We start from the raw sequence: 144179 nt of genomic DNA, 5'->3' as shown, positions 1-144179 counted from the left end.
AGATTTATTTGGCATTGACTGTGGGACAGCAATGTATATTTCTCATGCATCATCTCACTCACTAATAAGAATTTTAAGTATTTTAAGGTAATAATGATAGATGTTTAAAGAGGTTATGGAACCTGCCCCAGGTTAAAACAGTTTATAGTTAAAAGAATTTAAGGCCAAAAAGACTTGTTGCCATAGAGTTGATTCTGACTCATAGTGACCCTACAGGACAAGGTAGAACTGCCCCATAGGGTTTCCAAGGAGCACCTGGTGGATCTGAACTGCTGAGCTTTTGGTTAGCAGCCAAGCCCTTAACCACTGCACAACCACAGCATTATTTCAGATTCCAAGTCTTTAACCACTAATGCTTTTCTGACTGTACTGCCCTCTACTGCCTTTAACAAGTTGTTTCAACTCAATTTGCTCATTTTTAAATTTGGAAATTAAAACTAAACCAGTTTCCATACAGTCAGTTCCGACTCACGAAGACCCATGTGTGTCAGAGTAGAACTGTAATCCACAGGGTTTTCAGTGGCTGAGTTTTTGAAAGTAGATCACTAGGTCGGTCTTCTGAGGTGCCTCTGGGTGGACTCAAACCTCCAGCCTTTCAGTTAGCATGTTAACTGTTTGCGCCTCACAGGGACGCTTGAAAATTAAAAAAAGACAAACTGGTCATATAGATTCCTAAAAGTTGGTTTGAGAAATAAAACAGATTATACATCAGAATCGCATTGAACATAAATATGCTTCTTCATTCTCACAATCAACCACCATCACCATCTACAAGAAATGTCAAGAATATATCCTTCCCAAGAAACCAAAAGAGACATACATAAATGAAAAAATATACAATGCTCATGGGTAACCAGACTAAAAAATATAATTTTTTTTTTTAAGTCTGGTTTATTGTGAAAATGTCAATTCTACCCAAAGCAAACTACAAATACAATGCAATTCTGATCCAAATATCAACAGCATTCTTTAACAAGATGGAAAAACTGATCATTAAATTAATATGGAAAGGAAAGAGGCCCCAGATAAGTAAAGCATTACTGAAGAAGAAGGACAAGTAGGAGGCATTGTACTACCTGACCTTAGAACCTACATCTACGATAGACAAAACAGCCTGGCACTAGCACAACAGACACTTGACCAAAGGAACAGAATTGAGGACCCAGACATAAATCCATCTCCCTATGGCTACTTGATATTTCACAATGGTCCAAAGTCTGTTAAATGGTGGAAAGACTGACTTTTTAGCAAATGATGCTGGCAAAACTGGATGTCCCTTGTCTTAGGCTGGGTTCTCTAGAGAAGCAAAACCAGTAAAGCATATAAATATATATATATAAAAAGAGATTTATATCAAGGAAACAGCTCATGCAACTGTAGAAATTGGAATATCCCAAGTCTGCGGATTAGGACAGAGGCCTCTTCCAATTCACAGAGCTGCAGAAATAGTGAACCTGAGATTAGAGGGTTGGAGAGCAGGACTCCCACTCACAGGCTGTGAAGGTCGAGGAATTCCCATGTCATCAGGAAACACCACAAAGTTTCTCCTGATTCATGTAGCTGCAAGGCCTGGTGAACCCAAGATCTGTAGGCTGGGAAGCAGGACTCCTCTTGCAGGCTACAAAGATCAATGAATCTGAAGATCGACAGGCAGACTGCTAGCTCAAGTCCCAAGAACTGGAGGTCAGACAAGAGGCAGCTACTGGATCCAGAACAAGCCAAAAACCTTGGCAAGGTGAGCAGGAAGGAAAGAGGAAGCAGAGGGTGGAGAGATGAAGGCTGAGGGGGTGGTGAGCTGCCACAGGCCCTGCCCCCACCAGTACCACTCAGCAGATTCCATCAGGAGGGTGATCACATAACAAATGTCAGGAGGGAGGTGATCACAACATTATACAACTGCCAAAACACTGAGAATCATGGCACAGCCAAGTGGACACACAATCTTAACCATCACATCCATACATAAAAAAATGAAACGGAACGCATACCTCACACTATACACAAAAGCTAATTCAAAATGGATCAAAGACCTAAATATAGGGGGCAGGGCCAAGATGGCTAAGCAGTCAGATGCTTTCGGTGACCTCTCTTACAAGAAAGACCCCCCAAAACAATTGAATCAATTATACGTATGACAAGCTAGGAACCCTGAGAATCAAAGGCAAAGTTAAGGAATCGGACTGAGCGATGGGGAAGGGGGAGACTGTGCAGAAGTGGTGAGGAATTACTGAGCCTGTGGCAATGCCTCAGCTCCAATTTTTTGGCACGTTCCTTGGCATGACTGCGGTGGGGCTGCTGGTAGTTCTCCGGGACACAGCAGCTTCAGCAAAAGAAGGCAAGCAGAGTGGCGCACCTCTGACCCTGTGGCATGTCTACCGCAGGGCTGACCATGGCATTTAAGGAGCAGCTGCTTCAGCAAAAGAAGGCAACCAAAGTGCCAGCACCTCTGACCCCCTTGTGTGATGGCTGCAGGACTGGCAGTGGAGTTTAGGACACAGCTGCTTCAGTGAAAGACAAGCATGGGACGCAGCCCTAACCCCCTGGGGTGATCTCCACAGCGACCCAGCCAGTGCACACAGGCTACACACGCCTGTGGAATCTGAGATAAAACACACACTCTCGGCACAAGATAAGTGATTTTATCTAATTTACAATGTGGATCTAAGAGCTCCTTCTGAAAGAACTTTCTCCTATCTATCTGATCCTTCCTCCATGTGCCCCAGCCAGCTTCATTAACAGTTGATTTCCCTGGGCCTGAGACAGGTCCTGCTGCACTCCCTGAGCCACTCTCCTGGCCCTGGAGAAGGGACATATTAACAAAAGGGGGGAAATACACTGCCAACTCCCCTGAGCTGGATGCTCAGAGCAGAAGGAGCTCCAGTCCAGGCACAAACTATCCACAGACTTTGTCTTTCACCCCTGCTTGGATCCAGGTGGCTCCACTACACCAGATAGGATCTGGCTATTATAGTGCAAGAGAGAATCTGTTTGAGGCCTGACTGTAAGTGTTTCAGCTGTGCAGTGGAGAGGCAGGTTTTGGAGGTTTGATACCACTCTGCCTATTGAACAGGGCCTTCACCTACCCACAGCAGGGACCTGAGGACTGGAGGCTCCATCCATGCCACCTAGCCACCCACAAAAGTGGTTCAAAGATACTGGTGCCTACCATCCTTACAGGTATAAACACTGGGTGCCTAAGGTACAGCTGCAGAGCCAACCCACCAGAGTGCTCTAGAGAACAGGGATGCTCCTTTCTCACCGACACTTGGGGGAAGGCTGTCAGCCCCCTTCCTTCCTCAGAGTGTGTCCCCCTGCTGCTACCAGAAACCTGTGCATACACCCATCACCACTGCTTCTGGTGAGAGTAGGTGAGAGACTACACCACACACTAGGTGACCTACTATCAGGACACCTGAGCTAAATCTATACAAGAATAGTGAATAGACTCCTAGGCTCATATACCTGGTGACAGCTCTAGCCATATGGTAACAGGACATTAGTGCTTCAAAGCCTCCAATAATCTAGTTAGCTCACTCTAGTAGCCCATTTGGGTATATCAAAACAAAACAAAGCAAGAAACTAGGACACAGTGAGCAAACAAAAAATAAATTAATACATTAACTTATAGATGGCTCAGAAACAGTAGTCAATATCAAATCGTATGAAGAAACAGACCATGACTGCTTTGACAAATGCCCAAAACAAAGAATCAATGACTCTCTCAGGTGAAGATGTATTCCTGGAATTACCAGAGGTAGAATACAAAAGATTAATATACAGAACTCTTCAAGACATCAGGAACATCAGGAATGAGATCAGGTAAGAAAAAGAAAAACACAAGCAACACACAGATAAAGCAGTTGAAGAAATTAAAAATATTATTCAAGAACGTAATGAAAAATTTAATAAACTGCAAGAATCCATAGACAGCAATCAGAAATTCAGAAGATTAACAATAAAATTATAGAATTAGACAACTCAATAGAAAGTCAGAGGAGCAGAACTGAGGAAGTGGAAGGCAGAACTAGTGAGATTGAAGATAAAACACTTTGCAATAATATATTTGAAGAAAAATCAGAAAAAGAATTTAAAAAAATGAAGAAACCCTAAGAATTTTGTGGAACGCTATCAAGAAGAATAATTTGTGAGTGATTGGAATACCAGAACAGGAAGGGATAACAGAAAATACAGAGAGAATTGTTGAAGTTTTATTGGCAGAAAACTTCCCTGACATCGTGAAAGATGAGAGGATATCTACCCAAGATGCTCATCAAACCCCATGCAAGGTACATCCCAAAAGAAAGTAGCCAAGCCATATTAAAATCAAAATTGCCAAAACAAAAGATAGAGAATTTTAAGAGTGGCCAGGGATAAGTGAAAGTCACCTACAAGGAGAATCAATAAGAATATGTTCAGACTACTTGGCAGAAACCATGCAGGCAAGAAGGCAATGGGATGACAGATAAAGCACTGAAGGAGAAAAATTTGCCAGCCAAGAATCATTTATCCAGCAAAATTGTCTCTCAAATATGAAGGCGAAATTAAGACATTTACAGATAAACAGGAGGTTAGGGAATTTACAAAAACCAAACCAAAACTACAAGAAATACTAAAGGGAATTCTCTGGTTACAAAATCAATAATATCAGATATCAACCCAACAGTAGAACACAGCACAGAGCAACCAGATTATCAACTCATATAGGGAAATCACAAAAATAAATCAAGGTAAAAATACCTCTAAAAACAGGGAATCAGTGATATCCTTATGTAAAAGCTGACAATATTAAATCAATACAGAAGAACTAAATAAAGTAGGCATAGATTTTCCACACAGAGGGGAAATCAAGGTGATATAGGGAGATACAAGTTAGGTTTAAACTTAGAAAAACAGAAGTAAATATTAAGGTAAGCACAATAAGACTAACAATACTTCAAAATAAAAAACAAGAAAAACGTAAAGACTCAGCAAAAAACAAATTCAGCTACAATGAAAAAAGAGGAACACATAATTTACAAAGAAAAACTTCTCAGCACAAAAAAGTAAGTGGAAAAATGAAACTGTCAACAATACACAAAAAAAGCCATCAAAATGACAGCACTAAACTCATGCCTATCTATATTCATGCTGAATGTAAATGAACTAAATGCACCAATAGACAAAGAGTTGCAGAATGGATAAAAAAATATGATCCATCTATATGCTGCCTACAAGAGACACACCTTAGACTTAAAGACACAAATAAACAAAAACTCAAAGGATAGAAAAAATACATATTAAGCAAACAATAATCAAAAAAGAGCAGCAGTGGGTATACTAATTTCTGACAAAACAGACCTCGAACTAAAATCTACCACAAAGGATAAAGAAGGACACTATATAATGATTAAAGGGACAATATACCAGGAGGATATTACCATATTAAATACTTATGCACCCAATGACAGGGCTTCAGGATACATAAAACAAACTCTAACAGCACTGAAAACTGAGATAGACAGCTCCACAATAATAGCAGAAGACTTCAACACACCGCTTTCAGTGAAGGACAGAACATCTGGAAAGAAGCTCAATAAAAATACGGAAGAGCTAAATGCCACAATTAACCAACTGGACCTCATAGACATATACAGAACACTCCACCCAACAACATCCAAGTATACTTTCTTTTCCAATGTATATGGAACATTTTCTAGAATAGACCACATATAAGGCCATAAAGCAAGCCTTAGCAGAATCCAAAATGTCGAAATATTACAAAGCATCTGCTTTGACCATAAAGCCATAAAACTAGAAACCAATAACAGAAAAATCAGGGAAAAGAAATAAAACACATATAAACTGAACAACACTTTGCTCAAAAATGATTTGATTACAGAACAAATTAAGGATGGAGTAAAGAAATTCATAGAATCCAACAATAATAAAAACGCTTCCTATCAGAACTTTTGGGACACAGTGAAAGCAGTGCTCAGAGGTCAATTTATATCAATAAATGCACACATACAAAAAGAAGAAAGGGCCAAAATCAAAGATTTATCCCTACAACTTCAACAAACAGAAAGAGAGCAACAAAAGAAATCTTCAAGCATCAGAAGAAAGCAAATAATAAAAATTAGAGCAGAAATAAATGAAAAAGAAAACAGAAAAAACAATTGCAAGCGTTAACAAGACCAAAAGCTGGTTCTTTGAAAAGATAAACAAAATCAGTAAACCATTGGCCAGACTGACAAAAGAAAAACAGGAGAAGAAGCAAATAACCCAAATAAGAGATGAGATGGGCAATATTACAACAGACCCAAAGGAAATTAAAAGAATCATAACAGAGAAGTATGAAAAATTGTACTCTAACAAATTTGAAAACCTAGAGGAAATGGTCAAACTTCTAGAAACACACTACCTACCTAAACTAATGCAAACAGAGGCAGAACAACTAAATAAACCTATAACAAAAAAGAGATTGAAAAAGTAATCAAAAAACTCTCAACAAAGAAAAGCCCTGGCCCTGACGGCTTTGCTGGAGAATTCTACCAAACTTTCAGAGAAGAGTTAACGCCACTACTACTAAAGATATTTCAGAGCATAGAAAAGGACGGAATACTCCCAAACTCATTCTATGAAGCTAGCATAACCCTGATACCAAAACCAGGTAAAGACTCCACAAAAAAAGAAAATTACAGATCAGTACCCCCCATGAACTTAGATGCAAAAATCCTCAACAAAATTCTAGCCAATAGAATTCAACAACGTGTCAAAAAAACAATTCACCACAACCAAGTGGGATTCATACCAGGTGTGCAGGGATGGTTCAACATTAGAAAAACAATCAATGTAATGCATCACATACATAAAACAAAAGACAAGAACCACATGATCTTATCAATTGATGCAGAAAAGGCATTTGACAAAGTTCAACGCCCATTCATGATAAAAACTCTCAGCAAAATAGGAATACAAGGAAAATTCCTAAATATTATCAATGGCATTTATACAAAGCCAACAGCCAACATCATCCTAAATGGAGAGAGACTGAAAGCATTCCCCTTGAGAACAGGAACCAGACAAGGATGCCCTTCATCATCACTCTTATTCTACATTGTGCTGGAGGTCCTAGCCAGAGCTATTAGGCTAGATGAAGAAATAAAAGGCATCCAAATGAGTAAAGAAGAATGAAAAGTATCTCTTTTTGCAGAATACAGGATCTTATACGTAGGAAAACCTAAAGAATCCTCAAGAAAACTACTAAAACTAATAGAAGAGCTTAGCAGAGCATCAAAAAAAAAACAAGATAAACATACATAAATCAGTTGGATTCCTCTACACCAACAAAGAGAGTGATGAAGAAGAAATCACCACATCAATACAATTCACAATACCCCCTAAGAAGATAAAATACTTAGGAATAAATCTAACCAGAGACATAAAAGGCCTATGCAAAGAAAACTGTAAGACACTACTGCAAGAAACCAAAAGAGACCTGTTGTTGTTGTTGTTAGGTGCTGTCGAGTTGGTTCCGACTCATAGCGACCCTATGCACAACAGAACGAGACACTGCCTGGTCCTGCGCCATCCTTACAATCGTTGTTACGCTTGAGCTCATTGTTGCAGCCACTGTGGCAATCCACCTCGTTGAGGGTCTTCCTCTTTTCCGCTGACCCTGTTCTCTGCCAAGCATGACGGCCTTCTCCAGGGACTGATCCCTCCTGACAACATGTCCCAAGTATGTAAGACACAGTCTCGCCATCCCTGCCTCTAAGGAGCATTCCGGCTGCACTTCTTCCAAGACGGATTTGTTTGTTCTTTTGGCAGTCCATGGTATATTCAATATTCTTCACCAACACCACAATTCAAAGGCGTCAACTCTTCTTCAGTCTTCCTTATTCATCGTCCAGCTTTCACACGCATATCATGTGATTGAAAATACCATGGCTTCGGTCAGGCGCACCTTAGTCTTCAGGGCGACATCTTTGCTCTCCAACTCTTTGAAGAGGTCCTTTGCAGCAGATTTGCCCAGTGCAATGCATCTTTTGATTTCTTGGCTGCTGCTTCCATGGCTGTTGATTGTGGATCCAAGTAAAACGAAATCCTTGACAACTTCAATCTTTTCTCCGTTTATCATGATGTTGCTCATTGGTCCAGTTGTGAGGATTTTTGTTTTCTTTATGTTGAGGTGTAATCCATACTGAAGGCTGTGGTCTTTGATCTTCATTAGTAAGTGCTTCAAGTCCTCTTCACTTTCAGCAAGCAAGGTTGTGTCATCTGCATAACATAGGTTGTTAATGAGTCTTCCTCCAATCCTGATGCCCTGTTCTTCTTCATATAGTCCAGCTTCTCATATTATTTGTTCAGCATACATATTAAATAGGTATGGTGAAAGAATACAACCCTGACACACACCTTTCCTGACTTTAAACCAATCAGTATCCCCTTGTTCTGTCGGAACAACTGCCTTTTCTTCTATGTAAAGGTTCCTCATGGGCACAATTAAGTGTCCCGGAATCCCCATCCTTCGCAGTGTTATCCATAATTTGTTATGATCCACACAGTCGAATGCCTTTGCATAGTCAATAAAACACAGGTAAACATCTTTCTGATATTCTCTGCTTTCAGCCAGGACCCATCTGACATCAGCAATGATATCCCTGATTCCACGTCCTCTTCTGAAACTGGCCTGAATTTCTGGCAGTTCCCTGTTGATATACTGCTGCAGCCGTTTTTGAATGATCTTTAGCAAAATTTTGCTTCTGTGTGATATTAATGATATTGTTGTATAATTTCCACATTCGGTTGGATCACCATTCTTAGAAATGGGCATAAATATGATATCTTCCAGTCAGTTGGCCAGGAAGCTATCTTCCATATTTCTTGGCATAGACGAGTGAGCACCTCCAGTGCTGCATCTGTTTCTTAAAACATCTCAATTGATATTCCATCAATTCCTGGAGCCTTTGTTTTTGCCAATGCCTTCAGAGCAGCTTGGACTTCTTCCTTCAGTACCATCAGTTCCTGATCATACGCCACCTCTTGAAATGGTCGAATATTGACTACATAAGTGGAAAAACATACCTTGCTCATGGATAGGAAGACTCAACATTATAAAGATGTCTATTCTGCCCAAAGCAATCTATAGATACAATGCAATCCCAATCCAAATAACAGTGACATTTTTTAATGAGATGGAGAAACAAGCCATCAACTTCATATGGAAGGGAAAGAGGCCCTGGATAAGTAAAGCATTACAGAAAAGGAAGAACAAAATGGGAGGCTTCACTCTACCTGATTTTAGAACCTCTTATACTGCCACAGTGGTCAAAACAGCCTGGTACTGGTACAACAACAGATATATAGACCAATGGAACAGAATTGAGAATCCCGACATAAATCCATCCACATATGAGCAGCTCGTATTTGATAAAGGCCCAAGTCAGTTGAATGGGGAAAAGACAGTCTTTTTAACAAATGATGCTGGCATAACTGGATATCCATCCACAAAAAAATGAAACAAGACCATAGCTCACACCATGCACAAAAACTAACTCAAAATGGATCAAAGACCTAAATACAAAATCTAAAACAATAAAGATCATGGAAGAAAAAATAGGGACAACGTTAGGAGCCTTAATACATGGCATAAACAGTACATAAAACATTACTAACAATGCAGAAGAAAAAGTAGATAACTCGGAGCTCCTAAAAATCAAACACCTATGCTCATCCAAGGACTTCACCAAAACAGTAAAAAGATTACCTACAGACTGGGAAAATGTTTTTAGCTATGACATTTCTGATCAGCACCTGATCTCTAAAATCTACATGATACTGCAAAAACTCAACTACAAAAAGACAAATAACCCAATTAAAAAATGGGCAAAGGATATGAACAGACCACTAAAGAAGATATTCAGGTAGGTGACAGATACATGAGGAAATGTGCACGATCATTAGCCATTCCCAGTGCTGTCGAGTTGATTCTGACTCATGGTGACCCTATAGGACAGAGTAGAATTGCCCCATAGAGTTTCCAAGGAGCGCCTGGCAGATTCGAACTGCCGACCCTTTGGTTAGCAGCCGTAGCACTTAACCACTACACCACCAGGGTTTCCCATTAGCCATTAGAGAAATGCAAATCAAAACTACAATGAGATTCCATCCCATTCTAACAAGGCTGGCATTAATCCAAAAAACAAAATAATAAATGTTGGAGAGGTTGTGGAGAGATTGGAACACTTATATGCTGCTGGTGGGAATGTAAAATGGTACAACCACTTTAGAAATCGATTTGGTGTTCCTTAAAAAGTTAGAAATAGAACTACCATATGATCCAGCAATCCCACTCCTTGGAATATATCCTAGAGAAGTAAGAGCCATTACACGAACAGATACATGCACACCCATGTTTATTGCAGCACTGTTTACAACAGCAAAAAGAAGCAACCAAGGTTCCCATCAATGGATGAATGAATAAATTATGGTATATTCACACAATAGATTACTGTGTATCAGTAAAGAACAACGATGAATCTCTGAAACATTTCATAATGTGGAGGAATCTGGAGGGCATTATGCTGAGTGAAATTAGTCAGTCCCCAAAGGACAACAAATATGATATGAAACCACTATTATTAGGACTTGAGAAATAGTTTAAACAGAGAAGAAAATATTCTTCGATGGTTATGAGAGGGAGGAGGGAGGGAGAGGGGGATTCACTAGTTAGATAGTAAACAAGAACTAATTTAGGTGAAGGGAAGGACAACACACAATACAGGAGAGGTCAGCACAGCTGGACTAACCAAAAGCAAAGAAGTTTCCTGAATAAACTGAATGCTTTGAAGGCCGGTGTAGTAGGGGAGTGGGGTAAAAAAAAAAGACCTAAATATAAAACCCAAAACTATAAAGATCATAGAAAAAAAATAGAGTCAGTGCTAGAAGCCCCTAATATAGGTATAAACAGAATACATACCGTAACTAACAATACACAAACATCAGAAGATAAGCTAGATAACTGGGATCATCTAAAAATTAAACACTTATGTTCATCAAAAGACTTCACCAAAGAAGTAAAGAGAGAGCCTAGAACTGGGAAAACATTTTTGGCTATGACATATCCAACAAAGGTCTAATCTCTAAAGCCTATAGGAAAATCCAAGTCCTTTACAATAAAAAGACAAATAATACAATTAAAAAATTGGCAAAGGATATGAACAGACTTTACCAAAGAAGACATTCAATTGGCTAACAGACACATGAGGAAATGTTCGCAGTCTATAGCCATTAGAGAAATTTGAGCCAAAACTACAATGAGAGGCGGGGTCAAGATGGTGGATCCTACACATCAAAATAAAAAAGAAGAGAAACATAAAGGCTCAGCAAATACAAAACTACAATAAGATACCATCTTACCCTGGCATTAATGGCACAAATCAAAACAACAGATCATAACAAATGTTGGAGAGGCTGCAAGGAAATTGGAACTGTAATGCACTGCTAGTGGGAATCCAAAACTGTACAACCATTTTGGAAAACAATGTCTCGCTTCCTTAAAAAGCTAAAAATAGAAATACCATATGATCCAGCAATCCCAGCCTTATATCCTAGAGAAATAAGAGCCATCACACAAATAGACCTATGCACATCCATGTTCACTGCTACATTTTTCACAATAGCAAAAAGATGGAAACAACCTAAGTGCCCATCAACAGATGAATGACTGAACATTCTATGGTACATACACAGAATGGAATAGTATGCAGCAATAAAGAACAATGATGACTTTGTGAAACATCTCACAACATGGATGAATCTGGAGGGCATTATGCTGGATGAAATAAGTCAATCACCAGGGTACAAATATTATATGAGACCACGATCATAAAAACTCAAGAAAAGGTTTTTACACAGAAAAAAACAATCTTTGATTGTTATGAGGGAGGGGAGGGGTAAAAGTTATGAGGGAGGGGAGGGTGAGGAGGGAAAAACACTAACTAGATAGTAGATAAGTGGTAATTTTGTGAAAGGTAAGACAGTACTCAGTACTGGGGAAGTCAGCACAACTTGGCCAAGATAAAGTCATAGAAGCTTCTCAGACACATCCAAACTCCCTGTGGGACTGAGTTACTGGGCTAAGGGCTGGGAACCATGGTCTGGGGGGACATCTACTTCAATTGGCATAACATACTTTACAAAGAAAATGCTCTGCATCTGACAATGGTGAGTAGCATCTGAGGTCTTCTAAGATACATCTATTGATCCCATTCCAGCTAGAGCAAAGGAGAATGAAGAAAACCGAAGACACATAAGAAAGATTAGTTTAAAGGACTAATGGACCACAACTACTACAACCTCCACGAGACTCAGCCCAGAACAACTAGATGGTGTCTGACTACCACCACTGGGTACTCTGACAGGGATCAAAATACAGGGTCCTGGACAGAGTGGGAGAAAAATGTAGAGCAAAATTCTAACTCCTCCCCAAAAAAAGATCAGACTTGTTGCTCTGACAGATACTGGAGACATCCCAAGACTATGGCCTCCGGACACTCTTTTAACTCAGGACTGCAGTCACTCCTGAGGCTCACCCTTCAGCCAAAGATTAGACGGGTCTATGTGTAGTGGTTAAGTGCTATGGCTGCTAATCAAAAGGTTGGCAGTTCGAATCCACCAGGCACTCCTTGGAAACTCTATGGGGCAGTTGAACTCTGTCCTATAGGGTGGCTATGAGTCGTAATGGACTTTACGGCAATGGCTTATGGATTATAGGGCAAACAATAACACACGTAAGGAACGTGCTTCGTAGTTCAATCTTGTATAGGAGACTAAATGGGCACAGCAACCCAAAAGCAAAGATGAGAAGGCAGCAATGGACAGGAAAACTGGACTAATGGACACAGGGAACCTGGGGTGAAGAAGGGGAGAGTGTTGAGAGATCATGGAGTTGGCAACCAAGGTCACAAAACAATATGTCAATTAATTGTTTAATAAGAAACTAATTTGCTCTGTACTTTCATCTAAAACACACACACAAAAAAATGTCCATCAGTGTAAAAATATGAACTAGAAGATTAAATCTAAACACACAAAAAAAGTTATGCCCCCGGGAACTGTCAAAATAGAAAACCACCTATTCTCCCTGGCTTGCACAAAATATGCTTGTCTTTGCTTTCTCAGGCCAATTTTTGTCCCAGAGCCAGTACCAATGTCTAAGACTGTTGAACTGGAGCATTTCCTGGCTTTTCCATCACTCCTCACAAAAGCTAAGCATGGGCAGTATTTTGTCTCTGGAGTAAAATGTTATCTTAGATAATCCTCTCAACATAAAGAGAATTTCAAAGAGATTCCCTCAGAGTTCCTGTGAATGGGCTCACTGGCTCTTCTGCTACAACACTGTTGTTGTTGTTAAGTGCTGTCGAGTCAGTTCTGACTCTTAGAGACCCTAAGTACAACAGAATGAAACACTGCCTAGTCTTGCACCATCCCCAGAATCCTTGTTATGCTTGAGCCCATCATGTAGCCACTGTGTCAACCCACCTTGGTGAGTCTTCCTCTTTTTTGCTGGCCCTGTACTTTACCAAGCATGATGCCTTCGCCAGGAACTGATCCCTCCTGATAACATGTACAAAGTACGTAAGATGTAGTCTCACCATCCTTGCTTCTAAGAAGCATTTGGTTGTACTTTCTCCAAGACACTACTATGTGGTGATATAATCGCTGATAAATCTGTGTTCATTGTCTAGCAAACATGTCACCTACCATGCACACAGATAATAATCTGACAATTCTGGTATCAAACAGTAGGTCCAATTGCCTTGGATGTGGCTTGTGAATATCCATTAATAAATACTATAATATTTTAACCCTGTCAGAAACCCACAGAACATTGTTGATCCAAGAAAATATATATTCGTTATCCACATACAGCAAATGCTAAGGGGGACAAGTCAGCAGAAATCTTTTTCCTTGTTTCTTATTTCTTCAGAAGTGCCCATCTGGGTTGACACTGCTTCTTGATTAGCCAAAATTCAAGGTCCCTAGAATTTTTTTTAGCATTTTATCTCCAAATCTTCTCTATACTGCCAATCCTCTGGATATGAATCTTTGGCTATGGCCTTGGAGAAAATGTATCCCAGCTGTTACAGTATTATTGTTACAGCTCTCTGCCAATATGAACTAAGCTTAGATTTCATACTAAAATAAATAAATAAAAGTTGTTATCTATTACACATTTTTAAATGTCAACACAACCAACTTCTTCTGCTAGTGTAGAGAAAGCTTCTTGATTGGCATCTTTCATATTCTTTATATATTCATTCAGAACCTGACCCTGAACGTCATTTAATCACAATACTTGTTGAATGAATGAATGAAGAATATATCCAGGCTGCCATCAATTTACTAGCAAATAAACACTGAAAAACAAACAACAACCAAAAAAACCCTTTGTGAGAAAAAAAATGTTGATTCTTATTGGATAGAATAATACATTTTTGTTTCACTGGGACATGCATACTTGGAAAATAAAAAGGGTAAACTGAGTTGTGCTTTGGTTTAAACAATACTTCAAAGAAATAATCAGCCAATAGGCTGACAATTGTTTAACATTAGCCAGTTGATGGCCATTAAGCTACTTTGGATACGTTATCTTTAATATGGAAACAAATATAAATGCACTGATCATGCTCTAAACTATTGTAGGCTTCAGAATTTTAACTTGACATTTGACAGCCTGCAATTTGGAATTTTGCCTTCCTTGGAACATGATTTTAAGTTATTCTTTAAGAGCTCTCAAATTTACACTATAGAAGTATACACATTTGTGAAATATCACTGTTAGCAAAAGCCACAAAGTAAACATATCTAATGTTCCCACTCTTATTAGAACAGCAGATTAAAAAAAAAAAAAATGCCAACAACTTATTGAATTTAGCCTAGAGCTGAACTACTTGATTCAATTCCGCTACTAAGAAAAACCAGAATCATTGTTTTTAAACCGACTTCTTAATAAAACACCAGTTACAAAGCTCTTACTATATCCCTCTGATTACTTCTTCTTACCTGTGATTATAAGGAGGATATTGACTAATAAAGTGTCAAGAGATTTTTCTTTATTTCACTTATATATACAACATCTGAACATCGTTGGAAACTCTATGGGGCAGTTCTGCTCGGTCCGATAGGGTCGCTATGAGTCGGATTGACTCCAAGGCAGTGGGTTTTTTTTTTTTTTTTGGAACCATAAATTATCCATGAAAGCACATAATGTTTGCAAGTTTAAACCACGTAACTTACCATAAAAAAAAAAGTGAGCATTAAATATAAAATGGCTACAAAGACCTAGTCTCTCATCTGTAGCTCTGTGAATTACAGCTTCATGTCAGAGTCCAGAAAAATGTACTCACTATCTCTGATATTTTAGGGAAGCAATCTACCCTGTGGCAAGGACCAATATTTTAAATTTACTGAACTGTATAAAAGGTAAAGATTTTAGAAAATTCATTCCATTTAGTGGCTTCTGTATATCACAAAGCTAGGATTATAGCTTCTTCTTGAAATAGATCTACACAATATACAAAGCCACATATTATATATATTGGTTTCCAGATATTCTGTGTGGAACATATCTGTTCTGTCTGGACGTATTTTTTTCAATGGGACCAATTTCAGTCAGAAAAATAAAACGTGCTGAGGAGGAAACCATATCTTCTACCAAAGAGAAACTGATGAATAGGATTTACAGCCCTTCCTGCAGCAGCTTTTCTTTTCATCAAGTCTGCATAGAATCGAAGTTTTTTTCTTCTCATAGGATGCACTGACAAACCCCAAATCTTGGACTGCATAGTGTAGAAGGCCTATCGAGAGCATTGGTAAGCTCCAGGTTTCCAAGATAAAATAATGAATCCTGTCATCAGGCAGATATTGTTGCAGTAAGTTTTCCATAGTATCTGAAATTACCATGAAGAATGATGTAGTTAGGGCTCATTGGCTGCAAATTATAAGTATCCATATGAAACCAGTTTAAGTAATTAATTATAAAGATGCTGTCTTAGTTATCTAGTGCTGCTATGACAGAAATACTTCAAGTGAATGGCTTGAACAAACAGAAATTTATTCTCTCACAGTTTAGGCAGCTAGAAGTTCAAATTTAGGGCGCCAGCTCCAGGGGAAGGCCTTCTCTCTCTCTGTGTCAGCTCTAGGGGAAGGTTCTTGTCATCAGTCTTCCCCTGGTTTAGGGGCTTCTCAGCACAAGCATCCCAGGTCCAAAGGACACACTCTATTCCTAGCTCTTCTTGCTCAGTGGTATTGAGGTCCCTTTCCTCTCTGCTAGCTTCTCTCTTTCATAGTTCAAAAGAGTTTGACTCAAGATACAACTTAATCCTGTAGATTATGTCCTGCCTCATTAACATAACTGCCTCTAATCCTGCTTCATTAACATCATGTTGTTGTTGTTAGGTGCCCTCAAGTCAGTTTCGACTCATAGCGACCCCATGCACAACAGAATGAAGCAGTGCCTGGTCCTGAGCCATCCTCACAATCGTTGTTATGCTTGAGCTCATCGTTGCAGCCGCTGCGTCAATCCACCTCGTTGAGGGTCTTCCTCTTTTCCACTGACCCTGCCAAGCATGAAGTCCTTCTCCAGGGACTGATCTCTACTGACAACATGTCCAAAGTATGTAAGACGTTGTCTTGCCATCCTTGCTTCTAAGGAGCATTCTGGTTGTACTTCTTCTAAGACAGATTTGTTTGTTCTTTTGGCAGTCCATGGTATATTCAATATTCTTCACCAACACCACAATTCAAAGGCATCAACTCTTCTTCAGTCTTCCTTATTCATTGTCCAGCTTTCACATGCATATGATGTGATTGAAAATACCATAGCTTGGGTCAGGTGCACCTTATTCTTCAAGGTGACATCTTTGCTCTTCAACACTTCAAAGAGGTCCTTTGCAGCAGATTTACCCAATGCAATGCATCTTTTGATTTCTTGACTGCTGCTTCTAGTCAAGTTATTGACTGTGGATTCAAGTAAAATGAAATCCTTGACAACTTATATCTTTTCTCCATTTATCACGATGTTGTTTATTGGTCCAGTTGTAAGGATGTTTGTTTTCTTTAGGTCGAGGTACAATCCATACTGAAGGCTGTGTTCTTTGATCTTCACCAGTAAGTGCTTCAAGTCCTCTTCACTTTCAGCAAGCAAGTTTGTGTCATTTGCATAATGCAGGTTGTTAATCAATCTTCCCCAGAGTACAACAAACTGACAGATACGTGGAGATTCTGACTCATAGCGACCCTAAACGACAGAGTAGAACTGCCCCACAGGGTTTCCAAGGAGTGCCTGATGGATTCGAATGGCGGATCTTTTGGTTAGCAGCTATAGCTGTTAACCACTATGCCACCAGGGTTTCCATCCAATGTTAAGGAAAGAAAAATTAAAGGTTAAAAAAAATTCTACAGGCTTTTGCTCAGCAATTTCCAAGTGTATTCAGTTAAAGTACTGCTGAGATAATCCATATAAAATATCCAATATTGTCATTTACAAACCTGGGGTATTTTTAAAAGTATACAAATGCTTGCCTAAAACCCATTAATATTTAAAGATCAGGGCATAACATTATTGCTTTCAGAGGACTTCTCAAGAATGATATTGCTAAATTAGGTAGGCACAGAATTTAAAAGAAATATTAAGGCATTCTAGTTATTCACAGAAATAACAAAGTTTAGATAAATTTGGCATACAGCTAACCAAACTGAAATTTTATTCAGAGAGCAACAGTAACCTCTTTGGCTTTAGAAAGGGGGTTAATAATAATTTGCAAAGTACTGTATCCACAAAATTTGCCTTATTGCTTCAAAAAATGATATAAAATTAAAGTTGAATTAAAAAAATATTAAAATAATTTTCAGTGACTGGCAGGTTAGTTAACCTAATTGATTTAAACATCTTTCTAATGAAATAGTAATCAGGGATTCTAGCCAAAATACCAACATGGATATAAAGCCAAGAACTCTGGATTTAGGTTTATAGAGCCTGAAAGAGAATTCTGGATCTACTATCCTCTCAGTTAGTAACTTTGAGTGATTCAATATGTCTTCAGTTTCTTCATTTGTTATAAAGAATAATAATACACATCAAATTAACTGGTATGTTTTAAGGGTCAGATAAATAATCTGTAACAGGGTTATTCAGATCCTCGCATTTCTCTCAAAAGGGTCAGCATGTTGTGTTCTCTACTTTGCCCGTGTTCTCTAAACCCTAATTCCCTACCTCCCTGGCTCACCGCTGCACTACATTTCCCAGGCTTCAGTGTCATGGGGACATTGGCAGAAGTGATACATGCCACCACCAGGCCTGGTCTTCAAAACTTGCATAATTATCCATGATCTCTCTTCTCCCTGCTTTGGCCAGACAAATGCAGAGAACCCATAGGAGGACTCTGAGGTCTTAAGGGATTGTGGAGCTACTAGATGGAAGTTGCTTTAATCAATCTGTGAATATAAACTGCATGAAGATAAACCAGTTGCCTTGGAGTTTAGTCTGACTCATGGTGACCCATAGAGTTTTCAATGGCTAATTTTTTGGAAGTAAACTGCCAGGCCTTTCTTTCAAGATGCCTCTGGGTGAATTTGAACTTCCAACCTTTTTTTTAAGTAGCAAAGCACATTAACTGTTTGCACCACCCCGGAATAATAAGCCCCTGCAAATAGATATAAAATTGTATTGTGTCTAGCCACCGAGAGGAGGAAGTTATAGCAGTGGTTGGCTGACGTGATTAATATATGAGAAAAGAATAATTCACAAACCCTGAACATTTTCCAGTAAATGAGTCTAGCAGAGCCTTCTGCCCAAGTGGAAAGATAATTCCAAGCATGAACTCAGTTTCTGTAGGATTAGTAATATCATTGTCAAACACTAAGTTCTTAAATAGTAGTATACCATAGTATAATATAAAAATGACCAACCCTTCTCTGTCAGTTTGATAAAGATCAAAGACTACAGCCTTCAGTATGGACTGCACCTCAGCATAAAGAAAACAAAAATCCTCACAACTGGACCAATAAGTAACATCATGATAAAGAGAGAAAAGATTCAGGTTGTCAAGTATTTCATTTTACTTGGATCCACAATCAACACCCATGGAAGCAGCAGTCAAGAAATCAAATGACATATTGTATTGGGTAAATCTGCCTCAAAAGACCTCTTTAAAATGTTAAAAAGCAAAAAATCACTTTGAGGACTAAGGTGCACCTGACCCAAGCCATGGTATTTTCAATTGCCTTATATGCATGCGAATGCTGGACAATGAATAAGGAAAACCAGACAAGTATTGATGTCTTTGAATTATGGTGCTGGCAAAGAATAATGAATATACCATGGACTACCAGAAGAACAATTAAATCTGTCCTGAAAGAAGTACAGCCAGAATGCTCCTTAGAAATGAGGATGGAAAGACTTCATCTCATTTACTTTGGACATGTTATCAGAAGGGACTAATCCCTGGAAAAGGACATCATGTTTAGTGGAGGGTCAGTGAAAAAGAGAACAATCTTCAACAAGATGGATTGATACAGTGGCTGCAACAATGGGCTGAAGCATAGCAATGATTGTGAGGAGGCGCAGGACTGAGCAGTGTTTAATTCTGTCGTACGCAGGATGGCTATGAGTGGGACCTGACTTGATGGCACCTAGCAACAACAAAATAATAATAATTGGTTGTACAACCCTGTCCTTAATCAATGAAATTTTTCCATCACCATTACCTCCCCCCACTGCCCCACACCAATTTTCCCCTCCCTCCTGTCCCTGGTAATCACTAATAAACTCTGGTTTCCATAAGTCCATAAGTTGCACACCTATAAAATTTGTACTGGAAAAAGTTGTGATAGATATATTTACAACAATGACAAAAAAAAAAAAAGAGTAGCTGCTGAAGCTGTTTATATATGATAAAAAACCTCATGGGATTTGGTTTCTTGGTTTGAAACCATGCGACATCCAGTTAATTGGCCTAATAATGTGTTTAGTGCCTCTGTTCTACTCCTTGTTCATTGTGTAGCACCTGGGGTCTTAAAAGCTTGCAAGAGCCCATCCAAGACATACGATCTGGAGCAACACAGGAAGAAGGAAAGTCAGGAAAAGGAGGAAGATATGGAATGTGTGGCTAATTGTCTTCATGATCAACTACCTCCTTAGCCATGAGACCAGAAGAAATAAATGGTGCCTGGCTATCATTACTGAACATTTTGATTAAAGATTCCATAGAAGAATTCTGATCAAAAGGGGGAAAATGCAGAACAAAATTTCATTTTCTGATGGACTCCAGACTTTCTAGAGCCATGAAGGCTGGATGGACCCCTGAAACTATTGCCCTGATACTGTCTTTAAACCTTGAACCAAAAATATCCCCCAAAGTATTTTTAAAACTAAACAACTAGTAAAAAATCTCTGCCTTAAGCATTAAGCTTTTAAGAATGATCCATATGGGAGCAAAGTGACAATAGCAACTTGAAGAATTAGATAGGAACCTTACGGGGCAGTGAGTTTACGTTAATGGGGGAGGAACAACTCAGAGAGAAGGGTGAGAATGGTTGTACAACCTGAAGAATGTAATCTGTATCACTGAATCGTGCACGTAGAACGGTTAAACTGATGTATGTTTTGCTGTGTATATTCTCAACAATAACAACAAAATATATTTTTAAATGACAATAATAACATTTACTGAACATAGATTATACATCAATCTCTGTGTCAAGCACATCACATGTGTGATCTCATTTGATACTCGGATCAAACCTATGAGGTAGGCACTATCACTGTCCCTATTTTACCGATGGAAAATTGAAGCTCAGGGAGTTTAAATAACTTTCCATCTTCATGCAGCTTGTAAGTCATAGAAAAGTTTTTGCATCATGTCTATCTGATCCCCAGACCCGTACAGCTAACCACCTCACTAAACTATAGCACAGAGAAGAGAGCTGGGATGGCAGCCAGGACACCAGGGATCCAATCCCAGCTCCAATGTTAATATTAACCACGTGATCATGAGCAAATGATTTCACCTATCTTGCTCTCAGACTGTTAAGGTCTCTTCCAATGGTAAGTTTTTGTAATTCTTACCCAGGATTGGAATTTGAGTTATTGGAGACTGCCCACTTTCTAAATCAGCTTTGCCTGTGCTTATGTGCTTATCTCCTGAAATTCTAACCTTATATTATTAGTATGATAAAATGTAAAGCAGATGCCAATCTGTGACTGGGTACTTTCCTATACGGAATGCTATAATGATGTGTTCCTCGTAGGGAGGAAAAAACAAGTCACACTCTTAGGTTTAAGATGTTTAAGATTCATAAATGGAATATCTTTGTACTTAAAATGTACAATGGATCAAAGATAACATTGGCATAAACTATGAGACCTAATTAGAGAAATGACCTGTTTTGTAAGTATGGTTGCCAGGTGTCTTATGTGTGTATAAAAAATGTCCTATAATTAATGATTTTGTGCTTCATCTTGTGTTGACTTTGTCAGAATGCCTTAAACGCCTTGTACTAAGCTTTTTTAATAAATTAAAAAAAAAAAAAGCAGAGTTATTTTTAGGTCATGGAAATTAGCTCTTAAACCATTTAAATGGCAACACTAGATGAAAATCATACCTCCACAAATCAAAATGTGCACAATTCCTTATGATCTCTCCTGCAGGTTTGGTTGAGAGAAGCCCAAATCGGGGAGGTTGGAATGAGAATAAAAATTACTTATTTTTCATATTCATGGAAGGAAAAGACTGCACTTCCTTCAGAGAAACCTTCAAATCAGTACACATGCACTGAGAGCCTGCTAATCAGTGACAGACAGCCTTGCTCCTGAGATCATGCTTCTGAAAATCAGTGGGTTCGACAACAACTTCACTTCAGTAACTAAGCTTTTGAAAGTTAGCAAATCGATGACAGCCTTAAGTTTCTGAAAGTCAAGCAATCAGTGGTAAACCCACAGCCAGAAAGCCAGGCAATCAGTGACAGCTTCATGCTTCTAGACAACACCCAATCAGCAAATGCCTCACTCCAGTGGTCATGCTTCTGGAAGTCACATCTGCAAGTCTACCAATCCCTAAACACTTCCACTTCTAAAATTTCACCAATCCCTGAACACAAAACCAAACCAAACCCATTGATGTTGAGTTGACTCCAACTCATGGTGACCCCATGTGTTACACAGAATGACTGCTCCATAGGGTTTCCTTGGAGGTAATCTTTACACAAACAGATTGACAGGCCTTTCTTCTGTGGTGCCACTGGGTAGGTTTGAACATCCAGCTTTTTGATTAGTAGCCAACTACAAACTGGTTGCGTTATCCAGGGACCTCTATGAACATCAGGCTTCCCAAGATCTTACGTAAGATCAAGCAGATTGCCTTCCAGGTGCAGCTCTGCCTTGTAATAAAATGAAAAGTTCCCTTTTTTTACATCAAATATGAGTTCAGTTTATTAGTAATTTGTATTTTCCCAACTCTTTCAACTCCTATTTACACTTAGGAGTTCAGACTTCTAAGTGGCAAACACACTGATGAAGCTGTGAGATGATTAAATTCAGTCTCTTCATTTCTTCTGATGATTGTTATTACCTGTTTTTTCTTACGTGTATGTTTAACCCCCCAAATGCCAAAGCACCCGTGTAAAGTTTTTGATAAATTTTCCAAACAGTGGACATTTATTAAACAAGGAAAAAGCCTTTTACAAGCAATTTGTACTATATGCAATTGCTCATTCAGTATCAGAATTAAATCAGCATACACTAACATCTGAAAACCCTGATGGCATAGTGGTTAAGAGCTATGGCTGCTAACCAAAAAGTTGGCAGTTCGAATCTACCTGGTGATCCTTGGAAAGCTCCTTGGAAACCCTATGGGGCAGTTCTACCCTGTACCATACTGTACCATACAATCCCTAGGAGTCGAAATTGACTTAATGGTAATCTTTTTTTTTTTTTTTTTAATACTAACAGCTAAGCATAATTAGGAACCCTTGTGGGCAGTTCTACTTTGTCCTACAGGGTCACTATGAATTGCAATCGACTCAATAGCAACTTTTCTTTTTTTTAAAGCATAATTATAATATCAAGAGGTTGGCAGTTTGAATCTGCCAGGTGCTTCTTGGAAGCTCTATGGGGCAGTTCTACTCTGTCCTATAGGGTGACTATGACTCGGAATCTACTTAAAGGCAGTGGGCAATTATAATATATTTCACATAATATAATTTACTTCACAATAACAACAAATAAATTTTAGTATAATTGTGGCTCATGTAATAGTTTTATTTTTGTCTCAATGGGCATATGAATAGGCAATTGGGAATAATTCAAACTTAAATAGACATCCCATAGTTTTATTTGCTAGATCTGGCATCCCTATAGGTAAGAATTTTTTTTAAGTCAAAGAAAGCACTTGAACCACTCTGAGTTTTAGGAGAGGTTAGCCATTGAATAACTAGTACCAAAGAAAGTGATTAAAAAAAATTTTTTTTTCATAAAGAGAAATTCAGATAAACAGCCAGAATGTTCCTTAGAAGGGGGAATGGAAAGACTTTGTTTCAAACACTTTGAACATGTTATCAAGAAGGACCAGTCCTTGGAGAAGAACATCATGCTTGGTAGAGGGTCAGCGAAAAGGAAGAAGACCCTCAACATGATGGATTGACACAGTGACTGCAAAATAGGTTCCAATATAGCAACAATTGTGAGGGTGGGGCAGGAACGGGCAGTGTTTTGATCTGTTGTACACAGGGTCGTTATGAGTCGGAACCGACTCAGCGGCACCAGACAGCAAAGCAGTTGAACCACTCTAAGCTTTAAGAGAAATTAGCCATTGAATAAAAATCTTGTTTTTTGTGTGTCAACCTCAGGAGGAAGAATCAATCAACCAAAGACTTATCTCTGCTTGATAGGGCAAGGATTGAATGTTACCCCTGAGTCTTCTTCACAGAATATCTTGTTTTTGAGAGGATGCTTCGAGATAGAACAGTCAAACAATGGGATTCTCCGTATTTATGCCTATGGTCACTATCAGTCAGAATCAACCCTACAGCAATGGGTATGCCACAGACATCCTGTGGAAAAAATTGCTTTACTGAAAAACTCCTACCTAGGCCAGGAATAAAATAAGAGAGGATGGGTGATTGATGATAAACTATCTCTTCTATATTTCCATAATGCACAACAAATTGGTTTCCTTTCCTGTTTTAGTAATTTTTATTCTAATTATACTACGCAGATGGGGAAAACAAAATAGTTTGTTCTTAATATACTTAAAATAATCCCAAACCAATTTTACAACCCCTGGAAAAAGAATCTTTGACCATGCACCGATCTTTTATATATATTCTTATAATTTCAAGATTATATACTTTATGGTTCTTGTTTGTTAATCTTGAAGGCAAAAACATTTTTTCTATCAGGATCTCGACCAACATACCACTGCCTTCTGCCAGAAGTTTATGTAACCAATCTAAACTGGATTTTTTTTTTAATTTAGTATTCATATCTTATAGTTACTCTGACCTCAAATAATCTATGGGTTAGCAGCTATGAGAACTATTAAAAGAGTTATTTCAGTGCCTTAGAGCTTCTCATGTTGAACTATGTGAGTACCATAAAAATACACCTTTGGTAAATTTATCTTAAGTCATCTTGAATTTTTTTTATCATTTGTTTTTAATGAGCATTTATAAAAATAAAGTGCTCTTCAATCTCTGTCATTCACCACTAACTCTGCTCTACCTTGATGGATCTTATAACCAAAACATGACTAAGAAATAACATAACGCAGCATATAATAAATGCTGAATTTTGTGAGAAAAATTTATAAAGATGAAATTAGTAAACAAAGACAGAAGCTATAACACTTGTGTCTTCATTCAAAAACGTTTGTATATTTTCATTTTATATTTCCCAATGGAATGGGAATTAACAATTTTGACGTCCAAAACTTAATGGTTGAAAATAAGATATTTGTAACAATATCAAAATAAGATACTGGTAAAATGTGATTTATATTTTCTGGGCACATATTATCAAAGCTAAATCATTTTCAGGAAACCCTGGTGGCATAGTGGTTAAGAGCCTTGGCTGCTGACCAACAAGATCAGCAGTTCAAATCCACCAGGCACTACTTAGAAACTCTAGAGGCTGTTCTACTCTGTCCTATAGGGTCAGTGTGAGTCAGAATCAACTCGATGGCTGTGGGTTTTGAAATCATTTTCATGAGATTTTCTTTTTTTTTTTATTACTTTTTTTCCTAATGATTTCAGAATGCTGCCATGATCAAGTAAGAAAGTTTTACCAAAAAAGAAACTACGATTCTGGGAAAAGCATACATGGGTACTTTCCACTTATGCTAGTATATGATAATGTCTACCAAATTTTACGTGGAATCAACTAAGTGGTGTAAAAAACATGTTCTTTTCTTTCCAACTGTGAAAGTTACGGGAAAGCTTTCTGTTTTGTTTTTTCAAGAAAACAAGCTCAATTTTAAGAGGGAAGTATGTTAATTATAATTTGGTTTATAAATTTTTCTTCAAATAATTTCAAAAATATACATTAAAGTTTGTTCCCTAAAAGAACATCAATTCTGATAGATTATAAATAGTTATATGACTCTTTTAAATGAAGTGTAACAGCAGTAATTGTGTTCCTTGAGTCATCTCTATGGCAAATGATGCAAATCAATAGAAGATGACAGTCATATGCCATTTCTCTCTTTGCATGATATGAAAGAAAGTCAATCACATAATTACATTATCCATGGCCTGTTGAGATGGCAGAATAACCAGAGCTTGTTGCTGAAAGAGGGAGGAAGATAAGGAATAAGTACATGCCAGGCTGGCAAAGTGCTGATCTGACACTGGACTTTGGCACAGAAGAGATGGTTAAAGGAAAAATGTTTCCCCAGAAATGACTGAAATCTAAAAATATAAAAGGTCTTCATATACTTAACAACTTTTCTTTTCTCATGCTTAACTCTTCCTTCAGAAATACATAAAGGATAGTTGTGGTTAACTGCCCTTGATTAGGCTCCTGACTCATGGTAACACCACGCACAGTAGGATCTAACTGTTGTGACCCATAGAGTTTACCCTGGCTGATTTTTTGGAAGTAGATCACCAGGCGGTTCTTCCTAGTCTGTCTTAGTCTGGAAGCTCCACTTAAACTTGTTCAGCATCACAAAAACACACAAGTCTCCAGTGACAGACAAGTGGTGGCTGCGCGTGAGGTACACTGACTGGGAACTGAACCTGTGTCTCCTGCATGGAAGGTGAGAATTCTACCTCTGACCTACCGTTGCCCTCATATAAATGATAGGAGTTAAAATTACCAACAGTAGAAATCTAGTGGGGAAAATTAAATATGTCAATAGGAGTCACCAGTCCTCTGTCTGTTCTTAGGGAATAAGAAAGCACCAAAGAGATCTTCCCAATCTGGTTAAGTCATAGAGGCTTCCTAAATAAACAGACATCTATCTTTGTCCTGAGAGATCAGTAGGAGTTATCCAGGTGAGTGGGTTCTAGGAATGATGGAGGAAAGTGGGAAATGTTGCAGAAATAGAGCAAGAAATGGGGTGAATAAAGAACATTTCATCCACTTAAGTCACCAAACCAGAAAATGAAGGTCGTATTTGTCAACAAGCTTTCTCCATTCTGTCCTAAATATCTGGAATTCATTCTTATATATTTTTTTATACCCAGAAGAGAGGGTCTGGGCCTTTGTCACTTTGTGCTTAGGCAATGCCTAGCACACTGCTTAGAACAGAGCACATACCCAATAATCTTTGTCAAATGAAAATAAACAGATAAATTAGTAAATAAATGTTTTGTGCTGCTAATTTTTTTCAGGTTTTCACATCATTTTTTGCCTTGTTTTTTGCAAACAGTTCCTATTTTCCCTGCCTCCTGCTTCATTCATTTTCTCTAAATTGTGAATGAGATTATGTCATGTCTGTTTATGCTCCTTCAATAACCAAGCTTCAATAACACTGACACATTGCCATGATAATATAAAAATGGTAAAACACACTTGAAAAGAAATTTTACTCTAAAGACTTAGAGATCTCCCCATCCATTAATTCCACTCCCAGAAATCTGTCTTCTTAGGACTATAACTCTAAATATAATAAAATTAATTACAACTTATGTAAGTTAAAAATCAATTCAACCTAAACATGTAACAGTAAATAAACTATTTAAATTTGGACTTTTTTCTGTTCATAATTTTAGTATAACGATTAAGACTGATGGAAACCTTGGTGGCAGAGTGGTTAAAAGCTACAACTGCTAACCAAAAGGTCAGCAGGTTGAATCCACCAGGTGCTCCTTGGAAACTCTATGGGGCAGTTCTACTCTGTCCAATGGGGTTGCTATCAGTCGGAATTGGCTCGATGGCAATGGGTTTGGGTTTTGCCAAGACTGATAAATATCTGCACTGTGTATTTATGTGAAAGTATTCATACCAGTATAAATACAAAAATAGGATTTAAATTTTTATCAAAAATTACTGCTGTACATATTTAAAAATTGGCATATTTTATAAATGAAATTTACACATACATATCACAGGGAAATACATGTGCATAGAAAAAAGAGAAGACTACAATCAAAACTTTTAACAGTTCTTTCTTGTGAAGTAAGAAATTTGGAGGAGGAAGATTCATTTAATCTGTGCCTTATGCAGTTGAGTCTTGCTTGAATTATTAGAATGAACATGCATTTCAATAATAAAAAATTAAAAACTCAAGAAATATGTATGTCAGAGGTATTGAAAAGAGTTATTTCAAATTGGGAAAAGTCTTTGGGTGGTGATGTTATTGGGAATTTTTAAACTCTTCCTGAAATGGTTTACATTTATCTCTAAAAAGCATTATTAACTTGAAAAGCAAAAATGTAATCAACCTTTTTTTCATAAACAGTTTAAATCAGTGTCCTTATTATTTACCTATTTATTGATTCCCCCATATATATATATTTTAATTTTCTAGATATTAGAGAGTTTTCCTAACCCAATAGCACAAATGTTCGGTGACCTTTTCATCCTCCTGCTCTTCCCCAGAGTAGATCCAAAATCTTGTCTTTGATAAACTGAGTAAAGAGACAGCTCACATAGTCCTTGCGTATAATAATAGGCTTCCTTGGTTACTAATTATATTTCTTTAAAATTTGTTTCTTCAAATTCTGCAAACAAAATAACAAATAATAAAAATTTTTAAATCTTCCTATCTTTGCTCTGATCATCTAACTTTGTTTGCTTCCACAGTATAGCCAGAATGGAAGAGTACGTCACCCAGAGGTAAATGTCTGCTGCTGTCATAAACACTCAGGTTTCAAGGCTCCCTGTTTAAGAGACAAAGAAAAGTTTGCTGCCATATGCATTGTCTCCAATTGTGCAATCGTCACTAACCGTGTTGGCCTGTTTGAAAATGAGAGTTGCAGCTCTTCATAACCACAGGTGGGTACTTTTCTCAACAACACAGGGAGATTCAAAACACGAAAAGAGGATAAAAGCCTTATGCCAAGACATTAACTTGGTTTATTCCTAGCCTCAGAGAAAATGCTTTTTATTGAAATGTAAATATGAGATGTAATAAGAAAAATCATTTGGATACATGAGTGAAGATTTATAAATATTTTAAAGGAACATATGAAAATATACTTCAAAACTTTTCTGAGTTATACGTACTTAAATGTAATCTATTTTTATTTCATTTCTTGGTAGTTTGGATGCTATTATGTCTCTATGTGATCAATGGATTTCAATACATATGCAAGTGAGTTTTTCATCAGGTTGAATTTATAGAGTCGAGTCCCAGGATCTAATTGAATAAATGTAATATTGATATTACTGTTGATGTAATGTAGAGTTGTTTTTTTTTTTTTTTACTTAAAGTGTTTACAATCATATGCTTTATTATTATTTACTACACATTTTTTTGTACACATTGGTTAAGAATTATTTAGTAAAAAAAAAAAAAAAAATTTTTTTTTTTTTTTAAAGGGAGTTTTAATTCCAAAGCATTTGTGTTTTTTATAATACTTTTTTTTATTTCTAGATTTTTTGCATTGGGTGTAAATATTGTTGTCCACAGCATTTGTCCTCTTAGGAACATAAAATAATTTATTGTTAATATTAACCAGAATTTCTATATCCTTAATTTTTGGGTTTGCTGATCTATAAAAAGCTGAGAAAAGAAATTAAAAATTTTTAATTTTATTTTTCTCTACTTTTCCCACACATTTTGGCACGATATTATTTGTTTACTCATTCATTTATTCCTTTAGTCAACAAATTTTTATATAACATCGAATTGCACCAAGCTCCCTTTGAGAATCTGGGGGGAAAAAGGAATAAAAAAAGATATAAAAAAAGGAGTATTTGTTTTAGTGGAAGAGGTAACAGAAGATAAATCAATACACAATATTTCATATTAGGAGAAATGCTATGGAGAAAAATAAAGCAGAAAAGAAAACAGGAGAAACAAGAAATCAACTGTTGCTATTTAAAATCAGGTAGTCAGGAAAAGATTAGTGAAAACAGTGATATTTTAAGAAAATACTTAAAGAAGGTAACAAAGGAAGAAGTCAGAAATCTGGTATGGAGTTTACAAGCAAAAAGAAACAGCAAGAGCAAAGGCTCTAAGACGAGCGTATACTTGGAATGTTAAAGAAATAGAAAGCACAACAGTGTGGCTGGAGCCCAGTGTGGCTGGTAGCAAAGGCAGAAAACTGAGAGTGGTTGCTTCTGGGAAAAAAAGAATTGGTATTGGGATGGAAAGGACATAACACTGTTGTTTTTCATTTTAATTCTTTTAATATAGATTACAATTTTTTAAACAACATATATGCATAATTATGAAAAAAATAAATCCTAGAAAAAGAACAATGGGTTAGGTTAGAAATGTATCTACGAAAGAGGATGCCTCGCTAGATTACATTCTGTCCTCCCTGAACATTAATATATCAATGTGACATTCTGCTTGCCTTAGACAGGCTCTCAAAAACACACTCTGCAAAGATCATTGAAGAATTGTGTGTTTTCCTTGAAATGCTTGTTTAAGTATTATATGATATTTTAGAAATATCTCTTTTTCTGCCTGGGATTATTGCTTGTGACTCTAATTGAGGGCTCATTCTTGTTTTTGTTTTGTTTTGTTCTAGAAATGTATGGTCTGTGTGTTCAGAAAGATCTTTTATGTTTGTCAGTTAGAAATGTGCAGATAAAAGGTAATCCCACTAACTGCTACTAGAAGCCTATCCCCTTGGGAACAACTGTCTTCTTCTTTCCTCCTTCTCAATGTTAGCCCATCAAAGTGAGGGAGCCTTGCCCAGTTCCAGATGGGGAAGAAAAATCGTAATACAGACTCCTGTGTTAGTAGTATGCCCTTGAGGATCCAAGCTGCACCATTGTGAGCAGGTGGCAGACAACAGGTCCGTCTCCCTCCCCTATGAAGGCACTGCTTTGAAAATAACATCTGTTCACACAGATTTACTTTGCAAAATGCAATTCTCAGAAAATCAGTAGAAATCTCATGCTTCTGCAGGAATATAGAGCTTTCTGTACTGTAACAGGTACAGAAAGATACATGATAATATCTATTTTAATAATTTATTAACACCAATAAAACTTAACTCTCCTCATTGGTAAAGATGCTAAAGCTGTGGAGCATGTCTGTGTCCCAAAAGGTATTTTAAAAAGTCTATTATTATAAAAAAAGTCTAAAATTGTTTAGTGACATAGACTAAAAGATAATTTTTTTTTTTACTTTTAAACATATTGTACTCTCTCTGTAACAGAGTACTTGACTTTAGATAGTACTCTAAAATACACTTTTACAAGCAGACTGCTTTGTGCTTCTTTGAAACTATTCACTACACTGATTTCCTATATGTAATACTTTTTTAAAATAACACATATGATATTATATAATACATGTAAAATAATATTGCTTATATTTATTTTTGCAAAATATTGGATGGATATCAATTATATACTCAATACCACACAAGGTTCTATACAAAGGCAGAAGCAAAAATTAAAATATATTGTGTGGTAACTTTCCTTAAAGATCTTTACTTATCTTAAAGATAAAAGATGAAATTAAAGGTATATGAAGAAAACTGAAGAATTATACAAAACAGTAACCTGGACAAGATAGCTTTGGTTTCCAAAAGCACAAAGCTATACCAGGTCCTGTACGGTAACTGAAATGTGCATAGGCATAAGGCAAGCCTTTCCTTTATTTTCTCACTTCATCCTACTTCTCTCTCCTTTTTACTCCAGATTTCTCCCCATCTCTCTCCTTTCTCTAGCCCTCTCATTAATTGTCCAGACCTTTCCATCTTTCTCTAGCCACCTAGACCTTTAGATCTAGTCTTCCTTTTTATCCAATCATTTTTTTCCTCTCTCTCTCTATAAATTAAGAGTTGCATATGACAGAGAATAGCAGAGAAGGAAATTAAGAGAAACTTAAATAAAATCAAAATTTAGTATCTTCGAGACCTAGGCAGACTTCTACAGATTTGCCAATTCCATAGCACCAAACACTGAAGCTCCTGACCAAGGCTCCTTCTTTCCCTAGGCTCTTTCTCTCTTCCTGCTACACTCTCCCTAGGACATGGATTCCCTCCTTAAATGTGACTCATAGTCCAATATGGGTGCTAAAGTTCCAGGCATTACAAATGTGTTCCAAGAAGGAGAAAACTAGGACAATTGGACAAAACAAACTAAACAGGCTTATGCCAGAGAAGTAATCCTCCTTTAAAAGATTTTCTGAGAAGAACTTTCTAGTGATTTTCACATACATTGTGTTGGCCAGAGCTGTGTCAAATGACCATCACTAACTATAAGGAACGTTAGTTGATGTCCTTTTATTTCTGTTAGTGAAGAAGAATGAGTTTCAAGGAGGCAACAAGGAATTCCTAGCCCATTACTGTCTTCTTCATTCCACCTCTCTTACAGAAAATATTTGCCAAACCCCATCTAATGTGTAGAAAAAATTCTAGGATTAATTGCTAAAGTTTCTAAATTTCATTTATTTCCCCTTTTTCATGACTACTCTAAATTAGCTATTTCGAGGGAATTGTGTATAGCTGCAATTATCGCCCAAATTCCATCCTAAACTTGCCTGTGGGAGGAACTCTTCTTTCTATTTCATGTGTTTTGATACACTGACTCCTGAAGTATCTCTGGGAGGCAGAGTCTATGAGACTAAAGCCAGGAAATAGGACCGTGTGGTGGGATTATCTGTCCCTGGGAATGCCTGAAAGGTATTTGTTTACCAGCTGCTCCAACTGCAGACTGTAAATCCATGAGGAATGGAGGCTTCTTTCTGCTGCTGCGAGAAGAAATCAAGTAACAGTTTTGATACAGAGATGAAATGCAAAAAAAAAAAGAAAACTGCTACTATTTATTACGTACTTACTTTATGTCAGGCAGTGTGTAAGGAATTCGTGTGTGTGTGAGTGTGTGTGTGATTTAGGTGAAAGTTTACAATTCCTTACCTCGACTCTTCAATAATTCATAAATGATAAAATCACAATTGAAATATGTTGTCTGAAAATACAGTAAATTTCTCATATGTCAAAGCATTGTCCAAATTCAATATTCTTTTTGGTGTCCCAAGTTATTTTCTGTTTTTCACTTAAAAAACAAGCAAAACAAAACAGAGGGGTTGAACACAGGCAAGTGTAACAGAGTAGAATAAAAGGAAAGCCCTGAGCATGGATTCAGGAACTCTGAGTTGCACTCCCAGCTCTGCAACCAGTTTCTGTGACCTCTGACAAGTCACACATCCTTGGTTTTCCCGTGTGTTCTGGCAGCCAAACTCTGTCTTTAAAACCAAAAACATTTTAGGTCTCTTGCAAAATGAGAACATAGGTGAATGTTCTTGGCACAATATAAGAAGTCAATCAGTTATAGCCTAATAAGAGAGGCCAGAGCCATTAAAGCCTTAGTAAGTGTTTTCCCTGAGTTATGGACTCCTGATTCAGCAAAAGCCCGGGTGCAGATACCGCTGACAGCCCACCACACATTCTTCTACTGTGCTGCCTCCAATTTCCAGAACATTGTTTCCTGGCAGTCGGCAGGGAGTAATCCCTTTAGACCCTTTATAACTAACTGATCTGTCTCTGGCAGTCCTCGCACAGACACACATCCTCTTTAATGCTCGTCCTCTCTTTTCTAACTCTTCCCAATTCCTTTAAAGAGAACAATTTCCTGCCTCTCTCTGTTGCCTTGCTCTCTCCATCTATCCATCTTTCTCTGCCCATCTCTAGCATCATCTCTGTTCAGTTTATAACTCCAATCATGCCTACTTAGTGTCTAGGTTAGTGTTGCATCTGCATGAGGTAAAAGAAAGTTGTATCTATTGAAGTGACATTTGACTAAAGGAAAGCCAGGATCTCCCACCACCAAAGTCCTTGTAATTACCCACAACCCTCTTCAAGATCTTTAAGACATTTTCTATCATTTTTCAATTAAAAATGTTTCTCCTTAAGCTCTTGCATTTATGAAAGTTAATGTTATAAATTGTTTCTACTACAAGAGCATATTTAAGTTTTTATTTCAAATTGATACCTCAACCATACTGCATATTAAGTGATCCCTGGGTGGTGCAAACATTAAGCTCTAAACTACTAACTGAAAGGTTGGCAGTTCGAACACACTTAGAGCCACCTGGAGAAAAAGTCTGGTGATCTGCTTCTGCTCTGCCTTGAAAACCTCATCTGGTGTAGTTCTACTCTGCAACCCTGGGGCCGCCATGAGTCAGAATTGACTACTCAGCAACCGGTGTGGTTTGATTTTTGGTATATTAAGTATGTATTTCTAAACTAGCTGAGAAACATAATCATTAGTCAGATTTTGTCTATTTGTATGTATTAAGATTCTTAACTGATTAACTTTAGGAATAGAGTCAGTATTTTACTATTTGAGGAAAATGCCTGATTTCAGTGACTTAAACACTACACTCCCATTTTTCTCCATTCTTCTTACCTTTCCTTGCTTAAGAAGTCACTTAAATTCTCTAGGCCTCCATTTCTTGAGCTTATTATCTTAGTATCTAACAATATTCATCTATACTCAAAAAATGATAGGTTTTATTCCTCCCCATCTACCAGGAAATGATAATATTTAAAAAATTGTATAAATTTTAGAAACATTTGATAAAGTACCACCAAAACGCCTATAACCATCAAATCCCACTTAGAACATAAGTTCCATGAGGGCATGCATAAACTGCTCTTCCATCAAATATACATGATTAAGAACATTAAGTGGGAAACTTTTAAAAACAAGCAGTATTACATTTTTTTTCCAGGTTTCATACCTTTTTAAATTTAATGCCAAAATTACAGGGAAAATAATGTTCAAAGTAGTTCACTTTAATTAGTATCTACATTTACACACGAGTCAAATAATTCTTCACGTAATTTAAAATATATTTTTAAAAAACTATTTCTGGCAGTTTTTTCTCTACCTTTTATTAAAACCTAATGCCAAAATCTACAGAAAAGCTTAAGATAAGACCAATAATAAAAATTCTAAGAACAAAAATAACCAAAAAGAACAACTCTAATAAAAGTCAATATTGTTTAAAAGGTTACTTACTATGTGCCAATAAATGTGTTATATAATTTACATAAATTATATTTACTTACTTCTAGCACCCTGTTCAAGTCTACCAGGCGCTCCTTGGAAACTCTATGGGGCAGTGCTACTCTGTCCTGTAGAGTCGTTATGAGTCGGAATCGACTCGACGGCACTGGGTTTGGGTTAGCGCCCATAAAGATAATTCTCTAATTTGTCCAAGAACCCACAATTAGTCATAGCAGAAGTAGCATAACTTCCGTCTCACTCTAAAGTTTGTTATCTCTCAGTATGGTTTCTGCCTGAGCTTTATTTTCTTCATTTATAGCTGCTATAAAAAAAAAAAAAAAAAAAATTTACTGGGTGCCGTCAGGTCAATTTTTGACTCACAGCAATCCCATGTGACAAAACAGAACTGCTTCATAGGGTTTTCTTCATTGTCATCTCTATGGGAGCAGATCACTAGGTCTTTCTCCCATGGAGCAGCTGGATAGGTTTGAACTGCTAACCTTCTGGTTCTCAGCCAAGCACTTAACCTTTGAGCCATCAGGGCTCCTTTATTTACAGCAGCACCTATACAATAATTAGTATATATCTCTGAGAATATTTAACTTAATTAGTTGAAAATAATATTGCCTCAGATTCTAAACCTACTCATTTAAAAGTGTTGAAGCCACAAGCTCAGTTAAAAGGTTTAGTAAATTCCCTGGAATGTTCAACCAAAATTGGGAACCACTTGCACTAGATTAAAAACTTTTTCAATACAAAAAAGCCTCAGTTTCAGGAAAAATGAAGTCTCATAAAACTCAGAGAAAAGTTACACAACAAAGCCCTGAAATGTTTTAAGTCAGGAGCGGTTTTGGAATTTGAAACCTAGGATTTTTTTGATTTGAGGTTTCAACAGGATCAGGCTGCACAAACTGCATGGTTCTCATCATCAGCTCTGTGTTTAATGATTTTTAATTAATCCTCTCTTGTCATTAAAGTACCAAGTTAAAAAATTTCTTCAAACGGTATTATTGTGGTCAAATGCAGTTTAACCCAATGGGACACTGTAATAAGGTAATGGCACCCAGGTTGGACAGATCCAATAGTCAGGTTATTTAACAGATGCTAACCACACTTTATTTTGTATAAAAGCTTATTACAGTCTGTAGATATTTATAGACTTCCTTATATAAATTCTAAATAACACTTCCAGGAAATCAGAGACAATAAGGAACCTAAAAAAAAAAAAAAAAAAAACCCAAGTCACAAGTTCATAAAAAAAAAAAAGACATATTCTAAATTACATATACCAAACTGTGCACCTGATTACTGTGATTTTCATTAGGACTCTTCACAAATATTTTGGTTCTTCTCCTTCATAGCATGATTGAACTTTCCTTGTGCACTTGAATTTTGGCATGGCCACGCACCTTTCTCTTGGCCAATGAAATGTGAAGAGCAACATGTGTTACTACGAGAAAGAAGCTCTAGGAACATGTACATCTATACTACATTTTCTTTGGCTCTGACACACAACTGAAAATGTTTCAGATGAAGGTCATAACATCATCCTGAGTCCTGGAGTGCAGAGGAAGTGGAGCTGAGCTCCCAAGCAACGCATAATAGACATGCTATGTGGGCAAAACATAAACCTTGCTGCTTTAAGCCACTAAGGTCTTGGGGTGTTGTTTGTTACCACAGCATTGCCTAGTTCATCATGCCTGAATTAATTGCAGACCAAACATCTCATGTCTTTCCTTAAAATAGATACTAACACCAAAACGGTCCTTTTCAAATATAAATTTGTAATTTAAAACTAATTTTAGAGTGAAAAAAATGTAACAGAACAATGTATTAGGAAAACGCAAGTTTCCTACATATTTAATTTCCTAACAACTATTGAGTGCAATAGCAAAACGAAGAAAAAAAATTCAACTTTAAATTGTGTGTGTCAATGAGAGTTTTGTGAAAGGAACGGAGTGAAATTTAGCCTTGTTACAACACAAAGCAATGGTCTTAAGAAATGGATTTTGAAAAGAAGGGGCAAACCCTTCAGGCTGCAATAAACAGCTTGTGGCAGCAAAGGAGCTGTTACACGTTTTCAGTTTAAAAGGTAAATCGCTCTTTTACTGACAGCAGTTCTCTACAGTGAATTCTACAGTGAATGGCAAAAAGGGACCAATGGGGTTTTAGAATTAGCAGGGAAAACACATTTGTCTCAGGGGTAAAACATACAAAGATACAAAGATTTTTCTTTAAAAAAAAAAAAAGGTTATAAAAACACTGGATAATCAAGGCTCTCTTCACAATTAGATCAGTTCATTCCAAAATCATGAACCCTTTCATATTTTTGGCCTGAAAGGGTCACAGCCACAGTGTTTTGACATTTTTATCCCCTAGGACTCTCCTGACATCTGATTAGTTTCATACAAACTTCCCTTACCTTTCTTTAAAGTTAATTTTCTCATCTTTTAGCACCATTTTCCTGTTTCTTTTAAAAGCTTAGGAGGTGCTGACATATGGAGTTTGCTTGCAACAGCAGAAAAAAACTGGGAGTAAAGGTATACATTTTTAAATTCAGGTCAGGAAAACATACCAACTTCCTTTAAATAGTCCAAGCCATCGCATTGTAGCACCTGGCACAGTGTCTACATGTAATATTCTACTCTCTTCTCTAAAGACAACAAAATGCATTCCATCTTAATTCATGATTTCATGTTTCAGGCTTTGGTGTAATAGCACAAATGGTCTCTCACATAAATGGTAACAGTTTAAAGGATCACAGCCTAAACAGGACCTGTTTTCACGTGTCAGATCACATTTCTTCCACACATTAGATTTATGTTCAAATCCCATGAAAATGAGGGAAAGATTTCTTGAGAAGCTGTTTGCTAAGCCATACTGTAACCTCATGCAAAAATACTGAACTAAATGACATAATTTCTATCCTCTATTAAGACTTACTTTTAATCAAAATAACTTTATTTTTTATCATTAAAACATGTATTATGCCAATCATTTTCACAGCAATACCATATTACTAATATTGAAAATCCCATATGAAGTAATACCACCAATACTCACAAAATATATACTTTATTTTTAACAAGCAGAATGAGTACTCCTTTAGCACAGCTACATTTGCAACCTACAAACTCAAACTAATAGAATGACTTTCTACAGAGGCGTTTTCTTTGCCTGCTCTTCATCCTGTTGGTGAAGGAAGGATTCTTGCCCTAGGATTACAGGGATGTCTGAAAACACATCACTCCAGACTGGACAAATGAGATTGACAGTTTATTCGTCACATGTACTCACACCCTGGACACTGTTCGTCGTGCAGTTTCACGTGGAGTTTGCACTCAGGAACGTAATGACCATGCAGGTTTTGTGGTAATAAGACCGTAGGATGACCTCTGTTTACCACACGAGAATGTGATTGGCTTGTTTGAATAATGCTGTGGGTTGGAAAGGAACTGAAGTCCACTACTGACGGAGAACCAGGCACTATGCCTGGACCCCATGATAAAAAAGGTTGTTTGGCTAGAGGATCTTATCCATGGGAGTGGAGGGGAAAGGGAATTTGGGATTAGGCCATTTGAGGTCCTCCTGATTTTATCAGAAATTAAGGCAGTAAAAACCAAAACCAAACTCAGTGCCGTCGAGTCGATTCCGACTCATAGCAACCCTACAGGACACAGTAGAGCTGTCCTATAGAGTTTCCAAGGAGCGCCTGGCAGATTTGAACTGCCGACCCTTTGGTTAGCAGCCGTAGCACTTAACCACTATGCCACGAGGGTAAGGCAGTAGTTAAAATTAAATCTTCACTTCAGGTCTTCCATGACAAAAGGCAGTTTCCTCTTCTAAACTCATAGACATGTGAAAGATAGGTTGGCAGACAGATAGGTAGATAGATAAAAGCAAGTATCCAAACACAGAATTCAGTCCTCCTGAGCTAGTAGTAGTTCTCTGGAGAAATGACAGATGACAAATTCTTTCACAATGTTTTTCACTAGTGAAATAAGCTCTGAAGTAAGATTATCCCTCTCCCCCCGAAAAAAAACTGAATGAGACTATAAAACCTATCATTATTTATTCAATTAAAAAAATACTTACTGTACAAGTGTTTTATGCACAAGAGGGAAATGGAAGTAGAGTGAGAACCTGGATTCAAATCCTGCTGCTACACTAACTAGCTGTGTGACCTACAGACAAGCACTAAACCTACATAAGCCTCAGTGAGATTATTAATACCTATGCTATAGGTTGTTACAAGAATTAAAAAACAATGCATGGAAGTCTGGCACTAAGAGTGGCATAAGAAGACACTCAATAAATGTTAGTTCCTGTGAAGGACCTTACTAACGTTCACCAATATCCAGGTTCTTGTTATTCCAGGAAAATAGATGATTATATTTCCCAGCCATTTACACTCAGGCATCAACATATGACTAGTTATTACTAGTCACAAAACACAGTACTTCATGTTAATTTTTTTTTCATAAAAGATAAAGGTAATTTTTTGGAAGCACTAGTGGTTCAGTGGTAGAATTCCCTCCTTCCATGTGGGAAACCCAGGTTCGATTCCCGGACAATGCATCTCATGTGCAGACACCATCCGTGTGTCAGTGGAGGCTTGCATGTTGCTCTGATGATGAATAGGTATAAGACAGAATAGTAAGAAGAAAGGCTAAGACAGAATAAGAAGAAAGGTATGGCAATCTTCTAACAAAAATCGGCCAATGAAAACTCAGTGGATTACAACAGTCTGATCCACAGCTGAGCATGGGGGAAGCCTTAGGACTGGCAAAGTTTAATTCCATTGTGTATAGGACAGTCATGAGTTGGGGGCCAACCCAAGAGCAGCTAACAACAATTTTATTGCAACTACCTGAAGACTTATTCTCAAAACTTTTGTGTGTGTGTGTGTGCAAAGAAACCAGTAACTAGGAACTATATATTTTCTCTTTTTAAGCAGAATATAGAAATACTCATTTTTTTTCACATTATGTAAACACTAAACATCTTTCTGCGGTAGAGAAATACTTGAATCTTATTAGCTTGCTTTCCTTCCTCCTTGACATGTTTTGATAGTTCTACTCATCAAATGCAAAATTTGAGTCCACAAATTAACACTTAGCATTCTTATCATTGGAAAGAACCAGTGATATACTTCAAGTACTTTGGTACCATCAAGAATCCACTGAAGAGGAAAAAGAACTCAGAGATAGGAAGAAAATATTTATGTGATTCAGCAGAGGTTATGCCTGATGGAGAGATCAAATGTATTTACTGCTTCAATGAGCCAGTTTAAATTCACCAGATGTGATGGAAGTGAAGGGGCTCGAAAAAATATTTGACTAAACAATTCCCCCTTATATGGTTTCTTACTGCTTTATTTTCTGACCATATTCTTTCCAGGTGCAATGATCAGCAGTTGGAAATCAAAACATTTATAAACATTTATAATGCTCAGACCTTAGATGCATGGAAAAGTATTGTTTATGTCAAACGAACTAGTGAATGCATCAAAGATAATCTAGATATATTAGTCAGAAGCTGTCCTTGGACACAATACTAGGCTTGAGGTTACTAGTATATTTCAAATGAGAAAGAGAAATTTTTCATGTCATCTAACACTCTTTCATGCTTAAGAATTATATAAGAGACAGACCATTATTATCCCTAACTTTCAGATTATGAGTCACAGGGATATAACATGGCTTGCATAAATTTATATATTCTAGGGCTTGGAATATAATTCCTTTCCCTCAGTTTCTAATCCTCTGGTAGTCACTAGTGTGCCATGCAATCTCCAATGTTTCGTATTTCCATTTTCAAGGCACAGCCTAATAAATTTTAAGGAAAAATAAAACAGAAATACCTATTAATACACTGGATTTTGTTTTGAATCAGAAGAACACCACTGACTCTTGCTATAAAGATCATGACCAGGATAATTTTCTTCAATAAGAAGCTTTGGCATTTGGATGTAGACTTCTCTTCCTCTTAACCACAAAATAGTTCTTAATTTTTCACAGTAATAAAAGTATAAGCTACACATTAAAAACACAGGTTGAAAAAAAACACTATTCAGTTGCTATGTACAGGTGGGCCTATACCCAGCTCTGAGATGTAGCTCTGTGCTCCTCTACTCAGAAAATATAATAGCGAGTGGCTAACACACATCAAAATTTTAAATTTTGACTTTGATGCCCTTTAACCTCTGCGTTACTCTTAATTTTTTCCACTCCCTATGTCACTCCCCAAATAATCTAATTTGCTCATACATAAAATTCATGTCTGTCATCCAATCAAATATTATCAAGAAAACATGATCCATGATAATGAGGGAAAAAAATCAATCAACTGAAACTTACTAGAAGCTGACAAAGATACTAGAATTTGCAAATGAGATGGTAAAACAGTTATTATTACAACTGTATTCTATGTATCCAAAGATTTAAGAAGATACATGGAAGCTATAAAAAGATTTAACTGGTGCTCCCTCTGCTTGGAACTCTTCCTCCAGATGTCAACAGAGCTCCTTCCTTTATCGTTCAAACATCTTCTTCAGGTGTTTACCAAATATCACCTTCTCAGGGACGAGCCTAATTAAAATACTAATCTTAAAACCCACTCCTCACCACACTGTCCCTTTCCTCTTTCTCTGCTTTTTCTTCACAGCCCTTATCATAATCTAAAATACTATTAAAGTATTTATTTATTTTGCTTACTGTTTGCCTTTCTTCTTCAGAACATCAGCTCCACACCAGCAGTGACTTTTATCTGTTTTATTCACTGATATTACTCCAGAGATCTAAAACTCAATAAAAACTAGTTGAATAAATAAATGAATGAACACAGTATCTGGAAACAAGCATATCTATCTTTGCCATGATCCTAAAACACCATATGATTAATATCTCTTGTTAGAAAACTAAGAAAATCCAGCTTCCTGCTCTGCTCAGTTGCTTGTTCCCTCTACCAGACCAAGAAACACTTTTCAGTCTGTAACCCCTTCCCTCAGCAGGTCCAGTTCTAACTTCTTTGCTGTCTAGATGATTCTGGTTAGCTAATTTAACTTACTGGCTGGTGATAGTCCCCAGAATTCTACTTCTCCAAGTTATGCCAGTTTTGGAAAGGAGTTTTTGAGCCACAGCTCACCCCGAGGGATCTTCAGACCAGCCATTTTACTCTTTGGAAGTTGGCATAGGATAAAATTATCTGTACTGTCAGCAGAAAGTGTGAATTATTATTTTTTTTTAATTCTACTTTTCTTCCCATGTGTGTCTATTTATTATGAGGTGCAGTAATAACTATCCAGATCTTTGACTATATATCTGTGGGTCAGTTGTAGGACACGTTGGTAATCATCAGCTTCCATTTCCCTTAAGTCAAAGGGAGGTGCTGACTCTACAGAGTGGGATAAAATAGTCTCTCTAGATCCCAATAAAAGTGGACATTAAAAGCTAATGCATATTTTTATGATTTCTGTGGGTCATGTAAAGAGTATAAAAGAAATTAAAAGCCCCTCAGAGCAACATTTGGGAACCATTCACTCCAAGGGCAGGACAGAAACATTGTTAATGGAGGAAATATTATTTCTAAATATGAACTAAAAGTATACTGTCTCTTAAAATATTAATGTTTGTCCTTGGAAAAGGTGATTATTGAATAGGTCATTATTTATTATGTAATAGTAAAGGGCCAGCAGGCTGTAGCTCCCACTAGAAGGAGTATTGAAAAGAAAACTTGAATTGAAAGAAAAGTATTGCTCTGGCCTAGGAAATGGCATAGGAGCCCACCTACTTCATGTCCTCTGCACTTACCACTGCTCCCTAAGGCACTTGTGAAACTAACAACCAGTGAACATTAGTACTTGGCATATCTTGAGAGGGTGCAACTCAAGAGTGGAGGCTGACACAGGGGGGAAGGTGGAAGAAGTGGAGATGCAAGCTCTTTTACTGTGGAAAAAGATCCCTGTTTCAGTCTGAAGGGCTTAATAAAAGGACCCCTTAGAAAACTCATGCCAACCTGAAGCCAAGAAATACAGGCAGGGCAGGAGCAAGGGGAAATGTCTCCTGGGGACTTTTTTCCCAAGGTCCAAGGAACTGGACCTTGCTGGAACTTTAACCTTTACATTTTTACAATGCAATTTCCTTCATAAATTGTGCATATTAAAAGTGGAATGAATAAGCCTTTTGTGTTAAAATAACATTTAGCCAAGGCCAAGGCTAAAGCTGAATATCACCATCCTAGAATTAACTTTTGAGATACACAAAACACATCCCAAAATGATGAAATAGAATCTTAACTCTATTGTTTTTAGAGTAATATCAAGATTTTATCATTATTTTATTGTTAAAGTACATAAAAAATATTTTTCAAGTCTTCTGGGTCTACACCTGGGAGTGGAATTGCTGGGTCATATGGGAGAACTACTTTTAATTTTTTGAGGAGCTGCCACATTCTTTTTCACAACAGTTGTATCATTTTGCAAATCCACCAGCATGCCAACATTTCCACACATCCTTGTCAACATTTGTTATTTTTTTTTTCTTTTTAATCTTAGTCATCAGAGTGGTATCTCATTGTGGTTTTGATTTGCATCTCTCTGATGGCTAATGACATTGAGCACCTTTTCATGTGTTTAGTGGCCATTTGAATGTCCTCTTTGGTGAAATGTCTATTCAAGTCCTTTGCCTATTTTATGATTGGGTTATTTGTCTTTCTGTTGTTCAGTTATCAAAGTTTTATACGGATTTTGGCTATTAGATTCTTGTCAGGTAAATAGTTTCCAAAGATATTCTCCTAGTTGGTGGCTTATCTTTTCACTTTTTTGGTAAAGTCTTTTGATAAATAAAAGTTTTTAATTTTTATGAGGTACGATTTATTTGTCTTTTGCTGTTTGTGCTTTTGTTATTATATTAGATAACCCATTGTTGAAAAAGACTTGAAAGCAGAGACTCAAATTAGAGACTTGTACACCAGTGCTCACTGCAGCACTATTCACAATAGCCAAAAGGTGTAAACAACCTAAATGTCCATCACTAGATGAATGGACAAATGTGGTACATACATACAATGGAATTCTACTGAGCCAGAAAGAGAAATGATGTCCTGATACATGCCACAACATGGATGGCCTTTGAAGGCATTATACTGTGAAACAAGTCAATCACAAAAGGATAAATATTGTATGACCTCACTTATATAAAAAGACAAGAAAAGGCAAACATATAGAGAACAAAGTTTATTAGTGGTTACCAGGGGAAAGAAGGAGGAGGAAAAGGCGGGGGGGGCGTTAACAGTGATGGAAATACTGTGTTGATTAAGGGTAGAGTTGCACAGCCCATTATTGTAGTTGTGTCAATAAGTTGTACACTTGTAAAAAGTTGAATGGGCAAAAGAGTGATAGATATATTTACAACAACAACAACAACAACAAAAGAGTAGCTGCTGAGGCTGCTTATGCACAACCAAAAACCTCATGGGATTTGGCTTTTTGGCTTGGAGATTTAGGGTCATGGTTTCACGGGACAACACAGTTAATTGGCCTAATAACGTGGTTAGTGCCTCTGTTCTATCTGCTAGTAAAATGCATAGTGCCTGGGGTCTTAAAAGCTAGCAAGCAGCCATCCAAGGCACAACAATTGGTTTCTATTTGCCTGGAACAACAGAGGAAGAAGGAGAGTCAGGAATAGGGGGAGGATATAAAATATGTGGCTAATTAGCTCCATGAACAACTGCCTCCCTTGCCACAAGACCAGAAGAACTGGATGATGCCTGGCTATCATGACTGAACATTACGATCTAAGATTCCATAGAAGAATCCTGATAAAAAGGGGGAAAATGCAGAACAGAATTTCAAATTCTCATGGACTCCAGACTTTCTGGAGCCATGAAGTTTGGATGAACCCCTGAAACTACTGCCCTGAGATAATCTTTAAACCTTAAACCAAAAATATTCCCTGAAGTCTTCTTAAAACCAAACAATATTTTAGCTTAACTAGTAAAAAAAGGTCTGCCTTGAGCATTATGCTCTTTTGAGAACTATTTGTATGGGATCAAACTAACAACAGCAACTCAGAAGATTATATAGGAACCTTAGAGGACAGTGAATTTTTGTTAACTGGGGAGGAACAACTTAGAAAAGGAGGGTGAAAATGGTTACACAATTTGAAGAATGTACTCAATGTCACTAAATGGTACATGTAAGAACTGCTGAATTGGTGTATGTTTCGCTGTGCATAGTCTCAAAATAAATAAAATTACATAAAAAAATTTCTCAGCTCTATAACTTGCTAATTCCACCCGCACACAATACACTGAATATTTTAAATATTAAGCACATGCTCATTTTCAACTGAGATCAGTGGAGGAGCAAGATACGTTTTGGTTCAGCTAAATCTCTATAGGTTACAGCTGAGGGTGACATTGCCACAAATTATTTTCTTTTTATCTGTAATAGTAACAAACTAAACTCTTTAATTTAGACTCGAATATTTGATTGACGGTGAAGTTGCCGTTTCGTTCAAGCAGTCCCACAAGCTGAAGCTTTGCACACATCTCGAAGATGCTTTTTTTAGTATTTACAGAAGCAAACTTCTTGCCTTCTAATTTTTCTGAATGATTTTTTTGTTTCTACTTATGCTCTGTAACACAGCCCAGTGAAAAGTCCTTAAATCACTGATCTATAAAGGTTCCAATGAAGCTATGTAATTGACTTTCAAGATAATAAAATTGTCTTTGAATTCCCAACTACATATCATATTTCCCTGCAGTACCAATGTTAGCATGTTTTATTAAGGAATAGGACACAATCATTGTGTAAGAAATACCCGAAAGTGGAAGACATCAGTTTGGGTACGCGATTCAGTGGTTTACCCAAACCAAGCCCACTGCTCTTGGGTCAATTCCAACTCACAGTGGACAGAGTAGAACTGTCCCACAGGGTTTCCAAGACTGTAAATCTTTACAGAAGCAGATTGCCACATCTTTCTCCTGTGGAGCCGTTGGTGGGTTCAAACCACAGACCGTTTTATGGTTAGTAGCAGAGCATTTTAATCACTGCACCACCAGGGACCCTTCAGTGGTTTACGGCGATCTCTTTTCTCTAAGCAATCACTGGTTTTTAGTAAGTCTACTTTGGTATGAACATAGCATTTGCTACATATCTACTTCAATATTTTTATCTGCAAGTGTAATATTAAAGCTTTCTTTTTTTATGACATCTTTTTAACATGTAATTACTGTTCTTCCAAATTATTTGCCCTTATCGTGCTCGTGCACGAAAAAAATCTTCCAACTTTCTTGCATATCATGCAGATTTTCCACAGCTGAAGAGAAATGATGGAAGAATCTCTCTTTGCTACAGCCAGTTATTCTGTGACATGTTTTGTGCTACACCTGCATTCTGAACACAAAATTGGCATTCATGATTAAGACGTGGTATGCTTCCAAAGTCATTGAGAACACTTCCACGTATATTCTGTTGCTGATGATATTTGCATGATGCTGAAGTAGATATTCAGCTATTTACAGACCAAAGGCCAACAACTAAATGACAAGTACCCTACTCTGGTCATACACTCAAGTCAAAATTTGCTGCATTCCTACTGTAAACCTATGCAGACTGGGGTATCAAACTTGTAGAGATTGAAGAATAAAAAAGCAAAGGGAAGGGAGGCTTAATTCACCTCCATCCTCTGGGCTACAGTGGAGAACAGCACTCACATAATCAGTAAATAAGGGCTCAGAATTTCTGGTGGTGATCGTTATCAGATAGTAACCCATGGTATAACCGAGAGCAATAATGCACTGGAAGGGTGTTCTAGCCACTACGTGTGTAAGATCAAATAAATGAAACTCCTTTTGATTAGACCTATAGATTGGAGAAAATGTTTCCTTGAAGGAAGAAGAGAAAGGCCATCAAATAATTGGATTAAAGATTAAATTACTCTGCTTATAAGTTGACTGAAATTTTAATTGTTGAACACATTGCATATGGATATAAGCCCATAACATGACATTAAAAAAGAGAGAGTAAATATTGTTACTAACAACAAGCCTTTCCCCCATGTATCTGTCAGTTTGTCGTACCGTGGGGGTTTGCGTGTTGCTGTGATGCTGGAACCTATGCCACCAGTATTCATATGCCAACGGGGTCACCCATGAAGGACAAGTTTCAGCTGAGATTCCAGACTAACACAGACTAGGAAGAAGAACCCCAGCAGTCTACTTCTGAAAAGCATTAGCCAGGGAAAACCTTATGAACAGCAGAGGAACATTGTCTGATATAGTGCTGGAAGACGAGCCCCCAGGTTGGAAGGCACTTAAAAGATGACTGGGGAGGAGCTGCCTCCTCAAAGTAGAGTCGACCTTAATGACGGGGATGGAGTCAAGCTTTTGGGACCTTCATTTGCTGATGTGGCATGACTCAAAATGAGAAGAAATAGCTGCAAACATCCATTAATAATCGGAACCTGGAATGTACAAAGTATGAATCTAGGAAAATTGGAAATCGCCAGAAATGAAATGGAATGCATAAACATCGATGTCCTAGGCGTTAGCGAGCTGAGATGGACTGGTATTGGCCATTTTGAATCAGACAATCATATAGTCTACCATGCTGGGAATGACAACTTGAAGAGGAATGGTGTTGCATTCATCGTCAAAAAAAATGTTTCAATATCTATCCTGAAGTACAATGCTGTCAGTGATAGGATAATATCCATACGCCTACAAGGAAGACCAGTTAATACGACTATTATTCAGATGTACGCACCAACCACTAGGGCTGAAGATGAAGAAATAGAAGATTTTTATCAACTGCTGCAGTCTGAAATTGATCGAACATGCAATCAAGATGCATTGATAATCACTGGCAATTGGAATGCGAAAGTTGGAAACAAAGAAGAAGGATCAGTAGTTGGAAAATATGGCCTTGGCGATAGAAACAATGCTGGAGAGTGAATGATAGAATTTTTCAAGACCAACAACTTCTTCTTTGCAAATACCTTCTTTCACCAACATAAACGGCAACTATACACATGGACCTCGCCAAATGGGAACACACAGAAATCAAATTGACTACATCTGTGGAAAGAGATGATGGAAAAGCTCAATATCACCAGTCAGAACAAGGCCAGGGGCCAACTGTGGAACAGACCATCAACTGCTCATATGCAAGTTCAAGCTGAAAATGAAGAAAATAAAAGAGCAAGTCCAGGAGAACCAAAATATGACCTTGAGTATATCCCACTTGAATTTACAGACCATCTGAAGAATAGTTATGATGCATTGAACACTAGTGACCGCAGACCAGATGAGTTGTGGAAGGACATCATCCATGAAGAAATCAAGAGGTCATTGAAAAGATGGGAAAGAAAGAAAAGACCAAGATGGATGTCAGAGGAGACTCTGAAACTTGCTATCGAACATCGAGCAGCTAAAGCAAAAGGAAGAATTGATGAAGGAAAAGAACTGAACAGAAGATTTCAAAGGGTATCTTGAGAAGACAAAGTAAAGTATAATAATGACATGTGCAAAGAGCTAGAGATGGAAAACCAAAAGGAAAGAACACGTTCGGCGTTTCTCAAGCTGAAAGAACTGAAGAAAAAAATTAAGCCTCAAGTTGCAATAGTGAAAGATTCTATGGGGAAAATATTAAACGACACAGAAAGCATCAAAAGAAGATGGAAGGAATACATGGAGTCATTATGCCAAAAAGAATTAGTCAATATTCAACCATTTGAACAGGTGGCATGTGATCAGGAACTGATGGTACTGAAGGAAGAAGTCCAAGCTGCTTTGAAGGCGTTGGTGAAAAACAAGGCTCCAGGAATTGATGGAATATCAATTGAGATGTTTCAACAAACAGATGCAGTGCTGGAGGTGCTCGCTCTTCTATGCCAAGACATATGGAACACAGCTTCCTGGCCAATTGACTGGAAGAGATCATATTTATGCCTATTCCCAAGAACGATGATCCAACTGAAATTGGAAATTATAGAACAATATCATTAATATCATACACAAGCAAAATTTTGCTGAAGATCATTCAAAAATGGCTGCAGCAGTATATCGACAGGGAACTGCCAGAAATTCAGGCTGGTTTCAGAAGAGGACGTGGAACCAGGGATATCATTGCTGATGTCAGATGGATCCTGGCTGAAGGCAGAGAATACGGGAAGGATGTTTACCTGTGTTTTATTGACTATGCAAAGGCATTCAACTGTGTGGATCATAGCAAATTATGGATAACATTGCAAAGAATGGGAATTCCAGGACACTTAATTGTGCTTCTGAGGAACCTTTACATAGATCAAGAGGCAGTTGTCCAGACAGAACAAGTGGATACTGATTGGTTTAAAGTAAGGAAAGGTGTGCCTCAGGGTTGTATTCTTTCATCATACCTATTCAATCTGTAGGCTGAGCAAATAATCTGAGAAGCTGGACTACATGAAGAAGAACGAGGCATCAGGACTGGAGGAAGACTCATTAACAGCCTGCGTTATGGCGATGACACAACCTTGCTTGCTGAAAGTGAAGAGGACTTGAAGCACTTACTAATGAAGATCAAAGATCACAGCCTTCATTATGAATTGCACCTCAACATAAAGAAAACAAAAATCCTCACAACTGGACCAATGAGTAACATCATGATAAACAGAGAAAAGATTGAAGTTGTCAAGGATTTCAATCTACTTGGATCCACCATCAACAACCATGGAAGCAGCAGTCAAGAAATCAAAGGATGCACTGCATTGCGTAGGTCTGCTGCAAAGGACCCCTTTAAAGTGTTGAAGAGCAAAGGTGTCACCTTTAAGATTAAGGTGTGCCTGACCCAACCCATGGTATTTTCAATCGCATCATATGCATGTGAAAGCTGGACAATGAATAAGAAAGACTGAAGAAGAATTGATGCCTTTGAATTGTGGTGTTGGCGAAGAATATTGAATATATTACAGACTGCAAAAGAAGGAACCAATGTGTCTTAGAAGTACAGACAGAAAGCTCCTTATAGTCAAGGATGGCGAGACTGTGTGTTACATACTTGGGACATGTTGTCAGGAGGGATCAGTCCCTAGAGAAGGCCATCATGCTTGGCAGAGTACAGGGTCAGCGGAAAAGAGGAAGACCCTCAACGAGGTGGATTGACTCAGTGGCTGCAACAATGAGTTCAAGCATAACAATGATTGTAAGGATGGCTCAGGACCGGGCAGTGTTTCGTTCTGTTTTGCTTGGGGTCACTATGAGTCAGAACCGACTCTATGGCACCTAACAAAAATGAAAACAACAATCAAGCCTTTATTTTTGTCTCTTTTTAGTTTGGTTTGGAATGGAAAAATAATTCTGCCTATTTAAAGTCTATGATATCCTGTTACAATAGATTACATTTTCCAGTGGTAAAATGTTGCTACCTTGTATAGCATGGCTGGGAAAGCAAATATGCAATAGCAGGGTTTCCATGCAACAACAGGGTGCATAAATAGAGGATGTAAATGTTCAAACAACTGTGCCATTTACAAAAGAAATACTCATTTTTAAATATTGCATTCATTTCAGACATTCACTTTATACTTTGCAGGCTGTTATGACCTTTCTGATAATACTTTTTAAATTAATTTGTTAAAATATGTAACTGCTTTAAAAATGGCATAGATCTTGTATTACTGAGAAAGGACCACAAGTCATAAGTATATCTTTCCGAGTTAACATAAAAGATTAAATTATCATGTCAGACTCATAGAGAATAGACATCTTATCCACAATCAAACTTTATTAATAATTTCCAGAATATAAAGAAGCAAAAGGCACAGGCAAAGCAGAGAGAGTTCTACTGCTTCCTGCATGGCTCCCCAGGTCCTCCTCCTTTCATTGGGCATGTGCCTTCTGGCCAGAATAACAGCTAAGTTCTCTAAGTTAGGGCTGTAGATTGTCTTCCAAAACAGGAACTGTTTAAATTATAAAACATATCCATTTTATAACAACAAGAGTTGCACAGCTTCTATGGCATTCTCCAGGGAACTAAGCATCATAAATCCATAAGTTGTAGGTTTGTTTACCATAAGCAATTGCAAAACAAAAACATCCTACTGAAAGCATTTTATAGATAAGAACTTACCTCCTAGCAAATAAATACCATTAGCCTGTTTTCCCAGAGGTCCAGTTATCATATTTATAAGAAGAGTAGACAAGCTACCTGCTATGTATTCTCTTCTCCTGTAACATCCCCATAATTATCGTGGTAGAAACAAATCACAGGCCTGTAGCTTTACTCATTTTCTCTCCTCTAAGTTTAAGTTTGCCAGCAAATTTTCTTTGGGAGTTCATAAGCCTATCCTTGGGCTTTTGACCAAGAAGATGAGTAATTCCAGCAGATCCACAGCTGAAGTTGATTGAACTTGAATTTAAATTCTCTTGTCATCAGCTCAAAACCCTCATGTCTCATTTTCATATATAAATTTTATTATTTTTATCTATTTACATGAATAAACACATTCATTGGGAAAACTAGAAAATACAGCTGTTTTAAAAAAAGCTCTAGCATTAACTACTGTAACGTATTTGTGAATACCATTCCAATATATTCCATATATAAACAATAAGAGATTTATTTGCAAAAATTAGATGTTTTGCTTCATAATCTGCTTTTTAAAATTAACAGTATATTGTGAACTCATTTCCAGCCTATCAAATATGTTTTTACAACATCCTTTTTTGGCTATATATTATATTACTACATGTTTGTACATATCATGAGTATATGCCAAGGAAGTATACATTTGTAATGTCATGACAGATGAATCCAAAGTGTACGATAATTCATTGGATAATAAGGTACAATTTGAATTATTTTACCATTTTCCTTTTGATAAAAAAAAAGTCCTATATTGTAGTCACCTTCAGTGATACTTATACACGTCCACCAATATCTACTCTCCCTTTATTCCTGCATACATAGCAAGGAAATACTCATGATTCAAAGTGTGACAATTTGACTAAATTCTCAACAACAACAAAAAAAGGTGAGGAGAAATGAAGTGTGCTATCTCCATTGCACGTGTACTTCTGTATACTTATCCCTCTTTCCCACCAACTGGCAACTAGGTTTGGCAGCAGTTTTGACCATGCAGGTGACATCAATGCCCTAGGAGTAAGCTATAGAAGAAAGGTTGGGTTCTTGAATGATTGAGAGGAACAGAAATGTCCCATCGTTCACTTTGTGTGATTGTGTTATTGGATCAGTCTTGCCTTACCTTAACTAATACACTTCCTTCTTAGCAAAAGGATCATCTACGGCAAAACGTAACTCCTGCTCAGCTTCATTTTTGCAGTACACATTTAAACATCCTTTTTCTGGTATCTTAAAGTTTATGCTTCAGGTGCAAACCTATCTTAATTTCCATTTCTCATCTACAGTAATATGGCTTATGGACATTTCTCAGTTTAGCCATAGGTCAGGAGAGCTTTCAATTTTTTTTCTCCTTCCACTAAAGTCCTAGTGGTGCAGTGGTTAAACACGCAGCTGCTAACTGAAAGGTCAGCAGCTTGAACCCACCAGCCAGTCCATGGGAGAAAAATGTGGCAGTCTGCTTCTGTAAAGATTACAGCTTTGGAAACCCCCACAGGGCAGTTCTACTCTATCCTACAGGGTCACCATGAGTCAGAACTGAAGGCAACGGGTTTCGGTTTTTTCCACTAAAAGTTATTGAAACATGACAAAACAAAGAAATACCCACCCTCCATCCAACAGAAGCCCCACCTCCAGCTAATTTCTCAGCCCGATCATTGACATCAAGGAACTTTTCGCATCATATAACTTTATTACTCAAAAGACTGTGAAAATCATGGAGTCAACTTTCTTCTTTTTACAAATGCAGAAAGGAAGGCCTAGAGTAGTTAGGAAAGTTGTCCAACATCACAACAGTAAGCCTTTGCAAAACCAGACTTATAACTTAGAAATCCTAATTCCTAGTTAAATATGCTTCCACTTCCTCTAAAATGCAAACACAGAAAAGAAGGAACTCTATTCTAATAATTCTGACCTGTTAATTCATTACCTTTCCACCCTTCTTTTATTTTCCAATCCTACACTGTTTTAAGGTCCAACCTACTGTCTTCCAATGCACAGCTCATTTCATTCATCCAGGCTGAGCTTTAATTACTCATACACTCAACAAGCATTTATTACACACCAGGAATGCATCAAGTACTGTGATGGATGCCAGGGATGATGGTGGGCAGAACATAGTTCCTGTTCTCAAAGAGGCTACCTCTAGTAAACAGCCAATTAGAACATAGTTTTGTAAGTGGGATGTACTTTGTATGACAGGTAGAAACAGAACTTTATGGGCTTATGTAATTCCAGTCTTAAAGGTCAGAAAAGCTTCCTGGGAAAAGTGACATCAAAGGTAAGACAGTCAGCTAAAAGAGCAGGGGGAGGATGAGAAAACCATTAGATTTAATGCAACTTTGGGGAAAATCCTACTCTATCACCTGTCTTTAAATCTTTCAGATCTATTGCCTACTCTCACTTTCCACAGATGCTCTTTCCTTTAATCTAATTACTACTTCAAGCAATATGATAATGATTGTCACAGCAACGGTAAATTATAAAATCCTACTCAATCAAAGAAAATAACTGGAAAAACCTTTGTTTTGCTCTCTATTTACATCTCGTCTTTACCAGTTCATTATTATTTTCTATAAAACATAATTGTGTGGTCCTTAAAATATTTAAGTTTCTCATGCATGAAGGGCCATAACTTTGAAAGGTCTCTCTGGGCAGATTCTTAAACATTGCTGAAGCATTCAATAATTTGTATAAATTTGAGTGTGTAAAAATTGAGGAAGTAAATGGGTCTGCATTATGGCCTCTGGGTCATGAATACTCTCCTCCAGTGTCTACAGTTAAATAAGAAACTTTTCTAATTGATAGCACAAGAGCAAATTCCTTCACATACTACTGGCCTTGGAGAGAAAAAAAACTCTTAAATGTAGGTGTTTGAGCCTATTGCATTTTATTAGATATTTAAGAAATGGTTAACATGATTTATGCTCCATGTTTTACAATAAAATAACACACTTTTATTTTTTTATGTGCCTTAAAATATTTACATGAAATTTAAAATAACTTTATGTGACTTAGAAATCAACATGGGATGCATATTTAAAATTCATATACACCTTCTCCTAACTTACTATCTCGTTATCTGACATTTCGCATTAACAGTAAGAGTAAAAAATCTACTATTTTGTGCATGAATGACATAAGTCTGGCAGTAACCAATGCTGAAATGTGAGGCGAAAGCAATGCTTGCTTTGATGGTTAAGGTTATGGGTCAGCTTGGCTGGGCCATGATTCTCAGTGGTTTGGCAGTCATGTAATGATGTAACTTGGCAGCTATGTAATGATGTAATTTGGAAGTTACATAAGGATGTGCTCATCTTCCATTTTGCATAATACCAATTTCCCAAAACAACCTGGTCTTTGGAACCTAACCTTGTCGATAAGTGAGGAGAGGATGTATTTTGAACCTAACATGATGACTTACAAAGTTTCTAATAAGTTAATAAAATATAATCTTTCTTTAAAAAATCTACAGTAAGATATTGATTCACTAAGCAAACGCACTATTTTCATTACATTAAAATTGGCATACCAAAGTTTCAACTAAAGATTATTAAGAACAAAATATGAACACACCTAATTATAACTTTGCTATTATTGCACTAATAAAAACATTTTGTCATCAACGAAGTTTTAGGAGCTGTACTATGAGCAGATATAGAGAAAATTACCCGCCCCCAAGAACATGTTATTATTATTAGGAGAAAATTCATGTTCGGAATAATTTAGAATCTAGGATTAGATCAAGTGATCATATTTAGGAAGTTCAGTTTTAAAATAAGAAATACAGAATGCCAAAGTCCCACCGAGAAATGCTTTATGCTTAAAAACCCAATACGTAATGAACATAATGAAATACACACTGTTCTTTAAATAGACTGTAAAAGGCCTTAGTTGGACCGAAATAACTACTGCAATTATTATAAAATATTCTCAACTGTAATAAATTCAAGTATTCCAATATGATATTTATTCTATGGTACTTCTATGAGATAAACACATTCATGCAACTCCCAGACTTGCCCAAGCAAATTGCTTAACTTCACCTAGTGATGTTCTTCTAAAAGCCCAGGAAACATCACCAGATATTTGAAGCACCCGATGTCTACTGAGCCCACAAGGAATCTCTTTGCTAATACCAGAGAGGTGTTTCTACCTCCTGAATTAAATTCAAAGAGTTTCAGGAACAAAAAAAAAGTTACATTTTTTTTGCCAGGGAACTACATTCCTTAATGAATTAAACTCTTAAAAGGGTGAAACATCCTGCCCCATAGTCACATTTTTTGGCTGAAATCTTAGTACCCCTTTTTAAAAATCTGATTTGAAGAGAAAATTTTCAATTGTATATTTTCATCCACTGGGAATTATGCAACTTATTGTTAAATCAGCTGTAACTGTGCAAGGTCAATCCAGGGACTGCACCCTTGCCTGTACCAATGTCAGTCCTTTCTTCAACCTGCCTCCATTCCATCTGCCCTATCTAGGTTCCTACTCCTGCTAGCCAGGTGGCATCGATGGCCAGGATGTTTATTCTGATTACCACAAGCCCTTCTTTTTCACCTGACCCAGCATTCCTATTCCAAGTGCTAGGCTCCAACAGAACTGCTTTCTTAGCTATTTCAGACATCTGATCAGACTCTTACTAATAATACCATCTGAGAATGTGTACATTCGTTACTGAAGAAGTCTTGTGCATCTGGTCTTCTTGGTATGACCCCACTACCTTTCTTCCTTTTTACATGGAGCTAAATAATGTCACTAGATCCAAATAACCTCTCTAACATAACCTCTCTCTCTCTGAATAAATTTGAACCAGGACACTGTCCTAGTATGGATAACATCATTTCCCAATGAAATTTCTAAGATTCTACTAGCAAATTTCTATTTCTTGTTTTAAGTTGTCTCATTCACCCATAAAGTGCTATCCAAAACCAAAACCCAGTGCCGTTGAGTTGATTCCAACTCATAGCGACCCTCTAGGACAGAGTAGAATCGCCCCATAGAGTTTCCAAGGAGCGCCTGGTGGATTTGAACTGCCGACCCTTTGGTTTGCAGCCATAGCACTTAACCATTACACCACCAGGGTTTCCATAAAGGGCTATAGCTACTAAAAATAAGTATGTTGGGACTGATTATTGGCAGTCAAAATTGAGCTATTATGGGGGAGGGGGGTTGAGGCAGTGTTCTTAGTAGTCTGCATTTGCTCTATTTCTTCTTCTTAATATCTGAAGAAGGTCATGCTCCCATTATTTTTTCATTTTACTGACAAAACTAAAATTTAGTGAGTCTTCGTAAATTACCCATGATCATGATAATTAGTAAAGAGAAGAGCTAGGACGGAACAAAGCTAACCTTCTTGACTGCTATTCATTCATTCATCCAATATTTTTGAAGCGTTTACTATGTGCTTAGCTGCTTTTTAGGTGTTGTAAGCACAGTGATAAAGAAGACACGTAAGAAGTCTGATGCTTGTATTTTGGCAAAACAGGGTGGGAAGCAAGCTATAAATAAATACATATGTATACAAAAGGTGCGCCTGACCCAAGCCATGGTACTTTCAATTGCATCATATGCATGTGAAAGCTGGACAATGAATAAGGAAGACCGAAGAAGAGTTGACACCTTTGAATTGTGGTGTTGGTGAAGAATATTGAATATACCATGGACTGCCAAAAGAATGAACAAATCTGCCTTGGACGAAGTGCTGCCAGAATGCTCCTTAGAAGCAAGGATGGCGAGACTGCATCTTCCATACTTTGGACATGTTGTCAGGAGGGATGAGTCCCTGGAGAAGGACATCATGCTTGGCAGAGTACAGGGTCAGCGGAAAAGAGGAAGACCCTCGACAAGGTGGATTGACACAGTGGCTGCAACAATGAGCTCAGACATAACGATTATAAGGATGGCGCAGGACCGGGCAGCATTTCGTTGTGTTGTGCATAGGGTCGCTATGAGTCGGAACCGACTCTATGGCACCTAACAACAATAACAACATACAAAAGAAAAATATAAGAAAACAGTAACTACTATGCAGAGAATAAAATAGGATGTGTGATAGAAATTGAAGGCTACTTCAGATAGGCTAGTGAGGAAAGGCCTTTCTGGGCAACTGGCATTTACACTAAAATGGAAATGACAAGGATATGTCCTTTTGAAGACCAGGAGATAAGCATTCTTGTGCACATTCTCTAATGCAGGAATAAAGTTGGTTTGCTCAAGGAACCAAATAAAGAACATTTTGACAGGAGCAGGGCGTGTGTGTGTGTGTGTGTGTGTGTGTGTGTTGGGGGGAGGGGTGGGGGTGGAAGAAGGCAGAAGCATCTGTTAAGAAATTTAGATTTAACTCTGAATACAATGGAAACCATTGGTGGTTTGAAGCAGAAGGATACAAAAAATAAAAATAAAATGTGGAAAGGAAGGCTTGGAAGCATGTGTTTGTGTTAGGAATGCAATCATACATTAGTATAGCAGGCAAAGAGCTTGGACTGAGGCTTTAGTAGTGAAGTTGCAATAAGAGGACAAATTTGCAATTTATAAGTCAGCACAATTATTGTCTTGACTCTCTATTAAATGAACACCCTAAAAATTGTTACGAACAGCAGCACCCTCATCACCCATGAAACATTTCCTTCTACTGACTTCACTGAATAACTGATATCCATTGCCCTTATATTTGAAGCTATATAAATGTATTAAAGGAATGCCTCTTACAAGTGTCAGTCCCATTATACCATTTGCTACACTCATCCATGATATCACATCATAACTTCAGAAAGAAAATTCAAGAAATATAAAACCTGAAAATCCCCAATTATACTAAAAAATAGGGAAAATTCTTTCAAATGTCTATAACAGGCCTTCTTAATAAACATGCCTTTTTATTAGATTCTTGTCTGAATTGTAGTGCATTATTTGAATTATAAGAGCAGGATTCACAAGCAAAACAAACATTCTTAAGAATTGCTTGCTGAAGTGCATTTTATAGTAGATGAGTATTCAGTAAATCTCACTACAATAGCACAAGTAAAGAACTATTATAGAATATTTGCTCCTTATTCTTGAATATTTACAGAGGCTCCGTTTTCTATTATAGGAACTTAATGAGATTTAAGTCAAATTAATCCCAAACTAAGAGAGAACTTGACAGTAAAATTTATAATTATAAATTCTTATACAAGTATCAAGAAAAACACATGCATAGGGGAAAAAACTTCCTAACATTCTACATAATTCAGATATCTCAAAACTTGGGTTTTTACAAAAAATTAGAGAGGTCTATAGAACTACAATTTAAAGTGTGATGTTCTTGCAGTCTTTTCATTATTACCAAAATCAGTGGCTTGTCAAGAATTCTTCTCACCACTTCCTAATTCTCTTTGGAGTTTCCATCTACTTGTCACTTAAAGGCCATATCCTTCAAATGTTCCTGATTTATTCTGCTGATCTTGTAGCAATTTGTCTTATAAAACTTCTGTGCAGATACAATTTCCATTAACATTCCTGGATTAAAAAAGCATGAAAGTATGCCAAGCCTGTGATCTGGGTAAGCAGCTTATAAACATATATTAATGGTTTTATTTGTTTTTACTTGTGTTACCATTCGCTCCGTTGCTTCTGGAAGGTTCTACAGTTCTTGGGTATACCCAAATAATTTCATAAACTTATGTTATCAAACACTTCAATGTTTGTTTAAATATTTGTTGCTTAATATGGCAGGGGAAGGCTCACATTTTCAAATGTCTCAATGTCTTGAATTATATAGGAAGTTGAGCTCTAATGAAGCAATTCCACAACTAACCAAAAAGGAGGAGAGCATGCAAGATGTATGGATGCATAACATCCCTTTAAATCACAGGTATGACCCATTGGACTAAAAAAGAATGAGAGTCCTAACGCAAAGCCAGGTGAACTCTATTAGTCTATAATAGACTATAGTTAAACTCATACATCCTTGTATCCTCCCCCCAGCATTTACCATCATGCCAGGTGCAGAGCTCACTTCTCTCCATTCCAACTGTAACTATACCCTTCAGACCAGTATCATTTCTCATCTCAATTAATACACCAAACCCATTGCCGTGGAGCCAATTTCAACTCATAGTGACCCAATATTGATCATATTATATTAATTAATACAGTAGCCTCCAAACTGCCCTCTGTGCACTGGAAACACTTGTATGTTCATCTTGCCTGACAATCTATCATTGCTGGCATCTCCACTGGCTTTCCCGTTAAAGATGTTCACTCAGTCTTGCTCACACACACTTTTGGTACAAGAGGCTCAGTATCACACATTTTGCTGCCACTTATTTTTTATTCAACTAAACTTTTCTCAAAAACTTTGCTAAATTGACCTCCCAGTATTAAAAACCCACTGCCATCAAGTGGATTCTGATGCCTCCCAGTATTACTATATATTAATTTTAATTCTGTTCAGTGGAGCTACCCAGATTAAAGTTTTCTTTGCCATTCCACTTCTGTGGAAGCACTCCTTCCTGGCATCTCCTCTACGTGTTTTAGTTCCATTAGATGTGCTCAGATGGCCTGGTTTTCAAACCCATTCACAGTCCTTTTCCCTATTTCAGCACATTACACTTACCAATATATCGATTAACAAATAATGGCTGAAAGGAACTTCCAGAATGATGGTGAGAGGGGCTCTGAGGACCCACTCCCCAAAGAGACAACAGTGAAATGAAAAAAATTAAAGTCTCTGTAAATTGTCTTAAAAGTAAATCTACTAAATTTCAGTAAGAATAACAAGAATATGTGGCATTTAAGCCACACTCTGTTCCTTCCCTTCTCCCCATCTCAGCATAATGGAACTACTTTTACCCCAACAGGTGCAGCCAAGAATGCAGTGTTCCCTCTACCTGCAGCTCCAGTCCAGGGCTATGCTTCTCCCTCCTTTGAAGACGCAAATCATTAACATTTATTGCACAACCCCATATTTGTGTTGCAGAAGCTCTAAACAAGAGCAGCTGTAAAGTCTGAGGCTCTCTTTCTCCACTCAGTGCCACTTGTAGACAGAAGCTCTACCCCAGGTGTGACAGACCAAGAATACTGAGGACTGCGGAAAGGCCAAGATGGTGGTGTAGTCAGATGCTTCCTGTGGTCCCTCTTACAACAATGACCCCTCCGCAAAAAAGTGAATCGATTATATATGACAATCCAGGAGCCCTGAACATCAAAGGCAAAGTTGAGGAATTGGACTAAGTGGAAGGGGGAGGGAGAGATAGTTCATAAGCAGTGAGGAATTGCCAGACCTGACCCAGTGGGAACCAGCACCCTGCAGGCTGGATCAGTTGGTGAGGCAAGCAGTGGTACTTAGGACGTGTTTTCTACATAGGGAGAGACTGAGTGCCAGAGAGTCTACTTAAGGCTCCAGAATTAGTGAAAAGCAGCGCCCAATCGGCAAAAGATAAGTACATGTGTCTAACCTACCACGAAGATCAAAAAACACCCCTTTGGGAAGAACCTTTCTCCCATTTACCTGCCCCCACCCCACTCTGCACTGAGTCCTGGGCCTGCTTCAGTGACTATGGAGTCCCCTGGGCCAGAAGTAGGACCCTTCATGCCCTGAGCCATTCTCCCAGATTTGGAGAGGGAACAAATTAACAAACAGGAAAAGATAATCTGCCAGCTCCCCTAAACTGGGAACTCAGGGCAGGCACAGCCCCTTTGCCTAGGCACAGGCATAAGGGGTCCATGGACTTTGAATGGCTTTCACCCTTGCGTAGACTTGCCCATTTGCACAATGTAGGCCCTCATTAGCACAGTACAACAGGATATATAACTGAAACCTATTTTCAACTGTATCGGCCATAAGATAGAGTGGCAGATTTGTGACATTTCACACTGCTCTGCCCATTAAGTGGGGTCCTCACCTATCCACATCAGGGGCCTGGGGACTGGTAGCCACCTGTGACAAGTGTCCAAGAATAAGTGGTGCCTCCCAGTCCTTACAGCCAACAACATTGGGTGCCCACAGTCCAGGTACAAAACCCACCCACCTACGTGCTCCAGGGAACAGGGGCACACTTTTCTCCTAGACATTCAGGGGCAGCTGTCAGAACCCTGCCTTGCTTAGAGAAAGTCAAGGTGATATAAAGACATAAAAGATTGGTTTAAACTTAGAAAAATAGAGGTGAATATTAAGGTAACCACAAAGGAAGCTAACAATCCTACACATCAAAATAATAAACAAGAAAAAGATAAAGGCTCAGCAAATACAAAAACAACTACAATGAAACACATGAAAAGAAGATACATGAAGAAAAAGGACTCATCACAGAAAATTAAGCACAACAAAGAAACTGTCAATAACACACACACACAAAACATCAAAATGACAGCACTAAACTCATACCTATCAATACTTACACTGAATGTAAATGCACTAAATGTACCAATAAAGAGACAGTGGCAGAATGGATAAAAAAACACTATCCGTCTATATGCTACCTACAAGGGACATACCTTAGACTTGAAGACACAAACAAATTAAAACTCAAAGGACAGAAAAAATATATCAAGCAAAAAACAATCAAAAAAGAGCAGAAGTGACAATATTAATCTTCGACAAATAGACTTTAAAGTAAAATCCACCACAAAGGTTAAGGATGGACACGATATAATGATTAAAGGGTCAATACATCAGGAGGGCATAACCATAATAAATATTTATGCACCAAACCACAGGGCTCCAAAATAATAAAACCAACTCTAACAGCACTGATAGAAGAAGTAGCTCCACAATAATACAAGGAGACTTCAACACACCGCTTTTGGTGAAGAACAGAGCATCCAGAAAGAAGCTCAATAAAGGACACGAAAGATCTAAATGCCACAATCAACCAACTTAACCTCATAGACATATACAGAACACTCCACCCAACAGCAGCCAAGTATACTTTCTTTTGCAATGCATATGGAACGTTCTCCAGAATAGACCACATATTAGGCCATAAAGCAAGCCTTAACAGAATCCAAAGCATTGAAATATTACAAAAAATCTTTTCAGACCATAAAGCCATATAGTAGAAATCAATTACAGAAAAAAGCAAGGAAAAAAAAATCAAACACATGAATACTGAACAATACCTTGCTCAAAAACTACTGGGTTATAGAAGAAATTAAGGATGGAATAAAGAAATTCATTGACTCAAATGAGAATGAAAATGCATTCTACCAAAACCATTGGAATACAGCAAAAGCAGCGCTCAGAGGTCAATTTATAGCAATAAATGCACCTATCCAAAAAGAAGAAAGGGCCAAAGTCAAAACATTAACCCTACAACTCGAACAAATAGAAAGACAGCAGCAAAAGAAGCCCTCAGGCACTGAAAGAAAGCAAATAATAAAAATTAGAGAAGAATTAAATGAAACAAAGAATAGAAAAACAATTGAAAGAGTTAACAAGATGAAAAGCTGGTTCTTTGAAAAGATAAACAAAATCGATAAACCACTGGCCAAACTGACAAAAGAAAAACAGGAGAGGAAGCAAATAACTCGAACAAGAAATGATATAGGCAATATCACAAGAGGCGCAACTGAAATTAAAAGAATTATAACAGAATACCATGAAAATTGTACTCTTAACAAATTTGAAAACCTAGAGGAAATGGACGAATTTCTAGAAACACACTACCTACCTAAACTAACACAAACAGAGGTAGAACAACTAAATAAACCTATAACAAAAGAAGAGATTGAAAAGGTAATTTAAAAACTCCCAACAACAACAAGAAGCCCTGGCCCTGATGGCTTCAATGGAGAATTCTACCAAACTTTCAGTGAAGAGTTAACACCACTACTACCAAAGGTATTTCAGAGCATAGAAAAAGATGGAATACTCCCAAACTCATTCTATGAAGCCAGTATAAAACTGATACCAAAACTAGGTAAAGACACCACAAAAAAAGAAAATTACGGACCAATATCTCTCATGAACATAGATGTGAAAATCCTCAACAAAATTCTAGCCAGTAGAATTCAAAAACATATCAAAAAAATAATTCACCATGACTAAGTGGGATTCACACCAGGTATGCAGGGATGGTTCAACATTAGAAAAACAATCAACGTAATTCAGCACATAAATAAAACAAAACATAAGAACCACATTATGTTATCAATTGATGATAAAAACTCTCAGCAAAATAGGAATAGGAGGAAAATTCTTCAACATAATAAAGGGCATTTCTACAAAGCCAACAACCAACATCATCCTAAATGGAGAGACTCTGAAAATATTCCCCTTCAGAACGAGAACCAGACAGGGATGACCTTTATCACCACTCTTATTCAACATTGTGCTGGAGGCCTTAGCCAGAGCAATTAGGCAAGAAAAAGAAATAAACAGCATCCAAATTGGTAAGGAAGAAGTAAAAGTATCTCTGTTTGCGGAAGCTATGATCTTATACACAGAAAACCCCAAAGAATCCACAAGAAAACTACGGGAACTAATAATAAGAGTTCGGCAGAGTAACAGGATACAAAATAAACATACAAAAACCAATTGAATTCCTCTACACCAACAAAGAGAACTGCCAAGAGGAAATCACCAAATAAATACCATTTATAATAGCCTCCAAGAAGATAAAATACTTAGGAATAAATTTAACCAGAGACCTAAAGCACTTATACAAAGAAAACTACACGACAGTATTGCAAGAAACCAAAACAGATCATACCTTGCTCATGGATAGGAAGACTCAACATTAATGAAAATGTCAGTTCTACAGATAAAATGCAATCCTGATTCAAATTCCAATAGCATTTTTTAATGAGATGGAGAGACAAATTACCAACTTCACATGCAAAGGGAAGAGGCCCCGGATAAGTAAAGCATTACTGAAGAAGAACAAAGTGGGAGGCCTCACACTACCTGATTTTAGAACCTATTATACTGCTACAGTAGTCAGGACAGCCTGGTACTGGTACAACAATAAATGCATAGACCAACTGAACAGAATTGAAAATCCAGACATAAATCCATCCACATATGAGCAGTTGATATTTGACAAAGGCCCAAAGTCTGTTAGGTGGGTAAAAGATAGTCTCTTTGACAAATGGTGCTGGAATAACTGGATATCCATCTGCAAAAATATGAAACAAGACCCATACCTCACACCCTGCACAAAAACTAACTCACAATGGATCAAAGACCTAAATATAAAATCTAAAATGATAAAGATCGTGGAAGAAAAAATAGGAACAATGCTAGGAGCCCTAATACCTGGCATAAAGAGCATACAAAACATTACTAACAATGCACAAACACCATAAGAGAAACTAGGTAGCTGGGAGCTCCTAAAAATCAAACACTTATGCTCATCAAAAGAGTTCGCCAAAAGAGTAAAAAGATAGCGTACAGACTGGGAAAAAAATTTTGGATACAACATATCCGATCAGGGTCTAATCTCTAAAATCTACAAGATACTGCAAAACCTAAACAACAAAAAGACAAATAACTCAACTAAAAAATGGGCAAAGGGTATAAACAGACACTTCACCAAACAAGACATTCGGGTGGCCAACAAATACATAAGGAAATGCTCACTATCATTAGCCATTAGAGAAATGCAAATCAACATTACAATGAGAACCATCTCACCCAATAAAGCTAGCATTAATTTAAAAAACACAAAATAAGAAATGCTGAACAATTATACACCGCTGTGGGAATGTAAAATGGTACAACCACTTTGGAAATTGATTTGGTGCTTCCTTAAAAAAGCTAGAAATAGAACTACCATACGATCCAGCAATTCCACTCCTTGGAATATATCCTAAAGAAATAAGAGCCATGACACAAATAGATAGATGCACACGCCTGTTCACTGTAGCACTGTTCACAATGGCAAAAAGATGGAAACAACCAAAGAGCCCATCAATGGATGAATGGATAAGCAAATTATGATATATTCACACAATGGAATACTATGCAACCATGAAGAACAATGATGAATCCATGAAACATCTCATAACATGGAGGAATCTGGAAGGCATTATGCTGAGTGAAATTAGTCTGTCCCCAAAGGACAAATATGGTATGAGACCACTATTATAAGAACTCAAGAAAAGGTTTACACACAGAAAAAAACATTCTTTGATGGTTATGAGGGGTGGGGAGGGAGGGAGAGGTGAATTCACTAATTAGATAATCGATAAGAGTTATCTTAGGTGAAGGGAAGGACAACACACAATACAGAGGAAGTCGACAAAACTGTACTAAACCAAAAGCTAAGAAGCTTCCTGAATATAACCAAATACTTCGACGGACAGAGTAGCAGGGGCGGGGGTCTGGGGACCATGGTTTCAGGGGAAATCTAGGCCAACTGGCATAAAAAAAAAGTTTATTAAGAAAAGGTTCTGCTTCTCACTTTTGTGAGTGGTGTCTGGGGTCTTAAAAGCTAGCAAGCGGCCAGCTAAGATACATCATTTGGTCCCAACCCACCTGGAGCAAAAGGAGAATGAAGAATACCAAAGACACAAGGAAAATATTAGCCCAGGAGACAGAAAGGGCTTCGTAAACCAGAGACTCCATCAGCCTGAGACCAGAAGAACTAGACGGTGCCGAGCTACCACTGATGACTGCCCTGACAGGGAATACAATAGAGTCCCTGACAGAACAGGAGAATATTGGGGTGCAGAACTCAAATTCTAGTGAAAAGACCAGACTTAATGGTCTGATTGAGACTGCAGGAACCCTGGAAGACATGGCCTCTAGACTCTGTGTTAACCCAGAACTAAAATCATTCCTGAAGCCAACTCTTCAGACAAAGATTAGACTGGACTATAAGATAAACGATACTCAGGAAGAATGTGCTTCTTAGTTCAAGTAGATAAAAAAAGATACATGATACTAAATGGGCAGCTCCTGCCAGGAGGTGAGATGAGAAGGCAGAAAGGGACAACAACTGTTTGAATGGACCCATGAAATCTGAGGTGGAAAGCAGGAGTGTGCTGTCACATTACAGAGAGAGCAACTTGGGTCACATAACAATGTGTGTATAAATTTTTGTATGAGGAACTAACTTGAGCTGTAAACTTTCACTTAAAGCACAATTTAAAAAAGAAAGAAAGAATCCTGAAAACGTAATCACTCTGGATGGCACAAGCAATTAAGCACTTGACTACTAGTTGAAAAGTCGGCAGTTTGAACCCACCTAGAGATGCCTCAGAAGACAGCCTTGCAAACCCTATGGAGCAGTTCTACTCTGCACATATGGGGTTGCCTCAATGGTAACCAACAATAACAAGAACAACTATCACTCTTAACCCAGGTCACAAGCATGAGGAAAATTCCAAATAAGGGAGGCAAGCCAAGAATACCAGATGATGCTGTCTTTGCAAAGCACCCTACTTATAAAGGTGAGGTGTCATTCTGAGAGAACTGGGCCATTGTCCGTACCCCCATCCCTACCCCCAGCTCTGGAGCAGTAGTATTGAGGTTTGTCCTAGGAAGAGAGACAGGCTGTAAAAACCAAAAATTCCATAGCTATTCTTAAGGCTTTATCTGGGACAGAATGTGGGAAAGTTCAAATCTAAAGGTTCTCTCAAACCTAGTGGAAATTTCAGAGGTAAAGAATTGAAAGGAGGCTGATAGCTCCATAAGAATAACAAGCTACGTCACATACCAACTAAAAATTTTTCGGAGAGAATGAAGAAAAGAAAAGTTAATAACAGCTCACTAGGGTTGGCACAAGCCTCGGATTTCAAAGACTACCCCTAAAAAGAAGATTGAATTTAATTGGATCGGACTGTGGTTTAATTTATGGCTAGAACAATCAGCAGTTACTTGGGGTAACAACTAGGTATGATATCAACAGAGGTGAACAACATAATTGGAATCTGGGAAAGAGACAAAGTGAGCCCTGCTAAAACCACTCTCTTCCCAGGGTGAGTATACACATGCCTAAAACTATACCAACAAGTGCCATGCCTGGAGAATCTTTGTAAATTATATGTATGCAATTATTCCTACTTCCTACCACTTGTGATATGTGTTATGCCCAATGGAAGTATGAATGTCGTACTTTGCACTTAATGAGGAAACTACATGGTGACACGGAAGTTGCAAAGGCAGAAAGACTTGGGTTTGAATCACACTTGTTGGCCATGTGACCCTTAGCAATTACCTTAAGCCTCTCAGCTATGTGCTAATATTAAAACTTACCTTTCAGAGTTATAATGAGGTTAGGAAAATGTACATCAACTGCTTAGAAATTAGGAAGCCTCTGTGTTCTCATCTCCCTATTACACACCACAAAGCCAGTGCTATTTGGGCAGCTTCTACCTTTTCAGTTTTTCAGATTTCCTATCTCTGAATTTAGGACAATAATAACCCAAGGCCCCACCTGAATCCTTTAAAAAAAAAAAAAAACCTCCCTTAAGGAGGTGACAGTACACAATAGCCAGTCCATATTTCTTCTACTCACTCTTCTCATTCTTGGATGTGGATCTTTCCAAAGAGGTTTCCAGTAAGCCCAAGGCTATTCTCTGGCAAAAAGTGCTTTGCTCAAAGTGCTCAGTAGGAGATAGAAACACACCTGTGTAGAGAAAACTAGATATCCCCCGACATTACATGCAGTAAGGAGAGATTGCCCATGAGAGATGGTAGGGAGACCCTGTTCTTATCCTGGCTCACCATTTTCAAATTTTGGGTCTTGTCAGTCAGAGGTTGAAAGAATGGAGTATCATACTGCTGAATATCCTTGACTTTTCTCCGTCACTCTCTGCCTATATAGCACACTGGCTTTTAGGAATCATGGGGGTCAAAAGCCCCCACAGTAAGAAACTGAACCTAAAACTGTGATTAGAAACTTGGGTGAGCTATTTAACTTCTCAAAACCTTAGTTTTCCCAGCAGCAAAAAGAGGATATTATACAAAATGCCTGGTTGCACAGGTCAGTGCTGAGTAAATGCTTATTGGTAATATAATTACCACCCATGCACAGCATTTTTACGAGGATTATATTAAAAAAAAAAAAAAACATGAAAGTACCTAATAATACTTGATACATAGTGGGCACAAATAATTAATAATTATTTTAATTTTTCTAACAACTTAGTCTTTAAGTCTTAAAAGCTGTTTATTGAACGTAGGGCTGCTTGCTGAGTTAATAATGTATGGGCAACATAAATCTCTAAGTTGCAGGACAAACTTCTTGGACTGGTGCCATAATGCATTTGCCTGAATAAAATGGCCCTGGGGATATCAAAAACTCTCAGAAGAAAAAAGAATCAAGTCCAGTGTGTTGATTCGGGTCTTGAAACAAGTTCTGTAAATTGAATGTGTATTTGACCAACTTATTATAGAGTTGAGTTGTTGGGGTAATTAAATGTTAAACAGACTTAATATACATAGAGGAAACACTACTTAGAGTTAATATTGGTGTTCATTATTATGAATTTTATTACAATTGACACCAAATATCTTTTTTTTTTTTTTTAATTTCTGAAGACAGAATTTCAAACCCATGAATTCATCAATCTGGTCAATGGGGAAGTAATTCAATGACACGTAATTCTAATAAAGTCATCTGATTAACAAGAAATTTTATCTTGAGAATTACAAAGGAAGGGACAGCATTACATATTTGAAAGGAAATGGATGCTTTTATTTCTTTCTAAACGGAAACAAAAAAAGAAGAGCCACAGAAAGAAACAATCTATTTCTGTGTTCTTCTGGCTTCCAAAAGCATATTTTCCTGGGTTGTTAAGGTTAACTTGGGAAGAAGGAGAGATGCAGGATGATCTGCTAGAAAAAAAGGTATGTTATTTGATCCAAATCAATCCCTCTCACTCTTGATTAGCGGTGGGTCTCTTGTTTCATTGCGTTGTCAATGGTTTCCTTAACCCTCATGAAAACATTGGGCTGATTGCCTCAGGAGTGGGGATATCTACCTTCTGTGGACAGATTCTATTTGTTGGAAAAGCTTTTTGGCCGTTTCACAGCCATTAGAAGTTGTAATTGCTCCAGGTCCATTTAGTTCCCATTTATTTTCACACAGCAGAAGGCTGAGTCACCATTCTGCCTTTGCCCTCCACAGAAGGCACCTTAGGCAGGAAATGCCCCTACCTCCGTAACAGTAACACGTGAGTGACTCTCCATTCCAGTGGCGGTTTCCTCCCTAAGTATCCTTGCTGCAGTGCAAATCATCCATGAGGTCAATTGCCCCCAAGTGACAGCTATAAACATTTAAAATTAAAGAGACCAAGGCTTTCTATTCACTTCTTGTTGTTTAACTTTTCCTTTGGATGCTTGCTATCCTCCGCTCTCCATGCTCTATCAGAGATTCCCAGCAAAAGGCTATCTTCAACCTGAAAGTCCAGCCTAGAATCCTCTCCAGGCTTCTCTGTACCACTTGTCCTTTTCTCTCTGAATAAAATGGCCCTGGGGATATTAAAAACTCTCTCAGAAGAAAAAAGAATCAAGTCCAGTGTGTGTGCTCAAAATTAGCAGATGTCTCAGGTCAGTAAAGTGTATTTTCATACACTACCATCAAAAGTATTTAAAATCCAGACTAATGGACGATAATTACCACAGCTTTACCAGACTAAGTCCAGCACAACTAGATAGTGCCCGGCTACCACCACCTACTTGCTCTGACAGGAATCACAATAGAGGGCCCCGGACACAGCTAAAGAAAAATGTAAAACAAAATTCTAACTCACACAAAAAAGACTGGTCTGACAGAGACCGGAGAAACCCTAAGAGTACTGCCCATGGACACCCTTTTAACTCAGTACTGAAGTCACACCTGAGGTTCACCCTTCAGCCAAAGATTAGACAAGTCCATAAAAAAAAATGAGACTAAATGGGTACACCAGCCCAGGGGCAAGGACTAGAAGCCAGGAGGGGACTGGAAAGCTGGTAATGGGGAACCCAAGTTTGAGATGGGGGATACTATTGTCATGTCGTGGGGCTGACAATAAACATCACAAAGCAATATTGCTCTGTGAATCTTCATCTGAAGTCCTATTAACAACAAAAAAAAAGTATTTAAAACCCAAGAAAATCAAGACGAAATCCCTAAGTTAAAACAGCTGGGGACTCCTCTGTGATCTCCTTTGTTATCCTACTTAGTGTCTGTAAGGGGACTCCTCTCTTTCTGCACATTGCCACCTGTTGTGGATCACAGTCACCTCTGGGACAAACTGCAAAAGTGAGAATTACTACAAGTTTCATTTCTGCTTACCTATTCTTTTCTCCTTCAGAACACTTGTGCTGACAGTTTCAAGTGAACAGATTTTGTGAAAAAATGTTTTGTACTAAGAGCGAAATTATCAATAGTTTCTAACCGAAAAGTGGATTTTATGATCCTGTCTGAAATTAAAAAAAAAAAAAACTGCTGTGGTTAATACTGGCAGTTTTACTTTGGGTGAAAGATGTATGAGACAGCTCAACTGCTTAGGTCCTATAATCTTTTCACATTCAGTTCTATTCAGGATAATTGCCCTTGTCCATTACATGGATATTTTCATCCTAAAGACCAGGCATCCATTTTTTTTCAAAAGCACTGCTCTGGCATCTGCCCAATAAATTCTATCTAATTTTAGGTCTAAAAGGATCATCTTTTTTTTTTCTAAGTAACTCTGAAAAAGCCACTATTTTCTGATTTGGTGTAATGAATTGATATTACATTTCTGACACTGATTTATTTCATTTAGCTGTCATTTATTTTCACTCGAACTGCTCTGACTCCAAATAAGTGTGAACAGTAGAGCATTAACATCCAAAGTCACACAGCTGAGATTCTGATGATGGAAGAGAGACGCACGGTGAGAAGGCCTGTGGCCTTCATTCTTTCATATGTGAGCTGGTAGTGTCATGACCAACATTGCATTTCTAAAGAAAAGGATATGATTCCAGGGAAATGGTTGGAGATCACTTTACACATCCTAAATCTGCCCTTCTTGAGGGCTGGATCTGTGTCATAGCCCACTGTGACCTCTGTGTCCCCCAAGCCCAGGACACAGTTGGCTCTCAGTGAAAGCCTATGGAACTGGTAGAGTGATATGATGCTCTGAGTTACTTGATTGCCATAATTTGTAGTTTTCATTACTTAACATTCCACCACCTGTCTGTCAGTTTGTATACCGTGGTGGCTTGCTTATTGCTATGATGTTGGAAACTATGCCACTGGTATTTCAAATACCATCTAGTTTGTCCTAGGAAGAAAGGCTTGGCAATCTACTTCCAAAACTTAGCCAATGAAAAAATCTCTGGATCACAATAGAATACTGTCCAATACAGCACGGGAAGATGAGCCCCTAGGCTAGAAGGCACTCAAAATACACAACAGGCTCCAGTATTTCAAAGATCATGAAGATGACACAGGACTGAGCAACATTTTGTTCTATTGTACACAAGGTCTCCATGAGTTGCAGCCCACTGAATGGCAACAACAACAATAAAAATACATAACATTAATAAAGTATGTGCACTATTATGTTTTTATAATTATGAGGCTGGCTCACATAAAAGTAATTTATAACTGGAAAACCCGGGGATTTAGTCTAGACAAACAAAAATACAAACAAATAACTTTAAGTCAAAGAGATAACCGAATGCTGACCACCACCCAGTTTGTTAGTGGAAGAGCAAGGACTAGACCCCAAGGCTGCTGGTGCACAATCTCATACTCTTTTTATCCCGGTAACACTTCCCCAAGCTAGCCACACTTCCTTGCCTGGACCAAGAACATTTAATTACAGTAACAGTAACAATAACAGTATCAATAGATTAATATTTATCAAGCATTTATTGTATACCAGATAATCTGTTCATGTTTTGCATGTATGCATTTTCTCATTTAATCTTTTCAACAATTGTAGGAGACAGGTACAATTCTCCCTTTTTTACTGATGATAAAGCTTGGGTTTAGACAAGTCAAGAAATTTACTCAAGGTCACACATTAAGGAGATGCCAGTTAGCTGTGTTTAGAGCACAATCTGTACGCCGACTGTCTTATTATCATTATCATACCTTTCTTGATGAAAATTTCATTCTCTCTGTCTTTCATTGACAACATCAAACAGATCCCCTATGAGAATATATCTTGATTACTTCTCAGAAAGTGTGCTATTTCTACTCGCAAAAAATATCCTGATTCTCTTGGGATCATTTCCAATGTAAATAATAAAGAATTTAAAGTCATATAAATCAACTCTGTTAAGAGATTTTTTTACATGAGCACATTACTTACATTTCCAGACAAAGGAATTTAGCACTGTGTCATACAAGGTGTTTACATCCAACCAAAAAAAAACAACCAAACCCATTCCTGTTGAGCTGATTCCAACTCATAGCGACCCTATAGAACAGAGTAGAACTGCCCCATAGAATTTCCAGGGAGTGCCAGGTGGATCTGAGCTGCTGACCTTTTGGTTAGCAGCCGCAGCACTTTACCACTACACCACCAGGGTTTCCTACATCCCAGCAGACAACCACAAGCTGAAAATAAAGTAATAATGTACATTTTATATTTAAATCTGAAAATGAAATAATTTCCTGAAAATTTATGAAAATGATGATGGCCAACATTCAGTAATGCTAAATTCATTTTTGTGGAAATATCATTCAGTAGTGCAAGATTGATTTTCTTGGGTTTGCCAATTCACGTTTATTTGAAGACTCAATACAAGCCACAGAAGAATCAGATGAGGGAGGATATAGCATCTTCTCTGGGTTAGTGGGGGGTTTGCTGCCAAAGGCAACTCACAAAAAAAAAAAAATTACTCTTCTGAATATTAAGAGACATGATCTAGTGGCCTGGACATTAAAATTAGAAAAGATAGTGTACTGATCCTTGAACTGGTATTGACTTCCATTCTTAATGAAGGTTGTTCATCGTGTCCGACTTGGCATTTACTTGAATAATTCAATTAGACTCCACCTTTGCATAGGCCAGCTATACACAAATTTGTTACATTTAAAATTTAGGCTTTTACACATATACCAAAAACCAAACCCATTGTCATCAAGTCGATTCCGACTCATAGCGATCCTATAGAACAGAATAGAACTGCCCCATAGTGTTTCCAAGGAGCGGCTGGTGGATGTGAACTGCTAACCCTTTGGTTAGCAGCCAAGCTCTTTAACCATTTTGCCAACAGGGCTCCTTTACACATACAGCCTACTTTAAAAAGCAGTGTCTTATAACGTACCCTAGAATTTCTCAAAAACATTCATTTATATGGATTAGATAAAAATCTGTGCTATGAACTGCTCATGATAAAAAAGTGCCTGAAAAAATAAAGGAGACTGTAGACTTTTAGACAAAAAAACAATAATGTTCCCGGAACTTTTAACTGGAATTTAGAGGGCATCAATGCCAGAATCCCTCCCATATAATCACTATTTGCTATCTAGCCATGAGGAGACACCTGTTTCATGTGTTTATTAGCATTAATTGCAAAAAAGTTCTGCCTTACTAATGTGAGGAATCCTTGGGAAAATCTTCTTCATGGAACATGAGATCCTATGATAGCAAATAATGTTTTTTTTGTTCCCACGGGAACCAGACTAAGTTCATTATCTATGGGTTTCAAACAAGACTCCCAAAGATCTTTATGCCCCTTCCCAGAGCACAGGCAGTGTATACACAGCTAGGGAGGGAAAGACAGAATGCCTGAAAAGCCAATGCTTTAAGCCCCTTTGTTTAGAAATCATCTGTGCTTTATTTTTTATATTTCAGTGTCTCAAATCAAATGGGAGCTGTGCTTAGATCTGGCCACATGCACACAATTTCTGCCCTGACAGAAGCAATACAAGGATTCAGCACCTTCCAAATCCCTACTCCTCCTGGAATAACTGAATGACCAGTACGGGCAAAGGCCCAGTGAGGGGTAGTGAACATCCAGTCAGTTGTCTGCTTTTCTCTACTCATGACTGAACTATGCCATCTCTGATGTCCAGAAAAGGTTAGACAATTGAACAGTGCCATTTTCAGACACTGGGCAGGATAAGAGCAGGTGATAACTAGGTGTTACTAGGCATAGAATTTGATATTAAAAAAGTAAACAATGAAGTCTTTTGGTCAATCTCCATTTCTTGGTGTCTTAAAATTCCCATTACAATCAAAAGAATGAAAATACTGCCTTTCGTAGAAAGTAGAACCAGTTGCCTGAATAAGACAAGTTACATGAATAACAAAAAACAAATTAACCCCAAAATCCCAGTTGCTTAACTCAACAAAGACTTATTTCACAGTATGTGTATATCATGGGTTAGCATAGTTAATGGAAAATCCCCCAACTTTAACAGCAGCATCTTGAATACATTGCCTCCTTGACACAAATGACAATGGAAAAGATCATTGATGTGTCTCCAGCAGCAATTAAATGTTATAATCCAAAAATGAGGCATGCCCCTTCTGCTCATATCCCATTGGCCAGAACTAATCTCAGGGAAATACAACCTTCCACGTGCCAGGAGGAGACGCAAACTTAATATGGTAAACATTGCTAGAGTCAATCCCATTAAAATTCAGGTCTCTGACACTTTTTATTTACCAGTATAAACATTCCTAATTTTCACATGTTTTTCTTACGGCACGGTTTCCACTACCCTTCTCAATCTAGCTTCTTTTGATTTGGTGCTCAACTTTAAAGATCTTTAACCAGAATGTGTGAACCCCTTCATATCAAAGGCAAAATTTTGTTGCCATATTCATTTTGTAAAGGAAAAAAGATACAACTTTTGAAAGATTCTCAGAGGATTGCCCTGAGGTACTAGTACTCAGGTCTTTCATCCATCTCTTTCTAGTATGCTGCCCTGTTGACACAACAGTCTGGCAAAGTCCAAATACCAATTCTGATATATTTAAAAAAAAAAAAAGACAATTGTTAAAATAATCAAAACGTGTTCAATTTTTTGATAGACTATTGGCTGTTCTGAGTTTATAGGCCAAAAACAACAACAACAAAAAGTTTTACACGGCTTGCAATGATCACAAATTTTGTCTGTACTTAGGCAAGTGCTTTAGCATTGTTTTCATTTTTACTGTTCTTTTAGCTTACATGCAAAACTACCCATTTTCATTTCCATGGGTTCAGAGTTCACACATTTTTGTTTACTAATTCTAACATAAAACATATTAGCTCTCCTTCTCACCCTGCTTTGAATCTTCTTCATGACATCTATATATTAATATAAATGATTACCCAAGCACTGCGCAGTTGAGTGCAAAGAATTAAGCCATAAAAAACACCATATGAAAGTTTCTTCAAGGATAATGTAACTGCATTGATTAGCACACTTTGAGTATTCTCCCCTTTGTATTTCTGCTCTCATATTTGTAGATGTCTTTGTTTACCTTCCTAAACCGGTAGCATTTTGCCTCTCCTTTTCTATTAGTAGCTCTCTATTTTGAAGTTTCTGTGATATCTCCAAGATCACTAACTTGTACCTTTAGGATGCTTTCTTTAGATAATTTTAATTATTTTCTAATTTCCTACACTTAAAGTATGTTTTCAATATTCTCTTATAACAGATCTATCAGCAAATAGGATGACAAGCAAGATAACCTCTGTGGAACTCATATTCCTCACCTAAAAATAATGGGATGATAGCTACATGATCTTAGAGTTCCTTACAACTCTAGGAATATACCATTCTTTGACTTTGCTCATCCTCTTCTTCCAAGGTGTTCAAAAATTTCATCAATGAAATTGTACTGATCTGCTGAAGCTGAAGAAAGTTAAGTATGAAAAGATTATGGGGTTTTCTACATTGATATCCGTAGTCCAGTGAGGAACCAGGAAGATTATTCCCCAATATTTATAATCCTTCTGAAAAAAAATAGCTGTCCTCCCCTTGCTGGGTATTAAAATGGTCCATGTGCTGTATAATAGTAATAACTCTTTAACCTTGGCTAATGCCTCCTGTTAACTCATTAAATTGGCTGTTAGTTGCAGAAGGGTAAGTACATCCAAACAAGGTTGTACTAACAGGGTTAACTGCATACTGATTCAATGAAATTTATACTTATAAATATTAGACTATAGAACAGAAGAAAAAAAAAAAGATGCCATACACTTGGGTATATAATAGATATTTAGCAAATACAGTTATAGCCTACTGCCTACCCATGTATGAAGTATGTGTCCCAGACAGCTACTGCCCTTGAATTAAGCCCTAAAACTGCCCATTCAGTATCACAAAAAACTTTGCAGTATTGCCCCCTTTCCTTACTAACGTCATGTCACACAATATACCAAAATGATCTTCTATTTAAATTATCCAGAAATCATTATATAGTTTCAGGAGGATACCCTCATTTCAAGATAGAAGAAAAGCCATTAATTTTACTTTGCCTTATTAAAAAGCAGAAACCCTGGTGGTATAGTGGGTAAGTGCTACGGCTGCTAACCAAAAGGTCGGCAGTTCGAATTCACCAGGTGCTCCTTGGAAACTCTATGAGGCAGTTCTACTCTGTCCTGTAGGGTCGCTATGAGTAGGAATCGACTCAACAGCAACAGGTTTGGTTTTCGGTTTTATTAAAAAGCATAGGATATATAATAGAAGCTCATAGGAGCATATGACTTTAAATATATTTCACAATGTTCCTTAATACAGACGCATTAAAAGCTATAAATAAACCCTAGTCCAGTCTACTTATTGGTTCCCCCAAGATAAAACATGAGTTGTTTCCAGAAGAAACGTGTATTGATTATTATTTTTATTCCTTCTTTCCTCACCTTACACACTGTTTGTAAAGATGACGTGATCTCTAAAAAAACCCTATAGACCACAAACATTTCATTTAAAAACAAGCATAAATAAGATTCTTATTGGTACATCCTTCATAATTTATTCTCCCTCAAGAAGCGAGCTTGAATTGAGGGTTTGAGGTTTTTTTGTTGTTTTTGTTGTTGTTGTTTTTATATTTGTTTCAAACAAGCTTTTTTCAAGTCCCTCTGGCTTGGAAACCTAAGACAAGGTAGAGTAAATTCATTATTATAAAGACCTCTATGAGCTAATTAGCCAGCAAGTAAAGTGTTCTTGGGGCCTGCTAAATCCTTCAAAAGGAATGAATACTTCTTACCTATTAGACAGACATAAAAACTTTTCATTATGATTTTGATCTACCGTCTTGGTTATCTAGTGCTGCTTTAACAGAAATACCACAAGTGAATGGCTTTAACAAAGAGAAAATTATCCTGTCACAGTCTAGTAGGCTAGAAGTCTGAATTCAAAGTGCCAGCTGCAGGGAAAGGCTTTCTCTGTCGGCTCTGGGGCCAGTCCTTGTTATTAATCGTCCCCTGTTCTACGAGTTTCTCTGTGCAAGAAGCCCAGGTCCAAAGGATGCGCTCTGCTCCTGGCACTGTTTTCTTGGTGGCATGAGGTCCCCATGTCTCTCTGCTCCCTCCTTTTATATCTCAAAGAGACTGACTTAAGATACAATCTAGTCTTGTAGATTGAGTCCTGTCTCATTAACATAACTACTGATAATCCCTCCTCATTAACATCATAGAAGTAGGGTTTACAACACATAGGAAAATCACATCAGATGACAAAATGGTGGACAATCACAGGATACTGGGAACCATAGACTAGCCACATTAACACAATTTTTTGACGGGACATAATTCAATCCATAACACCTACTAAAAGAAGGCACTAGTGACTTGTACATGGGAGGTCCTCAACGAACAGTTGTAGATACACTGGTTTAAGAATATTTACTTAATCAACAACTACTATGCTTCTAGTACTCGAGGGAATTGATTAAAAGTATATGACACGGCAGGGAGCTATATAAAATACATCTTGAGAGAGGACTCACATATGTATATCATTGGCAAACAATATAAGGAAATACTTTAAAATAGCTCAATGTTTTCAAATTCTTGGTACAACTGGAAAAGATAAAGACCATTCAGAGCTAGAGTTTTTACTGAGTCTTTGTGGAAGGAGTGGTATTGATCTTCTATTAGCTCATGCTAGGTAATTCTGTGGTTTGAAAAATAATAATAAGCAGTTTCTCAGGAGCTTTCAGTGATATTTCTTGCTTTTAGATATATGTCATCTGAGAGTTGGCTTCATATTGACTCTGTCATTTTTATTCCAAGACTAGAAGGTACAATTTTTTTATCTCCATCCACTAGCAGGGAAAACAGAAACATGGTGGAGCTAATCCTAGGCTTTTAAACTTCTGCTTAGTCATGGCATGTGTTTTTCCCGCTCACATTTCTCTGGCTAAAGCAGATCACATGGTCAAGATTGATGTCAATTAAAAGGAAAGTTCACTCTCTCTCAGTGAGGTACTGCAAAACATATGTCAATGAGTATGGATGTATAATTCCATGAAAAGACACAGAATAACTGAAAATAATACACAATTCACCGTCTTACAGGACAAACTGTAGAAAGAACAAAGGAGATCTTCCTATCTAGATCCAAGGATATGCATATTTTTTAATATGGTAGATAGTCCCAAATTATCCTCTAAAAAATGTAATTATTTACTTTCCCACACAAAAAAATACACATAAGGACATTTTCTATTATCAAGTTTGTTAATTTTTGCCAATTTGGTGGTGGAAAAAGATATTTTGTTACTCTCTATTTTTTGGAGAAGTTGAGCATTTTACATGCTTATTGGTCATTTATTTTTCCTATTTTATGTACTACCTGTTTGTGCCCTTTAAGAAAGGTACAGTTTTAGTATGAGCAGAGAACAGAACCCATCTGTTACAATGCTTTGTTACCCGATCAGGGCCAGAGTTGAGTTGTAGCTGGTGTGGATATGCTAAGAAAAGTAAAAGGGTTCTGAGCCTTTATGTTTGACAGTATGTGCAGGATTTATGCTGCCTCTTTAAAATATTTTTAAATACCATCCCACCAAAGACCTTCCTACCCAGAAATAGAAAGAAATCATCTTGGAGGGAAAACTAGTTCCTACAGATTTTAAAATGCTAAATCGTGCTGTAGTAATATCACTGATCCCTGACATAGGGAAAGATCCTCCTGGCCTTGGGGCCACTGTAATACCCATCTGAGAAAATACAAATCATTCTGGAGCATTATTCCTGCATTCTTCCATTCTGTTCCCTATGCTACAACACTGCTCAAACTAGCAGCCTATAGAATACTGATTTCATTAAATGACACAAAGAAAAAAATGTTGGCAAAAGGATACGGTCAAATAAGTTTCTGAAGTACTTTAAAATGAATCCTGCCCACAAAGAACAACTTACTAGCTGTGTAACCTTGAAAAGTTAGGCAATCTCTGCAGCCTTAGTTCCTCATATGGAAAATGAGAATAATAATGTTACCTACCCCATTGAGTCACTGTGAGTATTAAACAGGTTAATACATACAAAGCTCTCAGTATGTACTGGCTATTATTTTCATGGTTGTTACATTACATTAAAAGGTTCTGAAAAACTCTGCAGTACATAAACCTGTTTGACCTTATTCTGCCTAATTTCCTCAAACAATCAGACACCAGAACAACTCATTTTCAGCTAACATCTTACACTTTGGGAATTGCTATATGTTTCTTTTTACTCACTGCCAGAACCAGCAAGCAGAAGTAGGTGTGGGTTGAGAGCGAGACCATGCTTCAACCTGTTCTCTTACCTCCAGTTTTTCCTCAAGTACCAGCCCCTCAAAATGCTCTGACTCTTTTGCACTGAATCTCACCAGTAACACAATAACCTGTCCAAATGTAATGTCAAGCATTATAATTATTTCTATCTGCTATGAGGTGTAGAAGGAAAAAAATAAAACATTCTATTTCTTATCTTCTGTGTTCCTCTTATTATACCAGGAGATAATTTCTCTTTGCACAATTTTGAATAAAAAATAACCCTTGTTGTAAGATTTCAAGGAGAGGAAGTCAAGTCTCTTGTTATCTTCTCAGTGCTAAATAAGGCACAGATTTCTCCAAAGTATACTTCAACATTTTTTTTTTTTTTTTAGAATCGAGGGCAGGATTAAACCTAACGTTGATTTCCTTGATATTAATAACTACTTCGTGGGACTGCTTGCATAGGATACAGAATTGTCCTCCCCTGGCACTATTGCTGATACGACTTAACAGTGTTAGTTTAATAAAGAGCAAAAAAGAGCTGTCCTTAGCAAGAAGACCACCTATGAAACCACCAGAAGGAGCAACAGGGCGAAGCCCTAGGGCTTTCTGTCTAATAAAGCTAACCTCAAACCTAACAGGCTTTTCACTTTCACTGTAATAGAAATAATTAGATACTTGGCACTTTGAGGAAACCCTCTTACCCAGAGTAAACAGAAAAACTGCACTTTGTACTTTATCAGAAAGCTCATAAAATATAAATTAATTTAATGAAGGATTTAATCTATCAACACTATAAAAATATGTGGCAAGTGAAATTTCTTAATCTGAATTTTAAGAGTAAGTGAAGATGCAAGTCATATTAAGGCACCACAGCCCAGAAAACTGCTTAACAGCTCTCCATATTCCTCAAAGGTAAAGACATTCTGATTATAACATTGATGATTGTATACAAAAAAAAAAAAAAAACATAAACTGGATTAGTATTAATTTGAAGGTAGACTGTTAACACTTCAGGAAAAAAAGTGAATGTCACCCTGAAGAGCGCATGCATGGCTTTGATGGTTGAGAAATCACACTCTCTTCATTTTTTTTTTTTAGAATATGAGCAGAAACGGCCATGTTTTCTGTAGGCCACATGTTCTGTCACCTCTCCTTCCTTAATACTCTGAGTCCTCCTACTCTTCTCCATGTTGACTTTACTGCCTGAGTTCAGGCTCTGTTCAGCTCTTATCTCCTAAGGGTCCCTCTGTTCCTCGGTGGAGCCTGTCCTCCACGCTCACCACCCCTTCAGCCTAACTTATCCAGGACTCCCAGAATGAGCTTTCAAAGTACAACTAGCTGCTTGAAAGCCCTTAATGTTTCCCAACTGCTTTCTGGGTAAAATTCAAAATCCTCATTTTTTGTGGACTTTTGTGCCTGCCAATTTCCTCAGCCTCATCTCCCAACACTTTCCTCTGACAGTTTCCTTTCCGTCGCTCTTTGTTTTGCCTGAAATGTTCTCTCTCCTATTACTGTCCCAGGCTAATTTCTACTAACCCTTAAGGATTCAGCTCAGAGCACCATCTCCAGAATTATCTCTCCCTCACACCTACGCACACCCACATACATGCCACTCTAGTTTGGATGCCCCTCTTCTGGGCTCCCATAGTGCCTTATACAAATATGAATCTTGGAAATTATTACTATACATTACAATTCCCTATCACTTCCTCTCACCTCTCTTAGATCCTCAGCTTTTATAGGAGACCAGATCTTTTGAACCCTAACTTCTGGCAGAAATAGTTTTCTAGGTGTATTAATGAGTTTGATTCTGAGCATCAATTCAGTATTTGTTTATCACATTTATGCCTTACTTGATGAATAGCATAAAAATAATATAAAATAGTATATAAATAAATAAGAGGCAAGAAATAAACTAGCCATTAAATGAATATTCTTTTCTCCCATTGAAACCATTCAGCTAAACAGACTTAGAAATTACTGCAATCGGTAAATACATGTATTCAGGAACCAAAATACCATAATCTATAAACATAAACCACTTCTTGCTACTCTTAACTATCAGTCTTCTAACCAACTGGGAATAATCTGGGTTGCTTCAGCATTGCTCTACTGGTAGGTGTTGTAGCAACATAAAAAGGACAAGTGCTTCTTTCACTTGTTGGCTCGATGAATCCCTAGAAGGTATTGTAGGAAAATCAAGGCTTGATGAGTTTTTACTGTTCACTGCCACACTGCTGAGAACACTTTTGGCGATGACCCTCCTGGTGATCCACCAGCCATCCGCATGCCATTTGTTGTGTCACAAAGGCCCTGTGACTACTTTTTTTCTCTGTGGGAGGGGCCATAACATTAGGTTTCAGAGGAAGCTCTGGAAGGGACAATGAGAAAAATATTGTCATTGTGGTGGTACTGATGTGTATAAGGGAAGAGAGTTAGCATATGGCTCAAATAAAAGAAAGCCACCAATAACTTATTAAAAGCTGAAAGGATGGATGGCCAAAAGAAAGAAATAATAATGACCACCACGACAAATAAAAGACAGAAAAAAAGGGGTGGTTTTATACATTCCCAGGTGTTGATGGAGAAGGATGGTGTCAACGCCTACTAAAAGAAAAGCTCCATGAGCATGAGGACCTTGTTTTGAAAGTTTTAACCCAAATGCCCAGAAAATGCTTGGCAAACAGTGGGCACTCAAAATACATTCAATGAGCAAATCAATTCATGAACAAATGAGAGTATGATTTTATTGGGTAAAAACCGCGTGGAATGAATAACAAAAGAAAGATGGAGAGCCTACATTTTTATAAAAAAATAGGAGACATTAAATGTTGCTAAGGTGAAACAATAGGTCCCAGACTGAGCCCTCAGTTTTGCCTCATTTGTACAAGAGCTACTAAGACTAGTTGTTATCAGAATTATTTCAAGGACTCTCATTCATGAACATTTACACCATGATGAGCTAAATTTCCTCCCCTTCTGCAGAAATGCTTTTGACTTGGAAGTAAGAGAACCTTCCCCCACTGGTTCACAGAGCCAAGCTAAGATCCAGGGCAGAATCAGTGTAAGTAGTTCTTATACTAAGAGCTGACTGGGAGCCCCAACAGCTATGTTCCCCAGTACCCAATTACCCCGGTCAAGAGGGAAGACAGTAGTCACTAGAAGAGAGCTGGGTTTTGCCTCCCCATGCCCCATAGGTCTTCAAAACATTGCATGGTCTCCAAATCCTAGTTCAGACATATGGGTAACAGGATGTTTATAGCACAAGGCTTTGGAGTCAGACAGTCTTAGATTTGTATCAGGATATACATCTCTAGCCAACTGTGGAGTCCCAGGTAAACTACTTAAACTCTCCAAGTCTCAGTGGGGAGGGCTCTTAACACCTACCTCATCATATTGTGGTGCACTTTATAGACTACATCATAGGATTTTTTTTTTTTTTTTAAATACAGCACTCTAGACACAAAGTAAGTGCTCAACAATCAGTAGCTACAATTTTTATCCAAATTATCTCAAATTTCTTACGGAAGCAAAAAAAAAAAAAACAAGGTGATAAAAGGTAAAACCACTTCTATTAGTTTCCTATTGTGTAACAAATTACCACAAGCTTAGCTGCTACAAACAACACAAAATTTTATCTTGCAGTTTCCATGGGACAGGAGTCCTAGTGATGCATATCTGGGCTCTCTGATCGAGGTATCGCACTGTGAATGGGGCAGGGACAGGGGTATATCTTTCAGGAAAAAATTGTAAATTGTCAATAAAAATAAACTGCAAACAAATTTTAAGAGGTCATTAAATCATTCAGTACACAAAAAGAGCCCTTAAAAACTTACATCTCCTTTCTATTAGATTCACTATCTGATTAAAGGCAACAGTGGATATACTGATTTGAATAGTATTTGCATCATCATTGTATTCATTCCTATTCAAACACACAAGTTGTATCTGAATCAACTCTGAGGTTATATCTATTCCAATATACAATACACCATCGTTTACCAACTATAAAAACCACGTTAACTGAATAATGAACAAATATTTAATTTGTATTTTTACAGACATAACACTGAAGTGCCAGATGCATTTCTACCAAAATTGTGTTGATGTTTCCTCGATACTTACGTACTAAATACCTAATGTCATATATTGAAAGATAAATACTTTTCTCTGTTGTTTACAAAGCTTTGAGTCTTTCCCACATTTTAAGAATTATTTCTGAAATTGATAAAGAGAAGACCACTCAAACAAAAACACTTAGGAGAAAATTGTTCAGGGTTAAAATATCAATAAATTTTACCCTGACTTATAAAAACAAATTCTTGTGGCATCAAGAAAGATGAACATAATCATGACGTTAATAGGTAGCTCTGAGACGTGTGCAATTTAAACTCAATACTGTGAAAATGAACCGTTGCTTAAAGTGAAATACATTTTTACGCTAGTGTTTGAAATCATCACTTGAGAAAATAAATTTATGAGCAAGAGAACTGCTGTTGAAAAAAGAATAAAACTATTTTTAGAGTGTAACAATGAAGAAGTATAGCAGAAAATTCAGCTTATATTGGTTGACTTATAAGGGCATTTTATGCTTTTTTGGTACATGCTGGGTACGTGGGCTTGACATACGAACTACACATTCTGTATTTCCTTTACCTGATCACAATTCTCCTTATCCCAGAGTAAAAACCCTTTTAATTTGTAGGATAGATTCAGAATTTGTGATACCTCATAAAAGCCTGGCCAACATTTTACCTTTGTATCTGCTGGGAAAAATAAATAAATTTAGATAGATAGATAGATTAGATAGATATATAGATAGGTAGATAGATAGACAGACAGACAGATAGATAAGGTCGATAGATCGATGATAGATGGATAGATGGATTGATAGATAGATAGACAGATGATAGATGATAGGTAGGTAGGTAGATAGGTAAGTAGATAGACAGATAGATAGATAAGGTCAATGGGTCGATGGGTCGATGGATTGATGGATCGATAGATAGATGATAGATAGATAAATGAGTTACTAATGTAAACAAGATTAAAAGAAATAATTGCCTAATTAAGAAAACAAACTGTTTCAATAATTTCTTCAATAAACACTTTACTGAGCACTTACGAAGTGTCAAGAGCTGTGCTAGGAACTAGAAATTGAAAAATAGAATAAAAAAATTAACTTAAAAAAAGAAAAATAGAATAAAATACTGTCTCTGCCTCCCATGAAGCCATAGTCCAGTAGGAGAAAAGGAACCTCAAAAAAATAAATCCAATACCATATAAATAGAGGAGGCACTGGAAATTTTGTAAAGAGGGAAAAGTAGGGTGAGAGAATCAGGTAAGGGAAAGCTTGGCAAAGGCAGGACGAGAATTAAGTCTTGAAAAAAAGGGTAATGAAAAATGCGTCTGGCTGACAGAACAGGAAACAGTGTATCATGTAACGGGAATGTTTAACAATTTTCTTGTTCATCATTGCTTCTCAGATTCCATTCTTTCATTCTGGGTTCAATTTCTTTTTTGTAACAAAACACATCATTTAGTTGTTTGTTTTCCCCTCTAAAAAATGCCTTGATTTCACCTTCACTCTTGAAAGACAATTATTTGGTTATAAAATGATATAATAGTCATTAATTTCTTTCAGCACTTTGGAAGTCATTGAGTTCTGAGCTTTTCATTCCTTATGTGATATCTGCCCTTGGTCTAATTTTTATTTCTTTGTGAACAATTTGTCCATTCTCGCTGGTTAAACTGAAGTTTTCTCCTTTTTCTTTGGAATTTTGCAAACTCCATCTGTTTTAGGTATGAAATTACTTTATCATTTTTAGACTTAGTATTATTCTTCCACTTGAGAATTCAAGTCCTTTATCAACTCTGAACAATTCTCAATTATTCAGTCAAATGTTGATCCATCTCTACTCTTCATATTCTCTCTTTCTGGAATTCATATTAGACACATAATAACCAAATCCACTGCCACCTAGTTGATTCCAACTCATAAAAAAAAAAAAGTAGAACTGCTCATCTTATTCTATCACCCATCTCTTAATGTTACTTTCACATACTCCATCTCTTTATCCTTGTGTGCTGCATTCTAGGTAATTTAATCAGCTCTCACTTCCAGTTAACTTATTTTGTCTTCTTCTTATGGGAACACTGGCGGTGTAGTGGTTAAGAACTGTGGCTGCTAACCAGAACGTCAGCAGTTCGAATCCACCAAGCACTCCTTGGAAACCATACGGGGCAGTTCTAATCTGTCCTATAGAGTTGCTATGAGTTGGAACCAACTCAACGGCAATGGGTTTGGTTTGGGGTTTTTTTGTTTATTACGTTTAGTGCTTTATTTAAACGGTTTTTCTTTTCATTTCTAGAAAATCTCTTAGATTCTTTTTTCAGTAGGCGTTTTTTCTTCATAGTACCTTGTTATTTTCTTATGGTTGTTAGCTTTTCTATTATCTCTTCATGGTCTTTTCAGATAGATTATTATCTGATGATTCTCCGTCCTACTGAATCATGATTTGGAATTGTTTGTGATTTTCTTTTTATCAAAGCTCATTTCCAGTGGAAATCTTATTATTGTTGTTGTTTGTCTTTGTTTTGGGTGGTGGTGATGGTAGTAGAGGTTTTCTCTTTTTCTATTTTTATTCCCTGGAAGCCTTGAACACACTGAGTCGGGGAAATGTTATTACAGAGCCATTCTCTATCTGCATCTGGCAGGAACCTAAATATCTGCAAATGTTTCACTGGTCAAGAATCTGTTATAACTGAATTCTTGCCCATAGTCACACTCGAAGACAGATTTTGAGCCCAAGAGATTAACCATTGTGCCAGTGAGGGCGTGTGATTTGCCTCAGACCAAACAAGTAGCTACTAGAAACATTGTGAAGGGTCTTCTATCCCCGAACATCTGGGAATCAATAAATGTTCATTCATTAGGCAATAAAATAAATTCCACACTGTGTGGTGAATAGTAGACCTCTTCTCTGCTTTTATCCCACTCCTTAGATAGCAATTATTCATTAAACTGTGTTTTCAATATAAAGGGCTTTAATTTAAAGACATGATTGGATTTTAGCCCCCGGGAGACTGATTGTGAAATGCCATATATCAGGCAAATTTCAGAACCCTCCAAATAATACTGAGAGCAGCAAAGTCAACCTTGAGCAACCAAGAAAAACCCTAAAAAGAGGAAGTTATGCCATATTGACACAATGAGTTGTAGCAAATAACACACAATGGCCTTGAAATTTGAAGTCATTACTTATAATTTCCAATATGTGTGTTGCAGTTTAAAGCCTAATGAAATGACTAAAAACTTATAATATTATCCAAATTCCAAAAGAAATCTGAAATTTGCTTCACCTTTCTAAAAATATTTGCTCTTATATTTGCTCTTCTTATATGCATCTCCCAAGAAACTGTGAGCACTTTGCTGTGAGCAGAAATTGTGAACAACATGTTCTAAGAATGGACCCTGCTCTCACAATGGTTAAGCACTTGGCAGTTCGAAACCACCAGCCACTTCATGGGAGAAAAAACCTGGCGATCTGCTCCCATGAAGATTTCAGCCTAGGAAACCCTAGGGGGCAGTTCTACTCTGTCCTACAGGGTTGAGATGAATCGGAATCAACTCCATGACATACAACATGTTATAAAAAAGCAAATGTGAATTAAATTTCAGCCTTAAGTTGTTAGATTTTTTTCTTTCACCCACATGAGTAAATTGACCAAAAAAAAAAAAAAAAAATTCCTTGGAGCTTTTTCAAACCATAAGATATCCCAAGGAGACTGTTAAGGGCCTGACGTTAGTGAGAAGGTGCTTATTAAACCCCTTGGTTTCTGCCTCTCACAGTGACAGGATTAGATAAAAATCTTACTTAAAAGTTAAAAAGAATAATTTTCTATCTTGGCTTTAAGCAGATATGGTTCATTTTATTATAACTAAGCAGATTTACTTTTTGCACATATTTTAAGTAAATTTTAAAAGCATTAGAGTGAAAACTGAGTGATCAAACGAAAAAAAAAAATCTGTTGTCGTTGAGTCAATTCCAACTCATAGCGACCCTATAGGACAGAGTAGAAATGCCCCATAGGATTTCCAAGGAGCAGCTGATGGATTCAAACTGCCAATCTATTGGTTAGCAGCCAAGCTCTTAATCACTGCACCACCAGGGCTCCGAGTGATCAAGAAACTTGAAAAAAAAAAAAAACTAATAAAACTAAAGATTAGAAAAAACAAAAACAAACCTGTGGCTATCAAGTCATTTCTGACTCATAGTGACCCTACAGGACACAGCGGAGCTGCCCCACAGGGCTTCCAAGGAGCACCTGGTGGATTCAAACTGCTGACCTTTTGGTTAGCAACCGTAGCTCTTAACCACTGCACCACCAGGGTTTCAGATAATCAGATTTAATAAAAGCATAGGAAGTTTTTAAGCCAGCAGTTAAGAAAAGGAAAACACTAGCAAGTACACAAATTCATTATTAAGTAATCCAAGTGTAGACACGGTGTTCCTGAAGAAGAGTTCTGAGAGCCACGTATATCAGAATCGCCAGGTTTACATATTTTTTCAAAAAGAGACACATGGGCCCTATCCTCCAGCTACTGCCGCTCTGTCCCAGGAATCTGATTCTTAATACATTTCCCCCAAATTAAAAAGCACTGTTTTTGGAAGCCACTGTGGCAAAGGGACACACAAAGCATTATTTCTCTGTATTCCCAAGTACGTTCAATCTTCCAGTTAAAGGAGAATTTTATTTTATCCAATCTGCTAATGTTTATGTACAAAGTAGAGTCAATAAAGAAATTTTAATAAGATTTTTCTGTGATTTGTAACACGTCAACTTGTTCATTTCTCTATTTATCAATATAAAGCAGTGAAAACAGAGGAGAAAAAGAGAGGGCGAAATCCCTGTGTTCACGTACTTAGCTGCACCAAACTTATATAGTTCCTAGAGGAGTGTCTGCAGATAGTACTCTGAAAGGGTAAGTTCTATAATACAAGGAAAAAAAAAATAGAATAAATGTTCTGAGTAGTTTGGGGTAACAATGCAAACCAGTTACCCCAATGTTTACTATGACAAAGGCTTATTAGTAGAACGTGGAGAAGTCAGCAGTCGAATAAATGGAGAGGTGTCATGGGTAGATGCTACCTCCCTTCAATGGAATCCTGCAGAACTTAATAAATATACTGCAGTTGTGAATCACACATTCTATGAATGTGCCTCCAATAAATGCTTGCTTTGCAAGGTATCAGGTTTGAAATATATTCCTTGAGAGGAAAGACCTTAAATGAAAAGTACTGTGCTTCAAAAGGCTGATTTGGGTTCTCAACACACTATTTTACCCACCTCCCTGGTCTGGAGAAACATATTTGCTATTACCTGTACAAGTAGGGGAGCCCTGGTGGCGCAGTGGTAAGAGCTCAGCTGCTAACCAAAAGGTTGGCAGTTTGAATCTACCAGCCGCTCCTTGGAAACCCTATGGGGCAGTTCTACTCCGTCCTGTGAGGTCTCTATGAGTTAGAATCGACTCGATGGCAATGGGTTTCTTTTTTTTTTTTTAATACAAGTAGGAAGTCTGCAAATGAATATTTATAAAATGATTTTATAGTAAAGTTAAAGACTCTTATAATAGTATCAGCAAAATTTGGGGTTTTTTCTTCTTATTGAGAAGATGGTTAACAAAATTAATTTTGCAGTCATGCCAGGAAACAATGAAATAAACAAGATACATTAATGTTATAATGTGATTTTTATAGTCAAATAATCAGCAGTAATGTTTTACAAAATGTGTACCTCATCAACTTCAGCCTCCAAATAACAAGTTATTACTTATATTCATTAAGAGCACATAAGTATATCATGGAAAATTAGATTATCTTATAACAATCTATTTCATTAATTTTTAATAATAAAGTAAGTATTAAAGTATAATTCCGCTTCAGTCAAACACAATTTTAAATTGATAATTTACTCATTTGGAAAGGAACACACAGCAAGGTGTTGCTGATTTAAAAGGATGATTCTTGCACAGCTACAAATTATTGTTATTTATAACCCTTGAAAGACTTTCAAACCTAAACCTACCATGTGGAGTCGATTTCGACTCATAGCCAACCTATAGGACAGAGAAGAACCGCCTCATAGGGTTTCCAAAGCTGTAAACCTCCAAGGAAGCAGACTGTCACATCTTTCTCCCATGGACCAGCTGGTGGGTTTGAACCACTGACCTTTTGATTCGCAGCCAAGTGGTTTAACTGCTGCGCCACACGGCTCCCTTGAAAAACTTTAATGATAGGAAATCTTTAGGAAGAGAAATTTCTTCTCACAGAGGTCTTTTTGTTGTTGCTTGGAGTGAGTTAAGAATGGGAAGAGACAGAAAAAAAGGAAGTCTACTGTTATGATGGCCATCAAATGGTAAGAATGGTAACGATAAGAAAATTAGTCCCGTGAGAGATATGGCAGGCAGATCAAACAGAAAAAACCTGGAATCCGAAATTAGCAAACCAGTTGCCTATTCACGAATAGGGCTGCCTGTAAGACTGCTCTTTCTGTGTGACTGAAAAAAAATCAGGTTCTACTGAGTTATCTACTGGTGTCTCAGCATAGTTTTGCTAACAATAAAAGACCTAATTTCTTACGTTACAACTTCCTACCATGACATGGTCCATTGGACATTTGGGGCCATCTTAATTGGCTTTAGTAATTTCAGAGTCAATCCCTCAATTGTGGAGGAAATCAGGAATTAATCTATAGAACTCTGCACCTGTCTCAGAGACCCCTCAGCTCATGAGAAATAAGCAGAGACGTTGTAGGCCTTTAAACAATTCATTTTGCTGCTATGGTACTTGATTTCCTCATCCAGAAACAAATCCTTAGCATTTCAAAAAAAAAAGAAAGAAATTAAAGCACATGTTGCTTAATGGCCAGCAATGCTACAGAAATGAAACGGTTCCAGAGACGCTAAAAGAAATCAAAGCTCAGTGACACTTTTGCTGCTCAGTCATTCCAGGATCTATACAGCCATATGCAAAAAATGAAATGTTTTATCACTGAGTTTATTTACCACGTGAATAGTGTAATAGATTATTCTATTACGCAACCCTACATATTTGGTAGTAAATCAAAAAATTATCCTGTTACTTCACTATTGCAATTGCTTCATAAAATTTAACACAAAGTAAAAGTTTGTCTGCTGAAATGTAATTTTTAAGTAAGATTAAGATCTTTTTAAAAAGCAGTAGAGGAAAATAACCAGATATCTGATTTATTATAAATTCAAAATGATCCTACATTAATTATATGAGTAAACACTGTCCATCAAATAGAATCACTCTGAAGCTTTTTTTCCCCTCCACTATTGGCGATTTCTTTTTTTTTTTTTTTTTAGTTTTCTCATGGCAATCTTTTGTTGAATGAGACTCAAATCAGGTGTGAAGATGGGAACTCAGCAAGAGCGAAGGCTACAGAAGCAAGAATGCAACCAAACTTAAAATACACTGTGATCCATTCTCCTTTCTCTTCCTCCATGTCACCATTCTATTTGTTTTAGGATTGCCCCATCTAAAAGTAAATGACAGGCAAGCCGGAGATGTCATCCTTCTCAGGAATGCTATGGTTGGGAAAGAGACTTTTGATTCACTCTTTCACTCTGTCTCATAGGAAATCCTCAGGAATGAAGCCGGAGGTGAGTTGGATTTGTGATAAAAATCAATCTAAAATAATTTTGGTATTATTGAATGGCTTTGTAGGGAAACCACCATATACTTGGGTTTAAAATAATCCATTTGTACCTGAGAGAGACTAGAGAAACCCCCCGAGTATGGCCCCCGGACACCCTTTTAGCTTAGTAATGAAGTCGCTCCTGAGGTTTACCCTTCAGCCAAAGATTAGACAGGCCCATAAAACAAAATGAGACTAAAGGGGCAAAACAGCCCAGGGGCAAGGACTAGAAAGCAGGAGCGGACAGGAAAGCCGGTAATAGGGAACCCAAGATCGAGAAGGGAGAGCGTTGACACGTTGTGGGGTTGTTAACCAATGTCACAGAACAATATGTGTACTGTTTATGAGAAGCTAGTTTGTCCTGTAAACCTTCATCTAAAGTACAATAAAAAATAAAATAAAATAATCCATCTGTCCAAATTACATGCAATATATGTATTACATGTAATACAGTATTATATAGGAGTCCCTGGTGGTGCAGTGGTTAAAGCACTCAGCTGCTAAGCAAAAAGTTGAGTGGTTTGAACCTACCAGTTGCTCCACAGGAGAAAGACATGGCAGTCTGCTTCTATAAAGATTTACAGCCTTGGAAACCCTATGGGGCAGTTCTACTCCGTCCTATAGGGTTGCTATGAGTTAGAATAGATCTGATGGCAGTGGGTTTGGTTTGTTTTTTACAGTATTATATACAATTTGAAAATTGTTGCCTATGGCCTCCAACCTAAAAATACTTACCTAACTTGTCTTGATATAGGGCTAAAAATTCCTGTAAAATTCTTGTTTTTTTACTTGAAGATTCTGCATCTTGTACAAATGTTCCTTGAGAGGTGTCACTAGCAACCATGCTCACCTTAGCTGAAATTAGCCGTAATCGTTAACCAGCAATCAGCAGTCCTGACACAATATGACTGGTAAGTTTTGGAGTGAGCAGTAAATGTTCTAGCTGCCAGGACCCTTCCCCTCCTGAAGTCATGGCTCTAGAGTCCCAGGATAAAGTAAAGATACAAGAAAAAGCAAAGCCCTTTAGTTTCACCCCACCATGGGAATCAAGCAATATTTCAGAGAAAGGAAAAATGTCTTAAAAAGTTGTAGGTTCCAAAATTTTCAATGTCTCCAGCCCACCACGGACACAGAGCTATAAAGTAGCATAGTCAAGATTCAGAACAGGGTCTGCCTGTGCTCCCTCCAATGCCTGAGAATCTACTCAGATTAACTGCGACTCAGAAACTATTCCCCCTCTGCCCCTAATTTACACCAAGCTCATATACAAAAAATAAGGTCTGGTCAGAAATTCTTATGGATTGAATGTTTATCGTGTGTTAGACACTCAGTTCTTACAGATACATGACCCCATTTAACTGTCACAACAAACAGTGAAGTTAGGGATTTCCCACTATTGTTTGGGTAAGGAGTCTAGGGTTTGGAGAAGAAATAATTTACATAAGTTTGAAAAGCTGGGAGGTAACCAGCAGATTGGCTTCCATGTAAGAAAAGCAATTCATGTAATTTTTTTTTTTTTAGTCAAATGTTCTTTTCTGCCTCCAAACATAAATTCAGCCATTTCTGAAATGTGTTGGACTTCAACCAGTTGATATTTTTCCAAAACAACCTATTTGAATTCCCAAAACAGTTAGTAGCTGCTCCTCATGTCCACGTTCAGCTGGTATTCAGAATCCCCAGGATAGATATTTCTTTAAGCATCAAAATGACCTTGGGCCAAGAGTGAAGACAAAAGATGTCCTTTCTCCCAACCCAGCTCAATTGCATTAAGCTGTGACACCAGAGGACAAACGTACTCTGGCTGCAAAGTAAAACATCCAAACCAAACTCAGAGGCTTTGGGTCCACAAGATGCCAAACAGCCAATGTGATTGTCTCTTTGCACACAGGCCTGTGGAAGTGTTTAGCTCTTGTGTCTTCAAGTAAACGCAGTTACCGTGAGCTTGGAAATTCACCTTAGGTACAAATTGCCTCTGGAAACCCTAGAACACGCCGCCATCCCTCCGTGGGATAAATGGCTTACTAACGAATGCCAGGACAAATTAAGGATGTAAACTTCTCCCTCATAAGTCACTCAATGAGGGAGCCAAATTACTCCATGTTGTTCTACTTTGTTTTGGTCTGCCTGACCTTCTGGGTGAATATTCTCTCTCCCGAAAGATGTAATCTCCTGGAGTCAGTAGGGAAGAGTTTAGCTTCCCGTCTGAGTTATCTAGTGCTCCTGTAACCCAAGTGGGTGGCTTTAACGGACAGAAGTTTATTCTCTGACAGTTTAGGAGGCTGTTGTTGTTGGGCCTTGCAGAGTCGATGAGATTCTGTAGGCAGTGACCCCATGTGACAGAGGAGAACTGCCCCCACAGGGCTTCCTACGCTGTAATCTTTATGGAAGCAGATCGCCAGATCCTTCTCCCATGGAGTCACCACGTAGGTTCAAACCACCAACCTTTCAGTTAGCAGCTGATGGCAAACTGCTTTCACCACCCAGACTCCTCAAAGAATAGTAAATCAACTGACTTGATGTATGGCTGAGAGGTAAGTGACTTTCTTTCAAAAGGAAGAAGGAAAATAATTTGGAAGAGTTTAGAGCAAAAAACAAAAAATCACTTTTGAAACCTACATCTTTTCCTTCAATTAAAAAAAGTCAAACACCTGTATGTTGTCATCAAAAACAGGTCAGCTTTCAGACAGTTTCAGAGCCTCGCTCACCTGATGTCTGAGTTCAACTGTGGTCTCTCACCAGCCACTCCAGCAAGGATTCTCCCTTCTCCTTAGAAGCCTGTTTCAGAACAACACGGAAAGCGTCTGTTAGCATCAGAAACACTGGATTCTGAGGAAGCTCCTTTGAAACATATCAAAAAAAAAAAAAAAAAAACTGATATCAAAGCAGGCATTAAATTAAGGTGGGTAAAAAGAGGGGCTAGGAGTATGGTTTCTACAATTAGTAGCTGTTTTCACACGTTGTTTTTGAAAGAGCCCTTTCCCTGTAAATCCAATACAGAACAACCACCAATGTACCCCAGAGCTTAAGAAAGTACAGTAGAGATGAGGTTAAACTAGACCCTGATCGGATATGTGAAAAGAGGGGGTACCCAGAGGCAGGGCCGGCTTATGGGCAAGACCTGAGCAGACACAGGGCCCTGCTCTTAAGAGGACCCACCTAGTTTTATGTTCTGCTCTCACAATTCTGTAGCTCTTAATCTTTTGACAAAAGATCCCACATTTTCATCTTTCACTGCCCAGAGGAAACTCTCTGAGTTCTCCAGCCTCCAGCCTCCTCAAGAAACTCTACAGAAAGTGAAAGAACTGTAGTTTCAGACTCTTGTGATTCTGTTTCCATCCTGATTCCCTGGTGACGATACAACAGACATCTCAGGGTCTCCCGTCCCGGATGCACTCACTGGGGCAAGGTGAGTCCCTGGGATCCCACTTGCCGCACCAGGAAGCTCCTTCCTACGTGCAGGCCGTGCCACGTGCAGTCCCCGCGGACTCCACGGTTCTCCCTTGCGTGTGGGGGGCCTCCGGGTAGGGTGCACTCTCAGGACCTCCCAGCAGGTCCTCCCTGAGAGGAGACCTATCTCTGGCCTCAGCCCCGTGGTCCCCGTCAGGCTAAAAGGGTGCTCCGTCCCACCGTGCAGGCCTCAGAAAGTTAGCTCCTCCTCTGACCCCACTACCAAAGAGTTAGGGTGAGGCCCAGGAGACCCTGCCCTCCGCTCTATTGTCCCTGATCCCTGAGGCCGTGAGGGGCTCCCACCCCAAAATGTCCACAAAGCTCAACTCCCCATTAGGCCAAGAGCCTGATCTCTAAACTGGCCATCATCACCTCCACCCCACACCTGCTCTCCTCGGACCACCTGACAACCCCTCGTCCCTGAATTCGCAGAAACTCAGTCTCAAAAGAAAGAAGGCATTTTGTAACAGTGGTGGATTTGGATAAAGCTTTTAGGATGTTGGACTCTTCTCCCAAATGCCAAGATCTCTAGACAGACATTCCTCATCCGTGCACCAAATAAATAAATACCTTGTGCAATCCAGTCGATTAGGACTCAAGGCGACCTAATGTGTAACTGAGTAAAACTGAGCTCCAGAGGGTTGTCTTGGCAGCAGATCACCGGGCCTTCTGTGGTGACACTAGGTGGCTTCAGAACCACCAACCTTTCAGTTAGGAGCCCAGTGCAAACCGTTCGCGCCATCCAGGGAGTCCGAGTCCCCTCGAGATGGATGCTTCTCCCACCCCTACCTGGCCTCCACCCTGCCTCGGCCGACACACCCTGCCTCGACTCCTCAATCTTCTGGGCCTGACTGACTCCCTTGGTTATGCTACATTCTCAAACAGTAGACGTTACAAACTGTTCCTCTGAGAAAATGCAGTACCTGTGGAATTTTTCCGTATTATTTTTTTAAGCTACAATCTGTCCCCTGAATAAAAAAAGAAAGAAAGAAGACAGAATGAAAAAGAACGGGAAATTATGTTGATTTTAGTCTAGGCTGCCTGAAGAAAAGTTTCAGCGTAAAATGACCGCACTCCCTGTGACAACCCAGGTAGAAACTTGCACGGTCCCTTGGTGCCATCTAGTGGCTTTGAGGTGAAACGCTAGCACCCTAATCCCGTTTCTGTTTGCAGTTAGGTCGATTCTGATTTATAGCAACCCTATAGAACAGAGTGGAACTGCTCAACAGGGTTTCTTAGGCTGAGTCTTTACGGCCCAGATTGCCAGGTCTTTTCTCCCACGGAGCGTTTCGTAGGTTCCAAATGGCAGTCTTTTGGTTAGCAGCTGAGCGCTTAACCATTATGCCACAAGGGCTCCCTAATCCTTTTTCTACTGACATTTATTTATCTACAAAAATGTATAAGGGTCACAAAACAAAGTTGTACACTCTCAAATCAGCTGGTCCCAGAATCCATGTTCATGGCTAAAATAAAGAGGATGGATATCTTCTGGGGATTTAGAAGAATTAAATTATTTAATTCACCATATTAAAAGGATTCCTCTGGCTACTATGTGGAAAGTAGCCTTAGGGTTGGAGGATAGAAGCCGCAGGGAAAGCAGTTTGGAAAGGTTGATGACTTAGACTAGGATGGAGTTGGTGAGAAATAGTGGGGTGTGCAACAATTTTGAAGGGACAGCTGATAGGATTTGCTGAAGGACTGGGTGTAAGAAAGGAGTCAGGGATGATGCCCAGGTTTTTTACCTGAAAGACTGAAACAACTGAGTTGCCATTTACTGAATTACGCAAGACTAGAAAAAACTCAGTCCAAGGGGATCTCATAGATTTGTACAAATTAAATCCTGAGAAAGCATCATAAGAAGAAAGAGAAAAGAAGTCAGAACTCTCTTCCCTGACTAAGTATGTCCTACTAATGCCTTGATGTTAAAACAAGTTAAAAGTTTATACTCAGAGACTGGTGATGTTAATTATAACTCAGTACCTTGTGGAACCAAATCACAGCCAGAAAAGACATGGAGCAGGTGAAGAAATATGACAAGTGAGAGGGTTTCCATATGCTAAATAAAAGCATGGAGAGTTGTCCAGGCTAGCAGAGGATTACAGCCACTGGGTTTCAAACACCAGCTCTCAGCAGGCCAACCAGATTGTGCAGCTTCCTGTTCCCACCCCTAAGTATTCAAATAAAAATCTGTAGTTCTAAGCAAGACATTTACTGTAGACCTCAGAAAACTTTATCTTACATTACTCAAAATTACCTATCGGATTCCCTGATCCTATAACGAAAATGTTAAGGTTTTTTTGTTTGCTTGATTTTTTTTTTTTTTTGGTGTGTCATTAATTACCATATTGAGTATGTACTTTGTTAGGCTTAGCTAAGCTTTACTTGTTCAGGTATTTATTAAGGACTTCTCTGTATCATGCCCTGCATAGGTGCACAGTGGGAAATATGACTGGACAACTAAGATAAAGCCAGGTCACAGAGAGTTTTGAGAGCTAAGATGTGGGCTATGGACTTGATCCTGTAGACAGCAAGGAGTCAGTGAGGCTTTCTGATGAAGGTGGAATTTTAGAAAGGCTGTAGAGGACTGAAGTAGAGGCTGTGCAAAGATTCCAGATGGGGGCTCTTCTCTATTAACATTTACTGGCATTTTCTACTGTCATTTAAAGGGGAAGAGAAATCAAAGGGAAGATACAAGAAATATTTCAAAGAACAAAATCCAAGATATTTCATTCTCTATTTTCTACTGAAAAGTTTCTAGAGTTTTAAGTGCACAAAGTTCAAATTCAGCCCTTCCACCTATTGTCTGAGTGACCTTTGTTGTTGTTTTGTACTGTTGAGTTGATTCCAACTCACAGTGACCTTGTAGGACAGAGTAGAACTGCCCTCTAGGGTTTTCTAGGCTGAAATCTTTACAGTACCAGATCACTAGGTCGTTTCTCACACAGAGTACCTGGTGGGTTGGAACTGCTGACTTTTTGGTTAACAGCTGAGTGCTTAACCATTGCGCCACTAGGGCTCCTGAGTGACCTTTAGGATGTAGCTTAGCCTTTCTTGGCCTCAGTTTCCTCAGGCATAAAGTGGTGATGGTAATAGTACCCAACTCAGCATTGTTGTAGATACTAAATATGGTACTGTATTCAAATTACAATGACCACTATTTTCAGTAGTTAAAATAAATGAGACAAATTTAATTTTTCTCTTATACATGTTCTTCAGTATGTATTTAAAATATATTTTTAAAATTCCAGAGGGAGGATTTAGATAGCTACATTTATATGGACTGGATATCTCTGGACGGTATCCAGGAAATGGAACAGTGGTTACCTCTGAGGTGGCAGACTGGGCGGCAAGGGATGGAGATGAGGAGGCTTACTTTCCATTATATATGCTTTAGTTTTGTGTGAGTTTGCACCATGTAAACATGTTTGAGAAAAAAAATATTAAAAAACACAAAGAGCAATTCTTGGCCATATAGAAAAAAAATTACAGATGATAGCCAGGTGCTTACATGAGAGTAAGGATAACAATTATAATAACAGTTAACCTTCATTAGGAGCTTCTTATATGCCTGGCACTTTTTGAAACTATTTTGCATGAATTATCTTGTTTCTCCTAACAAACAAACTATGAGGGAGGAGTTATCACTTCCCACAAATCAAAGACAAGACACAAAGAGGTTTAATAACATGATCAAGATGTACTCAGCTAGGAAGTGGCAGAACTTAGATTTGGATCCAAATGGCCTGGCTCTGTGTGTGTGTGTGTGTGTGTGTGTGTGTGTGAGTATATGTGCACACACATACGCAACCACACGTATGTTATATAAACCAAGTCTCTGTGTGATCACAATTGGATGTCCCTACAGCCATGTCCAGAGCAGACATTAAGGAGCTGCTCTGTCCCTGAGTTTTATTAGCCCAACTCTACAGTTCAGTGACTGGCCACATTTAACAACCTAATGATACCCAGAGCATTTAAATGGACTCCATGGATTGAAGTCATTTTACAGAAAAGAAGAAAGAAGATTAAAAATTAAAGAATTGAAAAAAAAAAAAAATCTCTGGTGCCTGAACTTCCTGTAACTACCCGAGTCATTCCATACTCAAATGTTAGGATCCCAAAGCAAAAAAAAAAATTAGTGAATCTTCCTAGCTCTTCCAAGAATTTGCATATTTTTTTTTTTGAGATCTGTCTGCTTTGCACCTGCCAAATGAATAATTAAATTTACGAGAGTAAAGCTAAGCCAGAGCTACAGATCAGTGAAATTGGTTGCAATTGGGTAGAAGGGCTGGACCTCTGAGAACTCCAGCAAATGGCAACATCACTCAAAATGTGGAAGACCCTGCCATGGACGTATTACTACGTCTCATGTGCTTGGATGCCTGTCTGCCAGAAGCTCAGGGGAGAGGTTATTTTATGAGCCTTGTGAAACTTCCTTATGGTGTCGGTCAGTTGCTCCCCAGTGTGATGAGACTGGAGTTTACGAGAAGTCTGGCTCAACTCTTGAACTGGCCTTTGTTTATCAAGACACTGTTCTATCAAGAACCAGATTCTAGAAAACACCTTATTAAACTAGCTTTTATTTACCCTTTGAAAACTAAATAACCTTCCAGACTTAAATGTAACCACAGTCATAAGCAGAATTGAGAGGTAAAGTGTATGTCACAAATATATGAAACTACTTAACCCTGAAGTGACAAATGACTCTACACATTCAGCAGGGAGCTGCTGAAACCTTGGATGGCAGAGTTTATCCTCAGCTGACTGTGGCCTGGGGTCCTGTAGCAAACAACAGCCCTTTGGGAACATTTTTATTTATTTTTGCCCTTTTTTTTTTTTTTCTTTCAAATCAGGAGAGTTAAAGGCACGTACATTAGTGAAGCGTTGTCAGGAATCCTGTAAGTTTTTCTACAGCAAACACAGGTTTAATTTTTAAGTGAAGTTAAGGGTTGCTTCTTTGCAACCTGCTAAGTGTGTTAAGAAAGGTGATATAAAAAATTGGGTAGTATAAATTACAGCTACTTTAGCTGTATAAGCAGAGATTGGGATACATTTTTAGAAATAGAAAACTCCATTACCAAGGTAATATTTTAGGATTATGTGTCCTGGAGTCAGCAACACATATACATGATAGAATCTGCCCTCTTAGTGATAAAATAATAGTGACAGCTGATAAATCACATAATCCTACCAGTTCAGTGTAAGTAGAGTCTGCCCTTCGGACTAAAATGTCTGGACATGAACTCTAAGAGACAGTATGCTGGATTTACATCAATAGAACCCTGGTTTAACATATGTTTAATTTTATTTCCATTAAAAATAACATTTACTCCCCTCAAAAGAACCTCAGCACTCTTTGGGCTAAGAAAGCTTCGTGATGTTTATGCAACAACTCACGTGAAAGCAGTCAGAGAGAAACCGACAGAGTGGGATAGTTAAAATCTTAGCTGACAAGCAAAATTCTAGAAAGGGTGTCACTGCCTTTAACTGATCAAAATTAAATTTCTACTTCTAGTGATAGAGGAGGACTTGAGAAGTGCTTCCTAATAGAACAAAAGAAGCAGGAGTGATTGGCTGCCTCCCTTCCTGCCCTTAGCTTCACCTCCATTGAATATTGCCACCTAAGTAAAATTAAAAAAAAAAAAAGTTTGCCCTCAAGTTGGTCCTGAATCATGGCAACCCTATGTGTGTTAGAGTGGTACTGTGCTCCATAGATTTTCAATGGCTGATTTTTCTAGATTGCCAGGCCTTTATTCCGAGGCATCTCTGGATGGACTCGTACCTCCTACCTTCCAGTTTGCAGTCAAGAGTATTAATCATTTCACCACCCAGGGACTCACTCCTAAAAATTATAAATGTGTAGTTCATGGGAGTATGTTAAAATGTTCTGATAATGTTATGAAAACACCATTTACTGAATAGCCTTAAGTTTGACATAAATAGACATTACTAGCCTAAACCTATTACTCTGACTTCTGAGTTGGTCCCCAGCAGTTTCATTGGCTTAAAACTTACACAGAATGCTTGGGATGAATCCACTCATAGAGTGAAAATAATTGACATAAAATATAAAAATAGTCCCAAACTTCTAAGTCAATTGGTAAAATAATTCTATTATGAAAACATTCTGCATCCCACTTTGAAATGTGGCATCTGGGGTCTTAAATGCTAACAAGCTGCCATCTAAGATGCATCAATTGGTCTCAACCCACCTGGAGCAAAGGAGAATGAAGAACACCAAGGTCACACGACAACTAAGAGCCCAAGAGACAGAAAGGGCCACATGAACCAGAGACCTACATCATCCTGAGACCGGAAGAACTAGTTGGTGCCCGGCCACAATCAATGACTGCCCTGACAGGGAGCACAACAGAGGACCCCTGAGGGAGGAGGAGATCAGTGGGATACAGACCCCAAATTCTCATAAAAAGACCAGACTTAATGGTCTGAGACTAGAGGAATCGCAGTGGTCATGGTCCCCAAACCTTCTGTTGGCACAGGAGAGGAACCATCCCCGAAGACAACTCATCAGACATGAAAGGGACTGGACAGTGGGTGGGAGAGAGATGCTGATGAAAAGTGAGCTAATTAGATCAGGTGGACACTTGAGACTGTGTTGGCATCTCCTGTCAGGAGGGGGGATGGGAGGATAGAGAGAGTTGGAAGCTGGCAAAATTGTCACGAAAGGAGAGACTGGAAGGGCTGACTCATTAGGGGGAGAGCAAGTGGGAGTACGGAGTAAGATGTATATAAACTTATATGTGACAGTCTGACTTGATTTGTAAACGTTCACTTGAAGCTCAATAAAAGTTAATAAAAAAAAAAAAAAGTCCCAAAGAAGAACCTCTCTGTGGCCATAAACCCGTTAATACGTTTGCCTGTAGTTAAAAATAATAATAATAGTAAAGAGCTATATGTAGCTGGAAGTCAAGTCCAGGATAATGAAATGAGGACCCATCATGCTAGTAAATAGAGCAGAGAGCCGCTGGCACAAGGTAGCGATTTACATTTTAAAATATTACAGTTAGGAACTGAGGCGGTATACCAGTAGAAGGAAATGAGTTAGCAGGTAATGTATGCTATATCAGGTATTTGAGAAATATGAAAAACAATAGTAACTACAAGTGCAGTAAAACTGAGTGGCTATTGCTAAACTCAATTGAGGCTCTGTAAGAAGATGAAGAAATCCAAGAGTGATTAATTAATAATTAAAAGCTGAGTGTGAAAGTCAGTGAGCCTTCTTGGCAGCATATAGCAAGATTCTCATCTCCTACAGTGGGAAGGCAGAGAAAATTGAATACTGGACACGGGAGTTATTTTAAGAATAGCCACGCAGGTCTGCTATGCAAAGGAGAGGGTTCTGGTTAGGAAAAAAAAAAACATGGAGTTTGTCAAAATATTCGTTAAACTGCATTGTAGCTCAACTTCTCTATCATGCTTCCTTTCTCACCCCTCACAAGTGTTGATCCCAAGAATTCTCCCCAATAAATGTCCTGCACATTAATTTCCATCTTAGAAGGACCCACCGAGCAACAGATTCCATGTATAAAAATTGTGCAAACTTAACAAAAACTGCTATGCCTGGTAGCCCTGATAGTGCAGTGGATAAAATGTTCAGCTGCTAATTGAAAGGTTGGTTGTTCAAACCCACTGCGGGCTCCAAGGGAGAAAGCTGTCCAGGAGCACTATGTCAGCCCCTGAATAAAGAGCATGCTAAATAAAGCAGGGGCAAGTGCTCATGACCACAGAAACCACTTAAAAACATGGCTTGTTCCCTGGGCAAGTCATCGTCTCTGCCCTCTTTGTTCCCCTGCAGAATGTCAGAGCTCTCTGGCTCATTCATCCGCTCCCTATTTAATCCAGTTCTTAGTTGATTCTCTTAGGATTTGTCCTCCTTAATGAGATTATAAACTCTCTAAGGCAGAGGTGGAAAACTGCATCCTGCTGGTCTATTCTGGCCTGCAGATGTATTTAATTTAGCTGGCTTATTGTTTCATTACATCTGAGTTTGTATATTTTTAGGTGGAGCTGAGACTCTGCAATTAGCTGCCTCTTGTCACAGCTCCCTCCACTTCCTCTATTGCTTATACTCAGCATGTGTCTATACTGATGTTACCTGCCTAGCCCCAGAGGTTTTTGACTTCTGCCTAAATGCAGGGATTATGACTTCATTCATTTAATCCTTAATCAACAAAATCACTAGCTGCCAGGAATTGGGCTATTTCCTGGGGTTACAAAGATTTAAAAACAACAACAAAAAAGTTCCTGCCTTCATTGAAGCTCACAGTCTGTTAAAAGAGACAAGCATTATCATTAGAACTACACATATTGGAGTTACATTTACAGTTAAAAGCACACAAAGTACTTAAGAAGGAAAAGTTGACTAAATTGGTTGGGAAGTGAGGAAGAGCCATCAGGAAAGGCTTCCCAGAGGAGATGCTGCTTGAGCTACATTTAGAAAATACATCTCCAGGGCCCCGCAGGAGAAGCAGGCCATCCTGGAAGAGGGAACATCATGTCTAGAACCACAGAGCCTGAAACACAAAGTGAGCCAGCCTGGAGGCGAGTCATATGTGAGGGAAGGAAGGACAGTCATTAAATCCCACAAGCTCGTATTTACCAGACAGTTAGCTCAACCTCGTGTACGACATTCAGAGAATGCTTCCTTCATGATGTTCTTGTGAGGGCTTAATATGATAATGCTTGTTAACGTTTCTAGCACAGCACCAGGCACGTGGGATACACTCAAATGTTCTTTAACCTGGCTCACATAGCAGCTCCCTGGCCATTTTGGTCACCTTTGAGAGACTTTCTATCAATCTCCGTTATACCATTCCTACAGTGACCAGAGAATCAAGCAATAACCTCAATGAGGGTACCATGGTTTTGTGATTGGGCAAGATAATTTCTTCAGGTTGCTTTTAAGTATCTTTCTGAATGACGCAAGCAGTCCACACTTGTCAGCCTTTTTGGTCATTAGAGCACATAGTAGTTAATCTGCAAAGATGATGCCTGATGGGCCATACCTCCTGGTATTCACTCTTGTATAGGTAACTCCCACAGAGAATCTGGCTGGCCCGATGATTCACTTTAACCAAGAGAAAGTAACAGAAGTGACATTTTGCTAAGCCTTAATAAGGCCAGGCAGCTTCTGCTTTTATGCTCTTGTGAACCTTGAACTGATATATAATAAGTCTCCTCCTGTCCTGGAGAGACTGTGTGGAAAAGCAGCAGCGTACAGAGGCTATGTGGAACTAGAGCGAAGGCCTAAAATTTTACTGAGGAAGAAAGGCCCAGCCAAATCAATATCCCAGTTGAGCCTCGGCTTCCAGCCATCCCAACACATTAGACGTGTGAGTGAAGCCATCTTAGACATTGTAGTCACAGCTGCCATCTAACTGCAGCCTCGTGAGAGAACTCAAGGGAGATCAAAACAAGAGCCGTTCATCTAAACCCTTGTCAACCCATAAAATCATAAGGAATAGCAAAATATAGTTGTTATTCTAAAGCACTTAGTTTAGAGGTGGTTTGTTCCATGAAAGTAGTTGACTAATAGAGAGCAGGACACAGTTTTGACATTTGGCAGAGAACTAAGGAATTATAAATATGTGTGTGTAGGCAAACATCTGCTGATTTTTCTTTCTGTATTTACCTTCGCTGCTTAAGTGACCTCATCTAGTCCCCTGACTTAAATATCATATATGACAGCATTTTAGTTGATCTCTTATAACAACATAATCCCCAATTTTTAACTGGTATATGGCCATCCTGAATAAAGACTGTATTTCTCAGATCCCTCACATCCAGATGTGTCCAGCTAACCAAGTTCTGGCCAATGGGGTATAATTGGAAATGATACATGTGGCTATCTGATCACATTCTTTAGGAAGCACAACTTTTTTCATCATTTCCTCCTCCTGCTGGCGGAATAGAGACATGGTGGCTGGAACTCAGGCAGCCCTATTAGACCATGAGATCAAAGCCCCAGGTTTAGGATAGCAGAGCAACAAGATAGAAGTAGTCTATTTCCCTAATGATTATAGAGTCATTCTCCTGGACTGCATACCTTCAGACTTTGTTTTTATTACAGAGATATAAACTCCTCTTTCATTTAAACCAATGTGATTTTGGTATTCTGGCATTTGCAACTAAATTTAATTTTTAAGCTCACGATTTCTTTAAGCTGATGAATGTGGAACTTTTGTCTCAATCTCTGCCTTGAACTCAAATTCATATATCCATCTGCTTATCTCCATCTCCATCTGGGTATACAATAGGCATTTCAAGTTTAGTATGCCTAATATAAAATTCCTAATCTTGCCAACCTCCAACCTGCTTCTTTCACTACCTCAACCTGCTTCTTCTACTGTCTCTCCCATGTTAAAAAGTAGAAATACCATTTTGTTGATTACTCAGGCCAATAACCCTGGGGTCATTGTTATTCCTCGTTTTCTCTCATATCTCATCCAGTCTCTTAGCAAATCCTGTTGGCACTACCATCAAAAGCTGAAATTTTTTTCATCTTCACTAACCTCATCCAAGTCACTTTATCCCTCACCTACATATTTGCAATAGCCTCAGTGTAGGATCCTTTTAAAATATAAGTCAGATATCACTTTTTTGTTGAAAACTCTCCAATCACTTCCCATTTAAATTCAGAGTCAATCCCAAATCCTTCCTTTTTCCTGTAAGTCCCTACATGACCTCACCCCCACAATCCACCCTCTGCAATCTCTCCCTGATCTCATCTCTTACTCCCGTGACTTTCTACAATGCGAGCCAGCCGCACAGGCCCCATTCTTTTTCTTATTCGTATATTCTTCAACAAACCCTTTTTTGCGTCTGCCGTTTTCTTGGGCTGGGCCACCCTTTGCCCTAGATTATCTACACAGTTTGCTCCCTTCATCTTTTAGGCCTTAAATCCAAAAGTGAGAGCATTGCCTGTCTACCCCATAACCATGCCTTCAAGGAAAGGTTTTGGGGAAGTATAAATAGACTTGGATCCTCCACCTTTTTCTGGAATTAGGCTAGTTTCAAATGGACAAGTGAAAATGATCTGCTCTAACAGTTACTGTGTTCTACTTTTTGTATAATAAATGAATATAACACTTTATATAATATAATAAAACATTTCGGAATGGTTATCTAGGACTTTGATCAAAGTCAAGCAAAGATAAAAAAGTTCTATCAACATTTGGGATTATTTTGGGGATTAGATCTGGGATTTACTGGAAAATCGATTTTGCTTTCTTTGTTTAAACGACTTTTGCTTTATCTTCAACCCCCATGGTTGTTAACATAGTACCAAAAAAAATAGCGACTGAAAATTCTAAGCTAGCACAGCTCCGCTTTGTGCTGAACATATCTGGGCAAAAATCTGTGTCTCAATTCCACTCAAGGGCTGCTGCCTTCAAATCGAGCCAAAACACCAGCCAGTCAAACCAACTACCGCGATGAAAGGATTTCAAGGGGAAAGTTAGAGGAAACCATTCCGGGAGCCCCCGGGTCAACCCAAGCCGACAAGAGCCCTGTTAAGCGTGAAAGGGCAACAGTCTCTGCAAGGTCACAGCCGTGGGGGCAAGTCCCCCCCCGCCCCCCCGTGGCCAGGAGAACACTGGGTAACGCAGGGCAATAACGCAGGCTGCTCAGGTGCCCGCCCTGCGGGTGTCCAGTCTCCCACTGTGCTGAGCTCCGTAGGTCTCATTTCTCTTTTGTCCTCCTCTTTTGTCACCCAGCACAGCTGGGTGATGCGTTGGTGCAGCAGCAAACTACGCGTATGATTGTGTTTTGCATTTGCTAAAGGCAGCGCTGTGAATCAGAGTAGTAAGGGCCGCCTGCAAATTCCTTTTCTGGCCCCAGGTCTGAAAGAATTTTACTTCTAGAGCTTGAAAACTAAGGTCAGACAACTCACCAGGCATGGAAACATTTTGTAGACATCTCCTATTAGCAGAGAAAAAAAAAACCATTGCCCTCAAGTCAGTTCTGACTTACAGTGATCCTACAGGACGGAGTAGAACTGCCCCACAGGGCTTCAAAGGAGCACCTGGTGGATTCCAGCTGACAACCTTTTGGTTACCAACCATAGGACTTAACCACTTGCCACCAGGGTTTCCCTTAGCAGAGAAAAGGGGCTAAATTACCTTCTTGACAAGGGTCTTTGGGAGGGTGGGGAGCATTTTCAAGAACTCTTGTTAAATCTTTTAGTGCTTCCAAAGAGGGCTACCCCTGTTTAGTCCTTTAAACCTCTCAAGAGTTTTGTAAAGTAAGCATTCACTTGAATTAGAAAATAATATTGGCATCATTATTCCCTATCCTTCAGCATAGAGAATGTAACCCAGGTTGAGCTAGGCCCACAAGGACTCACAAGGACACATCAACTGAGCCCTGAGATAAAGACAATAGGTGGGACAATCTTGAAAACTATCTTTTAGGGAAGAAAAATATGTTTTAGAGAACATTTCACATAAATCCAATCAAACAGAACACAAAGGACTTTTCACTCATCTTTTTCTATTAGCACTTAGTGAATAGAAAATTTGTTGGACCAAAGAAGACTCTCTTGACTGTGCTTACTGAAACCTGTACCAATGATTGTTGAGAGGGACAATTCAAAATGTAGGATCACAGTTTCTAGCCAATCAGTGAAAAGGTGAAGCTTTCAACGGTTTTGCTCACTGTGTACTGTTAATACATACCGATGACTCTGTAATGTTCTTTGGACTCGGGCAGACATGGCTGTGGCAGCCCGCTTGATTGTTTTCCCATTCTTGCTTATTCTGTAGTATTTCCTTGGACTCAGGCAGACATGGTTCTGGCAGCATGCTTGTCCCCTTCTCAACTTTTGCCGTTTTGAACATATGCCGAATAAAACTTTCTTTTTGTTTTACTAAACTTTATGATGTTTTTTACTCTACAAAGCACTCTTCTGGAGATTCATGTACAGGTAGTCCCTGATTTACAATGTATTCCAGTTAAGACTAACTTATGGCTAGTTTTTTTTTTGGGGGAGGGGTTGTTTCTGTACATCTTAACTTATGGTTAGTAATGTGTACTACATATTATTTGCTGATGTTATCATTCTCAGAAGTTCACTGACAGATGTTCAAAGACAAAGATACTGATAATAAAAGTCGGTAATAATAAAAAGCAAAAAGTGATATTTGACTTAAGTCAGAACCGACTTGGAAGGAACTGTTGCAGGGTGGGGGAGCGACCTGTCTCTGAAAATAGAGCACGCAATTGCCTTAGCAATCCTATGCAATGTTACCCACTTGCAGTCAGTCACAGAAATTGGTGGAAATAAATATTTGAGGGGATTGGACCTTGGAGCTGTTGTATAGAATTAAATGATTTTCTTTAACTTTTTACTCAGTGGCTTGAGTCGCCTATAGATTTATCTACAATGATCTTTAAAGTATCCAGTAACATTTGCCCACCTTGTTTTTCACTTCATTGTTTAGCTTTCAAAAATAAACAAAAAGACAAAACAATAACTTTTCCTTACTATGGAACACAAAAGGTTGGCAGTTCAAATCCACCAGCCTTTCGTTGGAAACCCTATGTGGCAGTTCCACTCTGTCCTATAGCAACCCTGTGAGTCAGAATCGACTCAATGGCAGCAGGTTTTTTGGACTCCGTGAGATGGAGAAGAAACAAGGACCAAGCCCTTAGGCAAGGAGCCCTGCAACTTAACAACTTACTTACAATGCCATGTGTTTGGCTAATAAAGCCCCCATCCTGGAATATGCATGCGATAAGGAAAGAACAAACATTGCACTCCCTTGTAAGATGTTTTCAGAAGGACCAGCCCGATCTGGTCCCTGGAGCATTCGCAGACATCCACAAGGTGACCAAGGTGACCAATAGATGACTTCTGCCTGATGCAAGTACCTGAGACAGGAATCGAACCTACACCACAGGAGGGACTGTGCAGGCTTGACACCCCATAATAAATCCTGCTACAAACCCCAGAAGCCTCCAGGACAGGAGCCGTCTTAAAACCATCTTAGAAAGCTGCTGCACGACCACCATAGTTAACATATCCCCACCCAAACGGGCCACTTGCCAGAAAACCCTGCCTACACCTATGAATAAACATAAACCCTTTTCCTCTCAAAAATCTTTAAAAACCCATGCAAATCCTTTGTTCTGGGAGATGGGGGTAAGCATTGCCTAGGTCCTCCTCATCTCTGCTTGCAAGCCTCTTTAATAAAGCTTTGCTGGTGTAGAAAATTCTCTGTGCCTTACCTGTTCACACTTGACCAGTGAGAGGCAAGAACCTTATTTGATTAAAGGCGTAGAGGCACTGGCAACAATTTGGCGAGCCAGCCAGGAGGCACAAGGGAACTCTTTGCTTCCCATTCTCAGACCCGAGGCAGTGTGGAGAGGATTGCCTGACCCCGTAGGACAAATAAGCAGCTGCTGAGACTGTTTTTTTCTCACGTTTCTCCACTGGATAAGGACTTCTCCCCCTTACACCTCACAATCCAATCTTAGTTTCATTTTCCTCCTGAGCAAACTTTCCTTTCTATTCTGTCTGTCTTTCCTTGGAAACGTGAAACATAATAACGAGGGCTCAATAGATACCCGAGTGGCAGATTAAGAGTCACTCACCCAAGTCAGGCCACCCAGGAGTCCTCCAAGGATGGGTGTCTCATTCCATGGGGGCTGGAGTCACTAGCGAAGGGTGAAAGGCCCCCAGTGCAATGGATTTTCTGACCCTAAGGGCCAAGGGACACCTTCTTAAACCTCAGGGACTGGGAGACTCCACACCAGAATTACTACTGAAAGGTCTATGGAGGGTCCCCAATGTGATGGGTTTTCTGACCCTAGGGACCAAGGGATGCCTTCTTTTTGACCCCAGGGAGTAGGAAATTTCTGGTCAGCTGGTAGTGAACTCTTGATGGGAACTGCAGTCTGTCCCTTTCCTCCTCTTTCCTTTCAAACTGGCATTTTGCCCAGTTAGTATGTTTCTAAACACCCCATTATTTTTCCTCCCTATGCCTCTGCTTATGGGGGTCTCAAGTTTGTGATTATCGCAAGGAAGGACTCTTGGTGACTCTAGAGTTTGGGCAGATGTCTGAGTGTGTGGTGGTCATCGTTTTTGTGTGTCTGGATATTGTCTGTCTCTAGATGGTGCACCCTGGTTCTGGGGAATGGATGTAGATGTCTCTGTTTCGATGGAGAGATTGAAGCCTCTCCATTTGGTATTGGAGATAAGAGGTATCTCAAAGATTGAAGTGGAGATTCAGATATTTCTAGTAATGTGTTAGACCTCACTAAGGTCATCTTCCCCTTTTCCCTTTCTGGCTTGTCTGGCCCGAGTGCTCTGTTTGTCTGTTCATCTTGTGTGTGAATCTTACGTGTGACTGGGGCTGTCTGGGAGGTTGAGACTGCAAGATTATCTCAGTGACCTCTGTCTGAGTCTTATGTGTAATTTATGTGCGATACATAGGGATTAATTGGTGAAAAGAAATTCAGGTTAAATTAGAACATACTTATAGAGACTTCTGAGAACTTACTGATTGGGCTGAAGAAAAAAAAAAAAACTTGTCTTAAAGTAAAAGTAACAGATCTAGAACAGTAAAAGGGAAAGAAATTAGTTATCTTTTACCTTTCAAAAACGTCTGTCTGATTAAAGTTTAATGGTTCTCTCATTAAAATAAGATTCCTGAGTTAGAAATCAAGCCACATGGCTTTAGGGAAAAAGAAAAAGCTAAGGTTCTTATTTTAAGATCTTTGGTTAAATAACTAAAGTATTATTTCTTGGTAACTTATGATAAACTTTTGACAAGTTTGAAAGCCATGAAAAATTTTTTTTATAAAGAAAGAATGCTAAAAAGGGTCATTTAACATGATATGAATTACATGGAACATGTTAAAATCAGAAGTGCCTGATTCTCTTTGAGTTAAAATTTATATGTTACTATTTCCTCTTGTGTTTTGCCTAATATTAGGCAGCAAATGCATGATACTATATAATAATTTTATTATTATTTATTGCTAACTTGGTTGAAACATTATTTTTCTTGAATCTAGCAACATCAAAACCAATGGATTAATTGAAAAATTCACATCATTTACCTATGAAGTTATTTTTATTACTAATCAGGTATTCAGAGACTTGATAATCTTGGTATATTCTTAGTATACCCTGACTATATGGTATTATGCCTCAAAATTATTATGTGTTACATCTGAAGTTCTTTAAAAATATGGTTAATGGTTATTATTAGAAATATTTTATCTAAAGTTTTTTTTTTTTTTAATGACTTTATTTGGCCTTTACATTATGCTTGTAATTAATTTCTATCAGGTCTTTCACTATTAAGAATTATGTTTATAAATTAATCATGGCCATATTGTTTTGTCATCTACAGACAAGTTTTTACTTTGCTGATTTTCTGAAAACATTTGACCAGAATACCTCAGCAAAAAAGATGGAGTATATTGGACTTATGAAACGGACTGTGACTGGACTCAGTCAAGATTTCCAGAACTCTAATGCAGATGCTGATGTGTTCATAGACTGCACTTGATTCAGTATCACATGGAACAGAAATTAACTACAAAGGACTGAGTAAATGAAAGGGTACTATGGTTTTACGTGAGAATAGTGCTAATGTTTCAAAGTCTTTCTTTCTAGAAATAAGAAATGCTTTAAGGTCGTACTTTCTAGATATAAGAAACCATTTTCTTCTTTTCTCCTATCTAATTAGTGGGTTTAGATATTATAACTCTTGAATTAGAAGTTCCTGTTGACAAACTTAACAAAGTTATAAATACCATAACCAGAAAAGTGTCTAAAATTTGAGCTATGATTTTACAAATTAGAATAACATTAAATTTCCTATTAGTTCTCTCGAGGGATAGTTTGTGCCTTAATACATAAATGTTGTTGTATTTATATTAATATACAGTCTGAGGTCTTAAAGAATGTAGTTGCTGCTGAACCACATGAAAAGCAGTTACTGATGATGTTTATGCATAAACAAACACCTTATGAGATTTGTTTCCTTGGTTCAAAGACCTTAGAGTCATGGTTTCATTGGTTATTTCAAACAATTGCACTAACATTATTTGTTAGTGTTTTTATTTTATAGAGGAGACCGACCTCATGGCTCAGACTCCATTTTGTCTTAGGTTCCACTTCCACTTCTGAAAAGTGACCCATGACTGTTAATATGTAAACCAAGGAGGAGCATCTTGCCCTTGGGAAAAACAATACGTTTCAGACAGATTAACTGAAGACCTCCAGCAGAAGTCCATCCTGTATTATCTTGCTAATCATGAATTCTCTAATGAAAACTTGGTTGTCACATGTAAGTTTTTCTGCATTTTCTGTTTTCTCTAGTCAAACTTTATATGTTCCTTCTAGATATGTTTTTATGTGATATATCCACCTATACTAATTTAGATGATCCCTTTCCAACTGAGAGTGAATTTATGCCTTGTTTAAATTCCTGATAAATGCATGGACAGTACACTTGGAGAACTTTAGGATTATTTTTAGATATCCATAGCAAATATTAGAAAAGTAATGTTAAATCTGTTACCCACTGTAAAACGAGAGTCAGAAGAAAGCCCATTAGTCCAACACTCAGGGTATGGTTGGTAACTTAAATTCCTATTTATGGTATAGTTGAATTAGAGAAATATTTAAGAAATTTATCAATCACTATTTTTTTTTTTTTTATGGTACTAGAGGCACAACCCAGGTTCATGTGCCATTTTCAGTCTCAGACTTAAGCCAGTGGAAAGAAAAGTTAGGGAGTGTGTCAGTTGACCCTGAGAGGCTTAAGGATGACCTGAGGAGATGTGATGGTCATTTTAACTCACCGTTATAGTATGGATGAGAAGACTAGGAGACTAAGGCTAGAGAACAGGAAGATGATGCTAACTGCCCACGACCAACACATGTTATTTTCAGACTGGGAGGGGAAGCAGTCCCTGATGAGGAGCTGAATTGGGATTACAATAGGGATGGTAAGGAAAGAACCAGACTTTAATTGCATGTGTCATAAGCAGGATTCAGAAGTGTGTAGCCAAGCCTGTTAATTATGATAGGGTGAAAGAAATTTCCCAGACAGCAGAGGAGAACCTAGTGGTCTTCCTCACCAGGCTGACTGAGGCTTTTAGAAAATATACTAACACTGACCCTGAGAGCCTGGAAGGAAAGACTTTGCTAACTATACATTTTATTACCCAGTCCGCAGCAGATATTAGAAGGAAGCTGCAAAAGATAGAGGCAGGACCCCAGACTCCACTCTCATGACTGATTGAGGAAACCTTTAAGGTCTTTAACCACAAAGACCTGGTAATGGAGGATAAAATAAAGAAAAAGGCCCAATTGTTGGCAGTGGCACTTCAGGGACAACCTCGAGGTAACCCTATAGGATCCAGAAGACCAAGACCTCCACGAGAATTTCCTCAACGGCTGGTGAGTATCACGACAGACTAATGTGGGTATTGAAAAAAGAGAGTCGTTGGAAGGTGGAGTGTCCTGAGTGTCCTAAAACAAGGCACCCACTGCAGCTGATGTCCCTGTCCTCAGAGGAGGAAGAACGGCCCTACTGACGAGGCCCAGAGGTCCACTCAGCTCCCAGCCAGAAGACCGTCACTATCTCCACAGCAGAGCCTTGGGTTACTCTTGATGCGAGAGGTAAGGAGACTGAATTTTTGCTAGTCACGGGAGCTGCCTTCTCTGTTTTGAGCCAAAATCCACGTCCACTCTCCAGTTGTAACTGTACAGTCATTGGGCTTGACCAAAAGCCTAAGGTTACAATAATTCCAAGATGATGCAGGATTTCCAGCCCATTCCTGAAAGTGAGACCGCCAGTCCTTACAAAAATTTAGATCAGATAGGGAAAGATTTCTACTACGCTAGGTGGGCCAACAACCTGGTGTCAGCTTGAAGAAGTTACAGGAGAGACCTCCGCCCCTACACTCTTATAAAGAATTATGAGTATGAAATCTCTCAGGGGGGAATGAGATAGGTAGGGAAGAAACAGGGGCTGAGCCCTTAGGCAAGGAGCCTTGCAACTTGCAACTTACTTACAATACTACGTGTTTGGCTAATGACATAAAACCCACATCCTGGAATGTGCGATAAGGAAAGAACAAACATTGTACTCCCTTGTAAAATGTTTTTCAGAAGGACTGGCCCAATATGGTCCCTGGAACATGCACAGACATCCACAAGGTGACCAAGGTGACTGACAGATGACATCTGCCTGATGTAAGTACCCGAGACAGGAATCAAACCCACACCACGGGAGGGACTGCACAGGGATGATATCCCCATAATAAGTTCTGCTATGAATCCCAGAAGCCTCCAGAACAGGAGTCATCTTAAAGCCATCTTAGAAAGCTGCTGCACGACAACTGTAGTTAACATATACCTGCCCAAACGGACCACTTGCCGAAAACCCTGCCTATACCCATGAAAAAACATAAATCTTTTCCCTCTCAAAAACCTTTAAAAACCCATGCAAACCCTTTGTTCTGGGAGATGGGGGTAAGCTTTGCCCAGGCCCTCCTAATCTCCACTTGCAAGTTTCTTTAATAAAGCTTTGCTCATGTGGAAAATTCTCTGTGCCTTACCTGTTCATTTTTGACCAGTGAGAGGCAAGAACCTTATTTAATTAAAGGCGTACGGGCACCAGCAACACATGGACCAAGCATAATTCATTTCATGAGATAATTCATTTACTCTTACAATGAATCAGTGAGGCAGAATATACTGTTATGGTCAGTTACATATTAAAAACGAAGTAAGAAAGGTGAAGTAATTGATTCAAGATCACACTGGAATTTGAACCCAAATATTTCTCACCCATATTCCTAGCCACTATGTTATTACTGCAATTCTCCATTCATTACAGATTAAAAATCAAAGTCCTTAGTGTGGATTATAAAACCCATTATAAAGTGACTTCACTGTTTCATGAGCTCCTATTTATCTTCTAAGGGTCAAGTCATCCCCAAGCCCCTACTTCCTTCTTCCTCCTTCGATTCACCCCAAAATCTGTAGCTCCACCACTAGTAATTCCTATTTATGCTTTAAGACTTAACTGGGGCCATGTTTTCATGCATATTTACATAAACAAATTTTCTTTTCATACTAGTATATTCATGTTATTCACCCTTCTGATAGCACTTGTAACACTATATTGGAAGTATTCATGTGTATATCTATCTTTCTGTCTAGAATTCATACCTATTAGTGGGTTACAAAATCAATTTAGGGGGTAAAAACTAATTTTTTCTGTAATAGAATATGAAACATCACACAGTAATAATTAATAGATTTATGAAACTATCTCATTGTGTATGTGAGCTTTTGTGTGTGTATTTGTAGTGGTTTTTCAAGGTAAAATGTACTTCTTACTATGGGTCCCAGTCAAACAAGTTGGAAATCATTTTTTTCTATATTATGTACAATTCAAAGTCAGTGATTACATCCTCTTTGTTTTTGGGTCTCTGTAGCCTGCTCAGTGGTTGACACGCAAGATTTACTAAATATTTTAGTTCAAAAAGGGGGAAGTGAGAGGTGGGGAAAAAAAGGAAAGAGGTAAGAGGGTTTGAAGAGAGCAAAAGAGAGCGAAGAAGAGGAGCAAGAGAAGGAAGGAGGGGAAAGGAGAGTAGAAGAAGAAGGGAAGAAGGCTGATTCTGGGCTGGCTTCAGAAAGGAAATTTATCCAAGTTTAGAGCACAGGGGGGTTGTAATACTAAGAGAACTGAAGCCTTATTTAGAACAGATTGTAATGATAAAAAATACTTAGGTGACTTCCTATTTCTTCACGGAGCATTAGTGATGCGGTGGAGAACAAACATAGGTTTTTATTTAAAAAAAAAAAAAAGTTAGAAGCTCTGCCACATGTGAAAATGGTTCACTTCCACCATCCATCCAATTCCAGAAATATTTATAAAATGAGAAGATAATACTTAAAGGTCGTCTCACATAGATTCCCCATATGGGGAAGGGACACAGAGGACATGGACTGATGTACAATGTAGAACTGGTTTAGCTCTTCCAGCTGTCTACAGCTGTACTGTCCTGTACTTTGATTGAAATATGTTATTTCTTCTCTGTTATGTTTGCCTTTATTTATAATTCCACTTTTTTTTTTTTAATTTTAACAATTCTTCACTTATTAAAAAGCAGAAACAGTAAATACTGTAAAATATTAATAGGATTCCTGTATACTTCTTATACAGGGAAAAAAAATGGCAAAAAGTGAAGAGGACTTAAAGCATTTACTGATGAAGATCAAAGACTACAGCCTTCAGTATGAATTACACCTCAGTATAAAGAAAACAAAAATCCTCACAACCGGACCAATAAGCATCACGATAAACAGAGAAAATACTGAAGTTGTGAAGACTTCATTTTACTTGGATCAACACTCAACGCCCATGGATAAAGCAGTCAAGAAATCAAATGATGTTGTTTCATTGGGCAAATTTACTTCAAAAGCCCTCTTTAAAGTGCTAAAAAGCAAAGATGTCACTTTGAAGACCAAGGGGTACCTGACCCAAGCCACAGCATTTTCAGTTGCCTCATATTTATGAGAAAGCTGGACAGTGAATAAGGAAGACCAAAGAAGAATTGATGCCTTTGAATTATGGTATTGGCAAAAAATATGGAATATACCACGGACTGCCAGAAGAATGAACAAATCTGTCTTGGAAGAAGTACAACCAGAATGCTCCTCAGAAATGAGGTTAGGGAGACTTCATCTCATGTACTTTGGACATATTATCAGGATGGACCAGTCCCTGGAGAAGGACATCATGTTTAGTAAAGTAGAGGGTCATCAAAAAAGAAGACAACCCTCAATGAGATGGATTGCCATAGTGGCTGCAATGATGGGCTCGAACATAACAATGATTGTGAGGATGGCACAGGACCAGGCAGTGTTTCATTCTGTCATACAAAGGGTCGCTATGAGTGGAACCAACTCAACTGACTGCACCTAACAGCAGGAACATACTTTTTAGGTTAATATGGTGATGGGTCCCTAGGAGGGCTCCTCCAGATACTCTGTAAACACCTCCAGATGGTCAGTTCCATTATACTATCTTGATAGCTGCAGAATTGCAGCTTCTCAGATATTTAATTCACCCCCAGATATTATTTGGGTGCCAATGCATAAAAATGGAGAATAAAAAAAAAATGAATAAAAATCATATTTTCCATCAGATTGAAGCAAGTGAAAATAAAGCTAACTGCAAGCTTCAGAGGATCTTAATTATCTTATCCCTAAGCTGCTGAAATGAGAGCTGTGCAAGGGCTTACAAACTATTGACATTATTCTCTTGCATATATGTATGGAGTTACATTAGGTGCAATGATAATATTTTAAAACATAAAAGGATATGTGGATTGGCAAAAAAAGTTTTTTTCTGACTCCTGAATTTACTCATTGAAAAGTATCATGTAGGTTAAAAGAATGATGTAAATCACATTTTACTGCGTATGTTAAGTAAATTTCTTATGAAATAGTGACTATGTGAACATTCAGGGAAGGTGATGTCTGTAGCCATATATTGCCCTGTGCTGACTTCTCACTCTTGAGTACATGATCCACACTGTGCAGTTACCAGGATCCACTTCACACTTACACAGTGGTCAGGTACTCTAAGGGGCTGGGTGACATTAATTAAGACAGATAATCCAGCCAACAGAAGCTTAGGAAATTTCATTATGACAGGTATGCATTTCTATCCGCTTTCAGTACCAGGCCAAACCCAAATCAAAGAAATTGACTGTTACAGATTGAATTGTGTCCCCCCAAAATATGTATTGTAAATCTTAATTCCCTATACCTGTAGTTATAATCCCATTTGGGAATGGTTTTTCTTGGTTATGTTAATGAGGCAGTATTAGTCAATCTCTTTTGAGATATAAAAGGAGCAGATTAAGCAAGTGGAGATAGGGGAAGACAGATATCATGGCACAGGAAAATCACCACAGAGCCAAGGAACAGAAGATGAAATGTGACAAAGACCTTCTCTTAGAGCCACCCGAAAAAGAAAGTCTTCCCCTAGAGCCAGTGCCCTGAATTTGGACTTCTAGCCTCCTAAACTGTGAGAAAATAAATTTATATTTGTTAAAGCCACCCGCTTGTGGTATTTCTGTTATAGCAGCACTAGATAACTAAGACAATGACTTTCAAAGATTTTATAAACCTCAGAATTATAATTTTGCAAGTTGTATAATACTGTAACCATCTGTGGAGAGGTAAAACCAAAACCAAACCCAGTGCCATTGAGTCAATTCCGACTCATAGCAACCCTACAGGACAGAGTAGAACTGCTCCCATAGAGTTTCCAAAGAGCGCCTGGCGGATTTGAACTGCCGACCCTTTGGTTAACAGCCGTAGCATTTAACCACTATGCTACCAGGGTTTCCATGGAGAGGTAGAGAGGTGAAATATAAGGGCAAAGGCACCTTACTCTTGGTTTTCACCTTTGTGCTTTTCTCACATCTTAATAGTGCACATAAGTCAGTCTTCTGGATGATCAAACCTCAAAAATCCTAATACACCAGTGAGCCGGGTATATAATGTGACAGAGTATCTTGTGTTGAGTTCTGATCTAGGGCTGGACTAGAAGAGCATTCAGTGTTTTGATATTGCTGGTAAGATACTCAGACTTATTATTAAATCCTCCTTGGATGGGAAGGCCAATGGTGAATCTATCAAGAGGCCAGCAAAATAATTTTGAATGTACTAATTTTTCTACAGTTTCACATCAGCCTCAAAGGCTGCCAAAATCAATGTCAAAAATCAGAACATGAAAAATTTACAAGAATTACTGACGTCAGTAGCTTGAAAAGGTAACCTTCCAGTTAAGATGTCCTTCCAACCAGAAGATTTTGCTGTCCTAGATCCTTCCCCATAATAGCCCCATTTGTTTCCTACCTAAATAAATGCTGACTTGGCTTTTATTTTTATGTGTCAGAAAACAATAATTCTCCTACTTCTCAAGCATAGTCAACAAAGATATATACATTACTGTGTCTACCAGTAAAGAATTCTCATTGGCTCTCCTTCGGAAGGAACTGGAGAATCATAGAACTAATTTAAACATAATTAGCTATATGAATCATCTAAAAAAGATTTGGAACCTTACAGGGAGCCAAGATACTCTCCAAGCCATCTAGTACTGTAGTTTGAATCTCTTACAGGTTGAATTGTGTCCCCCCAAAAATGTATGTTCAAATCATAATTCTCAAAACCTGCGAATGTGACCTTATTTGGAAATGGGGTTGTTGCAGATATAATTCATTAACATTAGATCATACTAAATTAGGCTGGCCTATAAATCAATTTGACCAGCGTGCTTATAAAAAAAAAGAAAAAGAAGAGATACAGAAATGAAGAGACACAGAGAGAAGAGAGCTGAGTCAAGACAGAGGCAGAGATTGAAGTTATGCTACCACATGCCAAGGAACTCTTGGAGTGACCAAAAGCTGGAAGACAAAGAAGGGTCTTCCTCTAGATGCTTCAGTGAGACACCTTGAATTTGGACTTTAAGCCTCCAGAATTGTGAGAGAATCCATTTCTGTTGTTTAAAGCCACATAGTTTGTGGTATTTTGTTACAATAGCCCTACGAAAATAAAGCCAATTCTGGGAAAGAATAGAAGAAGGCAACGAAAGAGTTAACTAAGAGTAAATGTTGTCAACATCCAAATTATCCTGAACGTTCCACCTTCATACTCTGAAGTATAAATGCATGAACATGTGCATATCTACATATAATATACTACAAAATATCTTAGATTCATGGGTTTTAACAGGACTTGAACAGACCATTTAGCTCATACTCATGTCTTTGGTAGAGTAAGCTTTACCCATTGAAAACCACTGCTTAGAATTTTTTCCCATTCCACTGATATTCATATCCCTTTTCCTTTGTTTTTGTTGGTTTGTTGTTTTTTTGGTTGCTCTCCAAAATAATGAAGAATATTTTGTATACTGCTCAAAGGAAAAAAGTATCCATCTCTTCATGTCACAAGATGAATTCCAGTGGAGTTATGAAAAAAATTAAGCAGGTAAAGTGAAAAAATTTTTCATCATTTTCACAAAAAAAGATAAAAATGGATAATGTCTTTCCTGAATCCTCAGAGGAATATAAGGCCCAAAGTGGGAAAAAAATTATTTGCCTGAAAGAAACATCCTTTCAATGCTTTTTGACTGCAACATGCAAACATCACAAGGAGTGAAGAGAAGACCTACCACCGTATCAGACAGCCATCTCCAGCTTCAACATAAAGGACCAGAGACATGTATTCAAATAAAGCCATATTGGCATCTGATAACCGTTTGGGACTTTGCTTTCTTTCTATCAAACTAAACAGTAAGAACTAATTCTTTTTACTTAGGAGGAGGGAAAATCTTTAGAAGAAAATGATGACTAAAAACCTAGTAATATCATACTCAATTAGAAGAGCAGCAAGCTAACTGACTGTCATAGCTGATGTAGCACTGTGCCATCATGATGATGTTAATAAAACTGATTCTTTTCATAGAACACAGAGCACAGTAAGGACAATGCACATCAGCTTGAAAGAACCAGTGAAAAGGAAAAAAAAAAAAAACAAGATGTTCAATGTATTCTCACCTTGAAAGACTTTTTTATTGTTTCAACAGAACAGATACCTTGGTGGCTGAGTTTATATACTTGTATTGGTATGGTTTCTTTTTTTATGAAGAATAACTTTAAATTATTATAATAAATAATATACCAGCATATTCCTAGAAAGCATTACATCTTTTTGCCGGAAGTTTCTGTAAAAGGACTGTTGATGCTAAATCTAGATACCAACATTCTAACTAGAATAGACAGAAAGAGTCCACTCAGTGTGGATGTATATTCATAATTATACCTGGATGGAAGGTTTTTAACTCCGAATTTTATAAAGATGACAAAGAGACTTTTGGGGGATGCAGTGCAGTGAATTACTTAATATGGATCTTCTAGCCATTATCTTTATAACTCCCATCAAATGACTGGGTGAGATTGTGCAAATTAGCTGCTTATGGCCTACCAAGGAGATTGGATAACTTGTTAATAATGTAAATAAGATGCATGACACCCTTGTGGGGGTGGAACCATGTAAATAAGGCGTATGGAACTCTAACAAGGGGATTGGCCAGTTTTGCCATCTCATAGGCTTAAAATAAGCTATCTCAGAGATGGGAAGGGAGGATCTCACCACAACCAAGAAAGGGCAGCCAGGAGTGAAGCACATCCTTTGGACCTAGGATCCCTGCACTGAGAAGCTCCTGACACCAGGAGATGGAAAGAGAGAGCTGTAACACCAAAAATAGCAAGAAGCACTGGCAGAGAAGTGGCAGCAATAGAGGTAGGAGACTGGCAGGAAGTGGCAAGGTGGGATCCCTGGCCCATGGAGCAAGAAAGCTGAACACTTTCAGGCAGATAGCTTGCTGGTGGAGTAGGGTCCCTCTGGGCACTTGGTTAAACTCAGTTTACCAACCCATGGAGCTAGAGCTTAATGCCTTCAGGCCAAGGCTTACTGGCAGAGTGGGCTGTTTTTGGGTAACTTCGTAGCAGAGCTAAAACAGCTTTGTAACACTTGCCTGAATAGGGCAGAGGCCAGGCCAGGGGGGCTGAGGACCAGAGAGAGGCCTGCCTGTGGGCCCGCTGAGAAGAGGCTGTCCTGATCCAAGAACTGTATCCTGAGTGTTCCTAAACCTGAATTGTAAGCTGTCACTTCCTAAACAAACCCCATAACTGTGAGTCTGGTCTGTGAGTTCTGTGTGGCAATTGCAGTGAATTATCAAATCCAGCAGAGAAGTACTGAGTTCCATGGGAGAGACTGTTGGTGTCAGTATTGGTAAAAAGGTTGGCGAGAGGAGGTATGTCTGTCCTCCGCCTCATAGGAATTAGCCTTGGGCTATTGATTTTGATTTTCCTTCCCCCTTGTGAAGTTAGACAAGGAGATCAGATGCCCCCTACCATGCCATTTTTACAGGGAAGGTCTGAATCTAATGCTAAAATGAGACCTGTATACATTTGAAAATACTTTACCTTAAGCATAAATGTATATAACTGCAAGGGAATATTATTGAGTAGATGGGAATAGGGTGGGTAAAGCCACGTAGTATAGTGACTAATATAGTTTAATTTAGACAGAGATCTGTTCAGTAACACATACTAACAACATGCACTTTGGCAAGGCAGATTGCCTTCCTAATTTCCTCATCTATGGAGTGGGAATGGGAATAAAAAGAGTACCTATGTCATACTCCCATGGGGAAAACTAAGGGAAAAAAACCAATTAGCACAGCCTGTCCCTAGGTGGTGCAAGTGGTTAACACATTCGGCTGCTAATCAAAATGTCATAGGTTCGAGTCTAGCCAGAAGCACCTTAGATGAAAGTCTTAGCAATCTACGTCCAATAAATAAGCCATTGAAAAATCTGTGGAGCACAGTTCTATTCTGACACACATGGGGTTGTCAGGACTCACAATCGACCTAACAACAACCAGTAACTGGTAACTCATATTAAGTACCCAATACTGTAGCATGGTAATGATGATGACTACTACAGTGACATTAATCTCTAGCTCCTTTTCAGAATGAGCCTCAGTGTGGATTTGCTCTTATCTGGTCTGAATATTTTCTTTCTTCTGTTCTCCAGTTCTCGTTATTATTTTTGGTGCTCCATCTCTTCTTAGTAGTGTCCTAGTTATCTAGTGCTGCTATAACAGAAATACCACAAGTGCGTGGCTTTAACAAACAGAAATTTATTTTCTCAGTTTAGGAGGCTGGAAGTCCGAATTCAGGGTACCGGCTATAGAGGAAGTTTCTTTCTGTCCACTCAAGGGGAAGATCCTTACCTGTTTTCAGCTTCTATTCCTAGATTCCTTGGCAATTATGTGGTGTGCATCTTCCCCTCCATTTGTGCTTGCTTGCTGAATCTGCTCTTTTATATCTCAAAAGAGGTTGGTTTAAGGCACACCCTACACTAATATTGCCTCGTTAACATAACATAGAGAAAACCTACTCACAAATGGGGTTATAACCACAGGTACGGGGGTTAGAAATTACAACACATATTTGGGGGGGACGGGGGGACACAATTCAATCCATAATGGTATTTGGTATATGGAGGGCATTTTCTTGTTTCAGTGCCTGTTATTCTTTATATATCTTAATTTTTGCACTATAAACATATCAAGTTTTCTTTCACCATAGTCCCTACAGTGATTATTCCTCCCCCTAATAATCCTTGTAGGAGTCCCTGAGTGGCACAAATGGTTAAGCACTCAACTACTAACTGACAAGAAAGGCCTAGCAATCTGCTTCCAAAGTATAACAGCCTTGAAAACCCTACGGAGCACAGTTCTCTCTGCAGTATATGCAGTCACCATGAATCCAAGTTTGCTTGACAAAAACTGGTTTTTCGTTTAATATTCCTTGTAAAATTGAGCTACTTCACTTTCTAGCATAGGAATGACATATATTTGCTTGTTTGAAACTACAGTTCTTTTCAGCCTGTGTTCCCTGATTATAAGAGCACTCAGGTGGGTACTTCTTTCCCTTTTGAAATCCACCTGATAACAAATTCTCCAATTGTGGAAAACCATATTTCTTCCTGTGTAGCACTTTAAACATTGCCCCTGACAGTTAAATTATATTACAGCTATTATTCTGTATCTTACTCTCAAATACAGTGCACAAGAAATGCTCATTGGGCTACATTTAACCAGATTATGAAAGTAGGCATTATTCTGTATCTTACTCTCAAATACAGTGCACAAGAAATGCTTATTGGGCTACATTTAACCAGATTATGAAAGTAGGCTTATACACTGGTATATCAGGAAGCCTTTGGACAGTCTTCCTTCAGCCTCCTGATACCATTAGGTGATTAGTTGTAGGACAATGCCTCCTTCTTCCAGGAACTCATGAACTTGATCTACCATCAGTAGGAGACCACAGAACCATAAAGTTTAGGATATCCAATTTCTACAATCCAATTTATTTAAGTTATAATAAGAATAGGGAACAAAAACATGAGTTACTTCAGTCTGTATATGTAGCTCTGACATCATGTGAATTTTGCCTGCTTTCCACATTGAAATAGTTTTATTAGTGAATAATATGGCCTTTTGGCTCATGCCACAAATGAGAAAGGAAATATTCCCCCTTGAGGTCATCATTTCCAATTATATTGACTCCTTAAGGGGCGGCAGATCAATTGAACACCATAGGAGTTGTGTATAGGGCAAGCTCATAAGGCAGACACAGGGTGAACCTCCTTCTGCCTGCCATCCTAAGGCAGGGGCGTAGTCTCCACTGCTCTGATGTTTGAAATACTTCAAGGAAAGGGTCTTCACCAGCTAAAAGCTGAAAATGCAATGAAAATAAAGCTGATTGTTATTTTATATTATCCTTGAATAGAAAGTAAGTGTATGCTTTTCGAGCCTTAGTCCTTTCTGTCTTTTAGAGTTTTGAGTTCTTTACTCATCATCTGTAAAAAAAAAAAAAAAAAAGTTAATAAATTTGGGGATTTGCCAAACAGAACAAAGTCTCTCCTAATCTTTGCTTCTAATTCTCCAAAACAAATGAAAAATCAATGCTCCATAAGCCAGGAGATTTGATTTCTTGGAACTGAATCAGAAATCTGGGAGATTATATTCTAAATAATGCATAGTATTCATGAAAATACATTTTTTCCACTGGATTCTAATGGATTACATGGATTTATTGTTATTATTATATTTTTAAATTCTAATCAGTCAAAAGGACAAGAGAACAGATGTCCTAAAAGGCTAAGCTGAAAATTCCATTGAGATATGATTTATTTATAACCATATTAGAAAATACCAGAGTTTCATTCAGTGGTAAAAAGGGCACTAAACAGCCTTCTGAACCGTCTTCGTTAAAATGAGATATGCTTCTGATTCAAGGGGAGAAACTGTTTTAATTCTCCTGGAATCCATATTTCTGAGTCCATGGAGTTGGAGTGACTGACCCAGGTCATTTGCCCTTAGGTATCCTTTTGTACCATGAGCCTTGAAGAAACTGGTTCCTCAAAGTCACCTTTCAGTCAAACAATGGTCTAGATAAACTAGTAATACCATTTTGCCTTGGGCATTGTGCTCCTCTGAAGAATTCAGTCAGTTTTGGGATGCAGACTCCAAAGGCCAGACTAGGAGCTATGTTTAGGGTAAATTGGTAATTATTTTAATTGTTTTTCAAAACAATGCTGTATGAAAATCCTTCCTTACCACAAATTTGTTTATCAGTTCTGTTCTGACCCTTTTTTCTTTCCCCATGGCAATGCTGATAAGATTTGGTATAAGAGTGTTTTGAGTTTCTCTCCAGAATATTTTTGACTCTGAAACGTTACCCCAATTTGGAAATTGTATATTAAATAAACATCAATCAGTTTCTGTTATTGGCTCAATATAATTTTTGTTTTAACAAAAGAAATGTGTAGGATTAGATGGGAGCAGGTAAAAATACATCTCATCACGATACAAGGATAATTGCCTGCATGGGGGAGGTATGACATTACTTTCACAGTATATAAACATTATGGTTAATGGTATTTTGTCATAATTTTATTTAAAAGATTTTTGATCCAACTTTTTAGGTTCCAACTCTTGTCTGATAATAGCTTGTAAAACACCAGCATGAATTTTACCTTGAAGGATCACATAACCCTGAATGCTGTAAGGGGAAGTTGATCTCAGTTTGGCTTCTTAGCTCTACAATTAAATTAGAACATGGTAAGTTCGAAATCCTTCTCAGGGACAAAAGAAGCTGCCTGAAATAAAATTATCTTAAATAAGTAAAGATGAAAGGAAAGGGATGATTGAGCAGTGTAAACTCTTCAGATGATTTTCTATATTTGTGGTAGAAACAAGGAAGCCAGCTCCAAAGCCAATGCTATAATTTTTCATTTAATAAATATGTGAGTGCCTCTCATATGTGAAGCACAAACTAGGTTCTGAGGATACAACAATGAGCAAGAAAACTATGGTTCGTCCTAATGGACCTTACATTCAAGAAAAGGAAACTACTCATAAATCATTGAAGACATACACACACAATATTATAAATGAATTAATGAATGAATAAAATATCTCTATACTCCAACAGCTCACAATCAATTTGGGAAGAGATACTTGAAAATAAACAATTAACAAGGGAGAGGAAGCAAGAACAACACTTTATTGCAGACATACTAGTCACTCCTTAGTCTAAATTACAATGTCTTCACTTGATGGTTATCTGCAAGGATCAGTTCAGGTCGGAACAGCCCCAAGGTCTGTAAATACTTCCCTAGAAGTTCTAGGATCCCACTCAGAATCTTTAAGATTTGGAGTTGTGGATCTCTATTCATATTCAAATGTATTATCTGAGATAAAGGAGATAACTTGAGACTTAACAAGGATTTTCTAATTTGGGGTGGCACAGTGGTTAAAAGCTCACTGCTAACCAAAAGGTCAGCAGTTGAATCAACTGCCTATCCTTGGAAACCCTATGAGGTAGTTCTACTCTGTCCTATAGGGTTGCTATGAGTCAGAATCAACTAAGTGGCAACAGATTTTTCTGACTGAGGAGCTATTAAAACCTATTGCTGCCTGAACCCCACAAGCAGCTATTTTAATTTAATTACTTGGGAGGGTTTAATGTAGATAATTTTGAATAGCTCCCAGGTGATTCTAATGTGCAACCGGGATTGAGAACCACTACATAAAGTGTTTAAGGAAGGAGCCTCGGTGGTATAATGGAGCCCTGAAGGTGTAATGGTTAAGTGCTTGGCTGCTAACTGAAAGGTTGGTAGTTCTGATCTACCAGCTGTTCCTTGGAAACCGTATGGGGCAGTTCTACTCTGTCCTATAGGGTCGCTATGAGTCGGAATCGACTTGACGGCAATGGGTTTGGTTTGGGTTTTTTTTTTTTTTGGTGGTGTAATAAGGACCCCTGGTGGCACAATGGTTAAAGTGATCAGCTGCTAACCAAAGGTTGGTGGTTTGAAATCACCAGTGGCTCCGTGGGAGAAAGATGTAGCAGTCTGCTTCCATAGAGATTTACAGCCTTGGAGGTCTCTATGAGTCAGAATCGACTCTACAGCAGTGGGTTTTGGTTAGCAGTATAATGGTTAAGCACTGGGCTGCTAACAAAAGGTTAGCTATGAGAACCCACACAGTGGCTCCAGGGAGAGAAGACTTGGTAATCTGTTCCCATAAACATTTCAGCCTAGAAAACCACAGGGTGCAGTTCTACTCTGTCATATAGGGTTGTTATGTGTCAGAATCAACTTGATAGCACACAATAGCAACATCAATTATTTAGTGTGTTTTCATTTGGTGAATAAAATCCTGAAAGAACAAAACCCCTTCTCTAGAAAGTGAAAGGATAGCCAGGGAATACACAGAGACTTCCCTAGTGTACTTGGGAAGACAAGCTCATATCAGAGGTACATTTGCAGGTATTAAAATGTTGTTAGCCTCCATCAAAGATCTTGGTGGAATGAAAAGGTCAGGATATTTGTTGCTGTTGTTAGCTGCTGTCACATTGATTCTGACCCATAATGACCATATATGTACAACAGAAGGAAACACTGCCCGGTCCTACACCATCCTTACAACTGTTTCTATGTTTGAGCTCACTGTTGCAACCACTGTGTCAGTGCATCTTGTTGAGGGTCTTCCTCTTTTCAGTGACCCTCTACTTGACCAATCATGATGTCCTTCTCCAAGGACTGGTCCCTCCTGATAACATGTCCAAAGTACATGTGATGAAGTCTCCCCATCTTCACTTTCAAGAAGAGTCTGGCTGTACTTCTTCTAAGACAGATCTGTTCATTCTTTTGGTTGTTGTTGTTGTTAGATGCCACTAGGTAGGTTCCGACTCATAGCAACCCTATATACAACAGAAAGAAACACTGCCTGGTCCTGGGCCATCCTTATAATCATTCTTATGCTTGAGCACATTGTTGCAGCCACTGTGTCAATCCATCTCATTGAGGGTCTTCCTCTTTTTTGCAGACTTTCTACTTTACCAAGCACGATTTCCTTCTCCAGGGACTGGTCCTCCTGATAACATATCCATAGCATGTGAGACAAAGTCTCAACATCCTCGTTTCCAAGGAGCATTCTGGCTGTATTTCTTCCAAAAAAGACTTGTTCGTTCTTCTGTCAGTCCATAACATTCAATATTCTCCACAAACATCATAATTCAAATGCATCAATTCTTCTTCGGTCTTCCTTATTCATTGTCCAGCTTTCGCATGCATGCACATGAGATGATCGAAAATATTAAGGCTTGGGTTAGGCGCACCTTAGTCCTCAAAGTGACATCTTTGATTTTTAACACTTTAAAGAGGTCTTTTGTGGCATATTTGACCAATGCAATGTGTTGTTTGATCTCTTGACTGCTGCTTCCATGGGCATTGATTGTGGATTCAAGTAAAATGAAATCTTTGACAATGTCAGTCTTTTCATTTATCATGATGTTGCTTAGTGGTCCAGTTGTGAGGATTTTTGTTTTCTTTATGTTGAGGTGTAATCCATACTGAAACCTGTGTTCTTTGATCTTCACCAGTAAGTGTTACAAGTCCTCTTCGCTTTCAGCAAGCAAGGTTGTGTCATCTGCATGTCACAGGTTGTCGAGTCTTCCATCAATCCTGTGGCCATATTTAACTTCATGTAGTGCAGCTTCTCCAATTGTTTGCTCAGCATACAGATTGAATAAGTATGGTGAAAGGATACAACCCTGATGCACAGCTTTCCTGGTTTTGAACCACACAGTAGCCCCTTTGTTCTGTTCGAATGACTGTGTGTTGGTCTATGTACGGATTCCACATGAGCACAATTAAGTGTTTTGGAATTCCCATTCTTCTCAATGTTATCCATAATTTGTTATGATCCACAGTCGAATGCCTTTTCATAATCAATAAAACACAGATAAACATCTTTCTGGTATTTTCTGCTTTCAGTCAAGGTCCATCTGATATCAGCAATGATATCCTTGGTTCCACCTCCTCTTTCAAAACCAGCTTGGGCTTCTGGCAGTTTCCTGCTAATGTACTGCTGCAGCCATTTTATATATATATATATATATATATATATATATATATACACACACACACACACACACACACACTATATGTATGTACTCCAAATATCCTACAATAAAAAAGTTGTTTTTATTTCCACTCATGGCAACCCCATGTGTTGCAGAGTAGAACTACATTTCATAAAGTTTTCAAGGCTGTGACTTTCGGAAGCAGATGACAGGGCCTTTCTTCAAGGCACCCTAAGTGGGTTTGAGCCACCAATGTTTTGTTTAGGAGTCAAGCACTTAAACAGTTTGCTCCACCTAGGGACTCCTTTTGAAGTATTGTTGTTGTCATTAGTTGCCATACACCTAGTGGGGTAAAGGGGGCTGATCCCAGGGAGTGGTTACAAAGCACGATGGGCTGAGGTCCAGTAGAAAAACATCACACAATTAAACAGTTCAAGTGGAGACTGCAGCAATGGGGAGAACAAATACCCTATCTAAACTGAGTGGCAGCTGAGATTCCACTCTAGCCAATTGTTTTCAAGCAGGAATCCAGACCCAATGTGGCTGACCAATAATTAATTAGTAGGCAGAGGTAATACATTAAAATATAGCGTGGTGAACAACGCTCCCTAACTTGTGAGCAGTATGTTCTTCAGGTCCACATATATGAGTTAAGATTGAATTGCACTGTCACCATCCACATCTTCTATAACAATTTATCTAAAGGTGAGAATCTCCCAGCATGCTTTGCAGGATATAGGGATCCCAAGGAAATGACATCCATTTACAACTGATAGCTTAAAATTCATAAGAACAGAAGGATATGAAACTTCCTGATTTTACTACAAAAATATACACAAATTAATTCTATGGATATGCAATGCTATGATTTAAGGATAATTGAAAGGAGAGAGAAAGCTCTTCCCTACATATGACAACTTTCTTACTTTCAAGTCAAATTATGCAAGTGATTTTCTATTGTTCCAAAGTGCCCGTTGTGCTGATCGCTAGGCAGCTCAAACCAGACAAAAAAGTGATTCAAATACCTGATAATGCATGGTGAGCTGGTCATTCACATAGATTTCAGCACACTACATTTTGACATTTTTATTAAAAATTTGGAAAAGTGATTTATTGATACACCAGATCATTCACACCAGTCAAAACCATATAGTCATTATGTAAATGCTTCAAGTTTGCCCATCAAAAGTGGTATTTCAGAAAGACAGCCTTTCAAAGAATATTCCATTATGAAAAGATGTTATTTTGCAGGCCTAAAGCAAAGCAGACCTCTTTTATCCAACTGATCATTAACATATAAGAAATGTCCAAGTTATTTTTCTTAATTATAACTGATTAACACATTTCCCAAAAAGGGCAAATTTTCTTTTCTGCAAGAAAAAGGAAATCTTTGCTTTTAGTACAAACAAGCAAATGATTAACTAAATAATAGGTAGAATATAAACAGACAGGCAGACAGACAAGGATAGATAATCTGTTCTTCACCTGCCTCATTTTACCAATGGCCACCGACTCTGATGATTTCAAATTTTCAGTCACTATGCTGTAACAACTGAAACAGCTCAGGCTGATAAAGTTACAAGCCAGTTTTTCAGAAGAAGCACATTGCCAATTCCACACCATCCAATGAGCCTTTTTGTAATGTTTGAGTCCAGTGAGAATAAGCAGCACAAATGCAAAACAATGTTTTCTACAACTGTGAGAAACCCGCTGCCTGTGAGGAAGAACATTATTCAACACAAACGTCAAATATATTTACATGTTGCCAACAACTCTATCTCTAAGCTAAAGCTATAAAATGTTATATTAACTTCAATGAAATATTTATGATAGTTCCCCCCAGGAAATAACTGCAAACTCCATAAATGCCTGCAAAAAGAAAATCTAGTTTGGGAAATGTATATATATATATATATATATATATATATATATATATATATATATATATATTTTTGTGGTTCAGAAAAAGTTTCAAATCAGAATATCAGCCAAAATTTTTCCTGAGGCAGGGCCAAGATGGCTGACTAGGTAGATGCTACCTCGGATCACTCTTGCAACAAAGACTTGGAAAAACAAGTGAATAGATCACATACATGACAATCTACAAACTCTGACCATCAAACACAGATTTAAAGAGTTGACCTGAGTGACGGGGAGAGAAAAGCTGCACCCTGAAGCAGCGACTGCCTCTGGAACCGGCGTCCCACTCCACAGTCTTGAGCCCTTGCGGATCCCTGGTGCTGGCTGAGTGGTGGGGCTAATTGTGGCTTGCTGAGGAGGGGCAGACACGGAACACAGCCCTAACCCCTAGCCCCCTGGGGTAACCTCGGTAGAGACTCAGCCAGCACAAGCAGGCTGCACACTGACAGGGCTAATGAGAGAACGAGCAACCACGGGGAAGCAGTGACTGTTTTCGGAATCTGGAGCCAGTGTCCCAGTCAGAAAACCTTGGTGCCGCGCTTTGGACTGAGCACAGGGGAGATAAGCAGGGCTTCCTGAGATGGCACAAGCATGGGACGCAGCCCTAGACCCCTGAAGTGACCTCGGGGGAAGCCCAGCAAGGGCATGCAGCCAGCGCAGTGACGTGGCTGACAGGAGAAGTCACCTGGAGGCAGCGACTGGTTTTGGAGCCTGGAGTGCATTGTCCCAGCTGGGGAACCTTGACGCTGGGCTTTGGACTGGGAGCGGAGGAGATGACCAGGGCTTCTGAGACAGCACAAGCACAGGACATGGGCCTGACCCTCAGGGGCAATCTCTACCCAGCCAGCGCACACAGGCTACATGCCCCTTGCCCCTCGGGAATCTCAGATAAAACAGTCATCACCAAGCTGGATAAATAAATTTGTCTATATTATATTGCTGGGTGCTACTCTCTCCTATCTATCTGATCTCTCCCCTCCCTACCCCAGGTGGCTTTATTAACATTGGAATTTCCTGGGCAGGGGAGTGAAGTGCTCTGAGTTTTTTTTTTTTTTTTTTCTTTTCCTAACCCATTCCCCTGGCCTGAGAGAAAAAAAAAAAAGAGAGAGAGAAGCAGCTACTAAAAACCCAAGGACCAAAAATCCTTCCCCGACTTCCCTAAATTGGAATAAAATACAGAACCAGCTCTAGCCAAGCATATGAGATCCACAGTCTTTGGCTTTCATCCTTACAGGGAACAAGGTGGCTATTATAATGCAAAGGCAATTCTGATAGAGATCTGACTGTAATTCTTTTAGCAGATCACTGGTCTGATATCTCTACCTATTAAACAGAGCCCTCACTCATCCACAATGAGGAACTGAGGGCTGAAGCTCCACCCAAACCACCTAGCCACCTGCCAAAGAGGTCTGAGGATACAGACACCTACCAATCTTTAGAGGTACATGCATTGGGTGCCTAAGGTACAGCTGCAGAGCCCACCCACCAAAGTGATTTAGGAATAGAGACATACCTACCTCACTGGCACCTGGGGGAAGGCTGTCAGCATCCTGCCCTCCTGGAGTGTGACCCCCTGCTGCTACTAGAACCTGGTGCACACAACTATCACCACTACTCCTCTAAGTGAATAGGTGACAGTCTACACCACACACTTGGTGATCCAAAATCAGAACACCGAAGCTGATTCTACTCAAGAATAGTGAATGGACTCTTAGGCTTATATATCTGGTAACAGCCCAAACCAGCTGGTAACAGGACATAAGTGATTCAAAGGCCACAACAACCAAGACAGCACAATCTAGTACCCGATCTGCATATATTGAAAGAAAACAAAAAAGACTCAGTGAGCAAATATAAAATAAATCATTATAATATTTTATAGATGGCTTGGAGACAGCAGTCGATATCAAACCACATAAAGAAGCAGACCATGATTGCTTCTACAACTCCCCAAACTAAAGAATCAAAATCTTTCCCAAATGAAGATACAATCCTGGAATTGCCAGATGCAGAATACAAAAAACTAATATACAGAATGTTTCAGGACATCAGGGATGACCTCAGAAATGAAATATGGCAATCTACAGAAAAAGCCAAGAACATACTGATGAAGCAGTTGAAGAAATCAAAAAGATTATTCAAAAACATAGTGTAAAAATTAATAAGCTGCAAGAATCCATAGAGAGACAGCATTCAGAAATCCAAAGGATTAACAGTAAAATTACAGAATTAGACAACTCAATAGGAAGTCAGAGGAGCAGAATCGAGCAATTGGAATGCAGAGTGGGGGAGATGGAGGATAACGCAATTGACACGAATATAGTTGAAGAAAAATCAGATAAAACAATTTAAAAAAATGAAGAAACCCTAAGAATCATGTGGGACTCTATCAAGAAGAATAACTTGCGTGTGATCGGAGTTCCAGAACAGGGAGGGATAACAGAAACTACAGAGAGAATAGTTGAAGATCTGTTGGCAGAAAACTTCCCTGGCATCATGAAAGACGAAAGGACAACTATCCAAGATGCTATTCGAACCCCATATAAGATTGATCCAAAAAGAAAATCACCAAGGCATATTATCATCAAACTTGCCAAAACCAAATATAAAGAGAAAATTTTAAAAGAAGCCAGGGATAAAAGAAAAGTCTTCTACAAAGGAGAATCAATAAGTTCAGACTATTCAGCAGAAACCATGCAGTCAAGAAGGCAATGGGATGACATGTATAGAGCACTGAAGGAGAAAAACTGCCAGCCAAGGATCCTATATCCAGCAAAACTCCCTTTCAAATATGAAGGTGAAATTAAAACATTTACAGATAAACACAAGCTTAGAGAATTTGCAAAAACCAAACCAAAGCTACAAGAATTACTAAAGGAAATTGTTTGGTCAGAAAATAAATAATATTAGATACCAACACAACACAAGGTCACATAACAGAACGTCTTGATATCAACTCAAATAGGGAAATCACAAAAACAAATTAAGATTAATTTTAAAAAGAAAAAAAAAGCTCAAAACAAGGAATCATTGAAGTCATTATGTAAAAGATCACAATAGTCAAAAAGAGGGACTAAATACAGGAGGCATAGCACTGCCCTATGGAGAGGAAAACAAGGCGATATAGGACGATACAAGTTAGGTTTTTACTTAGAAGAATAGGGGTAAATATTAAGGTAACCACAAAGAGGTCTAACAATTCCATAATTCTAAATAAAAACCAAGAAAAACATAATGACTCAGCAAACAAAAATTCAACTACTATGAAAATGAGGAACACACAATTTACAAAGAAAAACATCTCAGCACAAAAGGTAAGTGGAAAAGTGAAATTGTCAACAACACACACAAAAAGGCATCAAAACGACAACACTAAACTCATCTATAATTACACTGAATGTAAATAGACTAAATGCACCAATAAAGAGACAGAGAGTCTCAGACTGGATAAAGAAACACAATCTGTCTACATGCTGCCTACAAGAGACACACCTCAGACTTAGAGACACAAACAATCTAAAACTCAAAGGATGGAAAAAAATATATCAAGCAAAAACAATCAAAAAAGAGCAGGAGTGGCAATATGAATTTCTGAAAAAATAGACTTTAAAGTTAAATCCTCCACAAAGGATAAAGAAGGACACTACATAATGATTAAAGGGACAATTTACCAGGAAGATATAACCATATTAAATATTCATACACCCAAAGACAGGGCTGCAAGATACATAAAACAAACTTTAACAGAACTGAAAAGTGAGATAGATATCTCCACAATTATAGTAGGAGACTTTAACACACCACTTTCAGAGAAGGATAGGACTTCCAGTAAGAAGCACAATAGAGACACGGAAGACCTAATTACTACAATCAACAAACTTGACCTCATAGACTTATACAGAACACTCCACCCAACAGCTGCAAAGTATACTTTTTTTTGTAGTACACATGGAACATTCTCTAGAATAGATCAAAACACGGAAAACCTAATTGCTACAATCAACCAACTTGACCTCATAGACTTATAAAGAACACTCCACCCAACAGCTGCAAAGTACACTTTTTTTTTCTAGTGCACATGGAACATCCTCTAGAATAGATCACGTATTAGGTCATAAAGCAAACCTTTGCAGAATCCAAAACATCGAAATATTACAAAGCATCTTCTCAGACCACAAGGCAATGAAGCTAGAAATCAATAACAGAAAAATCAGGGAAAAGAAATCAAATACTTGGAAACTGAACAATACCCTGCTCAAAAAAGACTGGGTTATGGAAGACATTAATTAAGGAGGGAATAAAGAAATTCATAGAATGCAACGAGAACGAAAACACTTCCTATCAAAACCTCTGGGACGCAGCAAAAGCAGTGCTCAGAGGTCAATTTATATCAATAAATGCACACATACATAAAGAAGAAAGAGCCAAAATCAGAGAACTGTCCCTACAACTTGAACAAATATAAAGCGAGCAACAAAAGAATCCATCAGGCACCAGAAGAAAACAAATAATAAAAATTAGAGCTAAACTAAATGAATTAGAGAACAGAAAAACAAGTGAAAGAATTAACAAAGCCAAAAGCTGGTTCTTTGAAAAAATTAACAAAATTGATAAGCCATTGGCCAGACTGACTAAAGGAATACAGGAAAGGAAACAAATAACCTAAAGAAGAAATGAGATGGGCCATATCACAACAGACCCAACTGAAATTAAAAGAATCTTTCAAGTTATTATGAAAAATTGTACTCTAACACATTTGCAAACCTAGAAGAAATGGACGAATTCCTAGAAAAACGCTACCTACCTAAACTAACACAATCAGAAGTAGAACAACTAAATAGACCCATAACAAAAAAAGAGATTGAAAAGGTAATCAAAAAACTCCCAACAAAAAAAAGCTCTGGCCTGAACAGCTTCACTGCAGAGTTCTACCAAACTTTCAGAGAAGAGTTAACACCACTACTGTTAAAGGTATTTCAAAGCATAGAAAATGATGGAATACTACCTAACTCATTCTATGAGGCCACCATATCCCTGATACCAAAACCAGGTAAAGACAACACAAAAAAAGAAAATTACAGACCTATATCCCTCATGAACATAGATGTAAAAATCCTCAACAAAATTCTAGCCAATAGAATTCAACAACATATGAAAAAAAAATCCACCACAACCAAGTGGGATTTATATCAGCTATGCAAGGTTTTAGAAAAACCATTAATGTAATACACCATATAAATAAAACAAAAGACAAAAACCACATGATCTTATCGATTGATGCAGAAAAGGCGTTTGACAAAGTCCAACACCCATTCATGACAAAAACTCTCAGCAAAATAGGAATTGAAGGAAAATTCCTCAACATAATAAAGGGCATCGATGGCACTAAAAAAAAAAAAGCCAACAGCCAACATCACTCTAAATGGAGAGAGCCTGAAAGCATTTCCCTTGAGAACGGGAACCAGACAAGGAAGCCCTTTATCACTGCTCTTATTCAACATTGTGCTAGAGGTCCTAGCCAGAGCAATTCGGCTAGACAAAGAAATAAAGTGCATCTGGATTGGCAAGGAAGAAGTAAAAGTATCTGTATTTGCAGATGACATGATCTTATACACAGAAAACCCTAAGGAATCCTCCAGAAAACTACTGAAACTAATAGAAGAGTTTGGCAGAGTTTCAGGTTATAAGATAAACATACAAAAATCACTTGGATTCCTCTACATCAACAAAAAGAACATTGAAGAGGAAATCACCAAATCAATACCATTCACAGTAGCCCCCAAGAAGATTAAATACTTAGGAATAAATCTTACCAAAGATGTAAAGACCTATACAAAGAAAACTACAAAGTACTACTGCAAGAAACTAAAAAGGACCTACTTAAATGGAAAAACATACCTTGCTCATGGATAGGAAGACTTAAAAAAAAAAAAAAGGAAGACTTAACATAGTAAAAATGTCTATTCTACCAAAAGCCATGTATACATACAGTGCACTTCTGATCCAAATTCCAACGACATTTTTTAATGTGATGGAGAAACAAATCACCAACTTCATATGGAAGGGAAAGAAGCCCCGGTTAAGTAAAAAAAGCATTACTGAAAAAGAAGAAGAAAGTGGGAGGCCTCACTCTACCTGATTTTAGAACATATTATACGGCCACAGTAGTCAAAACAGCCTGGTACTGGTACAACAGGTACATAGACCAATGCAACAGAATTGAGAACCCAGATATAAATCCATCCACATATGAGCAGCTGATATTTGACAAAGGCCCAGCGTCAGTTAATTGGGGAAAAGATAGTCTTTTTAACAAATGGTGCTGGCATAACTGGATATCCATTTGCAAAAAAATAAAACAGGACCCATACCTCACACCATGCATAAAATCTGACTCCAAGTAGATCAAAGACCGAAACATAAAGACTAAAATGATAAAGATCATGGAAGAAAAAATAGGGACAACATTAGGAGCCCTTATACAAGGCATAAACAGAATACAAAACGTTACTAAAAATGAAGAAGCGAAACCAGGTAACTGGGAGCTCCTAAAAATCAAAAACCTATACTCAACTAAAGACTTCACCAAAAGAGTAAAAAGACCACCTACAGATTGGGAAAAAAATTTCAGCTATGAAATCTCCGACCAGTGCCTGATTTCTAAAATCTGTATGATTCTGTTAAAACTCAACCACAAAAAGACAATCAACCCAATTAAAAATTGGGCAAAGGATATGAACACGCACTTCACTAAAGAAGATATTCAGGTGGCTAACAGATACATGAGAAAATGCTCTCGATCATTAGCTATTAGAGAAATGCAAATTAAAACTACGATGAGATTCCATCTCACTCCAACAAGGCTGGCATTAATCCAAAAAACACAAAATAATAAATGTCAGAGAGGCTGCAGAGAGATTGGAACTCTTATACACTGCTGGGGGGAATGTAAAATGGTACAACCACTTTGGAAATCTATCTGGTGTTTTCTTAAAAAGTTAGAAATAGAACTACCATACAACCCAGAAATCCCACTCCTCGGAATATATCCTAGAGAAATAAGAGCCTTTACATGAACAGATATATGCACATCCATGTTTATTGCAGCACTGTTTACAATAGCAAAAAGCTGGAAGAAACCAAGGGGTCCATCAACGGATGAATGGATAAATAAGTTATGGTATATTCATACAATGGAATACTATGCATCGATAAAGAACAGTGATGAATCTGTGAAGCATTTCATAACATGGAGGAACCTGGAAGGCATTATGCTGAGTGAAATTAGTTAGATGCAAAAGGACAAATATTGTATAAGACCACTATTATAAGATCTTGAGAAATAGTTTAAACTGAGAAGAACACATTCTTTTGTGGTTACGAGGTGGGGAGGGAGGGAGGGTGGGAGAGGGTTATTTACTGATTAGATAGTATATAAGAACTACTTTAGGTGAAGGGAAGGACAATACTCAATACAGGGAAGGTCAGCTCAACAAGACTGGACCAAAAGCAAAGAAGTTTCCGGGATAAACTGAATGTTTCAAAGGTCAGCGGAGCAAAGGCAGGGGTTTGGGGACTATGGCTTCAGGGGACATCTAAGTCAATTGGCAAAATAAATTCTATTAAGAAAACATTCTGCATCCCACTTTGAAGTGTTGCATCTGGGGTCTTAAATGCTGACAAGCGGCCATCTAGGATGCATCAATTGGTCTCAACCCACCTGGATCAAAGGAGAATGAAGAACACCAAGTGCACAAGATAATTATGAGCCCAAGAGACAGAAAGGGCCACATGAACTAGAGACTTACATCATCCTGAGACCAGAAGAACTAGATGGTGCCCAGCCACAACCGATGACTGCCCTGACAGGGAGCACAACAGAGAACCCCTGAGGGAGCAGGAGAACAGTGGGATGCAGACCCCAAATTCTCATAAAAAGACCAGACTTAATGGTCTGACTGAGACTAGAGGAATCCCGGCGGTCATGGTCCCCAAATCTTCTGTTGGCCCAGGGACAGGCACCATTCCTGAAGACAACTCATCAGACATGGAATGGCCTGGACAATGTGTTGGAGAGAGATGCTGATGAAGAGTGAGCTACTTGTATCAGGTGGACACTTGAGACTGTGTTGGCATCTCCTGTCTGGAGGGGAGATGGGAGGGTAGAGAGGGTTAAAAACTGGCAACAGGGTCACAAAAGAAGAGACAGGAAGGAGGGAGCAGGCTGACTCATTAGGGGGAGAGTAAATTGGAGTATGTAGTAAGGTGTATATAAGTTTATATGTGACAGACTGACTTGATTTGTAAACTTTCACTTAAAGCACAATAAAAATTATTAAAAAAAAAAAAAAAAGAATATCCGTCAACCAGAAGGGCAGGTCGCCTCAACCCTACACCCTGAATATTGTACCCTGAAAAGCTTAAAGATTCAAGCTGCCTTGGTGAAAGATCTTTCCTATAGATATTATGCTCCTTCTCGAAGAATACTGAATATACCATGGACTGCCAGAAGAACAAACAAATCTGTCATGAAAGAAGTATAGCTTGAATTCTCCTTAGAAGTGAGGGTAGCGAGACTTTGTCTCACGTACTTTGGACATGTTATCAGGAGTCACCAGTACCTGGAGAAGGACATCATGCTTGGTGTCCACCCGATAACATGTCCAAAATGTGTGAGACACAGTCTCGTCATCCTTGCTCCTAAGGAACATTCCAGCTGTACTTCTTCCAAGACAGATTTATTCATTCTTTTGGCACTCCATGGTATATTCAATATTCTTTGCCAGCACAATAATTCAAAGGTGTCAATTCTTCTTCGGTCTTGCTTATTCATTGCCCGGCTTTCTCATGCATATAAGGCTTTCTCATGCATCTGAGGCTTGGGTCAGGTGCACTTTAGTCTTCAAGGTAACATCTTTGCTTTTGAACACTTTAAAGAGATCTTTTGGAAGCAGATTTTCCCAATGAATGCATCCTTTAATTCCCTGACTGCTGCTTCCATGGGTGTTGACTATAGACTCAAGTAAAATGAAATCTTTGACAACTTCAATCCTTTCTCCATTTATCATGATGTTGCTTACTGGTCCAGTTGTGAGGATTTTTGTTTTCTTTATGTTGAGGTGTAATCCATGCTGAAGGCTGTGGTCTTTAATCTTCATCAGTAATGCCTGAAGTCTTCCTCACTTTCAGCAAGGAAGGATGTGTCATCTGCCTACCACACGTTGTTAACGAGACTTCCTCCAAACCTGATGCCTTGTTCTTCTTCATACAGTCCAGCTTCTTGGATTATTTGCTCTGCATACAATATGGTGAAATGATACAACCCTGACACAACCCTTTCCTGACTTTAAACCACGCACTATCCCCTTGTTCTGTTGGAATGACTGCCTCTTGATTTATGTACAGGTGCCTCATGAGCACAATTAAGTGTTCTGGAATTCCCATTCTTCACAATGTTATCCATAATTTGTTATGATCCACATAGTTGAATGCTTTTGGGTAGCCACAGTTCATGCGGGGCTTGCTCTTGTATCGAAGCCATAACTGTTAAAAAAAAATGTGAAAGTCTGTACTTCAAAATCACCTGTGCAGCTTTTCAAATACAGATACCCATGCCTGTGCCCTACCTCCAGGGATTCTGACTTAGTGTTGCTGGGGTAGTGTCCAGGAATCTGTTTTTTTTTTTTTTTTTTTTTTGAGCAACAAAGATGATACTGAGTCACAGAGTTGAGTATCATACAGACTAGATTCTGAGGTCCATTTTATAACTCTGGTTTCCAAGGAGCACCTGATGGATTTGTACTACTGACCTTTTGGTTAGCAGCCATATCTCTTAACCAGTACACCACCAGGGTTTCCTTCTTAATGTGTGATACATTGTATCTCTTCAATGGGAGAGAAAAATGCAGCTAGCTGTCTTTTTCTGTCAGTCTTTTCGTGGACACCAAGACTAATAAGCAGATATTTGCAGTAGCAAACATGCTGTTCTATTAGGGCTTAAATCCAGATTTCATTTTCTCCTAATATTCTTCATTGATGAATGGGCAGCTGAAGCCCTAGATGATTTCACTCCATTACTGAAATGAATAGACTGCTGTCCTCATAAAAAGCGTCTCTATCCAAGCCATTGATATTGTAAAAGTAAGTTCCCTGTAGATTGCAACGTACATGTCTCTTTTGATCAGAACATCCTGTGTGGCCCTCATGTGAATGGGTGACTATTTAATTAAGAGAACTCATCTTTGCTGCTAGAATAATACTGCTCTCCCAGACCATTAGGCGAATCTTAGCAAGAACACCTCTGCCACCTAGTGCTCAAAAACCCATTGCCAATGAGTGAATTCTGACTCATAAAAAAAAAAAAACTCATAAAGCCCTCAAAAATACACTCAGCATTTGGAGAGAAGTAGCTCTTTTCCTTCGGGCCTAAGTACATTTTCACTTGCCATGGCCAGAGTCAACTCAGGGCTGCTTCGGTATAATGTTGTTGTTGTTGTTAGGTGCTGTTGAATCGTTTCCCACTCATAGCGATGCTACATACAACAGAACTAAACACTGCCCCGTCCTGCACCATCCTCACAATCATTGTTGTGCTTGAGCTCATTGTTGCAGCCACTGTGTCAATCCATCTTGTTGAGGGTCTTCCTCTTTTTGGCTGGCCCTTTACTTTACTAAGTGTGATGTCCTTCTCCAGGGACTGATCCTTCCTGATTACACTTCCAAAAAGTATATGAGATGTAGTCTTGCCATCTTTGCTTCTAAGGCCATTCTGGCAGTACTTCTTCCAAGACAGATATGTTTGTTCTTTTGGCACTCCGTGGTATATTCAATGTACTTCGACAATATCACAATTCAAAGGCATCAATTCTTCAGTCTTTCTTATTCATCGTTCAGCTTTGGTATGCATATGAGGCAATTGAAACACCATGGCTTAGGTTAGGTGCAACTTAGTCTTCAAAGTGACATCTTTGCTTTTCAACAATTTAAAGAGGTCTTTTGCAGCAGATCTGCCCAATGGATGCATCTTTTTGGTGCGGTCACTTTGTATATCCTTCCATCTTCTTTTGATGCTTCCTGTGTTGTTTACTTTTTTCCCCATAGAATCCCTCAATATTGCAGCTCGAGGCTTGAATTTTTTCATCAGTTCTTTAAGCTTGAGAAATGCTGAGTGTCTTCTTCCTTTTTGGTTTTCTATTTCTAGGTCCTACCACGTTTCATTATAATACTTTACTTTGTCTTCAGAAGCCACCCTTTGAAATCTGCTAAGCATTTTTACTTCATCATTTCTTCCTTTAGCCTTAGCTACTCCATGTTCAGCAGCAACATTCAGAGTCTCTTCTGACATCCATTTTGGTCTTTTCTTTCTTTTCTGTTTTTTTAAGGACCTCTCGCTTTCTTCATGCATGATGCCTTTGATATCATTCCACAACTCATCTGGTCTTTGGTCATTAGTGTTCAATGTGTTAAACCTATTCTTGAGAGGGTCTCTAAATTCAGGTGAGATTTACTTAAGTTCACATTTTGCCTCTCATGGAATTGTTTTAAATTTCTTCTGCTTCAACTTGAACTTGCATATGAGCAATCGATGGTCTGTTCCACAGTCAGCCCCTGGCCTTGTTCTGACTGATGACACTGAGCTCTCCATCTTCTCTTTCCACAGATGCAGTTGATTCGATTTCTGTGTATTCCTTCTGGCAGAGTCTGCTTGAGTAGTCGCCTTTTATGTTGTTGAAAAAAGTTATTTGTAATGAAGAAGTCGAATTTGCAAAATTCTCTTATGTGATCTCCAGCATCATTTCTATCACCAAGGTCATATTTTCCAATTACCAATCCTTCTTTGTTTCCAAATTTCACATTCCAAGTTGCCAGTAATTATCAATGCATCTTGATTGCGTGTTTGATCAATTTCAGACTGCAGAAGTTGGCAAAAATCATCAACTTCCTCATCTTTAGCCTTAGTGGTTGGTGCATAAATTTGAATAATGACTATATTAACTGGTCTTCCTTGTAGGTGTATGGATATTACCTTATCACTGACAGCATTGTACTTCAGGATAGACCTTGAGATGTTCTTTTTGATGATGAACGAGACGTCATTCCTCTTCAATTTGTCATTCCTGACATAGTAGACCATATGATTTTCCGATTCAAAATGCCCAGTATCAGTCCATTTCAGCTCACTAATGCCTAGGCTATCAATGTTTATGTACTCCATTTCATTTTTTATGACTTCCTATTTTCCTAGACATTTTGTACATTCCATGTTCTGATTATTATGGATGTTTCCAGCTGTTTCTTTTCATTTTCAGTCTTGCTACCTCAGCAAATGAAGGTCCTGAAAGCTTGATTCCATCCACATCATTAAAGTTGACTCTACTTTCAGGGAAGCAGCTCTTTCCCAGCTGTGTTTTTAGTGAGTTCCAACCTGAGTTTCAGCACGACAGCAGCCAATGTTCCACTGCTATTCATAAAGTTTTCTCTGGCCAGTTTTTTTCAGAAGTAGACTGTAAGATTCTTCTTCCTAGTCTTAGTCTGGAAGCTCAGTTGAAACCTGTCCACCAAGGGTGACCTTGCTGGTATTTGAAATACTGGTGGCAAAGCTTCCAGTACCACAGCAACACACAAGCCACCAGAGTACAACAAATTGATGGACACATTTTATATACATATGTATTATTATACATATTAATATATAATAATAGTATAAAGTATTGTATTTTTTACATTTATATATATTGTAAATTTATATATAAATGTAACATTTCATGTAAGTTTTTTCCAAATATATTATTTTATAAATTATATAAAATTTTGCTTTATATAAATTTAAATAAATTATATCTTATATATGGATATTTTATAGAAATATAAATATTTATGTATAATAAAATAATTATATATACTACATATATCCATGTATCTATCTGGATATTAGGTATCACCGTTATTATACTGGAGCTCTGTTAAAGTGATGATAAGGAGTAGGGGAAGATTTTAAAATCTTATGATTAATTCTCAGTCTTTAAGTTGGCCTGTGTCTCTGGGTTGAGATCTTCACAAGTATTAACATATCTTTTTTTCTCTAGCCTAGGGTAACACAGGAAAGCTATAGTCAGCCATAGTTACATAACTGCCCTTCTGCCTACATAAGATAAGGCTCTGATAAAGTCTTTTTCAAAGAGCCCATGTGGCATAAGCTGTTTGCAATAGGCTGCTAACCTAAAGGTTGACGATTCAAGCCTACCCAGAGACCCCCATGAACAGCTTCCACAAAGATTAAAGTCAAGAAAACCCTATGAAGCAGTTGTACTCAGTGACTCATGGGGTTCCCATGAGTTGTGGCCAACTACAAGACTGTAACAACAACAAAGTGTTTTTCATCGGAGAGCGGGTCTTTGTTACACACTGGACATATTTCAAAATGGTTGCTTTTGTCCTCTTCCTGCCAAAGACACAGGTGATTTTTCTTGGCTCTTTAGAGTATCTGGTGGGATTCCTGGAAAAAGAACCCATGAAAGTGTGAGAGCATCCCTAACACCGAGGTTCCCAGGACTTTCACACTCCCAAGCTTATACACATTTAGCCTCCAGAACTTTATCAAGATTGGTTGTTGTTGTTATTAGGTGTCATTGAGTCAATTTCAACTCAAAGCAACCCTACTTACAGCAGAATGAAACAGTGCCTGGATTCGTGCAATCCTCACAATCACTG

This window comes from Loxodonta africana, chromosome 16, assembly GCF_030014295.1.
Source record: "Loxodonta africana isolate mLoxAfr1 chromosome 16, mLoxAfr1.hap2, whole genome shotgun sequence".
In the NCBI taxonomy this organism is placed as follows: Eukaryota; Metazoa; Chordata; class Mammalia; order Proboscidea; family Elephantidae; genus Loxodonta; species Loxodonta africana.
Note: the sequence above shows the minus strand (reverse complement) of the source record.